Below are 144,179 nucleotides of genomic sequence, written 5' to 3' on the forward strand. Positions count from 1 at the left end.
AGTGCAACTCAGTCTGATCTGCAAACTAAAATCCTCCCAACCATTATTTTTAAGTATGACTGGGAGTGATAAACTCCATAATATCCTCCAGCCTGATTGTTGTATTATACTGAACAGGTAATGTTCAGCCTTTAAAAACCTTAAGAACAGCACTTCCAGTCTCTATAAAGTGGCATATACATATTTTTAAATGAACATATAAGCCTGGGTTCAGTACTTAACTTGATTGATAAATTAACCCATAAATTACTCAAACGGTTGAATTCACACAACACACAATGCCATAAAAAATTGAGGTTAAAGCTAACAAAACTTAACATACTTTGGTGACCCTGTTTAAGTCTGTCATAAATATATAAATGTATTCGTCAGATACATCCACAGGTATGTGCAGAGAACACAGTGCCTGTTGTCTGCAGCCTTCCTGACTGGGGATTAAACCTGTTTAGAAGCGATCAGGGTTTAGTTGGAAGACATGAGATTGGCCCTTGGGAAACTGTTTTCCCATCTACTCTCTGGACCCATTTACTCTGGCGCTTAATTTCTGGCTAAGAAGGGCATCACCTTCACCAAGAGCCCTGCTTTTGAAACCTCCAACATCAATTCTGCCGAGATCCAGACCCAAGGGACAAAGCGGCAGCTAACAAATCTCTGCAGCTTTCAATATATCAAGATTTGCAGTTATTTTGTGCACCTCTACCCCACTGAGGAGGAGGAGGAGGGTAGACTCTTGAGGGGCACAGTGGAGCCTTACCACACTTTTGTTATTTTTAACACCTCGAGGAGAATACTCGTTTTCCCTCTCCTGTACTCAATTTGATAGTTTCCTCCTCCTTTTCTCCCTGGCAATCCGGCTTGTTCCCACCTTCCTTAACGTTCAGATGCCCTCCGGTTAGAGAGGATCTGGAGCCTCTCGCTACCCATCATTTGCATGCGTTTAGCCCTCCAATTGCCCTTTCTCCCTTGGCATTTGTCGGCTCTTCCCTCCCTTCCCTTCCCCTCCCCCGCTATTCTCAGCTATTAAAGCGGGTAAGAGGGTAGCCCGCCCGCGGGGGGGGAGGGGGAAGGGGAGGAGGCTGCGGTGGCCGGATCATGTCTTTATTGATTGTTATGCAAATAGAGTTGCAATGACTGATGTACGCCTCCTCTCTGCGTGTCTTGTGGATCTTTTTTTAACCGAACCAAAACAAAAGCACACAAACGCAGCGGGTTCCCCGCCCTCTCCCCGGCCCTCCTCCTCCTCCCACCACCCTCCGCCCCTCCCCTCCCCCCCTTTGGCGTAGACCTTTTCCGAAATGACTCTCTTTATTTCAGTGGCGACGGTGCCCGGGCTTGAGAATGCCAAGGAAGAGCCGGCTGCCTGAGACTTCGCCGTCTGGAGAGATGCCCCCCCAAGAGGATTAGAGGATACCGCTTCCCCCCCTTCCCTTCCCCTCCCTTCGACCCCTCCGGCCACCCAGCCCCCGTCTCCGCCCCCCCGACGGCTCCAGTGGCCCTCCTCCCGGCCCTGCCCTTCCCTCCCCTGGCCCTCCCCGGACCCCCTTTCCTCTCCTCCTCCTCCTCCTCCTTCCCTCCCGCCCTGTTGCCCCAAGCCCACCCGCACCCCTTGGGCACCATGAACACCAACGTGTGCGTGGAGACGGGGCCCAACCCCGAGGCGCCGGGGCTGCCCAAGGAGAACCACCTGCCCGACGGCGCCCTCAACAGCCTTGTGGATTACAACTCGGAGATGGAGCGCTACCGCTCCTTCGCCACCTTCTACAAGACCAACGGCGGGGCCTTCCCGCAGGCAGCCAAGATCGCCCGCATCACCACCCCCATCTTCCCGACCGCCGCCGCCGCCGCCGCCGCCCGCATCGGCATGTCCCCCTGGAACTGCGACACGGCCACGGCGGCCGCCGCCACCGCCATGCTGTGGGGCAGCGGCGCAGGAGGCGGGGGCGCGGGCGTCGGCGGGCCTAACCCTGCGGCCGCCGCGGCTGGCGGCGTGGCCCGGAAAGCAGCTGCCGTCGCCGCCGCCTCGTCGGTCGCAGCGCCGCCGCCGCCGTCGGCTTCTTCGCCCGCCTCTTCTCTGCACGCCGCCGCCGGCAGGAGCGGCGGCGGCGGCGGCGGCGGGAGTTTGCACCATCGGAACGAGTCCCAGCGGCTCGGCAAGCCTGGCTGCGCGCCAGCCGAGCAGCCCTCGTTGCAAATGGCCAATAATAATTTCCTCTCCACCTTAGCCCCGGAACACTGCAGACCTTTGGCTGGGGACTGCATGAACAAGCTCAAATGCGGCGCTGCTGAAGCAGAGATAATGAATCTCCCCGAGCGCGTGGGGACTTTTTCCGCTATCCCGGCTTTAGGGGGCATCTCATTACCTCCCGGGGTCATCGTCATGACAGCCCTGCACTCCCCCGCAGCAGCCTCAGCGGCCGTCACAGACAGCGCGTTTCAAATTGCCAATCTGGCAGACTGCCCGCAGAGCCATTCCTCCGCCTCTTCGTCGTCCTCCTCCTTGGGAGCCGCCGGCGGAGGGGGAGGAGGAGGAGGCGGGGGTGGTGGAGGAGGAGGGGGCGGCAGCGGCGGCGCGGGAGGAGGAGGAGGAGGGGGCGGCGGCAACCCAGCCAAGAAGAAGAGGAAAAGGTGCGGGGTCTGCGTGCCCTGCAAGAGGCTCATCAACTGTGGAGTCTGCAGCAGTTGCAGGAACCGCAAAACGGGACACCAGATCTGCAAATTTAGGAAATGTGAAGAGCTAAAGAAAAAACCTGGCACTTCGCTAGAGGTCAGAGGAGATGATTTCTTTCTTCCCAGCCTCCCGCCGTCCCTCGTGAACCCCCTTCCCCCACCTCTTCAGTGCTTCTTGTCTAGTTTCAAGATGCAGCATCCCTTTTCCGAAGCCTCCTTCAGGTTGTGAGGGGGAACTCTCTCCCCCCCCCTCCTCGCTCCCCACTTTGTTGCCTCTCCGTAGTACTGTGCACAAAACATAAGCCACACGTCCTCAACCTGGGGGTGGGGTTGAATTGGACTGCTCTGGACCCAGTTTTGGAGGAGGGGGAGTGGAGAGGCCGGCCTTCTGCAATAAAAATCTGGCCGGGGCCCTTGGGCGTTTTGTTTGGGTCTTTTCCACAGGGAGGAATACCTGGAAAGTTTGTCTTAATGGGATTTGGAAAGGAAAAAAGTGCCACAAAATCGCTCAATTCCCGAGGGGATTTTTCCCCCCCCCCACCTTTTATAATCATTACATGAAGATTTCTTCTACTTTTTTTTTTTAAAAAAAATACATATTCCCAAGTTGTATATTACAAGTAAATCGATTGGAATCTATGGTCTATATTTTTATCTTGTTACTTTAAGGTGTGTTGTTTGGTGACATGTAAACTATTTTTTACTTAATGTGAAATTAATGGTGAAGGGCATTTTTTTAAAGAAAATATGAACTCTTGAGTAGTTATGAAACTTTTTAAGTTCTAAAATAATTTTGGCGGTATAGTGGATCCTTTCCTTCTTTATTTGCTGTGTAGATTTTGCTTTGTCTGAAAATTAAGTCAGGGAGTTTACTTTCTAAAGCTGATTCCAGATCTAAAAATGGTCCTACGTTCATCTGAAATTAAGAACTAGGTAATTTGGAGGTTTTGATAATTTATTGCAAGAGAACAATTAGCAGTAAAGAAGCTAGCCAAGCATACCAAAAGTAATACTTTGGATTATGATACGTCCTTACCAAAAATAGCCCTTTGTAGTATATTTTACGATTGGATAAAGAATATCTATGAGTATTTGTGACTGAAATGTATATGCATTTATTTTTTAAAAACTCAGAATTAACAGTGTATCATAGACCTGAAAAGACGTCTTCAAATTTAGTAGACTTTTAAAAAGTAGAAGGGATATTCTGGATTTTCAGTTCATGTATTTAGCAGTCAAAAGAAAACATGTAAAATTATTAATAGCATTATTTTTAGATGGAAGAAAAGAGAGGAAAGACTTGTAATGATTTAAACCCTGTGATTATTAAAATTATAGTATTACCAGGTAGATGAACTTATCAGATGAGTGTATTTGATTTGAGAAAGCAAGTTCTTTATAGAACTTTAAGACGTTAAGTGGCTGAAATTAGCAACTCAGAGTTGCAACTGCCATTAACAGGAGTTAACTTATACATGGATTTTTTAAAATTTGTGTTAATGTTACTACTAAGTTTAACTTCTTATTTAGAAACCATAAGGGCTGAAAGGAAAACAGCACTTGGGTGATACTAATTTTTCTTCTTCCCTTGCAAAATTGAACTATCCTTTTGGAAAGTTTAATAACTTATTCCCCATATATTTCCCATAGCTGCTTATTGTGCATATATCCAATATCACTTTGCTGCAACAGTCTCTACAGACTATATTTCAGCTGGTAAAAATCAGTTGTATATAAATGTACCTGTTATTTTTGGTTGCAAACACTCCTGTTTATTTCATACGTTACCTAAAATGTATATTGTGATTTTTACAATAAACAGTAAATGCTGAATTTGAACACTAAACCATAACTAAAATTGAAAACTTTTTTTCCTGTTCCTGGGTGCATTAAGTGTACTCTTCTGCACAGTTTTCCAATACTCCTCTTTAAAAAAAACATTGTCTTGATTTTGCTAACTAGTTATAAGCAAAGAAAGACTGCAGTTCTGAGCAAATTTACCAAGGATATATATATTAAAAATAACGAAATTTACTTGAAAATTAATTGGATAGGATAAAGCTGACTGCCATATTCAATCTAACAAAACAGTACCTTGTGTTACTTTAAACAGATATGCCACCTTTTCACAGAAGTAAATTACACTAGATTACACTGTTTTCATGACTGCACTGCCAACTAGCCCAGTGTATCTTAGATTAGCTGCTTGTGTGAACCAAGGCTATGTGGTTAGTTTATAGTTCAGTTTATTATACAAATCCAGACAATGAGATTAAGTCATTTAACCGTAACTCAATTTACTGTGGGTTAGTATCTTACGCATAGTGTTTACTTTCAAGCAAGTTGGTGCCAGATTTCAACCTTAGCAGTTAATTGGATAATTTCTGAGCAAATGGCATGTTTCTAAGGTTATATTTGCTGAGAATCTTAAAATTCAGGAAAGAAGAAAATACTTACCAAAGAAAACTGCTTGCATCAACTTCTTGCAAATGCTGTCCTTCTGTCCATTTAAGGGGAAACTAGCATTAGCAGGCAAAATTAGAAGAAAAAGTTGAACCTTCTCATAGTTCTCTGCATGTGGGACTTTCATTTCTGGTCAAAGTATCACAAAGGAAACGTGGCTGAGATGCTATGTTAGCCTTAGAACAGACATGTCAAACTCACGACATCACATGACATCGTGCAACGTATTGGGACGGTTTTGCCATTGCTGGCAATGGGGTGGGCATGGCTTCCAGATGATGCATCCGGCCCTTGGGCTGGCAGTTTGACACCCCTGCCTTAGAACATCCCTTTCCATCCTCCACTGCAACCTATTGATTGATGGTTGATAAGTTTTGTCTGATGCAATATGGCTCCTCCATCCTTAAAAACTTTGGATTGAGTTCAAAGCTCATTTTCATCAGTGCATCTGCCTTTTGCAAATCATCCTAACGTTTACAGCTCTGTCTGAAACAAATACTAAAATCCTGTTAACTTCAACTTTCTCGAAAAGCAAGTTAGACTTATAGCTGTAAAGTGCAATGATTAAATATTTTTTGATAGTGTGCATATAGACACTGCCCTGTCATTGAAGTAAAGGGGTGAAGGGGTGGGAAAGAAATGTATGTAAGAGGAAATAGCATTCATGAATGAACAGTTAGTAGATGTCTGTGTGCACATTTTTTTCCTGACAAAGAAGTTCTCAATCTTTAAACATTTCTTGGGCATGTGTATGAGATAATTGCACCACAGTTGTGGCCAGCAAAATGCATATCACTACATTTGGAAACATCCTCACTTTTTAGTTACTTATTTCTTTGTTATATACAAGGACATGTGCAGGTATACATAGATAGGTGATTCATGTAACGTAGCATCACAAAATAGCAACTTCAGTTTTACCATACATTAAAGTGCTGTGTAGAGACAATCTATAGCTAGCTCAACATCTTGTGTGAACCTCCAAAACAATGTATTAAGTGAACCATGATTTATTTAAATGTGGAGAACTATGCTGCATAAACACAATGCTGAGCTGCAGTTTCCCAATTTTGAAAAACAAATTTATGTAGTTTTTAACCTATTTCAGTCTAAATAATGGCAGTCATTTTCAAGTTAGAAAGACGTCCAAATTTAACCATCTGTTGAAATTAGAATTTTCCATTTATTATTTCACTTCTTTTTCTCCCACTAGCCTTTTTTATTGAGCAATAGAGACAGAGCACAATTGCCCAAGGCACATCAAGAACTACACATCCAATTTTAAGGCAATAAATTGGCAGAGCATGTGTGACTGAACTGATGCTTCCCTTGTTTCAGACAGGAAGAGAAAGTTGGACTGACTTGGTGTCTCTGTCCACAGTTAGCCTGGTGACGAGTCATTGCAGTCTAGACGGGGCTACTGATTTGAACAACTTCAGAACCAGAACCAGTTCTCTTTCTGTTCACAAATATGAACATTTTCCTTAAAAAATATAAAAGCCATTCTTACTCTAGGTAGTCCTCTACTTACAACAGTTCACTTAATGACCAATCAAAAATTGATTATGACAGTTTTTCACACGGACCATTGCAGCAAATCCGTGGTCATGTGATCAAAATTCAATATGGCAACTGACATATTTATGATGGTTGCAGTGTTCTGGGGTCATGTGACCACCTTTTGCAGCCTTATGAAGCAAAAGTCAATAGGAAAACCAGATTCACTTAACAACCATGTTACTAACTTAACAACTTCAATGATTCACTAGCTGCAAGAAAATTCGTAAAATGGGGCAAAATTCACTCAACAACTATCTCATTTAGCAACATAAATTTTGGCCTCAGTTGGAGTTGTAAGTTGTCGACTATCTGTAGTCACAAGCCGAGAAAAATCTGCTACTTCATGACTAAATTACTTTTGACTGAAATGTTGCTTGTATCCTAGCTTTTTAAAAAAAGAACATTGCTTTTTTTCTTACACGAATCTCATCCAAAGAACACTTTGATCACTTAGTTTTTTCCATAAAAATGTATCCTATAACAATATAAAAAGTCTGCATGCTAGCATAGTAGTAAATATACAAACTAAGATTGATGTCACACACAGCTCTATGTATTCACACCCATCCACAGCATTCATTTAGATTTATGGTATGTTTAAAGAGGCATAATCATTATTCATTCAGGAAGAGTAGTTTTTATCCCCATTAGTGTACAATAATATAATTCCTTCTGTAAAATATAGACTGAGGGGCATGGCTCAGTACCGCCTCTTTCATGCAGTGAAAAACCAAAGTGAATATTGCATATAAGGACATAACGTCTACATGCTTTTTGCTTCCCAAACTTGCTCCTATGGAGCAGAGTCAGGCAGTCCAGGCTTGGTTTTTAATATTTCAAAAGTGATGTCTGGAACTAAACACTGTCTTCCTGTTGAGCTTCTATATTAAATATAGCTTAACTGTCCTACTCTTCAATTTCCCTTTCATTGGACCTCATTACTGTTATTAAGGCCTTCACCATGACCAAATAGTTATATACTACAAATTATTTTCATTCTAATCAAACTGAGAAATGGTTTCATGTTAGGCTCTAGATATCTTCCAATGATCCATTGGTACTTAACTTTCAAGTCTGAATGGAAAGCCATGGTTGTTGTGTGTGCTGAAATAATGTTAGTAATTGTAAATCGTCCTTAAAACTTTCACACTTGAAGAGCTGATAACTAAAATTAAGCTTACTAAGAGAAATGGAAGCAGCCGTAGAACCTGTCCTTAAGAAGAGGACAGCAGAAGAGGTAATGTGGTTGGCAATGAACTGTTTTTCTTGGAAAAAGAACGTTGACAACGCAAGGCTACTGAGCTATGTGGACAGTGATGAGTTATGAAGAGACAGTTTCCTCTTGGTTTTCTGTAATTGTGGATTACATTGTTCCACGATGCTCGGCTATATAGGGAGATTGTTTTATGAAGAATAGTCTGGTAATGTCATTAAAATAACTACTGGAAAGTCAGAAAAAAGGTGTGCTTTCTGGCTCTCTGGCTCTTATTCTATTGGATAATGAAAAAAATAATCATACTCAAATTAGTTTTTTTTCTCATATTGCATTACATACAACCATATAATTGTTAATTTATTAACCTATACCCATAACCTTATGATTAACCTTACCATAACCTGTTCCAATTTGTAAAAGCTTTATTAGGGGAAAGTATGCTTTTATCATTTTTGGGAGGGGTTCATGTTTTTATTACTGGAGATTAATAACTGTCATAAAATTAGTTTTATTGTTACTGTTATTTATCAGTCACAAAGCAAAATGTTTTCTCGTGTAATTTTAGCTACACTTTTTGTGTGACTTTAGGTAAATGTGGGGTTTTTTTAACAATGTGTTCAGTTTTCACCCATATACATTATATATTATAACAATATATGATTGCTTAAGTCAGAGGTAGATGGCATTATTTCAGATTTTGCTAAATGTATGCACATCTTCCACTTCAGTAGATATTCTTCAAAAAGAAGTTCAATTTATTCACCCTAAACTGACTTCATTGCTAAATTTACCTAAATCATTATTCTGATGTTTGTTATGGAGCCATGAGAATTTCATGAGTTTGAGAATTTATGAGTTTGAATGTTCTGAAGTGTGGGAAGGATTGAAGATTTCTGAGTGAGGCAGCTGGTAATATCAGACCAAATAAATTAAGTGACAGGAACAGATCTATAGGCTTTCTGCTGATCAGCTGTTGCAATGGCCTCCTGATTTTTTAAAACTTATTTAGAGAACTTAATATCCATTTAAAGAGAGTTGAAATTTGATCTCCAGATATTTTTTAACCTCAGCAATATTTACTGTTTATTTATCTACATAAATTATTGTAGGCTTCTTGTGAAAGCCATGCATTGCAGATAAAATATACTAAAACAGTTCAAAATAATTTAAGCAATTTTACCATAAAATCATTCTGTAATTAGCCTTTTCTAAAACATCTACAGAGCATCAACCTCAGGAAGGCTAATAAAAGGGTGAACTAGTTAAAACCATACCCCAAATCTCCCTAAGACACGTTTACTTATTTCAAGTAAATGCCATAGTTTGACAGCAGACACAGAGAAAGAAAATGTAATGCAAAAGGTTTGCATTGAAGAGCCACATATTCAAGCTTTTTAAAAAGTCTATGGAGGCAACTCGACTGTTTTTCTTTGAGGCAGAAGAAGAAGACATTTTGCTTCTCATCCAAGAAGCTTCATCAGTTGTGACTGGATGATGGGGGGATGATAGGATAGGTTCTGACAGGATGGTGGTGGGGGAAATAAAAGGATTGTATTTCTTTGCAGAAATTTCTTTAAAAGGATTTTTCAAAATGGGAGTTACGGCCCTCACATCAGATTTCTGTACTGACACCCCCCCCCAAATAGGTTAAGTTAGCCCTGGCACTTAGAGCTGGGCATAGAAATGCAATAGCAACTGATGCAGTGGTAAATCATGTTAGATGAATCTGACTGCCCACCCCAAACAACACCTGAGCAGCTACATTTGGTGCCAGCTGAAGTTCCCAAATCATCTTCAAAAGCAATCCCCGGGAGAGCACATTGTAATATTTCAAACATGACACTTTAAAATCAAATCAAATAATCAGCATGTATTATACTGATGCATACGGTACATATATGTTAATTATGTGGGTATGATTGCAACTATACAAGAGATAATATACCAGAAGGTTTCCCAAATAAATGTCACTGGAATATAAAAAGAATTCAGCAACATCATTGTTTTCTTCTATTTTTCCAGTTTCTTTTAAAGGACCACAATCAGGATTATGCTAAAAATAATTCCAGGCTTTTTTATCTCTAGAAATAAATATTCAAATCACTATTAAATCTAGTGGGATTGCATAAGAATATTTACACCTAATAATCAAAATTAATAAATCAGTTCAATAGATAAGTCCCAGAAAACCTATTAGTACATAACAATTTTTTCTGGCTTTACTACTAGTCTCCTGGCACATATCTGACAATCATTTGTAATGTATAAATATCCTGAAAAAAGAAGACCCAATTTATGTAATAATAATAATAATAAATAAAATTATTATTATTATTATTATTATTATTATTTTTATTATTATTATGTATTACAATATTGAAATGAAATAATTTCTTAGTATCCTATGAAACATCATGTCTCTCTGCAGTAAAATACAGATAGCAGAACTGCTCCAAATTCTCATATTTTACTTGAAAATGCATGATAATCTGCCACAGGTGAGGTGATTTAATTTCACAAAAGATGCTGATAACCTTGAAATTTAGATTTCTAAATTTAAAATGTCTCTCTAGGTGGTCTGCTTCTTTGTCAGTCATCTTTTGATACTTAGACAGTTAAACCAATGACTGAATGGTCATGGCAACCTGTGAATCCACTTAATTATCTGAACAGGTCAACAGTAGTTAAAAGGGAAAGTAAATGAGAGAGATGTAGAGTAGAAAATCTTAACAGTACTTTGAAAGAGGACAACATCGAATCATCCTGTCCAAAAGCATCAGGAGCCAACATCAATGATACATGTAATATGTCAAGCTATATAAAATATTGTATAAAATAACATCAAAACTGGCTGTTTAAAAAAGGACATCTTAATGAGCCATGCAGATAAATATTGTTATAAATTATTAGACACAATCTGTTCTTGCATTTTCTACATGATACAGTGATGTTTCCTGTTAACACCCACAGTTTATATAGCTCCCTATATAACCAATAGTAAGATTAGCTTCAAATGAATCTGCTAGTTTTATAGAAACCTTGTGAATTATGTTTATTGACTATCTTGGGGGGAAGGGAGGTTATTAAAATTTCATACAATTTTAAAGTTTCATTCCAATTTATTTTAAAACCAGGTCTGACATGCATTGTATTTTTCAGTATTTAAATTCAGTTTTCCATGCAAATGGTGGAAAATATTAGGAATGTCTTGTGAATTCCAGTAAAATTTGCTAATGTATTTTGCCCGAGGTGACAGTGACTGTTGGCATAATCCTAGGAAATTGCATTTAGCTATTTGGAACTGAATGTAGAATGTATAGTTTTTAATCTAGCTGATTTTGTACACCCATTGCTTATATGTTATACAGTCTGCCGTTAAGTAGGTTTATAACAAATTTTTTTTATTGAATTTGGTCATTCTTTCTGTCAGGGAAATATGTATAAAATTACAATGGGGGGGGAAATGAGTTTGATTTGATTGCTAGAGTAAATTTCTTACCTTCGTGTGATATTTTTAGTATCCTGCAGAAAGTGGGTTAATATTACAAAACAGTCCTTTGCCTTTCATATGTAAGAAGTAAATATATTGTGGTTATTCCATTAGTGGATAAGTCTTTTCCATTCACAGGAGTGTTGTTTCCAGAGTGCTAAAAGAGCATGGTATGGGAAAATAACCTGAGATATAGATGCTCAAGCTGTTGTTAAGATCATTTGAATCATTAAAATGTATATATAGCTTGCATCTTCCTTATAGACCAAGTTTCACTTCCAAAATATCATGATGTGTAAGTTGAGAAGTTTCCTTATAGGTTGTATGAAAATTGTAAATATCATTAGAATAGTTTCTTTTTTCACTGACTTCTTTGGATCTGGGCAAAGGATCCTTAAGAGTATTTTGATTAGAAAAATCAAGATGTACATATTGAACTAAAACTGGTTTCCTATGTTCCCATGAGTGACATAAGCCAATTTATTTCTTTGAGTCAATCCTGTTTTCTTCAATTGGACATAACTACTTATTATGAATCTTGTATTACTTTGCAGTATAATTACCAAGTTTCATTTAACTGTGGCAGAATTCCCTAGCTCGATTGTTATTCATTAAGACCCTTAGGCTGCCCTCTGTTTTGTAGATATCATTCCTACTGATATATTTATGGGATATTAGACCAGGATGAAGCTGATAGTTCAAGGAGTACTAATACTCATCAAACTTGATTTTCCTATTTTAGCTATAAGAGAGGAAAACTTGATTTAGCAGTAGTCACAGTTTATTGACTTGCCCAAAAATCAATGGACAAAAAAAGAGCTAGCTCCTACCTGTCATACAATGACACAAGAAGCCTCATGTCCTAATTAATATATGTGTCTTATAACAGAGGTTATAGAGGTCAGAGTTGTGGATAGGACTAATATATCTATGTTCAAAAGATCTTTGTGACCACTAAATACTGTAATGAGATGGAGTTTTCTCTCTTTGCTCCCATCTGATAGCCATGTATATGATAGCAGTCCAGATTTGATATTAGTCAGAAATAAGGACCAAGGAAGGCAATGAAACTTCCTTCCAGTTAATTTTCATTAGATAGCTACCTATAAATCCTAAATCTGGCTTGAAATTCAAAAGGTTGATTATAGGCTGAAGTTTATACAGATGTATAAGGTAAAGGTTCCCCCGCACATGCGTGCTAGTCGTTTCCAACTCTAGGGGCCGGTGCTCATCTCCGTTTCAAAGTCGAAGAGCCAGCGTTTGTCCGAGGACGTCTCCATGTTCATGTGGCCGGCATGACTAGATGCCAAAGGGGCACGGAACACTGTTACCTTCCCACCGTAGTGGTCCCTGTTTTTCTACTTGCATTTTTACATGCTTTCGGACTGCTAGGTTGGCAGAAGCTGGGACAAGTAACAGGCGCTCTGTTACGCGGCACTCGGGATTCGACCCGCCAAACTGCCAACCTTCTGATCGACAAGCTCAGCATCCTAACCCACTGAGCCACCACGTATAAACCTATATATTACATATGTAATATAAACCTAATATTATGCAAATGAGTAGGCTTTTCAGAAAGACAAATTCTGTAGGGAGATAATATTAATATGTAAAATTAATATTTATTTGCCAACATTCATTAAACTTAGGTATTCCCATGACTGTATTTTAATTTCATTCATACAATGGATATTACATCCAATCCGATTCTATAACATCTTAGGAGGTCTTATAATAAGCAATAATTCATAGTTGGTTGACAGTGAGGAAAGATAGTTGGTTATTTTTAAAAAATAACCAATATACTTCTATATTGCTTCCAATACAATTACAGTTCAAGGTGATTTACACTACAAATTAAATAGAATGAAATAAAACAATAGTTAAAGAATGTAAAATATTCATTTGAAAAGTGGTATAAAAACTATTCAAATTTGAACAGATGCTATAGGAAATAGCATTCTAAACTATGAGGCCCTCAACATAGTGTTCACTTAAGATTTGCTTCTATCACATTGTCTTGTTGATGAAAGAACTGCCAAACTTGTCTCCCTCCATAAGAAATACTTCCTCAAACCATAGAGCTGGGTAAGGCAGAGGTGTTATCCCTCTAAGAATGTAAATTATTATAAAAGTAATTAATACAGTCTTAAACATCCACTGTCTTGCTAATATATGTGGTTTTTACCTCTTAAGAATTGCAATCCAAACTGGAATTGAGAATGCCAGCACTGTAGGGAATTCTTGTAGGAAAATATATATGGAGGCCACCAATTTGGGGAAGAATAGATTTTAAATACTTATGCAACTATTAAGAATTTTGTAAATCATTCTCCAGCTGTTTAAATAGATCTGACGCCTTTTATACTTACTTGCCCTCAATTTCTATTTGTACTCACCCAGATAGAAATCTAAATTTTACATAAGTAACTTGTCTTTATATTCATAACAACAGCAGCAACAAAACAAAATGGAAAAAATGTTTATCTTGACTGTGTTTATACTTGGAAGATGTATCACTTGAGCATTATATAATTCATTACCAGGATAGCTTTATAAGTTTTTATATACCTCTGGACCATTTTGGAAGTTATTGCATACCAAACAGCTTTTGGTACAGATTACTTATTGGATCATTTTAAGAGTCTGGAGGTCCCTAGTCTGTACTCAGCTGATTGAATCTGGGTTAAATTCCTAATAAAGATATTCTGGTAGGCCTCAGCTTTTACTTTCCAACTTTGTATGTCAGCAGAAACATCTCCAGAAGGATTTTAAGTACTGGTAATGTTTGAATGAGGATATGGACTCTTGTGTAGTTGAGGACTGCTTTAATGCAGGATTCCTCATTTTGGAGACAAGTATAAACATGCTAGATGAACGTACTTAAAATTCCATGTAGCCCATAGTTCAGAATGAAGTTGGAGGTTATGGTGAAGTATGTAGAGAGTGTCAACATATTCTCCAAAGAACCTGAAGGCAGGATAAGAAGCAATGGATGGAAACTAATCAAGGAGAGGTCTAACCTAGAAATAAGGGGAAAAATTTTGACATTTAGATCAATCAGTGGAATGGCTTGCCTTCAACAATTATGGGTGCTCCCACACTGGAGGTTTTTAAGAAGAGATTGGACAGCCATTTATCTGAAATAGTATAGGGCACAGGTGTCAAACCCGCGACGTCACATGACATGTCACAACGTATCACAACTTTTTTCCCATTGCTGGCAATGGGGTGGGTGTGGTTTTGGTGTGACTCATCTGGCCCGTGGGCCAGCAGTTTGACACCCCTGGTATAGGGTCTCCTGCTTGAGCAGGGGGTTGGATTAGAATACCTCCAAGATCCTTTCCAACTCTGTTATTCTATTCTATTCCACATTTGAAGATAAATAAAAAGTCCTTTACTACAGGTAGTAAATTTAACAATTCATTTAATGGCCATGTGAAGTTACAGCACTAAAAGAAGTGACTTACGACCATTTTTCACACTTACGACCATTGTAGCATTCCCATGGTCACATGATTAAAATTCACAACTGACTCATTTATGACAGTTGCAGTATCCTAGGAACATGTGATCACCTTTTACAACCTTCTGATAAGCAAAGTCAATGGGGAGGCCAGATTCACTTAACAGCCATATTACTAACTTAACAACTGCAGTGTTTTGCTTAACAAATGTGACAACAAAAGTCGTAAAATGGGACAAAACTTACTTAACAAATGTCTTGTTTAGCAACAGAATTTTTGGGCCCAATTGTGGTCATAAATCTAGGATGACCTGTATCAGATTTCAACAATCATTGATTGGCTTCTAACTCAATGCTTTTAATGATTTGCTAGTCCTATATTTCAGGAAATAGCAGACAGTTTTAATAAATTCTATTGCATTTATTAGCACAAAGTCTCCCTGCATTTTCCACAGATAACTCTTAATTTCTTTTTGTTTAAAAATACTTTCCTCTTGTTCTAGAGTAAGGATTAGCAAGGCTTTAATTCCTTGCCCATTTGCCATGGATCAGGAAAAACTAGAAAGCTAGATGAATAATTCTGATTTAGATCTCCTGGCATGATGGTTTTCCACCTGCAGAATTTTCCTTATGTATTGATCATTTAAAGTAGTACAGACACAAGCAATTTCAGCAGTGATGAAGTCTTCAATTAGAGAGGTGGACGGGAAAAAGCATTAGAATGCTGCTGTGATAATACTTTAATCAGGTAGAAAATGTCCTCTAATAAATAGTTATTAAATACATAAACTACAGTAACTGAAGAGACTTTCAGTGGTTCCCCTCTTTACAATAATAATGATAACAATTTCATTTAAAAGATCTTGCCTCCTTTAGTTTTATGAAATGGATATGGTCAGAATCAGCATAGCAAGCAGGTAGAGCAATTGTATCATTCCCTGTAAACCAGCCATGTCAAACACAAGGCCCGGGGGCCGGATCCGGCCCGCGAAGTGGTTTCATGTGGCCCGCGAAGCCATCCTGGAAACAGTGAGGGAACGGCCCCCACTGCCTTGGCCCTGGCCCAGAGACCCTCCTTCTGCCAGAGACCCTCAGATCTGTCCCACTCCTGCCCAGGCCCCCATAGGCACCCTTGATGCCAATGATGTAGAGCTGGCCATGCCCACCCAGTAGGCCATACGGACTCTAGCCATGCCCACCCAGTAGGCCACGCCCACCCTGGCCATACCCACCCAGCCCCCTGAGGGCAACCGCAATGCTGATGCGGCCCTCAATGAAATTGAGTTTGACACCCCTGCTGTAAACTCTAGTCACAGCTATTGCCACAGTATATATGACTTAGCATTTTGTCCAGATAAGCAGTTTCACTTTAAGAGTAACCTGTTTTTGGAGGCAGTAGAGCAGGCATCACAGTTATCATCCAAGACATATTTCATTATTTTTTAAAGCTTTGCCATGCTAATAATTAGCTGGAATGTACATTCAGACGAAAAATGTACATTCAGATGAAAAATACTTATCTCATAGAGTCAGTTTGCAACTACCATATATATCACTGTTACATGGGATTATAATACCAAAGTAGAATCTTCTCTAACATATGCTTATAGAAGAAAACTAAATATTAGATTAGGTAAAGCAGTGGTTCCCAACCTTTTTTATACCCCGCACCCCTAGAACGCTTCTGATATATTCTCGCACCCCTTACAAAAGTTGAAAATAACGGCAATGAATTATGCATATACACAATAATTTTGAAAACCCAAGTTTTTCGCACCCCCTGGAATATCATCTTGTACCCCCAGGGTGTGCAAAAGCACCCCTGGTTGGGAACCCCTGAGGTAAAGGATGCAACTAGATTTCACGTATAAAACCTGTGATTACACTGTCTCTCAGTATAACATAATTCTAACGATTTTCCTGCACAATCTTCCTAGCTAGATAATTCTCAGAAATTATTGCTTTGTGGGAAACATGTTATAGCTAGGGAAAATGAATACTATGCATTAGAATATTAGCTGATTTAAATCAATATTTTCTGCACCATTTTTTACAATGCAACATCAGCAATTCTAAGCTTGGCTAGTTAAGACTGTAGACTGGAAGTGGTTATCCAGGATTCCACCACATGGAGATTTTTTTTCCATGTTTCTCTGCAATACTAAACCCTGAACTTGATATTGCAACACTGAACTCTAAGAGGCTGGTTAAATATTTGCCAACAAAGCAAAATCAGCTTTAGGATGCCTATTGTAATAGGAGAAAACTTAGTGGATAGAATCCTTTCGAGACATTTTTTTATTTGATTCCCACTTAACTATATATGGAAGGGAGGGAGGGAAGGAGGAAGAGAAAGGGAAGGAAGTAAAGGAAGGGACAATGGGAGAGAGGGAGGGAAGGAAGGCGCCCACCCCAGTCCCATCCCCCTCCACCAAAAACCCACGGATTCCCCCCCACAGGCACCCCACAACCTGAGTGATGAGCTGGCCATGCCCCCGGCCTTTGATCACATGACCCTGGGACATTGAACGTCATAAGTATGAATCAGCTGCCAAGCATCCAAATGTAAAACACATGACCCTGGGGATGCTGCAACAGTCATAAGTGTGAAAAATGGTCATAAGTCACTTTTTTCAGTGCCGTTGTAACTTTGAACAGTCACTAATTGAATTGTTGTAAGTCGAGGACTACCTGTACTTTATCATTTTTTTCCTTATTTTTTTGGTCAAGTTTTTGACACCTTGCTAGGCGACGTGGTACTCAGATATTGCCTTATCCTAAAAGTGGTAAAATGGGTGAAAAGGTTGAAAAGCCCTGGTTTAGAAGACATACTTATTCTTCAGTTGAAATATTTCATGTGATTGTGAACATACACATACATTTTAAAATGCTATATGTTTTGACAATTTTATATATCAATCATCTACAACCTATTGTCCTATAGACAAATAGCACTATTATCTCAAATTGTTGTTTTAGAATTGTATTATTGTTTTTAACTGGGCATTGGTTTAATCTTTTTTTAACTTTTGTATTGTTATTTATATATGCCCTGTGAACCGCCCTGAGTCCCTAGGGAGAAGGGCGGTATACAAATTAAATAAAACCTAAACCTAAATAAAACCTAAATCAACCTGAATTGATTTGGAGAACATCAGGTAGGGGAAGTCTGCTCTATGGAATCAATCCATAAGTCTTACCCCTATAAATATAACTAGGATTTTTTAGATATTTCAGCCCTTCTGATTTTAAATAAAACTTTCTTTCCCTGTCTTTTTAAAATAATGTAAGATTGCTTGTTCAGAGAATGTCATCCACAGAGGTTCTTCAGAGTGTTGTTATTTAAAAATCTGCAATGAGAAGGAAATTCCAATATAAATGTGGAAGTAATTTTCAGCTTTTATTAAAATCCAGGTCGTTCGTTTAGTGGACAGTTTTAAAAAGCTTGAAAAGAGTCTGTGTTCTCTATTTTCAATAAAAGGCCCTAAGATTATTCAACATATGTCAGGTGACAGAGGGAAGTAAGTATATGGAAACCATTGGAAGAAATAAAAAATAGCATTTTAACTGATGCTAAATTTGACAGAAGATTGTCTTCTTAATTTTCTGTGGTGTTGATCTTACAGTACTTAGCCTGCTCAAGAAACCATGTCTCCATTGTGTGACTTTAGAGCAGTTGAACCAATGATATTCAGAGGGACAATGATGCATAAGGGGGATCATCAATACCTTTGATGTCACAGAGGGGCTTGCAAGCATACGGCCAAGCACCAGATGCACTTAGTAACAGGGCCAATGTTGGCCAAATTTCCAGCCCATTATATTCTCTCTTGCTATCTGTGCAGCCTATAGGACTTTCTAAAGTAGCCTGATTTTAGATCCTCATTTGTCCCATTAGCATTCCAGTTCCTAGTATTTGTAAACATGGGTGTTACCCTTTTTTAATAAAAAATAATAATGATCTGTGTACTGCTTTGAACATAATGTATGCATGTTTATGCAATTGCATTTGCTTGATTTTTATTTTATATTTTCTTCACATTGCTATTGTGTTTCTGTTTTATGCAAACACCTGTCCTGAAATTGTGCAGGGTAATCTGATGCTCCCCCTTCTGTATCATATGTTTTCTCTTGTTTATTGAGTTATATTCTGCCATACCTCAGATATGACAGCCATTTAATAATCCTGATGCTGTAGCTCTACAGGGGCTAAAAAGATCCCAGCAGGCTTGTTAACTTCTGCTCTGAAACATTATGGGAAATATTTTCCTGTCCTTAAAATCCATGGGCTTCTGATTAATTTATTTTAAGGCTGTAAAAATCCATAACCAGGTATGTGGGAAGCATATTGAATTGCTCTTCCCATCCAGTTATTTAAGTTCTTTCCCCATTTCCAGTTTTTTCCTAGCCATTTAACTGCTTCTATGTTATAAAGTAACTTTGATCAGTATGATTACATCTCACAAATCTCACAAGTCCACAACAAATATTTAACTTTCTTTTTTTTTAAAAAAAGAAAAGAAAAGTGTTAAGTGTCATTCCTGTCTCAGGAGAAATACAATCTAGACATTTATATAAATATATATAACTTGTTCTTGTTTAGATACAAGGAATGAAGAAGATTAAATAAAAGAAATTATTCCAAATGGGATATGAATTGTATTCCAGATGCAATGAAAGGGACACCGAGTCAGTTTTTAAGGGGAAAGAAGTTTTCAATAGTAATCCCTACCCCACCCGCACCTCCTTTTTTTTTTTTTTTTTTTGAGAAAAAAGCTGAAGAAGTGTGCGGTTTCAGCATTTCTGGTAATAAATTACTGTGGGTAAGAAGTAATGGGAAACAGGAGAAACTGTTGATATGTTACATCAGGCAATTATAGTGTACTGTTTGTCTAAAAAACTACTATAGGATAAATTCTAGGGGTTATTTAAATGCATGTCAGGCAGCATGTTTTCCACATGCAGCTCAGTTAGCCAGCCTTGTTACCAACTCAGTATTTCACATTGTAATAGATTTTGGGAGCCTGGTTCACAGATGAATCTATCATTCTCAATACTTGTTGGGTACATGAATGCCAATCAAATTCACTGCAGTTAGTCAACGAATCCATCCATTTGTGTATATGTGTTTGTGTGTGTGTGTGTATAAAATGTGTATATATGTGTATTTATGTATAGGTGATCTAATTAGGAATGATGTGAACATTTTATTCAGGAAATTATAAAGCGGTCATATTCATGATGCATCGTTCTATACATGCAAGTGATTTCTAAACACACATAAATCAACAAGTGATGAACACGCATTTTTGAACTAGATCAAACTGTGCAAGTAAGTGATGAAAAATTGAACAGGGTCACCCTGTAAGGGCCATTGCTGTGCATGATGGAGCATTTGATCCCTAGATGAGTTTTGCAAAACTTCCTTTTGCATTTTCTGCTGTGGTAATTATGAACGTGCTCTAGAAAAAAAATGAAGCTGAGGTAATGAAATGTTTTGTCAGTTACTGTAATCACATGAACTTAATATATGATTATACTGTATTCAGGTGAACTTAATATATGATTCTGATGAACCTGAAATCTTGGTCACCATTTTGTGTCATTTGAAGGATTGTACTCAAGATCCTGTTGTAATTTGGATGCTGGAATTTTTCTTAAGGCCCAACTTTTCTGCCTTTAGTTTTATGTACCGTATTTTGGGCATGTTCATACTGCTCAGGGGGAAAAATAGTGTTACATTTATATGGGGGAAGTTGATGATGTTGCCACTGCTCTCCAAAGCAAAATTACTTCCATTCAAAAGTGAAAGGTGTGAGGGAAGAAGGGGATATGGAATTTCATCCCATGTTGCTTTTTGAAGGGCAGCAAAAATAACCTGAATTAGGGCTTTATGTTTTGTTTGTAATATGGTCTGATTAATGTTTCCTCTCTCTGTGTATGTAAATAATTTAACGATCAAGGTGCTGAATTAGGAGTAGAGAAGTATAGGTTCTAGTCAGTGGTGGGATTCAAATATGTGAACAACCGGTTCTCTGTGCGGATGCTGCTTCCAGAAATCCATTCTGGGCCTGGGCAACAAAAAATTAGCTACTGGTTCTGTCGAAGTGGTGTGAACCGGCTGAATCCCACCACTGGCTCTAGTCCTTCCTTGAACATGGATAACTGAGATGTAGCTGACTTTGTGCCAGTTAGTTTGTCTTAGACTAGGACACAGGTCTGCAACCCGTGGCTCCGGAGCTGCATGCGGCTCTTTCAGCTGTCTCCTGCGGCTCCCAGTCCTCTGCCATGTGAAGTCCCCCAGTGGGACTAAAAAAGTTCAACCAATCAATTCAAATATGCAGGGTAGGTGCATATCTCGCCTTGGCTCCACTCTTCAGTCAAACCCTGTTCTGCACATGCGCGCATGTACGCGCATGCGCACACATTTTTTGCGGCTCCCAGTTTTTCCTTTTGTGAGGGAACCAGTTCTGAGTGGCTCTTTCACTGTTTCAGGTTGCTGACCACTGGACTAGGAAGTCAAAAAAACATGTACCTATCAATCCACATGTGACAAACATGGCAGACTATGAACAGAGCTTCATCTGAGTGGATTGATTTGGGATGACACTGATAATAAATGTACACACACACACACACACACACACACACAAATCTCCCACACACACATACTATTGTAGGGACAATTGAAGGTAGGAAATGATCCATAAAAATGTTAAAACAAATTAAAAGAGGACTGTATTATAAAAGGGAATAATGATAACTGTTGTAAAGACATCAATACTGTAGATGCTGTCTCATGAATTTTGGAAAGCATGCAGGAGAACTGAAGGATAATCAAAAATCCACGGGCAAAATGCTTGGAGCACAACTTTATTACCCAAGACTTCGATCTTTGCAGCAAAATTGAGGCTTGAGCTGCTGAGGATAACTGTGGAATCACAGCATAAGCCCATGGGATTTAACCGGGAAATAGACTTCTGCCCCAGCTAAATTTCCATTGAAGCAAGTTATGGTACACCAAGAGCCGCAATAACAGGCAGCCTGGTACAAGAATACAATCTGTTTTCTCAGGAAAGGAAGGGGAAAAAGATACTGAGAAAAATAAAAAAAAAATAATTTAACATAAACTAGGAAGTTGCTATTTATTATTAACTCTTATATACTATGTGGAATGGGTTCTGTTAGAGAATAGAAGATTTTAAAAAAGGAGCGATCTTAATAAGATCTGTTTTCTGTGGTTTTCAAATAAATTCAGGTGCATCTTTTTATGAAGGGGGATATTAAAATGTAAGTACTAGGTGGCATACACACATTTAAATAAATAGGGAAGCAAGTGAATTTAGGACTGAGACTACAAATATGAACCAAGCTAAGGCTTACCCAAGGATTTTGAACACGCTTCTCCCAATGTAAATCCCAGTGACTTTTCTCAAGTTACTTTATTTTTTTTAAATTTTAATTCCATTTATATCCCGCCCTTCTCCGAAGACTCAGGGCGGCTTACAAGCTTAGCAGTAGCCTTCATTCTATGTATGTGCCTGCTTATTAGGGCTTTCGGGGGGCCCCAAGCGGCATTATTACAAAGTCAGCTTAATTGCCCCCAACAATCTGGGTCCTCATTTTACCTACCTCGGAAGGATGGAAGGCTGAGTCAACCTTGAGCCTGGTGGGACTCGAACCTGCACTAATTGCAGGCAGCTGGTGTTACTTAAGGAGGCATTAGCCCACTGCTCCACCAAGGCTCTTTAAAAATTCAAGTGTGGTTTCTAAAGAAGGGATGTTGCATGAGAAAAAAAAATCAAAGTGTCTTAGGCTCTTAGTAGATTATTTTTCTGGAAGCTGAAGTTAAGCTCAAACATTTGACAGTAACATTCCTTACCTTCTCTTCCTCCACCCCTTGTTTGCAGGTGACATTGGAAGCTGCTGTAGGATGTATGAGTGAAAAGCAAGGATACAGAGGTTCTAATCATAGTCAGAATAAGGAAATACATGTTTCAAAAGAAGTAGTAAAAGGTGTCAGAAACTGCAAAGATTGAAAAAAAGCTCATTCCAAGGATGTGAGTGGGAGACCAGAAGTCTATTCCCAGAATTATCAGCAGTGAACAGAAGAAAAAGTGAATATTTATTACTATACAGCTAGTCTTTCCTTAGTGACCGCCTCATTTAGTGACCATTTTCAGTTATGATGTGATGAAAAAGTAACTTCATGACCAATCCTTGCCTTTACAACCTTCACAGATTTGGAAAGGAAAGGAAAGCTGAAGTAAAATTGTAAGGACAATCATGGTTTCACTTAAAGATCACTTAACGACTGAGTTGAATCACTAAATGAGAATTGCCTGTATTTTACATTCAGGTTACATCACTGAGCTGACTCCTTGATAGCAGAAATGGTAAGTATAGAACTGTTTAGGAAGGTTGTTCAACTTTGGGTCAAACTTGATATGATAACTGACATATTAGTAGAAAGCAGAAATGAATTTCTTTAATATTGATCTAGATGCAGGGAGAAGATAGTTTTTTTAATAGACCTTCATGTAATTTACAAAGGTTTAAATTTTCCTTATCTTGCCAGGAATCTTAGGAAAATCCTGTCCCAAATCTTAATGTCAAACTGGTTGCAATTTCCATCTAAAAACTGCCTTTAACTCAGTAACTTCAAGCAGCCAGATTGCCTGCTGCTGAATCTAGTTATGTGGTTACTTAGTTTGATCAGGATCATCTGAAAGTGCTGATTCGTATCTCTTTACTAAGATTAAAATATTTCTTTGCTGCTAACTGATATCCTGGAGGCAACATGAATAAAGGTTCTTTGTGTATGTGTACGTGGCCAGCTGCTTTACAGCTGAATACAGAGTAAACAGGTGGCCACTCAGGTGTGAGCAGCACGTGTCTGAGGGCCCAGTTGACACATGAATGTCTTTTAAGGTGAAAGAGGATAAAATCCATGTAAGTGTGTTCGCTTGTTTGTATACTCGATACTCTTGGGCATTCATGCTGGAGTATCACGCTTTTCATAGAACTGTATCTTTTAAGGAGATGGTATTTAAAGTATATCCTGGCTTCTTAGTTAAAGAGATTGGATGTTCTTATAACCAATACATCTGATTTAGAGAATTTACTTAAATTCTATGTACCTGGTTTTTGCAGTGAGTGAAAGATCTTTTTTAGTGATTTGAGAATATTGTCCTGTCTGATTAGAGGGCTTTAGAAATGTAACTGAGAGGCAGAATAATTACGGTACTGTAAAAAAAATCCCATCCTGATCCAAATCCCTGCAAAAGAAAAGCTTCAACATAACTTGATCGTGTTGAAGGAGAAGGAGGAAAATATACATTCTTTAGTACGTGATAGGTTTGTTTTTAGTGGTGCAAGGCAAAAACAAAACAAAAACAAAACCAGTTGGAATTAGATACTCAGTAATATTTGCATTTTTATCTCATCTTTCTATTTATATAAACTATTAAGACTATATGATGGAGGAATTTAAATCCAGCCTTTATGGAGCAATATTTTTTTTAAAAAAATCTAAGTTTGGTTTTTCCATTTCTCTGTGTAAAAATAAGTTTGCCATACTACCTTTTAGGAATAGCTGTAACTAAACACAGTTATCAGTCTTTTTTCAGGATCATTAATCTATAGAGGATAGTTACAGGGGACCCATTGGCTACGTCTTTAGTCAAGACAAAGCAGATTCACCAAGCCACTTTCCTAAGGGGGTGGGAACAGTTTCTAGGAGGGAAATTTAAAATGAGCAATCAGTATCTTTGATGCCTTGGGAAGACACTTTCCTGGTGATTTCAACAATAACTGTTTAACTTAAGGCTGCCCTAGAGGATCAGCCAATACAGATGGATTCATGTAGTTATGAGGATGGCAATGTCTGGCCAAGTCCTTTGTTTAGAGAAATGGTCTAGAAAAGAGAGAGGAGGCTGGCTTTGTTAAGTTTTTTAGATGCCAAAATAGTCCTCCTTTCTGATAAAGATATGGAGAAAAAAAGATATAGGCCTGGTTTAGTAGTTTTCCTGGTTTATGGATCAGTCATGGATAGCCTAAGAGTTCTATATTCTCTTTGGAGGATTCCACCTTTATTTATTATTGTATTTTGGTACAACTATTGAATGCATTAAAGAAATTAAAAACAAAAATATTAAGATATATTTATTTGGCTTAGAATCCCTGTCTCTATTCTCATGAATAAAAATAGATTTTTAATTAATTAAAAGCTGCTCTGAAGATGTATATTCACTTTTTAAAGTGAATAAGAGGTTAGAATTCTTTAAATCAATGTTTTAAATCCATGTAATACCTGATCTTAAAGAGTTGTTCTTCGATTAGGCAATAGGATCAAGTCAGGTTCAAAGCTTGATTGCTGAGTTTGAGAGGGCTTGAGTCACAGTTTTACAGTACTTCCAGTTGGGCCTAATGGGACTAGCCTTCAATACCTGTGGTACCTGACAGGGTTCCATCTTGTTCTTTAAGCTCTCCTCATTTACATGAACTCACTGAGGGAAATCAACCTGAGTTTTGGAATGAGGTGTCATCAGCATAGAACAGAGTTCCCCAACCTTTCCGGTTTTGCGGACTTGCAGGGGGGTAGAGGAGATGGTTCCACGCTAGTGGTGATGTGCATGCACATGTGCTCACCCACTATTTCCACAGCCCAGTTCCAAACAGCTCATGGCCTGTTAGTGGGTTGCAGCCTTGGGGTTGGGGACTACTGGCATAGAACATTATTGATGACAGTTCTATTATGCTTCATTATCCATTTCCAGAGAAGCAGTACCCTTGAATGTTTCCTGAATATATTATGAAGGAGGAGTTTCTGAAATTAGAAGAGATTGATTTCCAATTTATTTTGGAAGAACACACTCAAATTCTGGTTGTGTTGTGATTCAGCCTCAGCCTGTGGTTTCGGCAGCTGAGTCTGATGATTCTGAAGAGGAGGAGGAGGAGGAGGAGGAGGGGTTTGGAGAGCCTTTGGTGTCAGAGGAAGGTTCTGATGCACTGCAGAACTCTCAGCCAGGCCCCTCCCGTCTTGTTCCTCCTCTGACTCAGCTGTGTGAGCATGAGGGATTGGAAGAAGACGATCCACAGCTGGCTCTGTTCAGGGATGCTAGGAGCAGGAGGCAATCTAGCAGAGCAGAACAGAGGAAAGCAATGAGGCAACTCGGGAGAAGGCAATGAGAAGCCACGCCTTGGGACTGCTGATAAAAGGGGAATGTGTGGGAGGTGCTGGTTGCTGAAGGCAACCGTTTGAAGATCTTCTGCTAGAGTCCTGGTCTGTTATTGGTTTAAGTCTTGTTTGAACTTTTCGTTTAACTTTTGTTTGAACTCTTTGTAAATAAATTTGGTTGGGTTTTTCTAGCCTGTTGACTATAAAAAGGGGTTGTCCCTTATATTCAAACAGGGCCCGTCGTAGGCTGGAACAGAACAGGGTTCCTTGTGAATCGATGGATTCAAGAGTGGTGATTATGGTGAGAAGCAACTATGTACAATGATAACTAATCTATCATCTATTTCCTTTCTTCAGCAGGTTTCATTTGGCAGTGGTTATCCAGGTTTTGTTTGCATTTCATCCTGATTGCTGCACTATATTACTAGGGGCTATTGTTGAAAAGGTTCAGGATTATACTGCAATATATATACTGGTTCCTAGTTATTAACAGTCAATTTAAGGAGTTGATATTAACCTTGAAACTAGTTTAAAGTAGTTTAGGACATGAGTTCTAGAGCTGTGGTGGCGAACCTATGGCACAGGTGCCACAGGTGACACACCGAGCCCTCTCTTTGGGCACGTGCGCCGTCGCCCCAGTCCTAGGCCTTCAGCTGGGCTTTATAATACCTGTTCGCTTTAGGCCTCCACCACCGTGTGCAAAAAAAAAGGTTCAATCAATCAATTTCAACTTCTCCGGGGAAAAAAAGTTCTCACGAAGTTGGAATTGATTGATTGAACTTTTTAGTCCCACCCAGTCTGCCGTTACCACTGCAGCCACGCCCACCCAATTGGCCACACCCACCCAAAGGGCCACGCCCACCCGGCACCTGATGATACATAAGTGGGTTTTGGGTTGCAGTTTGGGCACTCAGTCTCTAAAAGGTTCTCCATCACTGTTCTATAGGATTGAATTGTAATTATGAAATAGTCAGGAAAGACTCCTTTGAAGATACTTCTGCTGTCTGGTTATTCTTTCTGGCATGTAGGTGAAGAGTTGTATTTGAAAGAGAAACCTGCTAAGATTCATCTCTTTCTTTGGGCTTGAGGTTATATTAACCTTTTAATGTTCTGTTTTGTTTTCAAATTACATTAACAACTGCAAACACTTGATGGAGTAGAAATTTTTAGTATATAAGAATATGAAATTTATGAATATGAAAGTTACGGGAAGTTCATATACTGAAAATTTCCCATTTTCTAGCGCTAGAGCCTGCTTCATACCTGCCCGTTGAAGCCGCTTGGGCCTGGTTCATACCTGTTCCTTAATCTGTCATTGCTTGCTTACAGGAAAGTTGATGACTTACAGTTGGGCCTGGTTCATACCTGTTTCTTAATCTATCATTGGTGGCTTACAGGAAAGTTTATGACTTACAGTTCTGTGTTTGAATGGATGTGAAAATGATGTTAACATAAGTCTCTTGCACTTGATTTCTAATAGCTCATCACACATGTTCCCTCAAGAACTGAACATGTGTATGTGTGTGTGCAGGGTTCAGGTGCAATTACATATCACAAACCCCCATTTAAATAAGCCATTCACTCTCTGCTTTTAATGCGATTGTCTGAAATGAATGTTGGCTGTACATTGAACTTAATGAATTAGAGATGAGGAACTGATCAAAAATTCTTTGATATGCAATAGTAACCTAATGTTATTTTGAGATTTTTATTCAGTTTTATGCAGCTTGTAAAAACTCCTGTTTTCTTTTTGTTCCCCCCCCCAATGTGTTTTAAATAAATAAACAGACATATAGAACTCAGCGGGAACAATTGTTCTGGCCTCCAGTTTGACCATGAAAGGAAATCTTAGGGAACAAATAATATAATTTGATTGGGTGTTTAGGTATGCTAGAACCACTTCATCTTCCTATATATTGTCTGGCTTTTTATTTTATCCGCAGTACAGAATGGCAAAACATTCAAGTGAGTGTAAAGGTATTCCACTATAGGTTTTCCTGAAAACCTGGTGTATGATTCCGTTTATATAGATGGATATAAATATATACACATACACCAACTTACACAATTTGCTTTGGAATGCATGCTATAAATTATTGTCACACCTTCTGCCAACAATTGATTAGCTTAAATATCAAATGCATTGGTACCTTGGTACTCAACTGCTTCAAAATTCGTCAGATTGGTACTTGGCACATTTTGACGCGAAAATGTTGTTCTGGTATTTGTTGTTTCCATGGTACTCGATGCACTGCAATAGGAAAAGGGGGACGGTTGTGGAGAATGGACAGGAAGTTGGCCATACTGAGAAGGTCGCTGCAAAAGTAAGAGGAGGATAGCCACAGAGAGCAGACAGGAAGTTGGCCATGCTGGAAAGTGACTTTCCTAGCCGAAACAAAGGGTCATGTGGTAAGTCATGTGGTTTGATTGTCACTCATTTTTATTTATTTATTTATTTTATTTATTGATGGGATTTATATCCCGCCCTATCTCCCGAAGGACTCAGGGCGGCTAACAACAAAACATATAATAAGTACAGAAATCAAGATAAAAATAAAATTAAAATCATCTGTGCAATAAATTAAAATTAAAAACTAAAAATAAATTAAAAATTCTAAATATAATTAATTAAAATGCCTGTCAGTCCAGGTCAGCCTGGTGGAAAAGGAGTGTTTTGAGGCCGCGGCGAAAGGATTGGAGATTTTGGGCCATCCGAAGCTCAGGGGGGAGCTGATTCCATAGGGCTGGCGCTCCCACAGAGAAGGCCCTCCCCCTGGGGGTCGCCAGCCGACATTGCCTAGCCGATGGTAGTATTTTAGTATTCATCGCGCCTCCCAGAACCAATTAATAATACGTTCTGAAGTACCACTGTATTTTTTGAGAGTATAGTAACTTATCTACTAAAAATTTATTTGTTCAAAAAACAAGATTTGTTCAGACAGATGTATGCTGATTTCTAGTAATTTCTAGTAATCACTGTTTTGCTGTAATAAAAAAGGGTGAGATGCTTACAGATCAGTCTCTTTATCTATAGAATTTTTCCCGTCTACTCTTTCATCCCCTTTACATTTTGTCTGTCATTCATACCAGATCATTTTTTTCATTTGCAAATACTATCCACATTGTTTCTGTATATGCTGAAAACTGTTCCAGGAAGTTGGCTTTGTGCCTGATTAATGTGTTAGATCAGTAAGGGCTATACAGATCCAGTTTGTGACAGAAAGCCAAGAACAGGCACGTCCAGAGTACGGAATTGGTGCAAGAAGACTGTGTATATGTCAAACAACATAAAGTTTATTTCCATAAAGTTTGTTTCCATAGCACGTTCTCTGACAGTGTAGTTATTTATAGTATGTAGTAGGAATATTTCTAATCCACCCAATATCACAGATTTCTGCCAAGATGACAACACTAAAACTTTGAACATTAAAATCTGTAAAATAATAAAAAGAATTAATGACACAGGGAAGACGTTAAACTTTGGGTAATAAAACAGTACTATAGAACCAACCTGCCCTAGGACTTTGTTAACAGAAGCAACTAGACTTTAGACTATGAGGGAAAAAAGTCAAGTGAATGAGGCTTGTGCTAGTTACAGAACTATTCATTTTGAGTATGAGTACCTTTGTATTGAATAGAATATTTAATAACTCTACATGGCACACATTCACAATAAATATAATATGTTTGGGGAGCGGAGCTAACCCTGACCCTCAAATCTGATAACTTTAGAAAAGTTAGATGCTAATAGCTTTTCATTATTATTATTATTAATAAGTGCTAAAGAAAAAAAAGTCACCTGACTTTCTCCATCTCTCCTTGAATTTGAACTTCTTAAGATGGAAGGTTATTTATATTGGTAACAAATGTAGGTCAGTCTAGTTTTTTCCAGCTTCACATCCATCCTATTAAAAAAAATGTATGTCACAATGCAAATTTCACACTGCTGGGACATGCAAGTGTCTAATGGGAGAGTTTGCTTTATAAACATTACAATGCCACATTTAGTCCCATGCAATAAAAATATATATCTCCCCAAGTTCTCAGCCAGCATTTCAGCCATCCATCCAGGAAGTCTGGGAATTGCAATCTGAACACATTTGGAGAATTTGTTTGGGAAAGCTGTATTTTCCTCTACAAGGTGATTTGTTTTTAGAGTTATTTGGATTTGTCGGGGAAAAGGTGAGCGAAGCAGAAAGGAAAGAACAGAGAGAAAGTTGCTGTGATCTAACTTTCTTGGGGACAGATTAGATAATTCTCTAAAGGAAATAAGGCCAAGTTTGGGATCGTGGCACAGGGAAAAAATATTGATTCTCACATGCTATTTATGTAATTAGAGTATTTCCTCACAAAGCTGCTATTTATCCTGAAACTTTCTAGGGATATAAGCTTTCCCCTGCATGGTAAACAGCAACTTGAAGAGATTTATTGTAAGGGGAAAAGTCAGAGATTGTTCTACATTGTGGGAGTTCCCAGTTTAATCACACACATACGGATGCACCTCTGATGAATGCACACAATAGCTGCTATATAAAGGGAGAAAAGCAAGACAGATCAAATTACTTCTCTGCAATGGCAATGTATGTATACCTCATACTGATTTCCAAATAAAATAGGCAACTGTGAAGAGCTTTTGTTTTTCTTTTACAGTTTCTATATACTTGTAGAAATCAAGAAAACAAGTGTCTCATTTCTGCATTGATAGACATTGGCTTATTTATAAAACAAGTGGAATTCTATTGTTTTCTTGAATAGAAACTAAAAGTAGTCCTTGACGTACAACCATTTATTTAGTGACCATTTGAAGTTTCAGTGGTTTTGAAAAAAGTGACTAATGACGATTTTTCACCTTTAATGACTGTTGCAGAATCCTCATGGTCACATCATCAAAACTTTGGCCACTTGGCAACTGGTTCATATTTATGACGGTTGCAGCATCCCAGATTCATGTGTTCCACCTTTTGCGACCTTCTGACAAGCAAAGTCAATGGAGAAAACCAGATTTACTTAACAACTGTGTTACTAACATAACAATTACAGTGATTCACTTAACAACTGTGACAAGAAAGGCTGTGAAATGGGGCAAAACTCACTTCACAATTGTTTTGCTTAGCAACAGAAAATTTGGGCTCCATTGTGGTTGTAAGTGGAGAACTACCTGCAGAAATCAACTGATTTCACAAAATATTCTGTGTTTTGAAATATCACAGCTCCACTGGGAATTATGTACAACTGTACTTGTAGTTTTGCAAGTCATTTTTAAAAAAATGTTGCTGTGATAACAGGCAAATTGTTTTCTGCCCTACAATGGATGTGTATTGTTTTTGATATCTTTTGCTATGTTCAGTATTCTTGTCTATAGTAAAGGTGCAAATGGAGTTTCAGGTGGTTTTACCATGCAGTGTTAAGATGGATTGCTAAAGTGAACTGAAGAAGATAGGGTGAGCTTGATCATATGAACCTGTGGGCTGCATGTGAAAGCTAATTATGGTGCCAAAGTTTTTTTTTTAATAATATTTTTGTATTTTTGTATAGCTCTTTTATCTTTTGGTTGTGAACCGCCCAGAGTTTCATATAAGATGGGTACCTATAAATAAATAAAATGCAGAAAACTCTCAACTCACTTCAGTGATCTGCTATATTCTGCTTTTTTATAGTTTCAGGTATGGCAGCCCAATTCTGATTTAGTTTTAGTGAGAACAAAGTATTCCAATAAGATCTTGTTTCTAATACCAAATCATACTAAATTATTTTTTTAACTAAGAGAGATACTTTGTGGTAGATTTCATGGATCATGCTAAGTCATAACATTGCTTGTTTGGTGTTGACTTATTAAGTTGTATAGACCACCAATTAGGTTTTTTTCTCAGTAAACCATGGTTGAAGGATTTCTGTCTTAATACAGTGTGTGATCCAGGCTATTGATCCAGGCTTTTCTGTGTCTCCTTTCTTCCATTTCTAAATGATACTTCTTTTTTGTTCTCTGAGAACAACCCTGGACAGTATGGGAAATTAAAGCAATGTGTGATTCCCAGTTTATTGTTTCAGCTTTTGATGTCTCTTTCTACCATATCATTCATTCATTCATTCATAAAATTTATTGGCCGCCCATCTTACCACAAGGTAACTCTGGGCAGCTTAGAATCATAAAAATCTATCTATCCATATACCTTAAAACATAAATAAGTGAAAAAGCAACAATTAAAATCTAATGGTTAAAAGCTTTTAGGAATTTTGGAAGTATAGTTGCCAAAAATTGGCAATGTCTGTTGCAATGACCTAGCATACATGTATGAAAACTTCATGCGCTATCCAAGGATATACAATTCTCAGGTTCTTGACTAAGAAAACCATTTTGCAATTAAACCCAGAGCTGCTGCATTGCCTGGTCCCCAGAAAGCTACCCAGGATACGACAGCCAATTTAAACAGTCTCATGGGTTGTATGATAGCCTTAAATGTATCCTCCTTCTGTCAGATACAGCACACGGCTTTCCTCAGTGTGAAGCCTTCCAGAATTCATATCCAACATGGCTTTTGGAAATTGTAGTTGTTCACATTTTGAGAGCAGCTGGTTGGAGGAGAGCTAGTGTAGAATAACTTGATCAGGGTGTTTATTTTTCAGCACTATTAGAACTGACTTGAAAAACGAAGTTGATCATATCCATTTTACATCATTAATATTATATGAATCTCTACAATCTATTTCTTTTATGAAAGGAGAAAGAAGGTTCTATGTATTTTAACAGCAACTTCCATCGGAAATGGCTGTGATCACAAAATGACATTATGTATGGTAGCATCTTTCTATGACAGACGTGTCAAACACAAGGCCCGGGGGCCGGATGCGGCCCGCGAAGTGGTTTCATGTGGCCCGCGAAGCCATCCTGGAAACAGTGAGGGAACGGCCCCCACTGCCTTGGCCCTGGCCCAGAGACCCTCCTTCTGCCAGAGACCCTCAGATCTGTCCCACTCCTGCCCAGGCCCCCATAGGCACCCTTGATGCGAATGATGTAGAGCTGGCCATGCCCACCCAGTAGGCCATACACACTCTAGCCACGCCCACCCAGTAGGCCACGCCCACCCTGGCCATACCCACCCGGCCCCCTGAGGGCAACCGCAATGCTGATGCGGCCCTCAATGAAATTGAGTTTGACAACCCTGTTCTATGACTTTAACCAATGTTTAATAGAAACATGTAACTTGCAGTGTTTGCACAATGACATGTCACACATTTTGTTATTCTTCACATTGATATCCATTATCTTAGCTGAATGAAATTAATAATACTGTTGTTTGGTTTGGAATCCCAAGTTTCTGATATTAAAAATCCTCCTCTTCCTCCTCTTCTTTATCATCATCATCATCACAGTGTCAGTGTTATTTAGCAATTAAAGTTCTGCATTCAGATTGGAACTCCAAAATTCCTGAAAGTCTTAAAAATAAAAAAAAAATGGCAAAGTAAATGAAGACTGGAAGCTAGGTATTCCTTAGAAGTGGTTCGTTGTTTTTTCCAGACATCTTAATTTCATGCAGATCTGCAAGTAATCCACATTCTTATCATATGATGCTTTGTGCCAATATTTCACCAAACAGAAAAATGATCTTAATAATGCTAATATGCACTGATGATTATGGCTCCGAAGAGTAGAGCAATATAAGCCCACAGGATATTATGGAACAATTAAGGAAATCCTATTAGAAAATTAACAGCAAATAACCCTCATGAAAGCATTTATGAGGAATGCTCTGTGTTTTCTGTTATTTTTATGGCAAATAATTCAGATTTTATATTAAACTGTTACAATTTACATAAGAACAGAAATATGCACATCAAAATTAGTTTGTATGCATTTCCCAGTCCTATACAGTGTTCTGTATATTTTGTAGGGCAAAGTGCTGTTGAAAAGTTCACTTCGTTTAATATTTTTCAGACAGAATCTTGTTTTGGTAATTGCAAACATTTCAGGAAAGAAGCCTTGCTTATTTCTTTTTTTAAAGCTGAGAGGGATAGCTAATATTTCAGAGGAGAAAGAGAAGGTTCAGAACATGACTGAGTAGTGGGAGAAATAAATAGGATGGAATTTAATGAATGTAAAGTTCTATATCAGGGAGGAAAAACAAGAGGCGCAAAAATAGCATGGTGGAAACCTATCATTGGCATTAGTGCATGTAAAAAAGGATCTGGGTGTTCTTGTAGACCACAAGTTAAACAAGAGTCAATATTATAATGCAGCTGCTAAAACAGGATTATCTTGAGGTGTTTCCACTGGAGCCCAGATTCTTACTTGGCCAGATTCCACTTGGAATGTTATCTCCATTTCTAGGCACCCTAGTTCAGAAGGCACAATAGCAAAATAGAACAACTTCAGAGAAGGGCTACCGTTACAGTGGGGAATCTGGAAATAAACTCTTTGAGGAATGCAATAAGCTTAGCCATAGAACAAATTACTGAGGGAAAGTCAGATAATAGTCTTCAAATATCTGAAGGATTTTTAATAGAAGAGGGAGTGAATATGTTCTGTATTTATTTATTTTATTTTATTTTATTTTATTGCATTTATATACCGCCCTTTCCCTGAGGACTCAGGGCGGTTTACAGGGAGTTAAAAATCAACCATACAAAAGTTAAAAAACCAATTTAAAAAAGATTAAACCAACCCTGTACAATTAAAAACCCCAATTAACCCTGAGGGCAAGATAGAAACAATGAATTAAAACTGCAGATAGTCCTTGACTTACAATGGCAAGCAAGCTGAAAATTTCCATTGCTAAGCAAGACTTGTTAAGTGAGTTTTGCCCCATTTTACGACCTTTCTTGCCCCAGCTGTTAAATGAATCTCTATAGTTGTGAAGTTAGTAACGTGGCTGTTAAGTGAATTTGGCTTCCTTGTTGATTTCGTTTGTGAAAAGGTCGCAAGAGGTGATCACATAACCCTAGGACACTGCAACCATCATAAATACATGCATATTGATATGTGTCTGAATTTTGATCACATGGCCACGAGGATGCTGCAGCAGTCATAAGTGTGAAAAAGTCATGTCATTTTTTTCAGTGCTGTTGTTACTTGACCCAAAATGATTGTAAGTCGAGGACTATCAGTATAAAAATGAATCTTACTCTCACTGTGTCTTACTGATTATTGCAAAAGAGATCAGTAGCTAGGATAGTTCTTCAGTGGTTCTCCTCCTATCTCCTGGGATGCTTGCAGTCGGTGTTGGCAGGAGGACAGAGGTCGACCCCTAGGACCCTCGCTTGTGGAGTTCCTCAGGGGTCGGTCCTCTCGCCTCTCCTGTTCAACATCTACATGAAACCGCTGGGTGAGATCATTCGTGGTTTTGGAGTTGGGTATCATCAATATGCCGATGATACCCAACTTTTCATTTCGACCCCAAACCACCCCAGTGATGCCCTCGATGTGATGTCCCGTTGCCTGGAGGCGGTTCGGGCCTGGATGGGGAGGAACAGACTTCAACTCAACCCTGACAAGACTGAGTGGCTGTGCATTCCGGCATCCCGGGACATTCAAAATATTCCATCTCTTCTTATGGGGGGTGAGTCCTTACCCCCCGTGGATAGGGCTCGCAACTTGGGAGTCCTCCTAGATTCACGACTTACTCTGGAAGATCATATAGTGGTCGTGACTAGGGGGGCTTTCGCCCAGGTTCGCCTGGTGCGCCAGTTGCGGCCCTATCTGGACCGGGATGCCCTGTGTACGGTCACTCATGCGCTCGTGACCTCTCGCCTGGACTACTGCAATGCTCTCTACATGGGGCTTCCCTTGAAGACCACTCGGAGGCTCCAACTGGTACAGAATGCGGCCGCGAGAGTTGTCTTGGGAGTTTCCCGGTACTCCCATGTTACACCTTTGCTCCGCGAGCTACATTGGTTACCAGTTGTCTTCCGGGTGAGGTTCAAGGTTTTGGTTATGATCTTTAAGTCCTTACATGGCATGGGTCCGGGATACCTCGAGGATCACCTGCTGCCGGCGTCAACTCCCCTCCGCCCTGTGCGTGCCCACAGAGAGGGCCTCCTCAGGGTGCCTCCGGTCAGGGAATGTCGACTGGTGGCCCCCAGGGGAAGGGCCTTCTCTGTGGGTGCTCTGGCATTATGGAACCAACTGCCGGTTGAGCTCCGGATGGCATTGGACCTTCGCTCCTTCCGGCACGGGCTGAAGACCCACTTATTTGAACTAGCTGGTCTGGCCTGATGGGGAATATTAGGGTTTTTTAATGGGTTTTTTACTATTTTTATTGTTATTGTATTTTAATTGGGCATTGGTTTAATTTCTTTTTAATTTTTGTACTGTTATTTATATATGCCCTGTTAACCGCCCTGAGTCCTTCGGGAGAAGGGCGGTATAGAAATTGAATAAATAATAATAATAATAATAATAATATATCCACCTCTATTGCACAAGCTGCTCTGGCTTTGGTTTCTTTCTGAGTTCAGTTCAAGGTGCTGGTCATCACCTTTAAAGGCCTATATGGCACAGGACATAGGAGTGTGATGGTTAGGATGCTGGGTTGGAGATTAGCAAGCCCACATTCAAGACCCAAGTGCTACTGTGTGGCAGGGTGAGCTCCCGTCATTCGCTCCAGCTCCTTGAAAGGGACATGGAAGGACACCCCCCCCGGATGTCCCCCGGGCAACAGTGATGTCACCAGTTATTTCTTTCAACCTGGAGGCACCTTAAACTATCCCTCCAATGTGAAATGGGGAAGGGTGGCAAAGGGCTAAGTTATCTGCAGACCAGACCGCCTTTTCCTAAGGACAACTACCTGTTCTACCAGATATATCAAATATGGTGGGCTCACTCCTAGTGCCTTCCCTTAAATATTGCCATCTTATGGGAGCTAGGTAGCATGCCTTTTCTGTAGCAGTCCTTGCCCTATGGAACATTCTTCCCCCTGGAGTTCAGCAGGCCTTTATCCTCCTAGCCTGACTTGGAACCAGTTTTTTGTTTATAATATGGTTGCTTTCTATAGTTTTAACATGGTTCTTATGTTTTAATGTTTGATTGGGAGCTACCCAGCATTTGCTATAAGATGGGCAGCTACATAAATGTTTTAAATAAATATAAATCCCTGTTGCTTTGAAAGACTTCCAGGGTCTTGAAGGATTAACACTTTGAAAAGTGTTGGAGTAGTAGGTAAAACAGAAGTAGAGCTCTTTTTGATATTCTCTTGCTGTTTCCACCATGCTGCTAATATTATCTCTATGATCTCATGTCCCCTGTTGCTTTTGAAAAGTGCTTGTTCAGCTACTTCTCTAATCTCATCAGGATCTTGCTGGCAATATTAGGGTAAGTGACGTGCAATTAGAACATTCTTTTAAATTAATTTTTTTCCCAATCTAAATTGTTTAGGTTTGAGACATACGTAGACTTTTTCAGGTCTTTGATCTGTATGTTCCGTATTTGTTTTCATGGGGGTCTTGTGATCTTTATTGTTTTCATGCCAGCCTCCTTTAAGAGCCCCAAGAGGATTTCATATATCCCTGGAGCTTTCCTATTTTCCACTTGTTTTATAGCCAATCAGGCTTCTTCCTCAAGCACCTTTGGTTCTGCATCATACTCTCTCTTGAATATCATGCCATCTAAGTTGGACTTGCACAGGTTCTCTATATATTCCTTCCATATCGTATACATCCATTTCCATGCTTATTTCTTATGACATTGACATGAGGTTTGATTGTTTCCATGATTTTGTTTTTTTCTTAAATAGATTCCTTGTTCTTCACATTCTCATTATTTTCTGTTATTTGTCTACAGTCTGATGATATACAGTACGTCTTTACTTTTCTCAGCAGAAGTTTTCACCTGGTCTTTAGTGGTCTTTTTCCATAATTATTTCTGTGGCCTTGATAACTACTGTTCTGGCTCTTTTTTATATGGTTTCTTCTTTTATAATCATTTTTTCCAACACTTTCTTAGGCTCTCATCCTGTTGGATCCAGGTCTTTGTATCTATTTGCAACCTGGAATCGATCATATTCTGGAATGAGTTCTAGATTATAACTCATTAAAAGGTAAAAAGGTTCCCCCGCACATGCGTGCTAGTCGTTTCCAACTCTAGGGGCCGGTGCTCATCTCTGTTTCAAAGCCAAAGAGCCAGCGCTTGTCTGAGGACGTCTCCGTGGTCATGTGGCCGTCATGACTAGACGCCAAAGGTGCACGGAACGCTGTTACCTTCCCACCGTAGTGGTCCCTATTTTTCTACTTGCATTGTCACGTGCTTTCGAACTGCTAGGTTGGCAGAAGCTGGGACGAGTAACAGGCGCTCACTCTGTTACACGGCACTCAGGATTCGACCCGCCAAACTGCCGACCATCTGATCGACAAGCTCAGCTTCCTAACCCACTGAGCCACCGCGTCCCTTATAACTCGTTAGGATTGGATATTTTCTAATTCTTCAGTCTATTTCACTATTTCAGTTATTAGTAGCCAGTGGTCTGATCCACAATCAGCACCTGACAATATTTTGCAAATTCAGCATGTAATGTTTCCATCTGTCTATATAAAATATAATCTGTTTAATTATGATGTTGTCCATTTGGAAACATCCAGGTGCAGGGCCATCTTTTGTGTCGTTGAAATCGTGTTAGCAACATATTTTCTATATAGAAGGTTATTGGTTATTTTCTAACATCATTGCATGTTTTAATGCATGGAGTGAAGCATGTTAGAAAGATTAAATGTATTAATCTTTTAGTATATCATTGTGGTTTACCTATTAGATGTGATTTAGCCTGTCAAGCTAATGTTACTAATGGTCTCATTAACAAAAGTAAACATATTGGTGAACTTTCCTTCAGTAAATATGTTTAGAATATGGATAACCATGTTATCATGGGTGTTTCATTTTGGAGGTCTGCATTAAAAGAGGATTAGATATAGTGTCTAGCTAACCTTTTCCAACCTTGTGGCTGGATCCAGTTCACACCACTTCTCAATTTTTCACTATTCCCAAGCAGAATAGTGGCAGATGATCAGCAGCAAAACATAAAGCAATTTCCTTTAACCCCTATCTCTGTTTCCAAAAATGATCATGTTGATCATCAGTGTCAATAATCAGCGTTGAGATCCCCTACAATGGGTGTAAGATGATTTATTTGCCCAGCTTTCTCCTTGTTTTACATGGTGGAGTATAATTTTGTGCATTGAAAATGATGTTAAAAGCAACAAAAAGAGTGCTTAAGATGCTCCATTTTTGCAAGGCTGCTGTCGGTTTCTATCTCTGTATCTGGCTAACTAGGAGAGAGTGATTTTATCCAAAATAAGCCTATGACTATTTTGGAGTAAAACTGACCTTTTTTTGCCTTTGCAGCTGGGGTTTCATGTTTGCATGATACATAGCGTCTCCTTTGACCTACTTATGAAAGTCATGTGAACAGAACCTATCCTGTGAAAAGGCATTATTTAATCCAAATGGGGAGAGATGCAAAGTGCCATTTTCTCTCTCTCTCTTGGGTTAAAAGTAAAGGAGTTCGGCCTCATAAGATGCCACACTGTAATCACAGCAACTTAGTAATGGGGATGGCCTTGCAGCTGAAATCTGCTGTATAGAATGTCTTTTTCACACAGTATTGCGAAGTCTTTGGCCTCCACTATTCCCTTTGAGGTTCTCTTGACAGTCTCATTTTGTTCATATTTATAAAGACATAAGGTTGAATACTGAAAAATCACACCCCTCTGCAATGTGTTGCCCAAGGCAATTTCTTTGAATCATGTTGTGGTGTGGCTGACAATAAGCTGTGAAAGTCTCCCAGTGTAAAGAGCACTAGGTTCCAGATGTGTTGTCCCATCAGGGCTGTGTAGTCAGGCTCATCAAAATACATTTGCTAAGATTTATTCTACTAACATTTATTTAATACCGTGTTGTTATCTGTGTACCAATTCCAGAAAGTATTTTTCAGCTGCAAGTGAGTATTGGGTTTTCCTATCCCACACTGTTTTTCTCTCTCTTTAGAAATTACATTTCTGTGAGGGAGAAGTCAAAACCCACTTTTTTCCCTGTCAGGTGAGCAAATTGATTTTTAAAATGCTGATGATATTTTTCTGTTGTGGTGCTAGTTTACTGATATCTATTTTTTCAGGGTGCACAGTTTTCAAATGCAGGCTTATTAGATTTTAACTGTTTTAAATGTATCAGAATTTCTGTATATTTTATTGTTCCATTAGAAAAAAGAACTTTGAAACTATTTCTAAATTTTGCCTTCAATTCAAAGAAACAGGTGTGTGTATCTATAATTATTATATATATGGTACCTTACATACTTTTCTATCCTTTTCATTTAAGTGAGGGAAAATCACATTTAACAAGATATATGAAAAAAATGATATACAAGAAATTCAGTCTAAAATAAGAAGTATGATATTATATAGGGATTTTTAATGTCTTTAATGCATGTTATTGAAATAAATTTATGGGAAAACAGAACGTGTGTTCTCCCCACTTATTTCTGAGTATGCAGTTTTCACATATCATTATTATCAGTGCATATCTGAAACACAGTTCTTTTTCTGGGTGTTATTTGTTTATTTATAAAAAATATACAATTCATAGGCAGCCCAGTTCCCTGTGTTTCTTGGCAATATTAATTGAACGCTTTAAAAATTCTTTATGCTTTTGCAAAATAACCATGCTAATTTAGTAAAAGCTATATAGAAATTGTTTTTATTGTTATAAAAAATGTTATAAAATAGCAATTCATTAAATTGTTTGTGTTGGTGTGAGTGTGTAAATTGCAGAATAACTTCAGCTATTAGGCATTATTAAAGAGAATAAATAGAAGGAATTACAGTAATTTGATAATAGAGTTCCATGTCTGAGTTGGCATGCTATGATTTGTTCTGGGTCAATACAGAAATTACTTCCCTAAGTCTTTACTGTTATACAAATATAATGGGGATAATAACTTAAAAAAAAGTCTACCATAGTCAATTGCTAGCTGGGAATTCTGGCACTTGTGGACCTAGCACATTTGAAGGGCAACAGGTTGGCTGCTATCTATCTGAACAGCATATTAAAAATATTGTGCAATGATCTGCTTACAGTTTTCTTATGATGTTGGGAAGTGGTGCAGCGGTTAGAATGCAGTACTGCAGCTACTTCTGCTAACTGCCGGCTGCCGTAGTTCGGCAGTTCGAGTCTGACTGGCTCAAGGTTGACTCAGCCTTCCATCCTTCTGAGGTTGGTAAAATGAGGACCCAGATTGTTGGGGGCAATATGCTGACTCTGTAAACTGTTTAGAGAGGGCTATGAAGCACTGTGAAATGGTATAAGTCTAAATGCTATTCCTATTGCTATTATCTTTCATTGTAAGTTACAGGAATTATTTCTAATACAGCCTTTAAAGATATGATAGAATGTGCATATTAACAATACAATATATTTGGTATTATATGCGGGGCCTCATTATCCCACAAAAAAATAAAGTATAATCTAAAAATATTCCTGGGCACATCAAGTTGCTATCTTCCTTTGAGACTGTCATTTTAAAAACAAAAAAATTACATATAAAAAACTAATAATTGACTTAGTGAATTTATTTTATCATGAAGTTTAGGACTTGAAAATGTTGACATCAAATGTAATTCCAATAGTTCTTGAAAAAAAATGAGTTATATGGCATTATTGCACAATAACAAATGTTATATTGTTATTATATTTACCATGGCTGTTATTATACTCATTCCTATTTACCAATGTTCCCCTAATTTTCTTATCCTAAAAAAAGTTTTTGTTTTCTATTTCTCATGTCTTTAGAATATCTTTATGTATCTACAAGTATTTTGTACTGTGTTTTTCCTTTGTTCTCCAGCATGATAGATGGAGAATCCACGAATGGGTTAAATCTGTCTTCCTGCCCAATTAGACTAAGTCTGTCAAATTTGCCACGCCTCTCCTGGGCCAGGATACCTCCCAGTCATGACTTAGTCTGTGCCCAGAATAGACGTGATAATTTTGGCTCCCAGTTTGCACACTGAATTCATTGAGCAGGTTGTATGGTTCTTTACTTTCCATTCGTGAATTCTCCATTTCCCTCTCTGCGCTTCCCAGCCACTGCAGAAGGCCCTCTTCACAGGCCTTGGCCTACATTCCTTCTTCATCTCTCTAGCTGTACTGGCATCAGTGCAGCTCTTAACCGCTCGGTGGATTTTCCTCTCCCTTTGCAGCTTCAAACTCCAGGAAGCATTTGGCTTCCCAGCCACTGCAGAAGGCCCTCTTCACAGGCCTCGGCCTACATTCCTTCTTCATCTCTCTAGCTGCGCTGCGATCAGCGCAGTGCCATACTGGGTAGAGGTGCCCTTCTTACTCTGCAGTCTCCAGGAAGCCCCAGGCCTCCATCCCTTATCGTGGCATGCTCGTTGCGGGCACCATTTTGGAAGCCACATGGGGAGGTTTTCTCTGGAAATCCTCTGCTGCCTTTCAAGCGTGCCTGTAACAGATTTCCTTACCGGCTCTCCCTATCGTCAGCCTAACCCTCCTAAGTGTTTTCCTCAGTAGTGGCCACCATTTTAGGTGCTGCTATCGCTCCAGGTGCGGCCTGTCTCTGCCAGCCGCAGGGGCGTGGAGTGCACGTTTCTTTGAGCTAGAGGAATTAGAGCATATTGCCACCCACTCCTTGACTTCATAGGTAAAGCAGGCGCAGGGATTCTTTTATACTTCTTTTCTTCCAGCCTCTGCAGAAGGCTCTGAGACCAGAGTTCTTCTTTTGGCATCAAGGCCATAGAGCGATAATATCGCAGGCCACACATTTGAGGTTACAGTGGCCATCAGTTCCAGCTGTTCCTACAACATCAGGTTCAGTCACCTTTACCTCGCCTCCCTACCTACATTCTCTGGACAAGCCTCTCAGAAATGGATGGTCAATTACAGGAGGCAACAGTTATAGCCCTAGGACCCGGCCTAGGTGTTTCCTCGTCTACTCCAACAGACGATGTGTGCTGGCCATGCCATTCTTGGCCTTGCCGCCACCAACTAGGACTAGTGAGCTGGCCGTTATCACTGAGATGATCTTGCCACCACTAAGTGAGCTACGTGTGAGCTGGCCATTATCACTGAGGTGATCTTGCCGCCACAGTAGACCTGTCCAGTGCACCAAAGGTGCTTTCAACTGGTATTACGGCCATCAGGAGCATTGCAGGTATGCCAGTGTCCATTAAGTTGGTTCCTGCAGCCACCATTGCCCTAGAGCACTTGTTGATTCCTGTGAGGTGGCATACAGCCACAGGTCAGTACTCTGCTCCTCTACTTGAGATCCCTCTCAGCATACCACTGAGATGTCTCCCATTGTGATGGTAGACAACACGGCACCTCAGTCTTCGCATGGTGCCCCCAACACTTCTGGGCAGCCAAAGCACAAGTCCTCCAAGCTGGAGGCCGCTGGGAAACTCAAGGCCAAGGCCATGGCCATTTCTGGCAAAAGGCCCTTCAAAGCAGCAGAGAAAGAGGCCAGCAGGAGACACCAGGCCTTATAGAAACAGTTTTCCAAAGCCCAGAAACAAGGCATGATGGGCTCTGACCATGTGTCCTCTCCTCTCGCAGAGGACTCAGGATTTGGCCCACATCTCGCTCCTCCCACCTTGTCTGCCCAAAGGGCCTGGTCTCCGGATGGGGACGCTGGCCAATCCTACTTTCCCAGGGCTGAACAGGAGGAGATGATTTCCTTCACCCGGCGACCCAACCTTCAACTGGCTCCTCCTATCCACAGAGTGACACAGTCAAGACCTGAGGCCACCTTTATGCCCACAGCAGCCGGTCTTTGACCCTCAGAGGCGCAGGGAGCGTGGTCACCAGAGCAATTACAGGCCCTGATCTCCCAGGTGGTCGCCCAGGGGTGGGCCTCGAACGCCAACAAAAGTCTGGACCCGATTCGGTGGCCTCAATGACCCTGTCTTATCTCCCAGTCAGGAGCTCCAGACTTTTCCGATCTTATTTCTCCCTCCCGGTCTCCTCGCAACAGAGTATCGTTCTCTGAGGAGTACGACCCAATGGACCTGCCACTCTCAGTGGATGAGGATCTTGCTCCAGACCCTCCTCCCTTTGCGGGCCTATTCAATCCAGTGGTCTTCAAATCATTGCTCCATAAGGCCAGCGCTACTGCTAAGATTGATCCTGACCAGGTTGCCCAACCGGATCCATCCACCAGCCCTAGGACTTAGGCAAGTTAGTGGCTGCTTCGGAGTACATGGCAGATGCGTCACTACATGCTGCCAGATTGTCGTCTCGAGCCATAGCCTCTGTCACTCCTCGCAGGCTCAAACACTGGTGAGCGGATGTTAAATCCAAGTGGCGCTTGGCTGCCCCGTACTGTGGTGGTCAGCTGTTTGGAGAGGCCTTGACACTTTATTTGGTGGAAAACAAGGACAAACGTAAGGTGATGTCTCACCTCCTTAGACAGGCAGATAGACAGCCTACCCCATACGCCCGTAGACAGTCTTTCCGATCAGGGTCAGGATCGGAGTTTGCTCCACCCTCCCGCTCCTTCCCTCCCAGGTCAGACTGTCAAGTTGACCGATCTGGGACCAGAGACAGACCCAGGGCGCAATTTCAGGCCAAATGGCCCTTTCGAGGCACGGGGGGGCCATCCCTTCAGAAGATCCAAATGACTTCAGGGAGGCCCCCCCAATTGGTGGCAGATTGACTCTCTTTGCTCAGAGATGGGAGACCACCACCACAGACTCCTGGGTCCTCGACACAATCAGGTGCGCCCTGTCTCTAGAATTTATATCCAACCCCCCAGAGCGCTTCATTTCTTGTCCATTGTCAAAAAATCCAGTCAGGAGGGCTCTCGTGACAGAGGCTATTCGGCACCTCTTGGAAATAAGGGCCATAAAACCAATACCGGCTGGACAGCTAGGAAGGGGGTTCTATTCCATCCTCTTCGTTGTTCCGAAGGCTTTGGGAGGATGGAGGGCAGTTCTCGACTTAAAGGGGCTGCACTCTTATTTTGCATACAAGAAATTCAAGATGCAAACGCTACAGTCCATCTTGGCCAGCATCAGGAGGGGAGACTTCCTGACGTCTATCGACCTCACGGAAGCATACCTCCACATCCCCATCCTTCCCGACTACCGGAAGTTCCTTAAGTTCTGTTACACAAACCACCATCATCAATACAGAGCCTTACCGTTTGGCCTCTTGTCGGCTCCAAGAGTATTTACAAAGATTTTGGCGGCACTGGCCACACATTTGAGGTCAGTTCTGGTACGCATTCAGTGCTACCTGGATGACATCCTCATCCAGTCCCTTTCTGTTCAGACGGCTCAATCGGACCTGGCCTTGTTTATCAAGACCCTCCAAGACCACGGGTTCTTGGTGAACTTTTAAAAGAGCCAGACAGTTCCCTCAACTGGCCTTCTTCACCTGGGCGTGGTCATAGACACAAAACTATGCAGAGTTTATCTCGGGAATGTCAGGACAGCATCCGAGCCCTGGTTTTCCAGGTCCAAAGGGAGCGTGTAGTTACACTGGCCATTCTCTCCCAATTGTTAGGGAAGATGGTTTTCTGCATGGCGATAGTGCCATGGGCCATACTACACTCCAGGAACCTTCAATGGTTTTTGCTCCCATTTCAGAGACTGGGCACCAGCTCCTCCAACCAAAGGATAAGGGTTCCATCTCAGACCCTAAGATCCCTCCAGTGGTGGACCTCCCCAGCGGTAGCCAGAGGCTCATTATTCAAGGAGCCTCTTCGGCTCACCCTAACTACGGACGCCAGTTTGTTCAGCTGGGGAGCACACCTAAGGCCATAGTTGGCTCAGGGCCAGTGGTCCCGGTCAGACCTGAAGCACAACATAAACTGGTTGGAGCTCAGAGCCATACATCTGGCCCTACGTCACTTCCGCAACAGGGTGGTGAGACATGTCCTGGTCCTCACGGACAATGTGGCGGTGAAAGCCCATGTGAACCATCAAGGGGGTACCCGTTCCAGGTCCCTTATGGCTGAGGCCCAGTTGTTGGGATCCTGGGCAGACCAACCTCTTCTCCTTCAGGGCCAAGCACATCTCAGGAGAGGCAAATCAGCAGGTGGATTTTCTGAGCAGGTCGACAGTGGATCACTCCGAGTGGCGCCTGCATCCCGATCTCTTTGGGGAGATACAGGGAGTGCAGAATTATTAGGCAAGTTCTATTTTTGAGGATTAATTTTATTATTGAACAACAACCATGTTCTCAATGAACCCAAAAAACTCATTAATATCAAAGCTGAATATTTTTGGAAGTAGTTTTTAGTTTGTTTTTAGTTATAGCTATTTTAGGGGGATATCTGTGTGTGCAGGTGACTATTACTGTGCATAATTATTAGGCAACTTAACAAAAAACAAATATATACCCATTTCAATTATTTATTTTTACCAGTGAAACCAATATAACATCTCAACATTCACAAATATACATTTCTGACATTCAAAAACATAACAAAAACAAATCAGTGACCAATATAGCCACCTTTCTTTGCAAGGACACTCAAAAGCCTGCCATCCATGGATTCTGTCAGTGTTTTGATCTGTTCACCATCAACATTGCGTGCAGCAGCAACCACAGCCTCCCAGACACTGTTCAGAGAGGTGTACTGTTTTCCCTCCTTGTAAATCTCACATTTGATGATGGACCACAGGTTCTCAATGGGGTTCAGATCAGGTGAACAAGGAGGCCATGTCATTAGATTTCCTTCTTTTATACCCTTTCTTGCCAGCCACGCTGTGGAGTACTTGGACGCGTGTGATGGAGCATTGTCCTGCATGAAAATCATGTTTTTCTTGAAGGATGCAGACTTCTTCCTGTACCACTGCTTGAAGAAGGTGTCTTCCAGAAACTGGCAGTAGGACTGGGAGTTGAGCTTGACTCCATCCTCAACCCGAAAAGGCCCCACAAGCTCATCTTTGATGATACCAGCCCAAACCAGTACTCCACCTCCACCTTGCTGGCGTCTGAGTCGGACTGGAGCTCTCTGCCCTTTACCAATCCAGCCACGGGCCCATCCATCTGGCCCATCAAGACTCACTCTCATTTCATCAGTCCATAAAACCGTAGAAAAATCAGTCTTGAGATATTTCTTGGCCCAGTCTTGACGTTTCAGCTTGTGTGTCTTGTTCAGTGGTGGTCGTCTTTCAGCCTTTCTGCTTTTGGGCACTCCAGTGATGTTGCAGCTCTGAAATATGGCCAAACTGGTGGCAAGTGGCATCTTGGCAGCTGCACGCTTGACTTTTCTCAGTTCATGGGCAGTTATTTTGCGCCTTGGTTTCTCCACACGCTTCTTGCGACCCTGTTGACTATTTTGAATGAAACGCTTGATTGTTCAATGATCACGCTTCAGAAGCTTTGCAATTTTAAGAGTGCTGCATCCCTCTGCAAGATATCTCACTATTTTTGACTTTTCTGAGCCTGTCAAGTCCTTCTTTTGACCCATTTTGCCAAAGGAAAGGAAGTTGCCTAATAATTATGCACACCTGATACAGGGTGTTGATGTCATTAGACCACACCCCTTCTCATTACAGAGATGCACATCACCTAATATGCTTAATTGGTAGTAGGCTTTCGAGCCTATACAGCTTGGAGTAAGACAACATGCATAAAGAGGATGATGTGGTCAAAATACTCATTTGCCTAATAATTCTGCACTCCCTGTATCGGAGAGGTTTGGTCATCCGGTACTGGATTTGTTCGCTTCTCCGGTGAACTCCCAGCTTCCAAGGTTTTTCTCCCGGTTCCCCTCGCCAGGGGCAGAGACAACGGATGCCCTCCGCAGTCCATGGCTTGGGGGCTTGCTATATGAGTTCCCGCCTCTCCTTCTGATCCCAGCGGTCATCCGCAAGATACTGCAAGAACAGGCAGAGGTGATATTTGTTGCATCACACTGGCCAAGACGGCCATGGTTTGCCAACCTCGTGAGCTTTTTCATCTCTCCCCCATGGGGGATTCCTCCAGGTCACATTGCATTCAGCCAGGGAGCTTTGCAACATCCAGAACCCCAGTGGCTCCAGTTAACTGCCTGGCACTTGAACAGCGGTTTCCGATGTGTGAGTCCTATTCGCCGGGTGTAATAGTGATGATTTAGGCCTCCAGACGGCCTACAACAAACGGAATCTATGACTCCACTTGGAGACGTTTCTATCACTGGTGGGCAAAGAACCAGTTAGATCTCTCGGCTATTACCATTCCGAGGATTTTGGACTATTTATTGGAGGGGCTCAACAAGGGTTTGGCACCCAATACTATCTGCAGACAAGTGGCGGCTCTATCCATGGTACTTACGTGTGGCATTCAGAGCCATTGGCTCAACATCCTGTGGTACACTCATTTCTCAAGGGAGTGTCCAACACCAAACCTCCCGTGTTTCACTGGTATCCCTCTTGGGATTTGCTGCGCGTCTTGCAGGCCCTTACCTCACCTCCATTGGAACACATCAGAACCTGTACACTACGGTTCTTGACAAGGTAATAATAAAGTCTTTATTGATTAGTCCTTGGGCCATATCAAAGTGCAAAGTTCCAGCAACAAATTGTTACTAAAATTTGATAAAGGCAATTTAAAATGGAATTTGATAAAATACAATTTAAAATGGAATTAGAATAAAATACGATTTAAAATGAAATTGTAATAATGTACAATAATTTAAGATATAGATAAAATATGAGTCGCCCTTGCAATCGACCCCAATCAGTCCCACGTATGCAGATCTCAATTGGACCATTTTGTTTAAGTACTGTGCTACATTAAATGTTATTTTCAAGTTCTGGCCGGACATAAGGTAAGTTATTTTGATATGGGAATCCCAATGGGTTATTCGTTTGGTATATAGACCAAGATATCTGTCTCTCACCCTCTTATACAGGCAACAGTCAAATAGGATGTGAGCCAGGTCCTCTACCTCTGCTGCTCTGCAAATGCAGAGACGCTCATTGTAAGGTATAGCATGAAATCTCCCATATCTGACCATTGTGTCAAGCTGTTCGAATCTCGCTCTCGTAAATATCTCCCTAAGATGTTTTGGGAGTTGTAACTTCAAATAACTGTCTACTTGAAAAGTACGTTTGTATTTACTCAGCCATTTCTGAACTGGCAGCTCTCTCTATCAGAGAGGACTTATACGTCTCATGATAACAAGGTGGTCCTTCGATTGGATCCCTCCTTATTCCAAAAGTCAATACCTTGTTTCACAGGATGCAGGAGGTAATTCTGCCAGATTTTTGTCTTCATCCATTTCATGACTTGGAACATCAATAGCACGCCCTGGACATCCAAAGGGCCTTATGCCACTACTTTAAGCAGACAGCGTCCTTTCGCAAGTTGGAAGCCCTCTTTGTTTCCTTTCAACCTTCTACTTTGGGGCAGAAGGTTTCTGCCTCCATTATAGGCAGGTGGATCAGGGCTTGTATTGCAGGGGCATACCAATCACATTCACTGTCAGTTCCAAGTCATATCACTGCTCACTCCACTCACAGTGCTGCAACTTCCACGGCGTGGGCAACACAGGCGTCCATTGGGGACATTTGTAGGGCGGCAACATGGTCTTTGCCTTTCCCCCTTTGTGAGGCATTATAAACTGGATAGGTTTGCCTCCGTGGACGCCTCATTCGGTTGGAGAGTGCTACAAGAAGTAGTGCCACAGGGTGGGACGCAGGCCCAGACTGATTTCCTCCCATAGGGACAGGGCGGCTTTGGTATGTCCCATTCGTGAATTTTCCATCTATCATGCTGGAGAAGGGGCGTTGTCTTACCTGAACGCCTTTTCTCAGCATGATGATGGAAAATCCACACCCACCCCTTAGTGTCCATCAGGTCCTGTGTCAGGGGTGTGGGAGCCAACACGTTGGACTGTCGTCAGTAGCTTCGCCTTCGTCGTGACTGAGAGGTATCCTGGCCCAGGAGAGGCATGGCAAATTTGACAGACTTAGTCTAATTGGGCAGGAAGACAGAGTTAACCCATTCGTGGATTCTCCATCATCACGCTGAGAAAAGGCGTTCAGGTAAGACAACGCCCCTTTTCACTGTATCTGGCTGTTTCTGGTTCCTCATCTAAAAAATGAAATGATAAGAATTAATGTAATGATGGGAAACCAGAAAGACTGAAGATCAGTGGAGCACTGACTGTACCAGGGATAGGGTTTGTGTCAAAAACGTCAAGAGGCATGCCATGGTCAAAGACGGGTCATTCACATGCATGCTTTACCCTCTTATACTCAGGTTCATATAGAAAGGGTAGGATCCACCCTTGAAGAGTTCACCAACATTTTCTTCTGCTTCTTTAAATAATTTTTGGATGTGTTTTTTTTTGTTCTTCATCATTTTGAATGCAACTGACAAGGTGGGGAGGGGAAGTATAGCACCACAATATATACTTGCCAATATCAAGTCACTCGATAGTTATATGGGCAGCAAATAAATATAATAAATAAATACATATTAATAATAATAAAAATACTTGTGGATATGCCAAAAATTTTAGGTGCCTAAATGCACCCCCAAATTGGCTTTGGCTTATTCATGGATAGACTGATCTGCAAGTATATATGGTACAGCAATATATTTGTAAATGACCCTTATTTCCTATATATTTTTGCAGATCAGCCAATCCACAGATAAGCAGACCCTTGATTTTTTAACCAAAATACCATGAACAATGCAAGTTGACTTATCTGTGCATGGCACATTTTTCATGGTATTTTGGTTCACATTTCAAAGGTAAGCTCATCCACAGATGGACTTATTCATGAGTATATATGGTAATTATAACATATTGCTACTGCATCTTTTTTTCTGAACTGTGGAGTAGACAAAGAAATGAACCACAAATCACTTTGCCAGTATTAGAGTCTGTATTGGAATGTAGTTCCAATTGGAATTACATTGGAATATAGTTCCAATACAACTTTCTTTGATTTTTTACCTTCAGGGATGGTGCCCTTTTTAATTAAAAATGGGAAAACAAAAAATAGAGCAATCTTCCACAATTTGGCACCTCTGGATGACATGAAAATTACAATCCAAGAACATCTGGGAAATTGCACACTGAGGAAAGCAGATAGAATCAAAGGCTTAAAGGTTATCAAGCTGACATTGTGCTAAATTTTTTAGAATGCCCATACCTTGCAATGTAAGTGAACAGCAGGATTGTTGAGTTTCCTTTGGGGAACAAATCAGCTGTTTGTCAGTATTTGCACCTGCAGAACACTGAAGGCTACATTAAACAATGCTGATCAATTCCAGTTTTATTCCTGGTTTCCCTCCCCCTCACCTCCTGAGAAATTTTTCTTTCCTGTCACTCAGGATAATGATCCCTCTGCAGGCATAACCCAGAAGCCAGAAACTAACTGTAATCTCATCAAGACTTTGATTCCCTACCAGGGACTGGTAAATTTATACAGCCAGGAAACTGGGGCACCTTCACATCCCATGTTGGTTTGCTCAGCCACCAAAATGGATAGATTTTCTTCTTCTTTCAACTTTTAGAATCTGACATTTTAGTGGAAAAATCAAAGAATTTAATGGCATGAATTGAGTTTAAATGACCTCATTGCTTTTTTCCCTTTTCCTCTGAATCTGGACTTTTACTGTTGCTACTTTTAAGCTGAGAACCAGAAAAGAAAGCTGTGTTCAATTTCAAGACCAAGAGTTTTGTTATTATTAATAATAAACTCTGTAGAATTTTGGAGATGCTGTGTGTCTGTTCTACATTGTGTGTATATACGTACGTGCATGCTAAAATAAAAAGGGCCTTTATGTATTTAATTGGGTGCAGAAATTCAGTCTGCAAAAATAAACACTCTGATACTTTTTCTTCTCATAGAAGCAAGTCCCGTTTATTACTGTGAATAGCGTAACCTTGTAGAGACCCATATTGAATTCAACTTTTTAACTTATTCTAGTTTCTAGGTGAAAATAAGGAATGGTAACCAATTCTCAACCAGCCAAATAATAAATTAGGACAATCACATTATGCACTAGAGCAGCTATTTTTAGCTGTGTTCTCTTGCAGCTGTTATGTGGAAAAGCTATATCCATGCTGAATGGAGTTTCACCTACAACTCCTAACTTTAGACTAGTTTGAAACCCCATCCTCCATGTTTCTCATGTGTCTAGTCTGTTCCTATTCATCAAACCTAGTCAATGAGTTAATGGGTCTGTAGCACTTTGCATTTCTCAACTATTTTGACCATCTTTCCCTAAGACATTGTTCTTATGGTAAGAAAAATGATGGAAGAAACAGTGGGAAGGTACAGATGTAACTTTTTATTATCTATTCTAGAAGCACTGTAGATCATCTATATACAATAAAAAGATTACTGTAATTGCACATTAACAATTTCTGAAACTTCGTATTAGATAAGGGATTTTTGCCTGTATCTTTTGGGTTATAGTGTAGCTTCCTTTAGTCTGATGCATGGATGTTAGATTTCTTAGACCACGTCCCTTTTAGCTGTGATGGCTAAAGTTCATGGAAATTCTAATTTTTATAAAATTTTTATAATTTTTATAAATTAGTACTCTGTGTGTACTGTATTTCTAGTCCTATAATCCCCCAGCTAGATGGAACGCAGCTCTAGGTACTGTACCACAATGTATTTTAACTTGCATGTTATAATGAGGCTTTTATCATTCATTCCTCTTGTTGATAATAAGCCTAGATTTCATGAAGCTGTTTCCACAGAACAGAACACATCAGACTTTAAGCAGACAACATACCTGAAAAGTTTCCAACAGTCACTTGTGCTCTCCAAGCCCCTGCTACGCATGCTTGAAACTGAGAATAGATTACTAAGAGCTAGAAAGACCTGCTGCTTTCCTTGTTGGTTCTAGTTTGTTGAAGAAGAAAACAAAAAGAGGGAAACGTAAGAATTTACCATGCAAAGGACTTGACACTGTGGTCCTTTGGCTTTGCTGTGTTGAGAGAATCCAATGGACAAAGCCTGGTTTTGTTTTGTTTTTTTAAGAAACGGAAGCAAAAAGTGAGCAACGTTGTTTGTGGAATATTTTCATGCTTGAAGAGAGTCTGCTTGACTTTTACTTATACATTGGTACATATGTTTTAGCTAGAAAAATTGTAAAAGGGGAGAGAAAATGTATGTCCAACATTGTTTCAGAAGAAAAATGGTTTTTTAAGATATTTTCAGTAACTTACTGTAGTAGTGACAATTATGTCCATGAGCCCTTTCTTTTAGAATTCTCTTTGGGACACAATGGAATTGCTTTGCATGGTTTGGAATGCAGTCTCCTTTTACAGTTGCAAGAAAAAGTATGTGAACCCTTTGGGATTACGTGGAGTTTTGCATGAATTGGCCATAAAATGCGCTCTAAACGTCATGTAAGTCACAACAATAGAAAAACACAGTCTGCTTAAAATAATACTACACAAACATTAGCTGTTGTCTTGTTTTAATTGAACATAAGATGGAAACATTCACAGTGCAGGGTGGAAAAAGTATGTGAACCCCTAGCCTAATGACTTCTCCAAGAGCTAATTGGAGCCAGGAGTGAGCCAACCTTGACTCCAACCAGTGTGATGATATTGGATGTGTTGCTGACAGCTGTCCTGCCCTTTAAAAACACACACCTGTTTTGGGTTTACTGGTCTCAAGAAGCACTGTCTGATGTGAACCATGCCTCGCAGAAAAGAGCTCTCAGAAGACCTACGATCAAGAATTGTTGACTTGCATGAAGCTGGAAAGGGTTACAAAAGTATCTCCAAGTGTCCACGGTAAGACAGACTGTCTACAAATGGAGAAAGTTTAGCACTGTTGCTACTCTCCCTAGGCGTGGTCGTCCTGTAAAAATGACTGCAAGAGCACAGCGCATAATGCTTAATGAGGTAAAGAAGAATCCTAGAGTGTCAGCTAAAGACCTACAGAAATCTCTGGCACATGCTAACATTTTTGTTGACACATCTACAATAAGGAAAACATTAAACAAGAATGGAGTACATGGGATGACACCACGGAGGAAGCCATTGCTGTCCAAAAAAAATATTGCGGCATGTTTGAAGTTTGCAAAAGAGCACCTGGATGTTCCACAGCACTACTGGCAAAATATACTGTGGACAGATGAAACCAAAATTGAGTTGTATGGGAAAAACACACAACACTATGTGTGGAGAAAAAAGGCACAGCACACTAACATCAAAACCTCATCCCCACTGTAAAACATGGCGGAGGGAGCATCATGGTTTGGGGCTGCTTTGCTGCCTCAGGGCCTGGACGGATTGTTGTCATTGATGGGAAAATGAATTCCAGAGTTTATCAGGACATTTTGCAGGAAAACGTATGACCATCTGTCCACCAACTGAAGCTCCGCAGAGGATGGGTGATGCAACAGGACAATGACCCAAAGCATGCAAGTAATTCAACAAAACAATGGCTTCAACAGAACAGAATACGCCTTCTGGAGTGGCCCAGTCAGAGTCCTGACCTCAACCCGATTGAAATGCTGTGGCATGACCTTAAGAGAGCGATTCACACCAGACATCCCAAGAATATTGCTACACTGAAACAGTTTTGTGCAGAGGAATGGTCCAAAATTACTCCAGATCGTTGTGCAGGTCTGATCTGCAAGTACAGGAAACGTTTGGTTGAGGTTATTGCTGCCAAAGGAGAGTCAACCAGTTACTAAGTCCAAAGGTTAAAATACTTTTTCCACCCTGCACTGTGAATGTTTCCATCTTATGTTCAATTAAAACATGACAACAGCTAATATTTGTGTAGTATTATTTTAAGCAGACTGTGTTTTTCTATTGTTGTGACTTACATGACGTTTAGAGCGCATTTTATGGCCAATTCATGCAAAACTCCACATAATTCCAAAGGGTTCACATACTTTTTCTTGCAACTGTATATATAACTTCCTAATAAATTATATACCCATATATCTTATTTATTATCTGCAGTCACCTTACAATCTGTGCAATGTTGCATGAATGGTTTGGCAGCAATATATATATACCATGTTCCAAATAGCTTTGCAAGGCATCTTTATTTTGTCACCTGCATCAGCAAAGAACAGAAGTAGAGAACATACATCAGGAGCTTGCATGTAGGGATCTTGTACCAAAGAAAATCCTGAGGTTCAGAATATAATTAAAAGGCAGAAGGGACTGTGTCTTTGGAAAGTAATTCATTAAAATATTTCCCCCTTTCTATTTAACCAGAACAATAAATCTATATTTAACTATACTGGTCATGAAAGACCACTGGTCATTAAAAAAAGCCATGGTGGTGCTTAGAATACAGTACTGCAGTCTAACTCTTTATTCTACTGCCAGGAGTTCGATCCTGACTGGTTCAAAGTTGACTCAGCCTTCCATCCTTCCAAGGTCGGTAAAATGAGGACCCAGATTGTTGGGGGCAATATACTGACTGTAAAGCACCATGAAGGGATATAAATCTAAGTGTTATTGCTATTGCTATGAACACTATCACAGATATTCTATAGCAGGGGTCTTCAAACTTGGCTCTTTTATGACTTGTGGACTTCAACTCCCAGAATTCCTCAGCCAGGCACTCTGGCTGAGGAATTCTGGGAGTTGAAGTCCACAAGTCATAAAAGGGCCAAGTTTGAAGACCCCTGTTCTATAGGATCAGTTTGAGTGGCTGAAGAACAAGTAATACTATAACTTTCTTGAATATCTCTATGAGTGGCTACTGAAGAAGAACACTGCCAAATTCTTACACAACATTCTTTCATTGTAGTGGAGCTTGTACAACAAAGCTTCTTATTATATTGCACCCATGTTGTTCTCCTATAATTATTGATTTCCACATGAATAAACAGGGTGAAAGTCATTTGATGTCAGCCCATTTTGTGGGAGTCAGACTACCATTGAAAGATCAGATTCTCAACTTAGGAGTACGTCTGGCAGAATGTTGATTCCAGAAGTTCCTTGACTCAATTTAGACTAACTAGCTCAATTTCTGAGAAGACTAAATCAGCCGTAATGCATATGCTTCAGGTCTTTTAAAACCAAAGTGAAAGTGGCAATGGAAAATCTCTTCTGTTCTGCCAAGAAAACTATATGGACATGTTTATAACGTCATCAAGATTTGATTTTGGCTGTAGGAAGGTTTACCTTTACTCTATAGCATGCTCTGCACAGATTTGTCTAAAAGAGCCTAGAAACTTAAGTTAGTACACAATGCATATTTGAGTGTCTTCACTGATTCCAGAGTTTTATAGCATAGTGTCCCATTGTTCGACCAACTAACACTTTTAGTTCACATTGAGTAAACAAATTATCCTCGATTTCCTGCAAGTTACTCTTGTGACATGCAAGGTAGTATTAGCAGAAAATGTAACTTTTATGGCAGAATATGGAACTATTTACCATAAGAGATATATTATTCTGCCAGTTTATGTTGTCAGCAGAAGATTATTCTGTATTTAGTAATTTTTAATTGTTTCTTGGCAGGTTTCTTACAATATAGAATTACGAATGAATTTTTACATTTCTTTTTTACATTTTTACTTAGCAGGCTAACTTTAACTGTTTCTATTTTGGAAGTAGGAAAAAAGAATAAATCCTTTAAGAACTTTTTAAGGAACCCTGTCATTAGTTTGTCGCATATTCCATTAAGGAGTAGACATTCGTGTGTGTTTTTAATCTCTCTAGCTTTATTCAGACATAATACATACTTATACTTCGTTGATACATATCGCAAACTTCCCCAACCAGCATACCTTTCAGAAATTTGAACTTTAACTCCCAGGGTTGTAGACATGCTAACAGGGGAATCCTTGGAATGGAGATTTTCATCTTTTGTGGATACCTATGTCGCAGAAAGCTGGTCTAAAGAACTTTTGGCTCAAGCACTTTTCCATCCCCTTTTTGTGATTTTTCATGATTTCCTGCTCTCTAATCCTGATCTGTCGATGAAAATTGTACTTTGAGGAAAGTAGCAGGGAATGGAAAGACGGGAAGAAAGGTTCCAGCAATCCAAAATTCCTCCTCGGTTTCTTAATACATTTAAGTTCGGTTGATTTTAAAGATGAAAATATATAAAATGCTGACTTATGAAGTAGAGATGAGTGTGGGAATTTGCTTTATTAAGGCAACATTCTCTGAAATCCTCTGGTTCTATGGTGAATTAATGAAGCACCCCATACCCCAAAAGGGATGTTGATTTTTGAAATAACTATTAAAAGTTTATGTTACACATACTAGCAAGACACATTAAAGTACTTTTTTGTGGGATATCATCTGGATGAACTTTGATAAGCAGGTTAACTAACAGTGCAATAAGTCAGGAGTTATTTTGCATTCTAATTGTTTTCTGTTGTAAGTTGATATAAACATCAAAGATTTTGGAAAGAGTCTACTATGTGATTGTTACTCTGCTTGTTTAAGTAATCTGTTGCAAATTACTGCATATTCATCACAATTTTTTTTTCTGATCTGTACTTCTCCAAGGTATTTTGTAGGCAAGGTGACTTAGTGTTGCAATTATGAAGGACACAAGAGGCTAAGGTTGAAATCTTTCTTCCCATCTCAACCATAGAAGAGATCTAGTTAAGAAGTTCAAAGCTCTCCAATGAGAATTTATATGGAAAAAGAAACCTTTGATCTTTCAATTGCTGCGGAGTATGTTGACTTGATCAACCAGGAACAGTATTTTGCCAACAGCCTTCAGCTTCCCTATCCAAATAGGCAACATTACTGGAATTGCATTATTGGAGAGATCAGGCTCAAATTTATATCCACTATTTGGTCTGTGACTTAGGTAGAACAAATATCTACCCACACTTCTGGATGCAGAATTCCCAACACAGCGTACAACTTGTTTTGTGGTCTTTGATTGTGATGGTAATAATCTTCCTAGTACTGTGTTGATAGTTCATTCCAGAGGAAATGTCCATCTAATATCTAGTCCCACTTAATTCAGTACTGAATTGATATTCTGTTGCCTTCCTCCTTCTTAAGGAATTTTGGAGGCTGCACTCAAACTTCTCTTAAAAATACTGGGGTAAGTTGGCCTGCAGTCATGAAAGAGAGCATGTGTTTTGCACATAAGGTGTGTGTTCTGTTTATTATACTTATACCCTCATAGTGTGAATTAGAAAATAGCTTAGGAGCAGGATGTAGGAGATCAAAGTTGTGCCCCATTTATATCAGGGACTGCATTCCGTCCTTGTTAAAACTGGGCAGGATTTCCATTGCCCAGTCACACATGCTATTTTGATGCTGTTGATTGCTCTATTATGTCCAGCACATCCACAATTTGTGCATGTTATTGTGCAAGCACCCAGAAAATGCACGTCTATTAATAAAGCGGAAATGTTTTTGTTATAAATTTTAGCTAAAAATGTCCCCTGTGCATATTTTCCTGGTAAATATTGAAAAAAAAATAGTTTAGATTAACAGGAAGACTTCTACAGACTAATTTGCAATTATCTCTACACATATCAGTTATCCTGTAGTGCAAGGCAATATTGGCAGTTAAGTCAATCAGGAGGAAACAAAGCTGTACATAGATAGCTGCAAGTGAAGGCCTCTTACACTTGGCAACCGGCAGGAGAAAAGGAAGGGAATTTGCAAAGAGCTAACTAAGGGGATGTCATTTGCAGTTAGGATGAGGCAGCTGAAGCCACATTTTGCTAGCTGATTTCAAGTGCTGCCAGCAGAGAGATCTGTCAAGAGGAGAGAGAGAGAGAGAGAGAGAGAGAGAGAGAGAGAGAGAGAGAGAGAGAGATAAAGGACAAAGGTGAAGCCAAAGCACACCCCATCATTCACATCAGGAAGACACCTACAGAGACATGCAAAGTTACACCAGGCTAAAGATAATCCTATCAGTTTTCCACAAACTGGATTTAATGGAATCTTAAAAACTGCTCTAAAGCACCCACCACTTTTGGATTCTGTACAAGTTCAGGCAGCCAAATCACAGTTTAGTTCAAATGAGACAAAGAGAAAGTCAGTGATATAGTGGTTAAGGATTAGGAGTAGAGAGATCCAGGAGCACTCTCAGTCACGGAATCCCCCTGGGACTTTAAGCCAGGTGGCTCTTCTTTATCAGTTCAACCTACATTGCTGGGTTGTTCTGGGGAAGGACTGGAAGAAAGTTAGGAAAGATAAAAACCCATCAAATAAGTTAGAAGGGGTTTTTTTTGCTATAAAGCAGCTGCTTTCCACCTGGCACCTTCAAGGTGTCTTGGGAGTATAATATATTCCCCAAATACTAGTGCTATGGCCTTCAACTGACTGAGAATTATATCAGTGCACCTTCCCCAAATGGGGAAGCTATAGATTAATCGGGGAAGATCATGCCTTGACCTTTTTCTCATTTTTCTTGCAAAAGTGTTCTACAAGCCAGAAGGAAAATGGACTAGAGATTGGACTGATTTTCTATGAACTGGCCAAAAGTGAATTTTCAGTGGTTTAATAGTAATAATAATTAAACTACAAGTTTTAGAAAAACATTTATCAAGAAAAGTTTTATGTTGATTGTTTATATGTCATAACTTTTTATGTTATTCAGCTGTAAAGTAGTTTGTTGTTTACTGTTGGCAAGATATTTCTGCCATTTTCTTTTTGTGTTCAAAATGTTTACCTCATTCTATTGTAGATTTGTGCCTGAATATTCAGGTCAGCCTAGCCTATCACTCATGGACTGATATAAATAATTGGTGCACCACTTAGGCCACTATATCATTGGCTGATTCTAGTTGTAAACTTTGGACTAACAACTGTAATATACTAGTCTGTTCCTTGCATATTTACCACTTAGGAGATAGGTTGGTTCAATAAGTGGCTGAAATTGCCAATAGTTCACCCAGCTGATGTTTTGAAATTCAAAAAAGTCATACATTGCTAAAATGATTGTTTATTTAAATTATTAATCATCAAGAAGTGTTGCATACAACTGGGAAAATTAAAAGCTCAATTGACATGTAAAAGAAAGCCAAAGACAAAACAATTAATAAAAACAAAAGAGCACATTTTATAATACAATGAAAAGAAAGCTTAACTTGTTTTCTTGCTTCTTTTTTGTAGAGAACACCTGTTCCCAGCGCTGAAGCATTCCGATGGTTCTTTTAAGCAGTAGCATATCTTATTTTCAAGGCAGCCTGAAGTGAAAGGCAAGCTAAAGCCTTGCTTTAAGAAATCGCTTAGTCTACCACTGAAGAATATTATTTTCATTTATGTATAGGGGTTTCCTCAAAGAAAAAAAAATCATGACATAGAGTGGTCTCCAGGTAAGAGGGAAGACGGTACATTTGAAGAGGTTGTATCTGATAAAGCAGAACGTTCCCCCATTGAAATGCCTGAACATAAGATAGTACTGTTTTATTTTCTGTCCCATCATATTCACTGTCTGACGGCATGTCCTGTTGTGTTTCATCTTGTTTAGACAAAGCTTCTGCCATTTCTTAGCAGCTGCATTCTGGGCATTAGTTCCTCAAGTCTTAAAATGACATTCGGTTTCCTCTTGAAAGGCCCTCTTAGTAAGACAACACTCCATATAAGAGAGCATTAACTAGCTTTTGAGGGCTACTGTCTTATCCGGAGACCACCATACCTGGGATCTTGACAATTGGCCAGTTTGCTCACATTCAGTATACCAATTCTTTTGTTGATGTAATTTAGCTATAACTAGTGAACTTGTTGTCTATTTTTAAAGTGGCTGTTAAAAACAAAATTATACGTTTGGGTAAACCCCTGCTATAATATAATGTATCTTGACAAAGTACCATATCTCTACTTCATTTTTCCAATGATTTGTGTTTTGGTACTATAAACTGTACAGATAGCCACTTGTATTTTGTGTGTTTAGACACGAGGAGACAATCACATCTGACCAACTATGGAGATTAACCCATTGTTCATATCAGTGTAGTTCTGCAAATTAAATCTGGAGCAATAACTTTAAGCATTAAGAATCTTCCTCTTCTAAACCCCCCCCCCTTTTTTGTTGCCACTGTCCAATATCATCATCAGCAGTACAGGTAATATTCTTACCATACACTTTGCTGTTAGTACCTGGAGCAAAGTTGTTCAAAAGAAGATACAATAATGTCTCTTTCATATATTTTCAGGACACAGTATTGAATGACAGGGAAGATACAGGCAGTAACAGTTAATTCTCATAAGTATTATCTTAGAGCAATTATGTTCACCCATTGATTCAGAAAAGTTTAACGAAAGTCAATAAACTGCAGTTCCTATAAAATAGGTTTTAAAGCAGGGGTGGGCAACTATGGCCACTTTATGATCTATGAACTTCTAGGCTCAGGAATTCTGGGAGTTGAAGTCTACAGGTTGTAAAGGGGTCATAGTTGCCCACTTCTGTTTTAAAGTATAGGAAAACATACAGTTTCAGTGTTGCAGAGCTACAGCGGAATGGTTTGTTACACAAACTGAAAAGAGTTTTGTATGTTGAGAGGAACAGGAAATCTCTCAGTTAATGTATTTACTTTCCTCTAGAACAGGGGTGGGGAACGATGGCCCTTTTATGACTTGTGGAATTCAGCTCCCAGAATTTCTGAGCCAGCCATGGTGTTGAAGTCCACAAGTCATAAAGGGGCCATTGTTCCTCACCTGTGTGCTAGAGGTTGCTTTACAGATCTTTTATTAGGGGAAAAGATACCTGAAATTATTTTTCTCAGTTTGTAATATTTAGCTCTTAGACTAGTTTGTAAATGTAGGTGGGGTTATATTTTTTCTTCTGTCTGAAGGACATGAAACTCAGAATGTCTTTTAAGGTGTTCTCAAATGTTAGCACTTTTAATAGAATTGAAAGTTGGAAATAGATTGTGATCTTTTTCTCTTTAAACCTAATCAGACATTTAATTTATCATTATCCTATTCAGAAAAAACACAAGAAGATGGGACAGTTAAAAAAAATTCTCTATGCAGATTTCTTCATGGTTATGGCCATCTCATCACAATTTAGGCTTGCAAAGTAGTTTATTGGCAAAAAAAAAGTGATAGAAGAGTTTTAAGGGAAATCCATGGCTTTAATTGATCTAAAATGAAATGAGAGAGCTTGTTCAGGATTCTGCAATTTGCCAGCAAATTATTTCTTTTTATAATTTGTTTAAAAAAATCTGTATAATTTTTGTGATTGCCAGAAAGGTGGAGTTTAAAACAGACTGGTAGTTTACCAGAATCTTAGAACATAGAACTTGTTGAGAATACACATTTACAATTTTTATATTCTTTATTACTGACATTAACTTTCCCCACCATGCTTTTGGGTATTTCATTTGTTCATAATTGCCCTGTCATATTTAACAATTGTAGATCTTTCTCACTTGCAACACATAATACATTGATGAAGATTTTTTTAATCTCATAATTGTAAGTACGGAAACAGGATGGTATTATACATTTATTCTCTATGTGCAGTTTCTTATTGAGTCTTTCTCCTTAAAAACAGAAACTATATTCCAACATTTCTCATTAGAAAAATACATGATTCAAATATATGCAAAGCTTAGTACGTTGCATAATATATTCCACTTGTGGAACATTTTGTCACCGAATATGAAATTTTCAATGTATAATTCTAATGTATATAAGGATAATAATAAGATGAAATATCTACATAGCATTTTTCTTTCAGCAGTTTGTCATATTTTATTTTATTTTATTATTTTATTTTGTCAAGACAGAAACTTGAAGGTACTTTGGCCAGTAGCAAAGTGTTATGATTTAAAAGGAGCAGAAAAGGCCATTACTATGAATCATTTCCCTCTCTCTGACTTGTTTTCAACAAATATGTTTTTATCATTTTTATGACTATTTAACTTAAGATAGAAATATTTGTGATCTAACACTAAGAGAATAAATGATTCTTTCCCACCATACAGCAAGCCCATGATGTATAATTCTGAGAAAGTGGCACCTATTGAAATCCCCTTGAAACTGCAGAATTTACATATTCAAAAGATGCTCTTCAAATGCACAGATTTTTATGAGATACATCGTGATAATTTTTTATAGGCAAAGACCACGCAGTTTCATATTCTTTTTATTATGGTACTTTTTACATTTTTTGGAACAACTTAGCTGAGTTTTCTATTGTTTAAAGGAAGGAATACAGCATTTCTGTGAAGATCTGTTACTATATAAAAGAAAGGGTTGTTTATAAGGCAAGGAAATTGATTGAGAAAATAGTGTCAGTGGAGATATTTAACTTTCAGAAGGGCATTACCTTTTATTTCTTTTTTCTTTTGGCATGCACACATATTCACATACCTATGTACATACTGATTTGTGAAGGATTGGGAGAATGGCCGAGAACTGGCAGAAATTATTAGCAGAATAAAAATTGAACCGAGTTTGAGTGATATTAGAAAGGATGATACTTTGCAAAATCTTTTAGTGATAGATAGTCCTAACCGTATAACTTCAGGAAAAAAATCATTTTTATTGTGAGGCTATTAATTATATGACTATTTTATTCTTGATGTTATTTTCTTTAATATGTTCTGGCCACTATTCTTCAGTAAGCTTTAGGATACAGCCTAGAAGTTCTCAATCCCTAGAATTTGCATCTGATGTCTCTTTTGACCCATGCTTTTATTTATTTATTTATATTTTTTTTAAATCCCATTTATATCCCGCCCTTCTCCGAAGACTCAGGGCGGCTTACACTCCAGTGATGTAAGCATTTGGCTCTTCAGATTGGCTGCAACTTTTCCTTTTGGCCAAATAGAGATTGTTGACTACATTTAGCATCTGCTTCCCTGTCCGTTTGTATTTGACATGATACAGAATATTCTGTGTAGTAGATAGGCTTTCCAAAATACTCATGGGGATGTCTATTTGGGTAAAATAGTTCCTTTCCTTGGTGATCTTCCTTTCTCTTAGTTGTAAATCATCCTGTATGATTTTTTCCATTCCAAAATGTTAAGATAATACTTTCACTATGCAAACTCATGACTTCAAGTAGTCTGAAGTTGAATCAACATGATGGTTATTTTTCATTTTTGTCTTTTTATCATTTGAGGCTTTTCTGTACTAATTATTTAGCAATTGAGTTATATGGGGCCATTTCCCCCCCCCCCCACACACACACACACAGACACAAACACTTCAAAATAAATAAATAAAGACAAAACTAAATATCAATATTGTAAATGCTGGAAACCTCATTTTCCCACCTCAGTATTAAACAGCTGGCCTTGTTTGAAATAATTTTTGTGACTCCTGTTAAGAAAGAGAGGGATGAAAATATTAGTTTAGGTTCCTTTTGGTATACAATGATTCATAGCAATGTACTTAACTGTTTTAATACCCAGATGTTGCATGTGTCTGTGTTTTTTTTCCTGGATGTTTTCATTTTTATTTTTTAAAAGCTGATGAATTTGTATATTGTAATTGTGACGTTTTACATATCAAATCTGAATTGTTAAAAATGTCAAACCTACTAATTGCATAAAAATATAATTACTCTGATTCCCACACATTTCATTTAATTGTGGTAGAATTCTACAGCTTTATAAAAAAATTCATTTCACTGAAACAGCATTTGTATGTCATTGTGCATTAAAGTATTTTGGTTGCAACTGTTTTGAAAAAGGAAATAGGTTTTCAGACATTTCCTCTTCTTTGTGTAAGAACAAATTATTTGCAATGTTGATTATAGTTAAAATTTTGAATCTTATTTGTGTTTACCACACAATGTCCTTAAGGCTGCAATCCTGAATGCAATTACTTGATGGTGAAATGTATTGAAATCAATGGAACTTCTAAGTAGATCTCAATAGGATATGCTGTAAATAATTTTTTAAAAAATATATGATTTGAAATGCAAGTACCTTGTGATAGAAAAGCAGGGTAAAATATTTTAAATAATAAATTTCATATTTTTGCCAGAGTACTCCTTTACTTTTGAAAAAGGGACAACTCTGCAGGAACCAGTAATGGAATTGCCAAGATTGTTGCCCTACTGAAACGAGAAGGGAAGCATAACATATTTTGTGCAGGAGTCTGCCTGACAATATTGATATGCTCAGGATGTAGTCAACAAGATATACCTGAGTATCAGTTATGCCAAATTGTACCATAGCCCAGGTAAACCTGTACAATTATCTATAGACATTACAAGAATGAATTATAGTCATTTCTAGAAGAGAAATAACATATTTCTTTTTGTGTTCCCTCCACTCCACCCCTTTAGGTACCTCATAAAATTAACTATAAAAAAGGAAACTTTAAATTGGCTATGTCTATAATTAAATAATAATAAGACAAATAATTAAATGAACATTCTATCCAGGGTGAAATACATCCAGCCAAATCAGCAGTGAGTCTTTGATCATAGCTGGATGCATAGTGATACTCAAATGGTTGGTTATGTGTAATAGCTAAATGTTTCAGATATTGTTTTGATTAAATTTGGCAGTTTCACACTGAGGTCTGCTGTTTCCTGGTGCATAAAAGACACCTCAAATGTGAGAAAGTATTCCATATTCACAGTTACAGAGAATAGGTTTACTTTTTTTTCCTCTCTCGCAGAAACATAGACCACAAAAATGTTCACCATTCACACTGTTCTCCTATTTCTGAACTGTGCAGTAATCTATTAAATTTTCTAATAGATCTTGTGTAAAGTGTATGTATGCTTGTGCAATTATGAAAAAGCAGTTTTGGAAAATGGTGTATTTATTTCAAATCACTTATGGGGCATGTACAAAACTGTATAAAAACATTCAATTTGCCCAGTAAAGTTTTTGTGATATTTCTGTGTTGTTAAATAAAGGAATTTAGTACTCTACAATCTCTTTTTTTTCCCACTGGACAGATTTGTTGTAAGGATCTTAAATAATCAACTTTATATTTTTTTGACGTCCACCACAATAAAATAACTCAAAAGGTTCATATCTAATTCAATAAATGCAAGAAATCTGTGATAAAATATTTGTATAATGTTTTTACTCTTTATTGGCTTTGGGTAGATGTTTGTATCACCAAAAGATTTCTTAAAAGTGCATGATGTTTTAAACAAATCTTTGAATCATAATGAATTTATTGATCCAGAATCATAAAGCTAAAAGTGTCATATAATTAATCACACAATATATATGCAAGAGAGCTGATTTTCTTTCTTTTTGTTAATGGAGAAATATAGGCATTTTTTCCTCTTAAATACTTTTGGTTAATGATGACACCATTCCAGTAAGTGTTAGCACTTTGCATCTGTTTTACTGCTTCCTAGTACAAAGTCCTATTCACTTGCTGGCTTGTAAATTTCAAGAAATAGAACAGGTTCTTTCCCTGTTCCCTTCCCCTAAGTCCATATTGTAGTTATTATTAACATATGGACCAACTTCAAATAGCTTAAGGTTTTCAACCATATAGTCCTTGATCTCAATGAAGAGTCAATTTTGGACATATCTTTGAGGCTGCTGAAATCTCATGACAGCAAGTTTTTTTTTAAATTTATATGTTTTATTTTTGCCTTTTTGGACAGTTTTTGACTCCTGGCCACTTGTCCCTGTAGTTTTCTAGACAAAAGTTTTTCAGAAGTAGTTTGCCATTGCCTCCTTCTTCCTAGGACTGAGAAAGAATCACTGGCCCAAGGTCACCCAGTTAGCTTTATTCTTAATAAAGGACTAGAACACACGGCCTCTCAGCTTCTAGACTGATGCTGTAACTACTATACCAATCTCTTATTATTATTAATTTAAATTATGATCCCATCAAGCAATAACTGAATAAAAGCAGCAACTGTTTGTTGTTAAGGGTTTAGACAAAGATAACATGATTGTATTTTTTTCTTCAACTCTCAACATCTTTGAAGTGAATGTAGAGATTTTAAAAATGTTCAGTAAAAATAAAGCCTTATTTATTTATTCATTTAAAATGGCCGCCCATACAGTATCATATACAATAACCATAGGCAGCTAACAATCAGAAACACAAAAAATAAAATGCACCGAGTTAAAAAGCCTTATGCACCAAATGCCATAACACTATCTTCTCAAAAACACAAAGGCTGGGCTCCCAAGATCTTTCCATTTTAATTTTTTGATCATTGGGATCAATGATTTGGTGGATTTTGTAGTTAAGCAAAAGTCTGGTACTAATTTAGAAATCCTTAATACAGCCTTCAAGAATCTATTGTTTTTATAGGTAATCAGTTTTAGTTCCTAAATGTGGTCTGATTCCAATATATCTAGAAAATACAAGTTGGATGAGACTACATTAAGAAAACAATAGGTTGTATGAATGGTCTGAAAAGTCATTTTTATTGCAGAAGTTCTGCAAGTCAGGAACATTTCTTTACACCCATGCTTTACATTCTTCCTGTTTCATCTAGAGAAATTATCAGTGCTAATAACGAATCTCTTATTTCAGGTTTTTGGGGGAGGGCACAATGCCCAATATACTTAAAACAATATACCTAAAACTTACTGACCCCGAAGTTATCTTGGAACAAGTAATAGCAGTAGCAGTTAGACTTATATACCTCTTCACTGTGCTTTATAGCCCTCTCTAAGCAGTTTACAGTCAACATATTGGCCCCAACAATCTGGGTCCTCATTTTACTGATCTTGGAAGGATGGAAGGTAGAGTCAGCCTTGAGCCAGTGAGGATTGAACTCTTGGCAGTCAGCAGAATTAGCTTGCAGTCCTGCTTTCTAACCACGGTTCATATCCCTTAATAGCCCTTACGATGAGTCTGGATCCAAAATATGCTAAACATCTGCTCTGCTGTGCCCCACACGAAGATGGGCAACTTTCTTATGGTTAGGGATTACACATTTTTATCTTATTGCAACTGAAGAAAATGTAATTAATGATGTCTCAAGATCAAAACTGATCTTGGAGCAAGGGATAGAGTTGGGAAGTTGGGTTAAAACAGCTATTTTGTGTCTTAAATCCACTCAAAATAGGGGGCGGGGATAAAAAATCTGCAGGGTTAGGAGGTGAAATGAGTCTTTTTAGAATATCTCTTTGTACTTTAAATCCTTTCTGGGGTGCAGTGAGGATCACAAAAAGGGGTCGGTATGGGAATTTCCAGAGGGCTGCTTCTTGTTTACCCATGCTATTGTAGTGCAAAGTAGGTTTGATTTTTGCTAGTAAGGAAAACAATAGAAAACAATAGAAATAATTTCCAGTGTAGCCATTAACGTCAGAAGACATAGAACCTCTGGCAACTGCAATATTGGTTGCCAGTTGTCTTCCGGGTGAGATTCAAGGTACTAGTAATGGTGTTTAAAGCCCTATATGGCAGGGGTCCGGAGTACCTCAGGGAACACCTGCTGCCGGCATCAACCTCCCTGCGCCCTGTGCGTTCCCACAGAGAGGGTCTCCTCAGGGTGCCACTGATCAGAGAATGTTGATTGGTGGCCCCCAGGGGGAGATCCTTCTCTGTGGGCGCTCCGGAACTATGGAATCAGTTACCGGTAGAGCTCCGGATGGCGCCCGATCTTCGCTCCTTTCGCCGCGATCTGAAGACGTTTTTGTTTGCACAAGCCGGCCTGGCCTGATGGGGGATTGGTGGGGTTTTTATTCTTGTATTTTTATTGTTGTATTTTTGGGGTTTTTATAAATGTAGTATATTAATTGTTTTAACGGGCAATTATTTAATCTCTTTTTAATATTTGTAACTTTGTATTTTATTCTTGCCCTGTGAACCGCCCTGAGTCCTTCGGGAGAAGGGCGGTATAGAAATATTAATAAAATAAATAAAATAAATAAATAAATATTTTCCATTGATAATAGCAGATGCTCTCATTGTACTTGTATATGAAAAATACAGATAAAACATCCAGATGGCCAAATGTCTACAAAGTATTGCCTATGTCAGTTGCCACAGTTTTACAGCACATAAAATATAACCTGGTAGCTAATTTGAGTTTTTAAAATATATATTGTATATAGCCAAGGAAAGAAGGGAGGACTTTGACCATAACAAATTTATTAAACCCACAAAGGAAGTTCAAAACATTCCAAGGGACCAAAGCTACCATGTACAATTTTACCAGGAGATTTCCAATGGACAACAAGAGAAAAAAAATAAGCTCAGAAATCTATTGGAACTGGCTGTAGGAGTTCCCTGGAATTCAGTGGGGAGTGGGGAGAATTGCTGCAATAAGAAATAGAAAATGGCTGCCAATAGTGAGGTTACCACAGGAAGGGCAGAATTTATCTCCTAAAATGTCATGCATGCATGTTTGTTGGATGGTGGGGAGAAAAGAGCAACAATATTAAAACATCCTACTTTACATTGCATGTGAATATGCTTTACTGGGGTAAACTAGTAGATCGTTGTAAATGACCCGGAATTCAACCCATGAAACATTCTTTTAGTTTTGTGTCCTTTTCCTGTCTGCAGAACACCAAAGGAGCACTGCTTTACAGAAGTGCCACTGCATGTAGATAGGGCCCAGGAGATAGCTCAGGCTTGGTTATTAGACAAAACTACTGTTTTTTCATCTTTGGCCATTTTTCCAGCTCTTTACAATAAGAATACAACCACTTAGAAATAGTTCATGGACTAATGACTTCATCAGAGGCAGTTTGGTTTAGTGGTTAAGGCACCAAGATAGAAACCAGGAGACTGTTAATTCTGCTCCTGTCTTAGCAAAGCCAGCTGGATGATCTCTTAGCCCAGCCCACCTCTGAGGTGTTGTTTGGGGAAAAATAGGAGAAAGAAAGAGTATTGGGTATGTTTGCCACCTTGAGTTATTCATAAAAATAAACTTTTCTTCATGTCAGAAGCACCTACAAATTAGACACATAAGACATGCAACATTTTACACATGCTATATTTCTATGACTATTTTATACATATTTTATTTTCTCATTGTTGAATGTTATAAAAATAATACAATATAAATAAAATCAAAATCATGTTCAGATGATCCCTTGACTTCATTTTGATACCTTTCTTTTATATTATCCATTTCACTTTCTCCTGCCCAGCTATAGCTCCGACAATTATTTTTATTTGAATTACTGATGCTTTCCATTCATTAGGATTTTGATGCCAACTTCTTCATCATCATGGGAGCAATGATATTTGGTTTACATCAGCTGTTTGGTTACCAAGGAGGAGTTGTTTCCCAGGGACACTTGGGATGCAAGGACTTCTTACTTCCTTTCAAGCTTTAAATGTCAAATTGCTTCCTGGTACGCATATCTCTAGCCCTGCTGAGATTTTATGTTGAAGCTATGTGTTTAGGTTAATCTGCCATGGTAATCAGAAGGGCTGTGCATCTTTTTCCATTAACATATTTTGTTAACAGGCTTAAGCTTTCAAGAATGTCAGCTCACTTCATCAGATGCATGCAATGGCTACACTGATGTGGAATTTAAATTGGGGTGATGTGGGGTAAAGAAAAGGAAGATGGTTATGGAGATGGTTACATGTGAAACAGTTTATACATACCTGATCAATTAACAAATGAAATGTGTTAAGTGTCTGAGACCTTATGAGATTACTTGAAATCTTTTTATGTATGTGAGTTCCTCAATCTCTCATTTAATGGTGCTGTTAAACTCCCATGTTTTTCAAAGCAGTCACCCTGAGATCTGCCATTGAGTTCTTGGAGGATGAAATGCTCCAATTTTACTTTGCTCCTGTTCTGGGTCCTTATGTCAAACATTTGTTCATTAATTCTTTTGCACAAATGTTGTCCCCTTTGTCCTACATAGAATGCAGAGGGACATTGCTGACAGATGATGCCATATATCACATTAGAGGAAGTGCATGTGAAGGTGCGTCTAATCTTGCATGCATACTTGATGAGCTCTGTCATAGTACTGTTGGAGTAAATGTGAGGGCATAGGATACATCTGGGTTCCCATGTAAACATAATCCTGATATTTCTTGTTTGTGAGACTCTGCCTTTGGTTAGGTGAGAATCCCGTTTTCCAGACTCACCCCAATTTTAATCTTACATTAATCTAGCTACTCTATGCACTTGATGATATGAATTACAGTTCATGACAGCTTATGCATTTTATTAAAATTGTTAGTCAAAAGATGTGCTACTAGAATCCTGATTTATTACCATCACAGACTAACAGCATTCTCCTACAGTATCTGCAACAAAAAGCACCATCTCTTTCAATGTCTGTGACCCATCTCTGATAGAAATAACAAAGCAGGTGTTCCCCATATGTCATGGAAAAGCAGCACTATGTGTACTATATGACTGAAGCTATTGGCCAAGCATCCCACAAGGTAGGAAAATCCAAGGAGGGTGAATTCCACAGATGTTTATGATTTGTAGCTCCTTTAGGCATTGCCCAGCAGGCCAGTGGGAAACATCATCACCTGTTATACTGGAAGACTGACTGAAGACCAACAGAAACAAAGATATAGTATGTAACTAGGCACCTGGATCAAATAACTACCTCAAATTCACTATCCTAATGATGAATCAATTCACCTGTGTGGATCTATGGTTCAACTCCTAAAATTGTTTGAAGACGGGTTACCAGAACAGAGTGGAATGAGAGATGGTTCAGTTTTTTGGGTTAACCTTTTTAGCATGTGTTAAACCAGGGGTCCTCAACCCCAGGTCCATGGACCAGTACCAGGCCATGGCATGCCAGCAACTGGTCCACACAAACAAGCAAAGCCCCATGTGCGGGATGCAGGTAGCATACAAAACCACTCCCCTTTGTGGCGTGGAAAAACCTCTCTCCACGGAACTGGTCCCTGGTGCCCAAAAGGTTGGGGACCTCTGTGTTAAACAACTGGATACTATTGGCAAAATTCAAACAGGTGTTACACATAATAGGCTTCCTGAAACCATCCCAATGTGTGGAATTGCTACTTCTAAGCAAGATTACTGTTAGTCATGCTGTCTCAAAATTCTGAGACCTGTAACCTCAGATTCCCAACACATCTGAAAAGAAGATTTATGGGTTGCACATGAGAAAATAATGCCATTGACAATAAGAATTTTATACAGCAAAACATCTTTGGAAATAAACAATTATTGAACATCAGAAAAATATTTTCACCCTAAATGTATATTCATATTTCCTCCTGAGCCACCCTATTTGCCATAATATCTATAACAAGATGGTTCCTCATTTAGAAACATCATTTGTTGTTTGGACTCATGGAGCTCTTTCAAGAACTAAAGGCTCCAATATTCTCTGGGGTGCTGCTGCTCAACCTTGGCAACTTTAAGATGTGTGGATTTCAACTCTTAGGATTCCTCAACCAGCCTGGATTGGGAATTCTGGGACCTGAAGTCCAGGCACATTAAAGTTGCCAAGACTGAGAAACACTGCTCCAGGGACACAATTTTAACTATATAGAGCTTTGTCTCTTATCTACAGTTTAGAAGGGTTTCCTGGCGGTGGTGTACTGAATCCTCTATAACCTCCGTGTGTGGCTTTCTCTACAACTGTATGGTTAGATCTGCTTTATTTCTATTCAGCAGAAAGGAAATTGGGATAGCCAGATGGTGAATAGCTCAAGGCCACCCAAGTAGCTTCCCTTTGATTTGAACTAATATTCCCTGCGTGCTGCATGCTATTCATGAGACCAGATTGGTTCTCAGTGTAATCTCATATTGTCTCAAAAAGGGAATATAATTCTTGAACTGCACATCAGGAAAAGCTCTGCAGATTCACACCAACTCTGTGGCTGCCCAGACAGATTTATTGTAAGAAAAACTGAGCTGCTTCAATGTTATTTAACTAGTAGCCAGTTTCTTGTAAGAAGCATTTCTCCAAGGAACTTCTCAGCAATTATTAATGGCATGATCCTGCACAGTTTCACATGGCTGCTCAGAGATAGTGATCATCATTAAATTCTCACTTGGTAACTAATCAAATTTTAATTAGATGCATAACTCTTCCTTAAAAGACAATTATTAGTATAATTGTTTGGATAAGAAAGAAGAAAGGACTGGAATGAGCCCTAGGAAAATTGGGCCCTATGGAGGTCATCCATGTGATATAAATTGCTTTTTAAAGGAAGGGAAATAATATCTGGAGGGGGGAATATGCCACCAGGTGATAACTTTCAACTTGCAAGTATAGTAACTCCTGCAAAGCAGGATATTATATATTACATGCAGGTGACTGTATTTTTGTAACATGACTTTATGCTACAAGTACTCTATAACATATTTTATTCAGAATAAATCAATAAATAGTGATATTGATTTATCGATATTGATATCTTAGTATTGCAAGACAGATGTTGAAAAAACATGGCTCTCCATAGCAGTTATAAACATGGTTACTAAATGTGGTTTATATTATAGCACATCTTAGTGGCAGATTTAAATCCATTATCAACTCATGTGGAACTTATTAGCAATTCTTAATATAATTCTACAAAATGATGAGCTCTTTCAAGTTATTCTCCAAAGCACCCGAAGGCAGGACAAGAAGCAACAGATGGAAACTAACCAAAGAGAGAAGCAACCTAGAACTAAGGAGAAATTTCCTGACAGAACAATTAACCAATGGAACAATCTGCGTCCAGAAGCTGTGAATGTTCCATCACTGGAAGTTTTTAAGAAGAGACTGAACAGTCATTTGTCTGAAATGGCATAGGGTTTCCTGCCTGAGCAGGAGGTTGGACTAGATGACCTCCAAGGTCCCAACTTTATTATTATTATTATTAATGTTTTGTTGTTATATTATTATTATCATCATATTTAATTAATTATGATATATACAGAAACTTGAGATCTTGCTTTGAATGCTAAATTCACTAAATCTGTCCATCTATGAGAAAGAAAAATAACAATATGAGTGTCCATGTTTCATTTCTTAACTATACAGATAGTCCTTGACTTATCACTGGTCCCATAGCAACCATTTGAAGATACAATGGATTCCCCCAAAAGGAACTTGTAACCCAGTTCTGACAGCTGCCACCCCCCGCAATAAAGTGACCATACTTCAAGTCCTTGGCAACTGGACCACATTTACGGTTGTTTGCATCATCCCACATGATTTATGTTTGTGCTTCATAGTGAACAAAGGATTTGTTTAACAACCACAGTGATTTCCTTAACAACCACTGCAAAAAAGATTGTAAAATTGGGTCAGTCACATGGACAGGTTCCGTTATGGTTGTAAGTCAAATAGTGCTATCGGATGGTTATACTGCTATAAGACATTGTGTCTGCCATTTTGGGGTTAAACTTCAATAGTATTAATCCAAGCTTTATCTTATGCTTCCAGGGCTGCTGCTTTATTCTAAACACAGGGTTAAAAGGTAAAGGTAAAGTTTCCCCCGCACATGCGTGCTAGTCGTTTCCGACTCTAGGGGCCGGTGCTCATCTCCGTTTCAAAGCCAAAGAGCCAGCGCTTGTCCGAGGACATCTCCGTGGTCATGTGGCCGGCATGACTAGACGCCAAAGGCGCACGGAACGCTGTTACCTTCCCATGGTAGTGGTCCCTATTTTTCTACTTGCATTTTTACGTGCTTTCGAACTGCTAGGTTGGCAGAAGCTGGGACGAGTAACAGGCGCTCACTCTGTTACGCGGCACTCAGGATTCGACCCGCCAAACTGCCGACCTTCCGATCGACAAGCTCAGCGTCCTAACCCACTGAGCCACCGCGTCCCTCACAAACACAGGGTTATTCCAATTCAAATCACAGAATCAAATGGAAACATTGCCCAAACTCCCATCTCATAAAAAAATAAGCAGTGCTTCCTTCTTTTCCCCTTAAATGCTAACACAATCCAAGGAGCAGCACTTGAAGATTTTGGGATATTTTTAAAAATTACAAACAATCCTAAGTCCCTATGGCTATAATAATAATAAATATTTTTATATTTATGATTTTACTGTGCATCATTATGATGTCTGACATCTATATATAGCTATCTGAGGAGGGGAATGGGAAGGAACATAATTATACATGAGTTGCTTTCTATATGTGGTTCTGTTCCTATATATCACACATTAGGTGCTTATTGTCAATCAGTATGACTTTCCATTGTGTTTACAAAGAGCAAAATGAAACAGAATGCACTCTTAGGGAACTAAAGGGGCATACCCATCTTGGATGTACATGCATGGTACATAGCAGGGTATAAATTGAAGGATGTCAAAGGAGGTGGTTAGAAATGGAATGATTGAAGTGGTAGATTTAGATACAAGAAATCAAATTTCCATGAATTATGGAGTCAGTGGGCAGTTTGGGATTAGTCTTTATCATTCCACTTATGTAGTACATATTACAAAGATATTAGTCTTGCATCACAATGACGCAGCTGAGGGATTGTGTTGCTTCACACTCCACAGCTGGTTTCACCCTGCCAGGGACCCTAAATAGGTCTAAAGTCACCCGGAGAGGCAATGAAGAAGGAGCCCCCCTCCCCCTGCTGATCATGGAACAATGGCAGTCGATCCGTTTGATCCAGGGGAAGCCCTCCAATCTGATAGGAGAAAGGCTAGCCACACCTCGATGACTAGCCCAAGCTACTGGGGGCCAAAGTCCAAAAGCACCAACCAGAATAACTGTGAACAGCGTGCTTGGAACTGGGTGAGAATATCAATCGTCTCCCTCCTATTTTCTAACTGATTTCCTGGAAAAGATCCCCAAGAAGCAAAAAATCATCTGAAAGTAAGAAAGAAGGAGACCATACCCCCATCCTTCCATAGATGGAAGTGGCAAATTAATGTTTATGGAGGACAGAAATATATTGAAATGAAGTTAATAATACTAGAGTCTGGATTAATCTGGAAATTATGAAAACTGTTAAGATTTCACATCTGAAAGAGTATTGATGAAATTATAAGAAAATAATTATTTGTCTTAAAAGTTGGAAAATGAATAGCTACTGACATCTAGTGGAGGATTAGAGTATAAAACTACAGCTGCATTGACTCAGAAATTGGTAAGACACCCAGAAATAGAGAAAAACTTGTTCCTTTGAACCTCAGTGACTTTTAGCCAAATAAAGAACAGATGGGAACAGAGGAAAGAAAATACAGTACTAAAGAGTGAGAACTACATTTATTTTAAAAGCTGCTGATCTTCTGGGATTAATAAATACTTAATGAGCTGTGATTTCTAAGCTCAAGAACTGTTTGCAGAGAAAGAAAAACCTTGACTTTTGGCTAATCTTCTAGGGGGGAATTTACTAGAAAGCTCTTAGGTGGCTAAACATTCTGGATTGCAATTTTGGCTGGTTGATAACTGTAAGACCCCTGAACAGAAGAACTGTTATAAAATACTGCTTTCAGTGGTGCTTGGACAATTGGAAATACATTGGGTTACAAAAAACATATGTAAAGATAAGAACTATGTACGATTTGGTTGTTTGGATTTTAAGATTGGCTGGTTTGACAAGGCTAATCACAGAGACTATGGTACTGGTGAAAGACTATCTGGAGGGGGGAAACAAAATGGATGTTGCATACCTATCTCAAAGTGACAGGAAACCACACCTAATATTCCCTTCTGTAGGCCCCAGCCTGGAACATCAGAGATCTGCAGAAGCAACACTCCGGGACAAGGCAAATACTTTCCAGGAGGAAATGTATGCAATGCTGCAACAGATTCAAATGACAATTGTTTCAAACCATGAGGAGATTAAAAACAACTTTGATGACATAAATGAGCACATCTTCAACCTAAACCTACAATAAAAAAAACTCTCAAAAAACGATGATAAAGAATGAACAAACAAATCAGACAACAGAACATAAACCAGAGGAAAGTGACTCATATAGGGAAGCTACAAATGAAGAGAACCACAGCTTAATAAAAACAAAAGAAAATCTGCAAGATTTTGTCACAATAATGAAAATGGAAAAGATATTTTATCTTTCAGGACTTCAAAACAAACTTGAGTATAAGAAAGAAGATCTAACAAAATGGATTATAGAGCGGCCAGGAGAATCATTAGAATTTGGAAGACAAAAAACATGCATCCTACTTAACTTGTCTTTTCTATTCCCAACAATACTCATAAAAATACAGGAAGAATCCCCTGGCAAGCAGACCATACTGACACGGAAAGCTACATGGCAAAAGAAGAAGGCTAGAGTCAGATTCAACTTACCAGATGGAGTACTATATGATTAAACACTTGTTTGAATATGGTTAAAAGAATAGTTAAATTTTGGATATAAAGGAGTCCTACAGTAAGAGGGATAAGGTATATAAGTAGTATAGTACTTTTTATAATATATGAGATGTAAAAATATTGGGATGGTGTATGTGAATGAAAAGTTTGGATACTTAAAGGTAATTAATTTTGAGAAAATTATGACTGATAAGAATGGTTTGAATACTGAGAGGAAATTAAGCTTAAATAAGAATCTTGAAAACAGGACATATACAAATACAAATACAATTGAAACATAAGCCGATCAGAAAAGATATTATATGTGGATGTTACTGTTATTTGTATAAACATAAGAAAAATGTTTATATCCAACCTTATACGTATTGAAAATATTAAGAACTATATTTGTTTAATGTTGACTAAGGAGAATACTACTGGAAGAGAAGATCAAAGAAATATATCATTAACTAATATATTGATAATGGAATTATAGAAATTAATTATTATTGTTTTTAAATATATGAACCCAGACAACACGCTGTTTACTAAGCACTAAAGATTGCTATTGTAAAAAATCAATAAAATATATTTTTTAAAAAGATATGGCACTAGAATGAAGTAATCCTCAGAGAAAAGATGTTGTACATATTTGCAATGGCAATAGTCTTTACATATGCTTTCATGGTTGCTGAACTATATCTGCATTATAATGTTTGGTATATATAAAAGAATGCATTTTGGTTTTTCAGATGTCCTAAAGTGAATTCAGTTATACTCACAACTCTGTACAAAAGGATAACAGAAGAGAGAATGGGAATGAAATGAGATACTATGCCTTAATAACAGAGGATGTGAAATTCAGTCCTTTGCATGCTTACTTGAAAATTAATTGAATGGTGCTTTCCCCTTTCTGTTGTGACCAATTCTGTTCTGTATCAATTCTTCAGGTGAAATGTATTTTTGTGGCAGTTTTGATGGCATGCATTAGTCTCCTTTTCATGGGATGTGCTCTTCAAGTCAGCTAGATCAAGTCAGCTACATTTCTATACCAGGTATCATGAGCTTATCACAATCCTATAACACACACTGGACTTCAACATAATCTGTACATTTTCACACCAAAATCATACAACTCTCCTAGTATTTTGATTTCCCTATTCTTCAGTTGGCACATATGTGGTAAATATTTTTGATACTGGTCTATCAAGCAAATTCTTTGAACACATATTATATTTAGAACAATGGTATTCTTTGCCCTGATTTGTCAAATAATAAGCATGAGAAAACCAACTTTCTTTTCCATTTTTGCTTAAATGATTGACTGTATTATCAGCCATCTTCTTCAATCTGCCTCATTTTCTCAAAACACAGACCCTGGCCTACTAAACAGCCAGTCCCGCATTTTATTATTTTATTATTTCTATTTTCAGGTTTGTTCAGCTTCTCAAAAGTCAAGGCTCTTTCACTAGAATGAAATTTCAGACAATTTCACTCTAAAACTACAGATGTGCAAAGTTAAACAAAGCTACAATTAATTATTCAGTCTGGGCCTGCCTGGTTTGGCTTGTGAAATATAAACATTCAAAGGAGAAGAGAATTTTGGCTTCAATGCTCTTTTTCCCCCATTCTTTTTTTCTTCTCCTATTCCTTGAAAGTTGGTTTTAGTCCACTTATTAAACACTCCTCTCACAGAAATGACAACAGAAAGGCACAACTGCTGTGCTATTAGAAACATTTTATAATGAATGGAGACAAAAATAAATTCTTTAAAAGTGTCTGGAAGCCCTGCTGTTTATCCAAACCAGCTAACATTAATCCTTATGAATGTTCTAGGCTGATCATCCTTTACCACCAGATGTACCTATACACTCCTGAAAAATGATATATTAGAAAGCAAGAGAGAATAACCCTCCTTTGAAAGAGAAAATCCATATTGGAAAAAACATAAAAACTCACATAGATTGCTGTGAGGGATGATGTGTCACTTTTTCTATGCATACACAGTGGTGCCATCAGGCTACAACTTTAGAGAAGATTCCAAGGACTTGCTCAATAAAAATGAACAGATACTTGTGTAACCTAGATTTAGTTTAGTTATTTAAAAAAGAAATCTCATACTGGCTTTTAATTTATTAAGACCCCTAATTTTCACTTCTCCTACAATTTGTATAATCTTGTTTTACCTTGAAAGGGAATAGTGTGATAGATATATAAAAGTAAAGGCTCAACCGAAGATAAAGCAACTACATGGTCAGTTCCATGAAATTTGCAAAGCACAATATAAAAATGGTTTGCTGTTGCCTTCTTGAATGTTTTTATGCTTGAGGTGGGAGAAAATGAAATTTTGACTTTGGGCTTTATCAGTTAGATAGATTTGATGCTATCGAAATGGCTAGTCTATAATATTTTGAAAAAGTAAAAAGTTGAGGTTTGAAGTTGATTCTCTATTGCACCAAAGGAACTTGGAAGTCAATGCCTTTTTTTCTTTTTTTCTCCCTTCACTCACTTCTCTACTCCCCTTTCCCTTCCCCATCTTTTCCACTGTTTGCTTTTGTATTTCTATTGTATATTATAAGCTAATAAAACTTAAAACATGAGTGTTTTTGGATAGGAATGGGACAACTCGCCACAGCCAACTCACCATGGCCAGCTCACCACAGGACAATTCAACAATTCAATTTAATTATTTAAAATAATTATTTTAATTTTTGTCATTCACTTTCCATTTTGCCTCTCCTTTGGCATCCTTTCTTTAATAATTCTATTCCACTGTTTTTTAAATATTAGTGTACTTCTTGTTCTTTGGCGAGTCGACCATGGCAAGTTGTTCCGCAGTGAGTTGACCTGGTGAGTTGGCCATGACAAGTTATTCTAGCCTACAGCTTGGAATGTCTTGCAAGTCTCTCACTCAGGCACTATTCAGGTGAAGTTCTGTTTGTTTTTTAATCAACCAAGACTAGCTAGGTGTTGCAAATGCTGTGGCATTGTAACTTCTAGGATTGTGCAAAGATTCTATCTGAAGCTGTGTCAAACAAATCATTCCTTCAGGATGAATTTTCTAATTATATCTCTGAATCAATTTGAGGCTTCACAGTGGATCAGGAGCTTTTAAGTTATTTTCAAAGATCAGATGGATTTTTGCACAAATAGGCATACACTTATTGAATCAGATAAATATTTTGAATTGAATCATATCACTGAACTGAACCCTTGAAGCAATTTTAATAGACTTAGGTCTTTTAAAATGAATTGCAAACTTGGATTTAATCACAAATTGGAATCAGATCTTGCCTGATTTACACATTCCTACTAACTATATTCATACATAAAATGTGAAGCTAAACCAATGAACACAAAAGTTATCTGATGATGGATCACTATAATTCTCTATCAAGTCAGCCTTGTCTACTTCAAGCACATACAACCTCAGGGCTGCACATGATCTTTGATCATTTTTGAAAGTTCTGCCATGCCCTTTTCAATCAAAACCCTGGAAAAGCATTTTGAGGTAACATACCTCAAAAACTGAAAATGGATTGGGAAGCCCTAAAATAATCTCTATTTATTTAAGCAAAGAAATCTTAAGCAAAGAAATTTCCCCACACAAATTAGGGAACAAAACCAACCACATTTACATATTGTCCCCAACCCCTGAGGTTCTTGGTTTTCCCTAAAGAATGTTATGATTCCTGAACATCAAAACACTGCTCAGTCCTTTTTTTGTTTTTCCTGGCAATTAGGTTGTCAAGTTGGTGTCTATGTTATAATTTACTAATTTGACCATCTACTGGAGGGATTTAGTTGAGAAGACCTATTAAATGGTAGGGAATGTACTCTGTCATTTAGCAAGATTATTTCTTTCCAAAGGGTTTAAGTATGGGAATATTGGAGAAAAAAAATAGGATAGTACTAGGCAGTCCCAACAATAACAACATTAATAACAATAGCAGCATGAATCCAGTGAGCCTGGATTCACAGAATGAATGTTGAAACAAAAATATTTAAAAAGGCATTTTAAAAATGCTATATGCAAAAAGGAAAGTAGAACACTATTTAATTGCTCTCTCCCCAGCACAAGGTGTGGTATTTAGAGGGTTTGAGTGTCAAGATTCCAGCTTCAGTCATACATGGGAGACAATTCTTCATCATTTATTGATCAGGTAATTGATGTTGAACTGAGAATGCCCATGATGATTGAACAAAGTGTGTCTAAAATGATGAAAGGTATAGAACAGGTTAGATCTACAGGATTTGTAGTTTTGCTTTGTTCTTTTTATATTCCATTGTTTGATTGTAGGATACCTGAGATTACTGCAGTACTTAATCCAAAAAAAGAATCATACAGAATCATTGATCCATATCAATATCATTAGAGAACATTTTTAAAAATTCAATTGAGAGATTTGTAAATAGGGTCTGTAATGGGAAGAACTGATTCCAACTCAGTCCTACCAAGGTCAGGTTGATGTTGTTATTGTTGGGACTGCCTAAGTTCAGGCATCTTCCATCTTTACCCCTAGATGAAGTTACACTTCCCCATTCAGAAGTGGTGTGCAATCTGGGGGCCTTTTGGAGGAGACTTTTTGCAGTTCCACTGGGTGTGCCAATTGTATCTCTACCTGGATTGGGTGATCCTCAGTTACTCAAACCCTTGTCACCCCAGGGCTCAATTATTGCAATGTGGTCTACATATGGCTGTTCTTGAAAACTACTCAGAAGCTTCAATTGGTAGAGGACATAGTAACAAAGCAGTGTGAATAAGCTTTGGCATGCCCATTGTTAAATAGCGGGTTCTTTGGCGCAGGAATGAAGACGCAAAGCTGAGTACAAGGTAACTCATAGTTTATTTCATGCAGAAACTGTATTGGGGAAAAGGCTGCAACTAGCTGCACTATATAGTCTAGCCCCTAGGCAGCAGCCAATAGGTTGGAATCAACCATTGCCGCCTGGAGGTAGCCAATTGCAGCACAGGAGACTTGTAGTCTGGGTTGCTGGAGAGCCGTTAGCTGCTCCAGCAACCCACGTGGTATTCTTTAAGAGCCCAGTACATAACACCAGTTCCCTCTTAGACCAGACCATAATAACACCAATTAGTCTCAGCAATTGTCAAGACTCATTATCCAAACACACTAAAATAAAAGAGATAATAATAATAAAAGTAAAAAAACAATGTAAGTTACAATGTTATTAAACAACGTCTCAATGAATAGGCTTCAAAAATGGCACTTTTAGACAGTTACATACAATGTTATTAAACAACGTCTGAATGAATAGGCTTCAAACATGGCACTTTTAGACAGTTACATCATAGCACTAGTTTCTGTAGTGTAGTGGCAACAGGAATTACAACAATATATAGCTCTTTATTTTACAATGTAATCTGCAAGATATGAAGGAGACTTGTGTGCCCTAGAGGAACGTCTTGGAGTTCCCATCACTTTGTGGTCTACCAGCTTACCCCATGGGCTGGGTAGACTTGTGTCCCTTTGTGCTCCTGAGTCAAGGGGATTCAATGCACTCTGGCTGGCCTCTCCAGGTTGGCCCACCCCAGAGTCAGACTGTTCGGCATGGAGGGGAAATTCAGGTATGTCCTGTATGGACAATATTCTAGCAGCTGGAGCTGGATCTGGATCCATTAGTGGCAGTGGTAGTCTGCTGAGGCCATCAGCATGGCCCATTTCCTTGCCCAGTTTGTGAATTAATTTAAAGTGTATGCAGATAGGAAAATAGACCATCTCAGCATTCTTGGAGATAGTATGTGGGGGGTTTGTTTGTCTGTTGTGAAAAGTCCAAACAGAGGTTTATGTTCAGTGTATACCGTGAAATCCCTGCCATATAAATAGTCATGGAATTTTTTTATTCCAGCAACGATGGCCAGGGCCTCTTTGTCAATCTGAGCATAGTTGCGCTCAGCAGAGGACAAGGTCCTTGAGTAAAATGCTATAGGAATCTGTTTCCCACTTTTTTCTATGTGACTTAAAACTGCCCCCACCCCATAGGGAGATGCATCACATGCAAGACATACAGGTTTAGACTCTTTGTAGTGAGTTATAGTGGACTTTTCTGGCAATAGTGCTTTTAAGTCCTGGAAACTTTTTTCATGTAAGTTAGTCCATTTCCATGGAGCTTTCTTATCTAGAAGCCTGTGGAGGGGCTCTGCTGTTGCTGCCTTATGAGGTAGAAAGGTGTGATAGAAGTTTAGGAGGCCCAACAATGCTTGTAGCTCTCCTTTTGATTTGGGCCTAGGAGCCATTTTAATGGCCTTCACTTTAGAATCAGTGGGGTGAATGCCATTAGCATCAATCCGGAAACCCAGGAATTCTGTTGAAGAAACCCCAATAATACACTTGTTCTTTTTTAATTTGAGGCCTGCTTCTTGAAGCCTCTGCAAGACAGCCCTGAGCCTACTGGCCAATACTTCTGGGGATTCCCCTGCAATAAGAACATCATCAAAATAAGGGCAGACGCCCTGAATACCCTTGAGTGTACGCTCCATGATTCCCTGAAAAATACCTGGTGGAACACTGACTCCAAACTGTAAGCGTTTAACTTTGAAAGCCCCCCTGTGAGTCACGATAGTTTGAGCCGCGGCTGTGGCTTCATTAACCGGCAATTGCTGATAGGCCTGAGCTAAATCAAGTTTAGCAAAAATAGTACCCCCTTGCAAGGAGACTAAAATATGATTGACCACAGGGACCGGGTAAGCGTGTTGCTTGAGGGCTTTATTTAGAGTGCATTTATAGTCAGCACAAATGTGAACTTCTCCGTTGGCTTTAAGTGGGGTGACTATAGGAGTTTCCCACTCCCCACCATCAACAGACTGTAACATGCCCTGTTCTACAAGCTTATCAATTTCAGAATCAATTTTATGTTTTAAGGCAAAGGGGACCCTATGAGGCTTAACCCTGAATGAAACTACATTGGGATCTAACTTAAATGAGATAGGCGGACCTGTGTATGTGCCTAGGGTTGAATCAAAAACATCTGCATATTCCTCGCATACTGATGTGAGGTCTGCAGTTTGTGTCCAGTTTATGCCACTAATCTGAATACCTAAGGCATCAAACCAATCGAGTCCAATGAGACTCATTCTCTGGCCCCCTACTACTATTACATCCAGGTGCCCCAAAAACCCTTTAAACTTTATCAACAAAGTGGCTTCCCCCAAAACTTTAATGTGAGCATTTTGAAAATAATAATAATAATAATAATAATAATAATAATAATAATAATAATAATAATAATAATAATAATAATAATAATAATAATAATTTAATTTCTATACAGCCCTTCTCCCGAAGGACTCAGGGCGATGTACAGGGCAAATACAATAAAAATACAATGTACAAAAGTTAAAAAAGAATTAAATAATACAGCCCAATTCCAATAAAAATTAATACAATTAATATTAAAATACCCCAAACCCATCAGACCAGGCCGGCTTGTTCAAATAAGTATGTTTTTAGGTCACGTCGGAAGGAGTGAAGGTCGGGAGCCATCCGGAGCTCAACCGGTAAACGGTTCCAAAGGTCTGGCATGCCCACAGAGAACGCCCTCCCCCTGGGGGTCGCCAGTCGACACTCTTTGACCGACGGCACCCTAAGGAGGCCCTCTCTGTGGGAGCGCACAGGACGAAGGGAAGTTGATGCCAGTAGCAGGTGCTCCCGTAAGTAATCTGGACCCATGCCATTTAGGGCTTTATAGGTCATTACCAGCACCTTGAATCTTACCTGGAGGGCAACCGAAAGCCAATGCAGCTCACGGAATAGAGGTGTTACATGGGAGTATCGGGAAACCCCCACCACCACTCGTGCGGCTGTATTCTGCACCAGCTGAAGCTTCCGAGTAGTCCTCAAGGGCAGCCCCATGTAGAGAGCATTGCAGTAGTCCAAATGGGAGGTCACGAGCGCGTGAGTGACTGTACGCAAGGCATCTCGGTCCAGATAGGGCCGCAACTGGCGCACCAGGCGAACCTGGGTGAAGGCCCCCCTAGTCACAGCTCCTATATGATCTTCCAAAGAGAGCTGTGAGTCTAGGAGGACACCCAAGTTGCGAGCCCTATCTACGGGGGGTAATATCTCACCCCCCATGGTTAGAGATGGAATAATCTGAATTATGGGTATGGGTCCAGATAATCAGCTTCCTCCAGGAACAAAGGAAGCTAATGCGCCACCACGCTCTCAACAACCTTCGCAAGAAAGCGAAGGTTGGAGACCGGACGATAGTTGTTTAAAACAGCTGGGTCCAGGGCAGGCTTCTTGAGGAGGGGTCTCACCACCGCCTCCTTCAAGGTGGTGGGAAAACTACCCTCACTCAAAGAAGCAGTTATCACTGCCTGAAGCCAGCCTCGTGTCCCCTCCCGAGCCGAATAAACCAGCCAGGAGGGACACGGGTCCAATAAACACGTGGTGGAGCTCAGCTTCCCCATAATCCTGTCCACCTCTTCCAGAGTCACAGGATCGAACTCCTCCCAGATGACATCACCAAGACTGCCCATGTCCTCACCGTCAGACTCTGCCCAGTTGGAGTCCAAACCAGTCCGGATCCAAGCAATTTTGTCCGACAGATGTTGGCTAAACTCTTTGGCATGACCCTGCAGGGGCTCCTCCCTCACCTCCTGATTAAGGAGGGAGCGAGTCACCCTAAACAGGGCAGCCGGGCGATTATCTGCGGACGCGATGAGGGTAGCAAAGTAATTAGACCTTGCCGTCCTCATCGCCGTGAGATAAGACCTCATAGAGGACCTTAGCCGCAATCGGTCAGATTCAGACCGGCTGGACCTCCAACAGCTCTCTAGGCCCCGTCTCCGACGCTTCATCTCCCGAAGCTCCGCAGAAAACCACAAAGCCCACTGGGATCTGCACCAGGTCAGGGGCCGCATGGGTACAACTTGGTTGAGTGCCTCCATGGCTGCCTTTTCCCAGGCTTCCACTAAGGCATTGGCCGAGCTGTGAACAAAGGCGGCAGGTGGGGACCCAAGCACCGCCTGGAACTGCTCGGTCCATTAAGCGCCTAGGGCGGAACCATCTAGTTGGTTCAACAACCCCATGATGGGGAGTGGCAAAACGGAAGACCAGCCGCAGGAGATGATGATCGGTCCATGACAGGGGCGTAACAATTGGGGAACCCCCACCCAGATCATCTAACCACCGGCCAGATAGAAAAATCAAATCGAGCGTGTGACCCCCCCCATGAGTCAGACCCTGGATTACTTGCATCAGGTCCATGGCCGTCATGGAAGCCATGAACTCCTGAGCTAACTCAGATGATCCCCCCAGGGATGGCAGATTGAAGTCACCCAAAATCATAAATCTGGGGAACTCAATCACCAACACCGAGAGGATGTCGAGAAGCTCAGGCAGGGCTGCTGCTATGCGACTAGGTGAAATCCATTAGGATTATATCTGAGGGTCTTAGCTTGGCCCAATTGTGACTGTGCCTACACACAAAGTTAAAAGTGTCTTGAGAAATAATAGAAATTGCAGAGCCAGAGTCCAATTCCATCTTACATGGAGTAGCTCTGTCATGAGCTTAAGTTTGGGTTTGAGGGGGCGTTGAGCCCCGGTGCGGCATACGCTTCTATGGCTTCTGAAAAAAAACACACTAACTGGACCCTGGGCCCCAGTCCCTCTCCTAGTCGGTTCTTCCGAGTGGTGTTTGGGTGGCCGGTCTCTCTGGCGGGCTCTGCAAACCACTGCGATGTGGCCTGTCCTTCCGCAAGCTCTGCACGTGGCTGATCGAAATCTGCAGTTGGCACGAAAATGGTTGCCGCCGCACCCCTTACATCTCGGTAAGAAAACTGCCTTGTAATTGTCCTCTTGCTGCTGGCTATTTCGGTGTTGCATGTTGGTTTGCTTTTGGAGTCGGTTGATTTCAGGTTCTTCCTCCTCAGAGAATTTTTCGGTGCGTTTGGCTTCCTCATGGTGGACCGTTTCTTCAAACTTTGTCGATTTGGCGGGCTGCACTGTTTGAACTGTGCCCCCGGCAGCTTCGTCAGCCATCACCTCGTCTTGTGCTTAGAAAACGTTAAATTTGGCCTAGCAAAGAGTCTCTGCTGAAGCGTTCTGTCCCATAGGTTGCGGACGAGCCAGTCTTATAGTCACTGTTCTAAATTTTAAAATTTGCAAAGGCGTGCAGCCTTCCTCAGGCCCGCTATGAACTCAGAAGCTGATTCACCCGGTTGCTGCACTCTTTGTTCGAACTTGAACCACCAAGCCATTTCAGACATCTTGGGCTGGAAGTGCCCGGTTAGCTTCTTTTTGAGTTGTTAAAACCTACAGAGTTGGTGCACTCTGGATCCTCTCATTCAAACATTTCTTGGACCTGGGAAGCACACCTTCTTTTTAGCAGCACTTGCCCTCTGCAATGAGATCCCCCCGTGAAATTTTGAGGGCTTCCATCCAAAGGGTGTTCAGAAGGCTTTTGTAGGGAGTAAGGAAGATAACGTTGAAAGAGATATGCAGGATCTGTTGCCTAGGCAAAGCAGTGGAAGCAATTTTTAAGTCCACAAGGAGATGTGGCAGATGCCCTCCCTTTACTGAACCATAAAAAGGAGGAGGAGGTAACAGAACAATCAGCCTCTCAAGTTTCTGTTATTATCTACCTTGGGGAAGGGTTAATTGGAGCATTGTTGTGCAAGGTTTCTGACCACTTCAGGGTGAGATAAATCCTATGAAACATAGAACTAATGAGTTCTGAGAATGTTTCAGTTGCTATAATAAATATGATTGAAATCAAAGATGCAGCTCAGTTGCAAATTTTAGTTATATGTCTCTGGCCAATGATTAATACATGCTATTCTAATGTAAACAATCTCTTTAAGGCTGCAGCTAAGAAACACTAGTCCTAGATTTCCATTTCATATAAATTCAAAAGCTCTTAGATTCTTAGTTCTTCACTTGCATCAAACTTATATAAGTCAGACTTTAGACTAAAGCAAGCTGATTTTTAATACTTTGCATTCATCTAGACAGTTACAGAATGAAATTACAGGATATATGTACTAATAACATCCCTCTTTTCCTGAGATGATCCTTTTAAAATATGATTACGAGCAGAAACCAGGCATTAAATTAAATGATCTTTCGGGTCACTTCCAGCTTTAAGATTTTATTCTTTATTTTTGTGATTTCTGCAGCTAAAGGAATATGTTCAGAATTAACGCACTATGTTCAACTAACAATGAAAACTGGTGTCAACTGGATCAAGTCAGAAATCTGTAACTACCTGCAGTTTCTTCTAAAAGTCTTTTCAGAAAGACCATCTTACAGAATTTAAAGCCTGGATTTCTGTATACATTTCAAATTCTGTCTATAGCAAATATGAGCTATGTTAAGCCTTTTGTAAACTTTTGGAAAGGAGGATTGAGAAGATAAACCATTATTCTTTTTCTCTGTTAAGGTTTGAAAGCTGGTAATGTAACAAGAGCAGTTCCAGGACTGGATGAATCCAGCTGGGCATATTATCTTTCTCCTCACCTGGAAACACTGATGACGTGGCTGTTTATGATGGCCCACAATATGAGCCAGGCATGCAAACCACACACACACAAGCAAGAAAATATATCATGGGGTCCACTTGGAAAGCTCTGCTCAGAGAAATTTGCACATTTTCCAATAAGCTCCTTTAGAACTGGAGTTTTATGCCAGGCTTAGGTTTATCATAAAGCATCACAAAGTCTCTTTTCTCCATTTCCTTAGCTGAAATCAAGAGCCAAGTGGTGTCATTCTTCAAAAACTGTGCAAAAACAGTCTACTTGGCAACATTAGAGGGAAAGAAATGACAGCAAAGCCCAAGCCAATGGTATTTAAACAAGAAACGGTCTTACCAGGAGGAAAAATGCTATAGAATTGGAATAGCAATGTTTTAACCCCTATTCTTTCACTTTATTGCAGAAAGAGTTATGAAGTCCTTTTTTTTCTTCCATTCAATCATGTCCAATACTTGGAGACTGCCTAGACATGTGCCTGCAATTTTCTTGGCAAGGTTTTTGCATTGCCTCCTTCCTAGGGCTGAAAAGAAGTGACTAGGCCAAGGTCACCCTGCTGGCTGTGTGTCTAAGATGGGTCCAGAACTCCTAGTCTCCCAGTTTCTAGCCAGAAGCCTTAACTTCTATACTAAACTAGCTGTCATGAAGCCCATATAGCTGCCCTGAATCCAGACTAATTTCTATCTCTCAGGAATATGCTGGAGCATTCATTTCATCACCACTGTTAAAATAAGAATCTGCTGATGCTTGAAAATTCTGCTGTCTGAATGATGACACATGAGGGAAATTCTTATTATTATGTTCATGTTATTCATTTTCTATGTTTTAATGTTCTGTTGTTATTTATAAAAAACTTAACATCAATGGAAATGTAGCATCATATAAGAGGAAGGAAGAAGGGGATTTAACTGACATTCTAGCTAGTTTTTGCCTGAGGAATGAGGGAAAGATATCTTCTGGTTCATTTCAGACAACAAAATTACTCAAGAAAAGTCCTAGATTAATTGCTGTTAGGTGCCTTTCTTTCCTGTTTTTATAGATTCATATGGTGTAGACATTTTGATTAAGAATGGTTCAGGTCAAACAGTAATAAACCTACATCAAATGAACTGATACTTAGTGAGAATACTCAGAAAATAAGACTTTAAGATAAGGATCAGAAGTGCTGAACTAAAGCTTCCTACATTCTATTAAATATGACCACTGCTGAGGGATACCAGGAGTTGTCATATAGCAATCTGTCAGATGCAAATAACCAGGAGCATTTGTTGAATTCAAATCACAGAACAGTTTATTATTATCTGTGTTCAAGAATCTAGTCAACTAATGTTCAAAACAAAATTGGCGCTAGATAAGTCAACAGAATTCATGGGGTGTGGCTCATGGTAACACAATGACTCCAAACTGATGACACATTTAACCCCACCTTCTAGCTCAGCCTGCTCTTCTCCTACACAACCTATGCTATACCAATGGTGTTTTTTCTCATCAGATTCTATAACATAGTTGCTCACTATTATTCAGATATGGAAGTAAAAATTTGACCTTTTATTTACCTACCCTCAAAGGGAATAGTGGAGGTGAAAGACCTCAGAATATTGTGTGAAAAAAGCACTCTGCTTAGAAGATTTCAGCTACCAGGCCATCCCTCTTACTAAGTTGCTGTGATAACAGTGTGATATCTTGTGAGACATACTCCTTTACTTTTAATAGAGAGAGATTTTGCATGTCTCCCATTTGGATTAAAAATGCCTTTTGGATTAACAAAAGATTCATAGGACAGGTTCTGTTCATATGACTTTCATAAGTAGGTCAAAGGAGAAGCTATGTGTCATGCAAACATGAAATCCCAACTGTAAAGGCAAGAAAAGGTCAGTTTTATTACAAAACAGTCACGGGCTTATTTTGGATAAATAAACTCCCCAATTAACTAGATACAGAGACAGAAACCCACAGCAACTCTGAGAAACTGAAGCTTCTTAACACTCTGTTTGTTGCTTTTAACATTATTTTCAATTTCTAAGGAAACAATTTCTTAGATCACTTGAAGTTCATATGACTTGCATGCTGCTCAATAATCATCTCTAGATTCACTTATAACTAAAGAATAGAAGTTCTGAAGACAAAGGTCATTTGAATTTTCTCAAGATTCTTTTCACCAAGAGATTGGTGTATTGAGAGATCTTAACATGATTTTAACACCATGAATCTTAGGATAAAATATGCCAACCATGCAAAGCCTCAGTGTAATCATTTAAAGAGGCCAAACATTTGCACAAAGTTTAGGATGTAAAAGCTAGTCTCCTTCCACCTTAACATCTTTTGATGATGAAAAAGGATTGCTTTCACATTCTTGCCCTTCAGCACAGCAATAAAGTAACATTGTGGTTATCTGGAAGCAGAATTCAAAAGGGTTTCACACAGGCAAGAGTATGACAGTTCCTAAATAAACTAATTGCCTATGTGTCAGGGAATTGCTCAGCAGGTGTCCAAATGGAGCCAGAGATGCTGACATGAACTTGTAGTTTTATATAAATATATGTTACATCTATATATACAGTAAAGAAGATAGTCAGGCACATCACTATGTGCCATGAGGTAAATCACCATGAGGTAAATCACAGAGCACACAAAGGATACAGAAGAAAAAGGTGGGAAAAAGGGGAAACTCCCCCTCCATGCCCACAGCAACCAATCACAGCACAGATTGCCTCATGCAGGAGCCAGCAATCTCAAACCAATCAACTATAACTGTGTGCTCTGGCTCACTGTACAACCCCACTGTTCCAGGTATTAAATTTAAATATTTTAACTATTTGGACTAAATATCTTAACTATCTGGACTATTTGCCACTGGAAATTGTGGTAACAATTATAAACCAGCTTTGATTACATTCTTGCTTAGTTCCAGCTGCACAAGTATGAAAAATATCTGTTTTATAGGAACAGAGTAATATTCTCTTGGTCTTGTGCTGGATGTGGAGAAGGTTTATGTACAGTTGGAGCACTACCTCAACAGACTAAACTGTCTTTCATGTTCTCCTATTTCTCCACTTATTTGTTACCAGGCTAACAGATCATTTTCTATTTGTCTTGGCTTTCATTAGGCTCAGATTTCTCTTTCAGGAACTGAGCGAGCAAGTATCTATCTCCAAATACTCCTCAGAAAAGAACTTTTCACCAATGAAGAACTGGATTGAAACATGATGGAGGGAGAAAAGTTCACAAATCTGGTCAATGGACTCTTAATAGAAAAAATAATTCTAAGGAAACCACTGTTTTAAATTCTAGGGAAAGGTATAGAGAATGGATGTCAAACTCAACTGTGTCACATGACGTATCATGACATATTGTGATGTTTTTTTGCCTTTGTGGAGCTGGGGTGGGCATGGCCTGCGCATGACACATCTGGCCCACGAGCCACCAGTTTGACACCCTTGGTATAGAGGAACCTTTGAGAAAGAAGTTAGAAAAAAGCTGTTTGCTTCTATTGAGATTCTAGGAAACAATTTCTCATTACTGTATAGGAGGATGACATTGTACTTCCTTCCCCAATGCCCAAGGGAGCAAATCCAACAAAAGGACAAAAAAGATCACAGATCAGCATACATTCAATGTATGCTAATTTATTTAAATAAATGATTTGATATATAATTTCAACAATCTTTTTTATAATAAAAGTGCTCTGATCAAATGGGCCTATTCCTTCTGAGTTTGTTGTTTAGTTAGATGCTGAAGAACAGTTTAAAAACCCTGGTACTTAAAAAGACTTAATTCTTAAACCAAACTTGGACCATCGAATTCCCCATAAATGCTGTATTTATTGTATTTTTATTTGTGAGTTCACAGAGAATAAGGAGATATACTAAGGAATTTTCATGGATGCATTTACAACTATCTACTGTAAACAGAAATCCATTTTACATTCTGAACCAGAAAATAACTTTAATCATTCTTGCTTTATAATGCAGCCATATGTAATGAACTGGGGAAAAACCTATATTCCGAATCAGATAATTACAGAATTAAGATATATATTTTATAGACACAATGGGTAATAAGAATAGATGGATTTTATTTTGTCTTAATTTCTCATATTTCCAATGTTAAATTCATTTTTCCCCATTTCTGCATCACTTTGAGATCTCTTTTACAATCTTGCTAATTTCAAGTGAAAACAAAATGTGTACTGGTGGAACAAGAAAGGGTTTTATTTGACTTGGTCAGCTTTTTCAAAATTCTTAAAAGGTGATGAAAAGCCTGCATGCAAACACCAAAGTTTTAGAAGATAAAATAGGAGTCATGAACAAGGTTCACATTTTATTCATGAACAGGAAGAAAATTTACATACAAATGTGTGTAGTTCCATAGAAGATGGTAAAGAAGATACACTGATTATAACACAAGTTTCAGAATAGTTCATTCTAGAATGCAAATTTAAAACTACATATTTTTCTGGGCAATGGCTGACTAACTCTACCTCTTCTTACAGATGTTTGATTAACATGTATTATTGTTTTCCATATATTTACCCATAACAAAGACTTCACACGAATACACACACACACACACTCTTTGTTATGGGTAAATATATGAATAAAGGGGACATCCCTGGTCTTAAACAGGTAATGATTCATAGCCAACCAGTTACATCCTGTCAAATATAAATCCAACTCTAATCATGAGAAAAGCCAACATCTTCTGGAATAGTGAGTTCTTATTTCTCAAGGGAAAATATTTGGGATTGAGAAGTGAAATAGAAAAGCCGCCTCAAAGCTAAGACATCACTCTGATGAGATTGGAATTTGAAGGGCGATGCATTCTGTTTCTAAAACTTTCCAATTGGTTTCATTCTATCTAGGTTCAGCTCTTTCCTCACCTCAAGCCCTTTTGTCCTTAGCTTGCCACATCCTGGCTAATAGTGTGTGCGCACACCGAGACTAAATAAGGCTAGACAAGCAGGCAGGGGATTTTCTGAGAGTTGTCAGGTGGATTGTGATGTGCTAAGTGGAGTGTGCAGAGAGAAGAAATGGGGAGGGAGGAGAAAGGAAGGAGGGAAGAGGAAATCTGTAGGGCGGGGTGCCAAATCAACCTCTGGTCGGGTGACAGCCTCACAAGGACACCAAGCCAAACGTGACTGACTGAAAAGTCATTCCGAAGCGGGGCGCCGTCCACCCCCCCCCACTTCCTTCCTCTCTCCCGCTCCCTCCCTCCCTCTCTCGCTCTCCGTGTCATCTCCAGCAAGGATTTTCAACTTGGTTGCTGAGTTGCCGCTTATCAAAAGCCAGATAAAAAGTATGCGCGGATTAGCGATTGCCTCCCTCCTTTCCCCCCAATAAGGGGGGTAGGGAGAGAGATCCTCTCTCTGCTTCCAAGTTACTGCTTTTATATGCCGCACCTCTGTGCATTCAACTGGAACAGCTTCCTTTACGCATTGAAGTGAAAAGAAAAAGGGAGGAGAAGGAAGCCAGCCAGCGAGGGAAGAAAAAGCACCAAGCGCCGCTCCCTCTTCTTCCCCCTCCAAGCTTTCAGGCCTCAAATAGTTCCGGGCTTAACGGGGTGTGGGGGAGCAAGAGTAGGATATTCTCGTGTGTGTGTGTGTGTGCGTGCGTGCGCTGGGGTGGGGGAGATAAGGGTAGTTGGAAGCATTATTGATGATCCTGGTTTCTTTACAACAAACCCAGGCAGACGGAAGATTATAAGTGATGAGCTGAAATAATTATATTCTGACAAAAAATAAATAAATTAATTTGGATAGCTCTCTCGCCCTCCTCCGCTCCGTATTCCAAGCAAGGAAGGGGATGAGCAGGTATCATCAGCGCCTTCATTTAAAAAAAAAAAGCATAAATGGGACATTTATACACTAGTAATAAAGAAATCGTTTCTCAAAACGGCAGGTCACTCCCTCAGATCTGATGGAATGGATTCTTCAGTTTCACATGGCCTCTCTGGAATTTTCTTGACACTCGTGGACCGGGATCCCTTCCCCCATCTTTTTCCCACACTGACACCCACGATTTGACACTGCCTTTCATGAAGTTTCCTCCCTCATTAAAACGTGGGTTTCTTTTCCCCAACAACCACACAAGAGGACGGGGGGGGAGGAAGAGAGAGAAAACATTTTTTTTCAGCAAACCGTTTCCTGCTGCCCTCATATATTTTAACCCTAACTGCTTTTAAAGCGATCGATCGATTAATTTATCGATCGATCGGTGATTAATAAGCGGAGCTGCACCCAAGGTGACCCATCCCAGGAGAACCCTCTTTATAATTGCCGGGGGGCTGGCTTCCTGTCTACGGGTGCGCGAGAGAGCCGGGGAGATAATTGAAACAGCTACATTTAGGTTCCACCTTAACAGCGCACCTTAAAAGATTATCTCGGTTATTTCACAGGCACCGAGCCGGCACTAATAGTGCAAGGCAGATATTGAAAAGCAGCGCAGGGCCAGGCAGATCTATTAGAAATTCCCATCCACGCGCCTCATACATATTGATTTCTGACACCAAGCAGCAGTGAAAGCCCCCATGGGAATAATATATTTAGCAGGGTTCGCTGCGAGAAGGTCACAGAGTGCATACAGATTAGCTTCAGAGGACCAAGACACTAGTGTTGGAGCCAAATGGTAGATTTTATATCATTTTAATCTAAACTTTTATAATCCTTTCAGCTCTTCCTTCTCAGGATGGCAGAAGGAAGAGTCGCCTTTCAGCTGCCTTGCATCTTCCTTCCCCTTTGCTTTTAACTCCACATCTCAGTGTGCTAATGCTGTTAGGGAAAGAAATACTCCTTGTTCTAAAGCAAGGAAAGTCAAGACGTGCTCTTTTTTTCTTCTTTTTAAGAGAAAGCGGGGTGGGGGAGGTGGGGTGGGTGTCCGTCATCTGAAATGAAGATATTCTAGCAGAGAGATTTCCTTGCATTGGGGAGACTAAGATGACAGGGACGGGTGGAGAGAAAATGCACCAATCTAGTTAATGCTTAGAAATTCAAATCCCATTTATTTTGTTTGGCCCTGTTCCCACCTTCAAACCACATGTCTTTCAGATTTCTTAAAGCTTTTTTTAGAATAGCTAGAATTGTATGGTGAACATGGGGGTAAACAAACACAACAGAAAAACCAACCACAAATGATTTTTAATTACCTCTCTGGCTTATTTGTTTGTTTGTTTTTTTTTTAAAAAAACTATTTTATCATAGAAAGAGTTGTTGTGATTCTATCGGTTGAAAATGATATTTGTAAAGACTGGGAGATGCCAGGAGTGCCAAAAAGGAAAGCTTTGGATTGACACATTTTAATGCAAAAATGAAATACAGTCAGGCAACAAAGGGAGTTAATAACATTTTTCTAAAACGTAATAAAAATATATCCACACAAACCCTCTGTATTTAAGTCAGACATTTTGTCCTTGGAAAGGTTAACTTTTACAGGCTAAACAAATGAGCAAAACAGAAATAAGAACTGTGTGATCTTCAAGAAGAGAAATCCCATTTAAGCCTTATAACCAGCTCCCTTCGTCCTTGTCAATTAAAATATTCAGTTTGAGTATGGAGGTGTTTACTTTCCCTGCATTAGGAATGTCAAGACACTATTTTCAGAAATATCTCTTCTTGGGAAAGATGGAAGAAGAGTTCTACATTTCAAAGTTAGAAGAGGAGAGAAAAAAAACTGCTTTCAGTAATTCCAAACATGTGACATTTAATTCATGGATGAAATAGCTACCTGGAGGCTAGTAGATGGGTATGGATTTTTATATATTGATTTTTAAAATTATTTATCATGGTGTGTTTATCTGCAAAAAGATAGGATGTCACATCCTAAATGATAGACTTTCTGAGAAAATGTCTTAGGTGGAAGTAATTAGGAAATATTAACAAAAATGTATTCTCTCTCTCTCACCCCCTCTCTACACACACATACACACACACACACACACACACACACAATTCATGAAGAATGGAAATTGCTTCCCTCATTGCTCCTATCATAAAGTGCAATAAGAAATAACAACTTCAGGAAGAATTACCTGTTCCTGCCTATTAAAATGGAATATTAATATATAAGAAGTTGGAAGGAGGCAAAGAAGAAGACATACAGTGCCACTACTCTGTTAAAAAAATGGGGGAGAAATTAAATTCTTAGAGGTGAATTATTAATAACAATAAAATCTGCAGCAAATATTTATAATAACAACTGAGCTGCTATCTAATTCCTCAGCATATTTCAATTGCAAAAATGCACTTTGATTTATAAAAAAATTGAGAGGCTTTTAGGGTTAAGGATGGAGAAATAAAATTGGTGTGTGTTGTATTGTTTTGACGTAGATGCCCATTTTTAAAAATAGTTCCTATCTTCTGTTTCTTGTTCCTATCTCAGTTAAAATCTTAAAATAATTCTATGATTTGCTTTTCATTATTTAAAATGATAATAGTAATTATTCCAAGATAATTTCTAGATCTAAAAGGAACTAAAAATATTCAAAAGTTTAGGAGAATAAATGTTTCTGGAATAGAAAAAATAGTTTACTTCTACAATGGGCAGGGCTGTTTTTCTCATAGAATGCTCAGAATGGAGTTCCGGCACCTTTTTTGGATGGAACCTTGTAGGGTAGGCAAGGTGGGTTGTATGACATGTGTGAGTTCAGGCACCTTTTTCTTTTACAAAAAAAAACAACAATGACAATGTGAGAGGAACATCAATGAACAAGGTCAACATAATTAATAAGACCATCTCGAGACCTGCCCCCTGATTAAGAAAGTCCTCTTTAAAAAGCTTCCGTAGATGAATACAGCTGCTCCTCTACATAACTTTTAATTCCATTGGGCTTGTCTTGCTTTTTTTTAATATTTAGATGCACACCCACTATTATTGCCACTCTCTGATCTTGCTTTTGGTTGATTATCACAAGATTCCAAACTACACATAAATCAATGTGGATGTGAAATATATCTTGGCTAATTATACAGTAAAGAACCACAAATTGACAGCATCTTTATTTTGACAAGGCCACCTCTATGTATGAGTTTGTATCTCAAGTACCCCATCTCACCAATATCATGCTGCCAGAACTGTGTCTAAATTCCCACAGTTGCTGCTTTGCTGTTCTTTTGGTGCAGCCATACATCTTTCACTTAAATAGTATTTACTGTTGTAAAAAAAAGTGTCCTCAGATGTTACTAGTCAGATCTTTGAACTGCTTACTTTCACTGCCCTTTCTCTATTCTGTGTAAGGAACAAGGCTTGGTTGGTGTCACAGATTCCAAACGTGCTTGTGTCAGGCGTTGCTGCGGTGCACCAAATAAATGTTTGAAGTATGACTTTGTTGTTGTTAGTTGCGAAGTCGTGTCCGACCCATCGCGACCCTATGGACAATGTTTCTCCAGGCTTTCCTGTCCTCTGCCATCTTCTGGAGTCCATTTAAGCTCACGCCTACTGCTTCAGTGACTCCATCCAGCCACCTCATTCTCTGTCGTCCCCTTCTTCTATTGCCCTCAATCTTTCCCAGCATTAGGCTCTTCTCCAGTGAGTCCTTCCTCCTCATTAGGTGGCCAAAGTATTTGAGTTTTAGCTTCAGGATCTGGCCTTCTAAAGAGCAGTCAGGGTTGATCTCCTCTAGGACTGACCGGTTTGATCGCCTTGCAGTCCAAGGGACTCGCAGGAGTCTTCTCCAGCACCAGAGTTCAAAGGCCTCAATTCTTTGGCGCTCAGCCTTTCTTATGGTCCAACTTTCACTGCCATACATTGCAACTGGGAAGACCATAGCCTTGACTATACGCACTTTTGTTGACAGGGTGATGTCTCTGCTTTTTAGTGTGCTGTCTAGATTTGCCATGGCTTTCCTCCCCAGGAGCAAGCAACTTAAAGCAACTTAAAACATACCTTATGTTTTAATCAGCCTCTGCCATTGTTATAGCAAAACAGTCATAATACCAGCCAGGGCTCTCAGTTTGAGGGGGGAAATAGTTCTGGAAATCAGAAAAATGTCTCCTTGCTGACTCTATGACTAGTTTGAAAAATGAAGAAATCAGCCAAAAAACAAGTCTAGTGAAGGAGGAGGAGGCAACAAAATAAAAATATAATTGACATAGAAGAGATGAAGATACACAGGTAATAGAATAAGTACAGGTAGTCCTCAACTTACAAAAGTTCATTTAGTGACCGTTCAAAGTTACAACAGCACTGAAAAAAATGACACGACCATTTTTCACACTTATGACCGTTGCAGGATCCCCATGGTCACGTGATCAAAATTCAGACACTTGGCAATTGACTCAGAATTATGATAGTTGTTGTGTCCCAGGGTCATGTGATCCCCTTTTGCAACCTTCTGATAAGCAAAGTCAATGGGGGAACCAGATTCACTTAACAACAATGTTCCTAACTTAACAACTGCAGTGATTCACTTAACAACCGATAGATAACCTTTATTGTCATTTTTACATGTGGCAAGAAAGGTCATAAAATGGGGCAAATTCACTTAACAAATATCTTGCTTGACAACAGAAATTTTGCACTCCATTGTGGTCATAAGTCAAGGATTACCTGTAGTGGTAGGAGGCTCACTACACAAAATCTTGCATTGGTTTTGTCTGTCAAGCGTGTATGAGAGAGAAAGAGAGAGAGAGAGAGAGAGAGAGAGAGAGAGAGAGAGAGAGAGAGAGAGAGAGAGAGAAATGGGCAATATTTTTCACTGAAACCTGCACCTTTTCTATATTTTTGATCCCTGCTTGGGCTTGGGTAACATCAATTGAATAGTAGTTGCATTTGGGAGGTTTCCTTTTTATGCTTTATTGCAGGCATGTCAAACTGCTGGCCCATGGGCCACATGCGTCACACCGAAACCACACCCACCCCATTGCCGGCAACGGGGGGGGGGGAGAATTGCAAAACGTTGCGCAATGTCACATGACATTGCAAGTTTGACATGCCTGCTTTATTGGGATTAAGAACCAAAATGCCACACTTAGTTCCTCACTTTCATGAAGGAATTCAAACAAAATTGGGCTATCCTTTTCTTGGACAGTTGCCAACTCTATTCTAGAGATTAAAATGGGATCTCAAACTACTTCCTCTTTTAGATTAAGGTCAGCAAGAGACAAATCAAGAAACAGCACTGTAGTAGCTTTATAGTAGATAACAAGAATTTGCATATAAGTTTAATAAAAAGCAATGAATATTTACTAAGTGATACAAAAATTGAAGTAAACTAAATCATAGTTTTATTTGGAAAGGATTGGAAGCGTTATTTAGTTAAACAGTACTCAAAATTATTTACTGGGCTCACAAGCCTTCACTTCACTGTCTTTTCCATTGAACTTTAGATGTTATTGTTGTTTCACAAGCCTGAAAGATGCCTATCACTGGCCCGGAACAGCTTTACTAGCACACAAACATTAAAGAATAAGGAGACCTTGATTGAAACAGTTAAGTGACTGGTAAGGGCAGATTTTTTTTCCTTTTTCCTATACTTTTCTGTCTTGTCCAATTCTCTGAAATAGCTTGGACAAATCCCTGCAGTTTTCTTGTCAAGAGTTTTAAGAAATGGTTTGCCATTGTCTCCTTCCTAGGGCTGAGGCAAAGTGACTGGCTCAAGGTCACCCAGCTGGCATTGTGCCTAAGGCAGGACTAGAAGCTCACATACTCCCATTTTCTAGACCTATGTCTTTGCTCTACTTTATTACTCAAAGTCAGATTTACCTTCAGCAAGCAAAACAAAACAAAACTTTTGCTGATACCAACCAGCTTTGATAAATCTCCAGTTCAGGGTAGTACAGAAATAAAACAAAAGAGCATTATGCACTGATGGTACAACAAAGACCCACATTTTTTTTTATCCCAGCTTGCCACCAAGGAGGTCTTCTGTGTTCACAGCAGTCTTGAATATTTTTTATGGATAAAATGAAGGAATAAGCTGGACCACTTAATAGGAAGCCACATGAAATTTCCATATCACGTTGGGGGTGGGAAGTGGTAATCCATTACACCTATTTAATATTCATCTTTAGATAACAGCATAAAAAAGAGTTTAATTTTCATAGTATATTATGATTTCCAATACTGTCATTGCTAATATTACTTCTCTTCTTAGGATGCTGTAGAGTTAAGTGTTTCTGGGAATAAAATGCAAGAGCATAAACAACTGTGTGGGGATTTATATTTGCACATTTGTTACGTGTGTGGTCTGCAGATCCAGAGGCTGACAGTATCTACCACCAAAAGACTATAGAGATATAGTCTCTTTTTGTAAAGCAAAGCAAGAAAGGGGAAATTGTCCTGGTGGGGACGGCTGGGGGGTGGGGGACATAGCCCAACAAACACGCATTTACTTTCAGCAGAAGTAGACCCACTTCAGTTCCTGCTGTGCAGGAGGAGGGAGGGACTGTCTGCGCTGTCTAAAAAGGCATCTCTCCTTCCTATTATACATAAATATATCTCACACTCCAAATCACCAGTCAGTTGCAGCTGAATGGCTTTTTTGCAGGAAGAAAAAAAAGCACCAGGGTTGTTAAGAAAAAAGGCTTAATGCATTCTCATTAAAGCAGGTGGGGGAGTACAACTCAACCTTTCTGGGAAGCACAACAATCTTGTGCCTTCCTGGAGTCCAACTCCCTCAGTCCCTCAGCTGTACATGGCTTTTTTTCATGCAGTTCAGAAAAATACTTCCCAAGCTTCGTGTAAAGAGAGCAGGACTGAGCAGAGAGATCCTTATGGCATTAACAGTTTGTCTGCTTGGACCTTTTGGAGAACGGCCCCCTCCCTTTTCCCCCTTGGTGTTTCAATGACAAGGCTCTACATTCATTCATTCATTCATTCATTCATTCATTCATTCATTCATTCACTTTATCAGACATAAGAAAAAAGGGGAGGGATAGTAGGAGATGAAGGGGGATGGAAAGCGTTGGGGATAAAATAAATGCCGCTAAATCCTTCTGACAGGTGTAAGTGAAGGCAGCTTCAAATCTATCTACAAGTGTAAAAGGAGGCTGATCTCAGACTTGGAAAGATTTGTGGTTCTCTGTGGCAATATTGCTTTTGCTCCAATATCCAGGCAACTCCAGCTGTTTCAGATTGTGGAGGGAAGGGTGATGAGAAGGAGTTGGGCTACACTGTGGCTGCAATGTGGATGATCATATAGAAAACAGGATGTGAAAATCATGTTTTGGAGACCCAAAGGACAATTAGGATATGATGGCGAGAGGAGAAGGAACAGGGGATGGCAAGCAAATTTTCCATTGAGTGCAGCCAGTTCCTCAAAAAAGAGCTATCTTGAGAATTGCTGCCAACTAGATCTCAAAATCTGATTGTTTCATTATTGGATGAATTGGATTGGATTCCTTCCTTATAATCATGCTTTAGGGTACACCGTACTTTGCAAAGTGCAAGAAGACAGAGTCCAATCCAAAGAGCTTAGAATCTGAAATTTAGCACAAAAGAAGGGTAACAAAACATTTAATGATACGTGGCAATGACTTAGAAAACAGGAAGAAGAGCCACAGATTAGAGAACCAGCATATAAAAGATGCCACAGAAAGAGGGAGGGCATGGAAATCATTTCAGAAGAGACCAACCCATTTTCTAGGGTGTAAAACAAAAGTGTGCATGTGTGTGTGGGGGGGAGTTAGTATTCATTTTTTTGTCTGAATTACCTCAAAGGGCTAACAAAAAGAGACAAGGGGTAGAAGAAAGTTATGCAAAGTCATTTCAGGGCAGATATAAATACAATACACAAACTGCACATCATACAACTTCGTTTTGTTATTTTCTGCTCTTAATTGTTAGTCTATGGTAGCTGAGACCAGTTTTGGACTACCGTGCACAATGGTATAAGCATTTAGTCATGACTAAAGTCATGACCCCATGCAATTGTCTTCATTGGTGCCAGTGGAATCTTTAGTTTAGTCTAACTCTCAAATCTATTTAGATGACGTTCTAGATGAATTACCGTAGCATATTGGAAATTTTGAGAAACTGAAGGAAAGCAGAAAAGTTTAGCTTGAGGAAGAATTTGAAGTGATTGGTGATATAATACAAAGATTTCAGGAAACCATTCAAAGTTTAAGGAGCTGCCATATAATATTGGGTGATAGAATTAAGGAAATTAAAATTAAGGAAATTAAAATTGAGCCTTGGTGGAGCAGTGGAGTTGGGTATCACCAATATGCTGATGATACCCAGCTTTTTATTTCGACCCCAAACCACCCCAGTGATGCCCTCGACGTGATGTCCCGTTGCCTGGAGGCGGTCCGGGTCTGGATGGGAAGGAACAGGCTTCGACTCAACCCTGACAAGACTGAGTGGCTGTTCGTGCCGGCATCCCGGGAAATTCCGATTATTCCATCTTTGGCCATGGGGGGGTGAGCTATTACCCCCCGTAGATAGGGCTCGCAACTTGGGGGTCCTTCTAGATTCACAGCTCTCTTTGGAAGAGCATATTGGAGCTGTGACTAGGGGGGCCTTTGCCCAGGTTTGCCTGGTGCTCCAGTTGCGGCCCTATCTAGACCGGGATGCCTTGCGTACAGTCACTCATGCGCTCATGACCTCTCATCTAGACTACTGTAATGCTCTCTACATGGGGCTGCCCTTGAGGTCCACCCGGAGACTTCAACTGGTGCAGAATGCAGCTGCGCGAGTTGTCTTGGGGGTTTCCCGATACTCCCATGTTACACCTTTGCTCCGCGAGCTGCATTGGTTACTGGTTGCTCTACGGGTGAAGTTCAAGGTGTTAGTGATGACTTACAAAGCCCTTCATGGCATGGGTCCGGATTACCTACGGCAACACCTGCGGCCGGCGTCAACTTCCCTCCGTCCAGTGCGCTCCCACAGAGAGGGCCTCCTCAGGGTGCCGCCGATTAAAGAATGCCGATTGGTGGCCCCCAGGGGGAAAGCGTTCTCTGTGGGTGCGCCAGACCTTTGGAACCGCTTACCGGTTGAGCTCCGGATGGCCCCCGACCTTCGCTCCTTCTGGCGCGATCTCAAAACCTTCTTTTTCGAACAAGCTGGCCTGGTCTGACGGGATGGGGTTGGGTTTTTATAAATAGTTTTAATTTTAATATGTATTAATTTTATGGGCATAATGGTTTAATGGCTTTTTAATTTTTGTATTCTGTTTTTTATTATGTATTGCCCTGTTCACCGCCCTGAGTCCTTCGGGAGAAGGGCAGTATACAAATTAAATTATTAAAATATTAAATTAAATTAAACACCAGCTGCCTGCAATTAGTGCAGGTTCGCATCCCACCAGGCTCAAGGTTGACTCAGCCTTCCATCCTTCCATCCTTCCGAGGTAGGTAAAATGAGAACCCAGATTGTTGGGGGCAATAAGCTGACTTTGTAATAATGCTGCTTGGGGGGGCAAAATCCCTAATAAGCAGGCATATACATAGAATGAAGGCTATTGCTAAGCACATTGGTTTGTGCTTAAATTGTAAGCCGTCCTGAGTCTTCGGAGAAGGGCGGGATATAAATGGGATTAAAATAAATAAATAAATAAATAAAATAAAATTACAGATGTGGGCGGACTAGAGCATATCATGATTTTATAGATAATATTAGGTGTTAGATTAGTCTCCCCTAATATGTTACTTTCTAGGATTACACGTCTGTGAAATCCTAGTGATGTTGGGAAAACTGCTTTACAGGTAGTCCTCGACATATGACCACATCTGAGCTCAAAATTTCCATTGCTAACAAGACAGTTAAGTGAGTTTTGCCCCATTTTACAACCTTTCTTGCCATAGATATTAAGTGAATTACTGCAGTTATTGTGTTATACACATGGTTGTTAAGTGAGTCTGGCTTCCCCATTGGCTTTGTTTATCAAATGGTCTCAAAAGATTATTACATAATCCTGGGACACTGCAGCCATCATAAATACATGCCAGTTGCCAAACATTCGAATTTTGAGCATATAATCATGTGGATGCTGCAACCACTGTAAGTGTGAAAAATGATCAAAGTCACCTTTTTTCAGTGCCATTGTAACTTTTAATGGTCACTAAACAAACGGTTGTAAGTCAAGGACTACCTATATTTTCTTATCTCTGTCCACTGCCATTCCTAATGTTTTTAGAATTTGGCCTCGGGGTTATATCCTAAGATTCTTTCATGAACCTGAGAAGAGCTTGTTAATTTTATAGGCTTTATAGAGGAGAGTCATGTAAATAAACTGAATGCCCATACTCAGAGGAAGAAACCAGGAAGAAGAGGAGAATTTACTTTCCATTACCTAAAGAACACAAAAGGATCTCTGACCATTTTGCTGAAATCTGTAGCTAGTTTATTTAGTACTGAATTTTATACTATTAATACTATTTCTTTGGGTAGGATGACCCAAAGGATAACCAAACAGAGTCATGATGGCGCAGTGGTTAGAATGCAGTATTGCAGGCTAACTCTGCTCACACTGCCAGAAGTTCGATTCCTTCGATCCTGACTGAGTCAAAGTTGACTCGGACTTCCATCCTTCCAAGGTCAGTAAAATGAGGACCCAGATAGTTGGAGGAAATATGTTGACTCTTTAAACTGCTTAGGGCAGACATGTCAAACTCGTGACGTCACATGATATATCAGGACAGTTTTGCCATTGCCGGCAATGGGATGGGCGTGGCTTCCATGTGATGCGTCCGGCCCACGGGACGGCAGTATGACACCCCTGGCTTTGAGAATGCTGTAAAGCACTGTGAAGTGGTATATAAGTTTAAGTGCTATTCCTATGACCATCAATAAGGCTTTATGTAAAAGATATTTATATTATTGCAACCAGGCTTGTTGACACAATAAGGTATTCTGGCATAGGTAAACATTCTGGAAGCGCTTGTTTTATCTTTTCTGAGCACTGTCTGAGCATACATGATTTACCTTGTTGAAACTAAGCAGGTCTGAGTTGTCAGAAGCTGAATGGAAAACCACCTGCACATTCCTACCTTTGTATCCTCTGTGATAAAAGGCTAACAACACAGAAACTTCCCATGTGTTTTTACAATCTCAGAGGATCTCAGTGATTGGAACAAGCTGGAAGACAGTCAATAATCTAAGGTAGGTTTATGGCATCTATTATTCCAGTAAAGTGGATTATGCAGACAACATCCAATCATCTTTAATGGATATTGTGCAGTTGTTGAGAAAAAAAGATAACTGGTTAAAAGCACTAAATGTCTAACAAAGATCAGTGACTGAGATAGCCTGGAATTGCCCTCTGTGCATATTCTTGTATTGACAAGTAAAGACAGCAAACTGGTAAAACAGCTTTTGAATTTTTATTGTATGAAGGACTGATAGGAACCATGTATTTCTCTTGTTTTTAGCAGAGCTTAAAAAAATAACCCAGAGGAATTTCTTATCGTTGACCTTGTGGATTCATATATTATCAGTAAATCTCTCCCATACATTAGAATTCAATTATCTGCTTCTTCTCCTCAGATTCAAATGGTATGTTATTCTAGGTTATTTCTCATGATTATCCAGACTCTAAATGCACTGCAGCCATTGATAAAGGCTGCTAATTTCCATGGGGAAAGATTTAAGAACAGAAGTATCTTTAACCCTTTCCCCCAAACCATTGTTCCTTATTAAAAGCCAACTTTTCCTAGTCTCCCCTCCATCTCAGTACCTGAGTCTTGCAGTGTTGGGCAAAATCTAGACAAGTAATATAAATAAATATCTATAAATTTTTCATTCTTGAATGAATGAAGCAGCTATGTCTAGTTCCGTAATTACTTTTAGTTCAAACAAACAAACTTTGGAAGACAATCATAGATATTTTTTTTAAAAAAAAACCATTTATATCCCGCCCTTCTCCGAAGACTCAGGGCGGCTTAGAATCTAAGCACAAATCAATGTGCTTAGCAACAGCATTTCCAGCATAGCATAAAGTTTCATCCTCATTTAATTATTTGTGCAGAGTTACATTGGGATCAGAGAAGGGGATGAATAGGATAGAATTGAAAATGAATATAAGAACAGGAAAAAGGGAAGGTGGCTTTCAGGTGGTTCAATTATGCTGATGTTGTTTATCTAGAAAGGAGAGGGAGACTGTACCATGGGATCTATGTGACACCTTTTAATGCATGATTGATCATAAAGCTGCAGCTCCTAAGACAAACACATTGGTTCAATATTTAATAGAATATAAGAAGTTTGAAAATGGAGACTTGATAACCCAGGCCTAGGACCATGTACTGAAGCAGCATTGTAAACGTGAGGCTCAAGTACCATAGGTCACCATAGAATGTCTTAGATGTGGCCCCTGGAGACCCTACCAAAGCCATCACTTTATTCTGATTGTTTGAATAAGTATAATTATATTTATTAAACTATTTTGGCATACTTCAAATATATGTATATTTTGCATATGCATATATGTGCCACTTGGGGAGGAGTCCTCATGACTCCTGCTTGAACAGGTGGCATTTGTGGCTAGGAGGGTCTTGCTCAGATTGGTCTTGTTCACCAGTAACAACAATTCCTGGATCAGCAGGCCCTGCCTACAGTCACCTCTAGATTGAATTACTGCAATGCAGTCTACATGAGGCTGCCCTTGTAGAGTATTCAGAAGTTTCAACTTATACAGAATGCAGTTTTGTGCTCCTAGAAGAGTGCATGTTACAGCTCTGTTCCACAGGCTGGACTGCTTGCTAGTTTGCTTTTGTGTCCAATTCAAGATGCTGGTTTTAACCTTTAAAGTCCTTCATGGTATGGGACTGAGATATTTGAGGGAGTGCATTTCTCCACTTATATTATTAGCCTGTCCCATCAGAAGGCAAGCTGCAGTTACCATCAGTTAGGCATCCACAGCTGATGGGTCTGAATAGACATACCTTTTCTGCTGTGCTGTCCACCTTATGGAACATCCTCCCCCCCAAAATTAGATTAGGCGCATCCCTTTTAACATTCCATAAGGCCCTCAAGACCGGGTTATTTGATCAAGCCTGGGGTTCCCATGGAACTAGAAAATTGTTTAGATGGGTCTATTGTTAAAGGGGCCATCTCTTGTTCTCCCTCCACTTTGACTGTATTTTAGACTTTTTAGAGTATTTATTATTAGGTTTTTTTATATTTCAAGTCACTATTTTTATTCATTTTGTCAATGGTTGTGCATCCCCCTTGTGAGATGGAGTGCTCTATAAATTTGATAGATAAACAAATATTTTAAACATAATTCTCTATTCAGAAATATAACTGGAAAAACTTTCTCACGAAAGTTTCTAGTAGACCAAATGGATGTTTAAATATTTCAGTCTACTTAATAAAGCTACATCATATCAGTAAGGTTGTAATGATAGTTGCAAGAAAGAAAAATTGGGAAATCATCTATTTTAGGGATATTCTTCAAAAGATTTACATGGAATTTTAAATTTGGTAACAGATTATTATAAATATTTTTCCAAAAAAATAAGATATTCATAACCATTTCATAATTGCAAAGCACCCATTTCATCCAGTGCTTGACAGGTGTTGCACTAATCGTATCTGAACTAATAATGAGTCTAACTGCCTAGAAACTCTGTAGTAAAATTCTTTGTCCTCCAGCTTGATGGAGAATTTTGATGGACTTTTTGTTCATTGCATTAAATCTGATTTCTTGTCCAAGTTTGGGGTCAAATAAGGAAATGCTCAAAAAGCAATTTCAAAACTCCACTTCCAGCTGCACAAAAAATGCAAAGTCAATAGAACCTGAAACATTTTCTTAATGTGGATGCTATTTAGTATAAGGAAGAAAGAAAAGATGAACAGGAAGAATCATAATAGATTAGTCCTGGGGGAAATGGATGCTAAGCATTTGTCCCCAAGTTCTTCCATAAAAACACCAGCAGATCTTTTCCCATGTCTGCTATTTTACTGCAGGCTGCTCATTTTAGTCAAATGGCTATGTCACCTCTCTTTTTGTTTTTATTTACCCGTTATTTTTGATATTGTTCCAAAATTGTGCAGTAATCAGCCCGGCACTAAATGGCCTGATGGGGATGTAATTAATTATTCTCAATGCCTTTTCAATGAACGTGTTAAAAAGCAGGGAATCAAAACCTCCCTCTCCCTCCCCATGTAATCGTATACCTCAGCTGGCTTTATTGGCTCAAAGAGAGGGAGAAGAAAAAGGCACATTTGCTTCCCTGCTGATAGCATGTTAAGCATGCTCACTTCACAGGCAGCACAGATGAAAGTGTAATTGCATGGACGGTGAATTGATTGCAATTAACCTCAGGACTTGGCCCCAGGCTGGGTTCTCTCACCTTCTTCCCAGGAAAGGTGTCATCAGAGGCGTAATAGGAATGCACATATTGCAGCAGAGAACATACATTTGGGGTGAAAGTACATAAATCACAAGGGGGAAAAACATGCATTTGTAACCAAATGCTCAAATTTAGAAATGAAGCACATAAATCAAAGACTGATGCTGTTGAATTATATCAGGAAACATAAATTTATAGTGGGATCCAAGGGTCAGCAAAGGGTTCACTGAATAATGAAATGAGCTCCCATAAAAAGAAAGGGCTACATTTCTGTGAAACCAAAAGTATTGCAACACAACCTACAGAAAGGTTGAGGCTGGAAATAATTCCACGCATCCTCTCCAAATGTATTAAAGTTCCAGTCAGTCTATGTAGATTGAGAAAGAGCTATTCCCCTTTAGTAACTGTGAAGTCCTTTGCAGATGAGGAAGAGGAAGTTGGACAAGACTTGCACATCTTCCCAGAGCAACCTTCTTTCTCCTGATTGCATTCTGGATGTTTAGTCTTCAAGAATGGTTGCAGGAATTGAGTATGTCTAGTTTAATGAAAAGAAAGACTAGGGGTGACACGATAGCAGTGTTCCAATATTTAAGGGACTGCCACAAAGAAGAGAGGGTCAACCTATTCTCCAAAGCACCAGAAAGAAGACAAGAAGCAATGGATGGAAACTAATCAAGGAGGGAATTAAGCCAGAACTAAGGAGAAATTTCCTGACAGTTAGAACAATTAATCATGGAATGACTTGCCTCCAGAAGTTGTGGATAATCCAACACTGGAAGTTTTTGTGAAGAGATTGGATAACCATGCTGGAAAGACTGCAGAGAAGGGCAACAAAGATGATTAGGGGACTGGAGACCAAAACATGACAAACAGATGCAAGAATTGGATATGTGTAGTCTAGAGAAAAAGGGACGCGGTGGCTCAGTGGGTTAGGACGCTGAGCCTGTTGATCAGAAGGTTGGCAGTTTGGCAGGTCGAATCCCGAGTGCCGCGTAACAGAGTGAGCGCCTGTTACTCGTCCCAGCTTCTGCCAACCTAGCAGTTCAAAAGCACATAAAAATGCAAGTAGAAAAATAGGGACCACACCGGTGGGAAGGTAACAGCGTTCCGTGCGCCTTTGGCGTCTAGTGATGCCGGCCACATGACCACGGAGACGTCCTCGGACAAGCGCTGGCTCTTCGGCTTTGAAACGGAGATGAGCACCGGCCCCTAGAGTCGGAAACGACTAGCACGCATGTGCGGGGGAACCTTTACCTTAGTCTAGAGAAAAGAAAGAGAGAACAGTTAACCAGTGTAACAGCTTGATTTCAGAAGTTGTGAGTGCTTAAGAAGAGAATGGACAATCATTTTTTTTTTCTAAAATGGTGTAGAGTTTCCTGCTTGAGCAGAGGGTTGGATCATTAGAAGATCTCCAAGATCCCTTTCAACTCTGTTATTCTGTTAACTCTGAAAAGGGGTATGATTTGAGAAATTCTGCAGAGGACGTTGAAGTTTCCTCAACTGTCCTGGTGAGAAACTGTCCCCATCAAGACAATTTTGAGAAAAATTGCTAAGGAGATTCTCACAAGTCCTTATGTTTTGCAGCTTCCAGACCCAGATGTTTTACTCTGCATCATTGGGGCAGCTTATTAGGGGGAAAAAAAGAATTGCTGGCCTGTTTTCAGGCTACTGAAGCATCACTAATACACACAAGAAATGCCACAATGGTATCTAGTTCAGCAACTAGGATTAGGGATAGGGGAGCGGTTTGTTAGGTTCACATTACCAAATGCTCACTTTTCAAAGCACAGGCAAACTGAAATGTAACTCAGTAGTTACACGACTGCAGGTTTGTGGTGCAGGTTTCTTAATTAAAAACAAGGACAGATTTAGCAACTAAGTATATATTAGAAGAGTATGAAAATAATATGCAAAAATGTGCTAAACCAAGGAAAATATTTGCACTAAATATGGGGTTTAAAAAACACTAATACAATAGTGTAGATTAAGAGAAGTGCAGAAAACTGCTTATATACTTTCAACTGGTTTCTTAAAAAAACTAGTACACTGATGCAGAAATGAGATAAAATGAATTTAAGCCTGGAAGAATCGAAAATTGAGTAAAGATAGATCCCTTCAACTACATAGTGGATCATGTAACACATGTACTTGGTCACAGGATTGGATTGGTTCATAGGAAATCTGAATTTCTGGGAAGCTTGTCAAATAAATCACAAAATACTCTTTCATAACACAATGATTAATTTTTGAAAAAGAGTGAACAAGCAAGCAAAAGAGGAAAAGAAAAAAAAGAAAAAAGTTAATTAGTATAGAACTATAATATCTGCTGACAACAGAATTACCAAAATTTACTGTTAGTGCTCACTATATTGTAGATTTAAAATTAGCCATAAAACATTAAATTACATTTAAATACATTATTTTTTAACAATGTGAGAACAATCCTTAACATTTTTTAGCAATGTAACAATGTGCATTTTTCTTGTTTTCTGAGAAGGGCTGAGAAGAGGGCTGCCCTGATTTTTTAAAGTCCCTCCCCTTTCCCAATTAACTATCATTAGTTAACATATAATTGTGATTCCTAATGTAGTTTGAGACTATATGAGTCATTCAACACTCACTTCAATGAGAACCAGTTTCCCTGTCTCTTCTGTTTTATTTACATTTAAAAGAGATGCTTTTAATTTGAAAATAAAAAACAAAACCATATCTCTTTCTCTTTCTTCTCTTCCTTCTTAAATTTTAATTCCACCAAATTCTGCCAGACATGTTACTTCTTCATTCGGGTTTTAGTATTGAATATCTCTTAGTCACTGATATTTGAAAATTCCAATTCAACTTTACTCTGAATCTCTCAAGTATCTGTCACTTTTTTCTTCAGAATCTTATAACTTCCAGTATTGTTTTTGCTTTTCCAAATAGAGTCAGACCCTAAGAAATAACTGCAATGAATAATTCAGGATGAGAAGAGTTTTTACAAACCATACTCTTACACCAGAATGCCTTCCTAGATCTTAAGTAGCATATCATACAAGGAAATCTGCATCTGGGCAGCACGTGACTGGACCTGCATCTTTTTTTCTTAATTGTGCATACCCTATTTACAAAACATCTTTAATCTTAAATATTTTTAAAAAATAAATTAAAGAATGAAAAATGCAAACTAGGAAAAGAAAATGCAGAAAAAAAACCTACCTTATATTTTATACTTATCAAGAGTGACTGGTTTACTAATGAATTCACTGCTACACTATGAATAATACAAAATATTATTGTAAATAATAAATCTTGTAAATCTTTGGTTTGGGGCCATTGTGAAAATCTATATAACACCGCTCCCCAAAGCTTTCAGCAATCTAAAGCTGACCTAAGTTCTTAGTATAATGGGTCAAAGTCAAATTACATGCACTATAAATTTATTTCTGCCTGTATGTCTGTATGCATGAATTATGTTGATGTTAAAATTCATATTTTAAATGCACATACATGCTTGGTAATATCATGGGTTTTGCTCAATGAATCAGGAGGTCTTTAGTTATAAACAGAGTACATGATCCCTTCCATTCTTTTATGCAGGAAGACATATACCAACCTTAGTTTGTTCATTGTGCAAATTAGAAAAATGTTTACTCTGCCCTCCACCTGACCCTAACAAATAGGTTTCTCATTCCTGAGTAGCAGTGGCTAAATCCTATAGATAAAGAATATTAGACAAGCAAAAAGACAAAGTCCCCAAGGGAACTTTTGGTACTTTTTAGTCAATATTGGCTCCTGGCAACTGCTAGATATGTCCCTGCAGGTTTTTGGCAAGGCTTTTCAGTAGTAGTTTGCCATTGTCTGGTTCCTAGGGCTGAGAGAGAGTAACTGGCCCGTTATCCTATACATATTTTCAGGAAGTGTAAAAGAATCCTGAGGTAGAACCAATCCCCTTTGATGTATATTTCAAAGCTGAAATATGCTTCTATCACTCATGTGATTTATGATAGTGACTAAATCTCAAATTAAACATGTGACGATCAAGCCCATGTTGCATATTTATTGAAAGACAAAGCACTTTACAGAGATGTTCTTTAATCCTCTAAATTTCCCAATATGGGAAAGATAAATAGTTTCCAAGGCGGGAAATATAAACAATCTAATGAAAGTAAGCTCAAATGAACAGATCAAATGTCTTTCAGGCAATTCTGCATTTATTCAACCACTGGGTTATTCAGTAATTAAACAGAGGATGCGATTTCACATAGATTTGGGCCTCATTGTGACTATGTTCTTTTCTTAAAGAATGGTCTACAAAAGGGGTAGGAAGGAAACAGGTTACAGGAGTTAATCCCACAGTCTTTAATAGGACCTACAACTAAATAGATGTGCTCAACACTTTGCATATATGAATTATAAATTGTTTAAGTTGTGGAAAGAACAAAACTAAGGGTGAGTGTGTGGGAAACAGATTTATCCCAACTTGACTTAAATAATTTTTCTCTGGTCTTCATTGTCAATTAAACGAGCTTTAATTATACTTCTCAGACTAGTATCTAGAATGTAATACAGCCATCCTTGGGAGGGTACCTTTTTTAGGGAAAAAAATGGCATTAATAAAAAACAATGTCACAATACATTGCTGAGCTGAAAAACCTAATGAAACAACATAATACACTCTTTCTGCTCTTGTTAGCATGAGTTGGTAAATATTGTAAAAAAAAATATCCTATACATATGCACATACTCAGGTGCATAAACTAAAAGGGGCTGCACAAGATCAAATTTCACTTTATTTTCATAGTGTACAGAAATGCAAACATAGCATCTCTTTACAAATTTGTAAAGCAGCTATATCTTTCTGATTGTATGTTTGTGTGTGTGTATGTGTGTGTGTGTATATATATGTAAGAAACTTTTTAAAAACATTTTTATTCAGTTATAAAAACAAATTGATATTACTAGATCTTATTTTTAAATGTCTTTGTTGTAATTTATTTTCAGTAATTAAAAAATGCAACTTTACTTGGTCAGAAAATTTATTTTCATGTAACAATAATTTAGGCTCTTATATTGAAGCTCAAGTGCATATTACACACATTATAGAAGAAAAAAACACTTTTTCTTGACTATTCAGCAAGTATGCTTGCATTTTTATGAAGAATATAAAATTATGGTCAAGTCTTAATTTTACAGAATTCCACAGTTCTGGGGAAATGGTCACAAATAATATCAGGGTCCATGTAAGGCCTGAAAATAATTCTGGTGATAATAATACTCAGTTTCATTTATTTTTCCTTTGTATGATAAGGCTCTGAATTATTAGATTGTGATTTTGAGGTATCATCAACATGCTTGCCTTTTTATTCCATGTATTGATTTTAGGGTTTTGTTCAAGTCACTGAGCAGACAGAATTAGGCTCAATTTTAGCTTGAGTCTTATTTTCCTTTCTTGCAGACAATTGATGTGCATTGTGCACGTACATGGAGATAAAAAAATTGAAAAGAAATATTCAATAAAATCAAAATTCTTTATATGCTGTGGTTGAATCAAGATGCATATATGCCAGTGTGTGCCAGTGCTATTTGTAATAAATAAAATGATGCAAAGCAAAAATATAGCAGCAATTTTGAAGATACTGATTATAATTAAATTTACAAACTGTTGAATGAAAAACACCAAAAAATAATAACCCAATATGAAACATGCCATTTTCATAAATTCTAATATGAATTAAGCCTAAATCTTGTGAGTTAAGTGTAACCCAGCACATACTTACCACTTGGATTTTTGTTCTTCCTTTTCCAAAAGTTGCAGCACAACTGTATGATCATTATTATTATAAAAATTAATTCAGAGTTTTAATTTAATTTTGGAATAAATATTTTTAAATAGTACTCTTTGAAAGAAAATACAACTACTTTGCAACTGTAAACTCATGTAAAGGTGTGGCAGCCTGGAGACAGATTTACCCCCTTTATGAAAGGTGAAACCACAGAGCAATCAGATAAAATGAAAGCATTTGCTCATACTTGCTTCACTCTTCATTATGTGCTGAGAAGATATCTCCTGTCAATCTTCAGGCATTCTCCTTTCTTCCTACACCTCAATTTTCCCATTCCACAACGCCTGTTGTTGTGGGAAGGAGAGAATGAGTTAGCTATGAGTGTCAGAAGGGATGGTAACGTCAGAAGGGATGGTAACTTTCGGAGCATGCTGAGGGAAAGGCCATAGCAGTTCCAATAGCCTACTAGATGCCACAGCAAAAAGAAGGAAGCATGTGGCACAGTAATGAAGACAACATGATGATATATTTTTGTATACTACTCTACCTTTTAAAGAAGCCAAAGAGCTCCATAGTTCTCCCGCCCAAAAAAACCCTACAATAAAATAGTAGACAATGGTAAATGACAAATATTTATCTTGATTATCTCTTAAAACATTTCTCAAAATTAAACTATACTAATTAATATTATTCTTAAATGTTGAGTCCTGGGATCATAGTTATTCTGCCAAAGTGCAGGGGAAAGTACCTTCAAAAAGTAGACAGCAAGAGACCCAGAATTTTGCCGGTTGTGGCTTTCTTAAGAAGAATTCATCATTATCCACCATGGACAAGAACATAATTTGTTGTGCAAAACTTGCAATGATACCATCATTACTCTACTCAGCTCTGGACAGGACATCTGGAGTCACAGGTAGAGTGGACAAAACTATTTCTACCAACCCATTTGGGTGCACCTAAATTTGAATCCAACCTGTCCTAGTTTACTCTTCTGTAACTTTTTACTTATATTGAAGAAAAGAGTAACTGATCAGAGAGGGACTGATCAAAGGATTGTGTCTTTGAGACCTTAAGGCTACTTTCAGAACCATTTGCCATTATAGCATTACAACCACATCATGTGCTTAAAAAAAAGATATGAGGAAAGAAAATAAGCAAAAGAAAGGACAGGCAAAATAATCTTTCTTGGGTTTTTTTCCCTTTAAAAGGACTATGTAGGTGGGAAGGATACAAATCAGGCATAGATTCACCCTAAAGACATTTTAAATGACTACAGGCATTTCTCCGTGACATTTTGTCATCTTAGCTGACTGTTAGGGGCTTAATACATTCCTGGCAGCTGCAGTCATCTATCAGTTATTGGCATCTCTTGCCAGTAAAGCTTAACCTTAATGACAGAGGTTGTGTGAAAACTCCAAAAGACTAAATCTCCACCCTGGACACAGAGGATATATATCTGAAAAGAAAAGGAGGAAAATGCATATATTCCAAGACTCAGAAAGTGCCTTTTCAAACCCCAAAGTACACTCAATTAATAACATTTGCAAATGTTGTATATCTTTGCCTTAACTATATATGTTAATAACAACCTAATGAAATTGGGTGGACCCAGTGGTGGGATTCAGCTGGTTTGCACCACTTCAGCAGAACTGGTAGCTAATTTTTTGTTGCCCAGGGCCAGAATGGACTTCTGGAAGCAGCATCCACACAGAGAACCAGTTGTTCATATATTTGAATCCCACCACTGGGTGGACCTGCCAAAAATCATCCTTTATTAACTGCTTAATATATATTAACTGCTTTTATGATTGTTTGTCACCCCGGGTCACTTGTCTGAGACAGGCAGCTATAGAAAATGAATGAATGAATGAATGAATGAATGAATAATGAATGAATGAAGTTGCCAGATTTGAATCCTTAAAGAACATTGAGTGGTCTGCAATCCTGCCTATTCTTCATGTCAACCAAATCCTGAAATCTTGTTTCATGTCCCTCAACCTCTAATACAAGACAGGTAGGCACAACATGCAGAGCATGCATTATTGTAGCCAATCAACATTGGGAATGCAATTTTAAAAAAGGTATGTTTGGTCTAAATGTACCTTGACTAAACCTTTGGTCCCGGTGATTGACCCTGATTGGATATTGCTACATTTGTTCTGTTTTCAGGCCATCATCTTTGAATGGACAATAATGCTGGAAACATTTATGTTAGTTTCTGCTGGAAAGAGAGGTTGGATGTTTTTATAAATTCATTTACTGTTTAAAACTCTATTACATTGTGTGATTTAAACTTTGTAAACTATTGTGAAGATAGAGAAAAACTAAACAGATGACTGATACACCAAAACATACTGGACATCTTTGGGAGTAGGTGGGATATTGGGAAACTCAATCAATAAGTTGCATTTGGATGGAATTTTCTTCAGGTGGGATTCTTCAGGTAAACCATTTCCTCACCACCATTTTCATTCTCAATGACCATAATTTTTGAAACTGACCTGCAATTGTCGCCTTCACATTTAGGTGAAATGCAGAAATATGTTGAGTTCACCAAGAATCAATTAGTTATCTCTCTGGCTACTCCAATAGGAGAATGGAAAACCTAGAATAATTAGTGCCCATCCCACTAAGCTCTTACAGCTCCTAGTCATACAAATGTCTATTCTCCCCACTCTAGGCAAAAGGGAAATTACAATTAATTTCTACCTCCCCCACATATGCACCCAATATTGCTGTAATGGTTTCTATTATTACTAAATTCCATGCATTAAAACCATATTGGCAGTTCTGCAACCAGCCAAGTACAATTTCCTGTGTGTCTAACCACTGTTCCATGCTTCCATAGTGGCTTGAGTATTTGAAAGAGGAACGTCTTGAACAATGCAAGCAAGCTCCAGGAGTTCTACTTTTAAAATGCAGTTTCAGATGGAGAGCACTTCTTGAAAGTCTTTCAGGGCACAGAGAAGCATGGGTGAAATGAGCAAGGTGGAACAGAGCAGAGATCTTTTTGTTCCCCTTCTTTTTAGCAAGGAATTTCCCTATCTTCAAAGCATCAGGATTGAGGATTGAGGAATAGCCTTGGAAGGGCTCGCTTGAGCTCAAGAGGTGGGAAAAGGCCCACAAATTCCTGTGTAGCAAAAGAAAATGTTTTTTTTTTAAATTTCAGATAAACCAATTCAAAGTCTGAAAAGAAAAAGAACTCTCAAGTGAATGAACATCTTCTGAGTAGACAGTTTTGGAGCTGATCCTGAGTGATACAAATCTCCCATTTGGAGGTCCCACAACTGAGCCTGGGGGTGGTGAATCACTGTTTAAGAATTCACATAATTGTATGTTTATTACCCACCTCCCCACCATTCTTAAACTTTCTTATGTAAAACTTCTGGAGAGGAGAAATTGTCTGTGCTCTGATCTCCCATGAAGAAAAAATGATGATGACACCACAGACTTGTTCATCACACATTACATCACAGTTTTGACTAAAATCTGTCTGCCTCAGCAGGAGAAAGCCTAGAGGAATGTGTGCTAAACATTGTACTGATGTTCTTCTCTGCTAATTTATATGGCAATAATTAGCTCCAATTAAACCAAAACGATCAACCTGAAACATACAGTCAAACTAGGCTACGATAGCATAGGCAGAAGTATATCAAACCAGCCAGCTCAAATGACAGATGAATGCCCTTGATTAATGAAGAGGGTGGCATAATGTTACCTTAGCAGCCTGGTACAGTTGCTACCTGGCTGGCTGAGAGAGATGTCTCCTGTAATTAATGCAACTTTCACCTTTTGCTTTTAACATGCCTCCTAATTAAGCTGCTGAGACTTTTAACTTTAGCATCTGACCAGAACAGCTCCAAAATGATTTATTTCAGAATGATACCGGTGGTGTCTCCCTCATCCATTCTGTTACACTGGCATATAAAGTCATGTATCTTACTCAGAGGAAGAAAGAAACACGCTTCTTGCGGTCAGAAGAATCTCATCTCTTCTTTTACCTATTAGACAATTACCAAATTCATGAGAACTTGCAGGAGTCTTTTGTTGCTCAATATTTCTCTAGATTTTAAATTTTAGAATAAGATCCAGCATTTGTTCAAAATGTGAAAAGGCCCAAGGGGATATGATATTAGGGGCTTAATTAGCTCTGTGTGCGCAATGCTTGATCATAATTTTTTAAACCATAAATCTGTGAGGTTGTAGCTTTAGAGGGCAAGTCGGAGCTAGACTGTGACAAAGGTTTGTAAGGAGACTTTAACCTTCATGGTCATTCTCACAACAGAAGGCATGCTCTTACTGGTATTAATGGGATAATTTTACCTCTTACAAATATTGTATTTTCATTTTGTCAATATGAAGAAAAGTATTATAATGACGGGCCAACAGAATTAAAGCTTGGAGCAGTCTATATTTCCTATTTATGTTTTTTTTAAAAGAAATTACAGCAAGGTTAACAAGTATATTAACTCTGCCTATAGAAATCAGTAGAACTAAATTTAGCTGAATTATACCCAAAATCTCTGTATGATATTCTAAAGATGTGCACCAACTGTATGATTCAGCCTTAACTGCTTGAGACCAAGTCAGAAGTTCTCTAATTCAAATATTTGTGCTTCTTATCACTGGAAACAACAAATATCTTTTTTTCTTTTGTTAGAATGGAGGAAATTTACAGAAATACTAACATGAAACCTGTCTCAAATAAAAGAATTCTTAGCATGTTCTCTGGATCCAGGCATTGTGAATGGTAGGATGTACAACTTCCACCAGCTGAAAGGCTGCACCAACTTTCCATGGCATGTTAACTGCCATATTCCAAACCATCTGCTAAGTTTAAAGGCTCCCATTTTGTTCACTGGACTTCCCTAAAGCAGCCTAGCATAGAAACATTGGTGCATACTTCTGCTTCTACCCACTCTGAGGCGCCTAGAATGTATGCCTTATGACCACGGGGCCATACTTTTTGCACCCTCCATGTATGACTAAGCTTGCTGCATGAACCCAACCAACTGTGGTTATTCCATAGAGCATTATTAAGCAAACTCTATCTTAGCCAGTCAGAAAGAATAATAGGAGAGGGTAGGGAGATGATGACTTTAGTGAAAATGATGAAAAAGACAGTTGAACATCCAGCATTTTTCAAGCAACCAATGATTTCCATAATGAGACTCTATAAAACCACACAGAATCCATAAAACCAGTTCTGTAGAAACAGAGCTGGTTGTCTTTTTCCTTGCCAGGGTAGCTATAGGCAAAATCTGCTCAGGAGTTAATGAAGCATCTCCTATTGCTGCCCTACTTGTAAAGATAAATTTGCTTGGAAAAGGGCATGAACTGGGCAAGAATTTCAGGGGGGGATTTGGGTCTTACATTACACTTGCGCAATGAAAGTCATTTTTTATCATTGCCCTCATTCACCCTCACTCTGATATGCCTCCTAAAATATTAAATGCGGCCCCTTCTTTTCCCATGCTTTAGTCGGAAACAGATCTTCACAGTGTGAACCCTCCCAAAGAGATTTTCTTCAAACAAGCAGGATACCTTCCTTGAAGGTGTCATATGGCTTCGTGACCCAACCACAACTGACAAGCCTAAGTGGTCCCCAAAACTGGAGCCTGTTAACAATAGAGGCTTCTGAAATGTCAAGGTAGGTTTGGCTGGTGTCATTCAACAAGTTGCTGTATTTACCCCTCTTTTTTTTTTAAAAAAAAATAGTAGTTAAGAGGCTTCCAGCTGGCTGATTTGGAACCCCACCTAACTGTGTTTCTGCCTAAATGAAAAAGACATGATTATGATGACGAGATGGTGTCTGAATCCCACAAGCAATGGACCAGCGGCTTCCTAATTGTCAGCTGGACTGTGCTATGCCTGCTGAAAATAATTAAGAGTGCAGCAGCTTCAGCAGGCCGTTAAAAAAATAAAATAAAATAACCTGCACTGCACACATTTATTTATCGGGTACCATCAGCTTCCTGTTCATTTGTGACACAGTCGTTCTGCCAGGCTAGGGGACCGGGAGTCAGGCTTGAGGAGCGGGGGAAGAGGAAAGGAAGGCATTATCTCTAATGCACACAAATAATGCAGCCCTCAAGGAGCGAGGTGGATGAACTGGACGTGACATGTGAGACAGACAGAAACAATTCACCAAATAAATTCAAAGCCAAAGTCTCCAGGGGAAAGAATAACTGAATGAATAAGTTGGGGTGGGGGTGGGGAGGGAGGGAGGGAGAGAAGGAAAACCTTCATTCTCTTTCTCTTCATCCCTTTTCTTACAAAAAAAGCAGAAAAAGCTAGCCAGAATCTTTCTTAATTACTTCTTCTTTCAATGACAGAATTGTAATTTATCATTTAGTTGTAATTTGACATATGTTCACACCTTTGCCATTTCCAATTTCCTCCTTCGTTCTAATTGTCTGTTTCACTCGCCTGTCATGCACTCCTCTTGGGATTAATTCGAGCTGTCTGTCTGCGCCACGCTACTGGCACACTTGGGGCTGCCGAAAGCGTGACAGCGCCGGCGTGCCCACAGTTTATCGAAGGCATTACTCAGCCATCATGCTTCTGCATCCTCTTCCCTGGCTGCCCTTCCCCAGTGCCACATTGTTTATTGTTTATTCCATTCTCCCTTTTTCACACTGCTGGCTTCTCAATGTTTTATTAAGCTCTAATTATGCTCTTAGCTGTCAGTGGGGGGGGGGAGAGAGAGAAAATGTTGGCGTTAATTACTGGGAAGAGGCTACTAGAGGAAGCGATAAATAGACCAGTAGATGTCTCTCTCTGTCTCTTGCTTCTGGACTAGACTTAAATATACTTCTTCCATCTTTTCCCACAGCTGCTTGTACCCCCAGTTTCAGCCTGGCTTTCACACCTGCTTAGTTGCTCCCCTCAGCTTTCACAACAACAGCCTTCCACAAACCACCTTTGCTCTTGGTACACGGTGACAGAGTATTTAATTTCTTCCACATGACTGCAGCCTTTTATTATGGCCACAGCTCTCTTATTATCTTCTATTCAATTTCATACTAACGTTGCTGGCTCCAGTCAACTTGAATGTGGAGTATGGGTTGACAAGAGATGGGAACATTGTTGGGAAAGATATTTGTGGCATACCTGAGACGGATGGGTGATCAGAGCTAAACATTAACTTGCTGGTAGTTATGATCATCTGATAAATAGTCTCTGTATTTTGCAGATTGCTTCTGCTGAGCCTGTCCCTGGTCTTCTTTCCCCACCCCCTATATTTATTTATTTTTTGGCTTTTCCCACCTGTAAGACAGTTGTTTATTTTCTGGATTCATCATCCAAATGCATAGATGTAGGTGATGATGGCTTTCGAGAAGGCTTGCAAATAATGGAATTATCCCTTTTGTCAAGATGACAGTGGCAGGAAAATAGAACTAATTTAGCTACTGTTTGTTTCTCCCAGACAAGAGGCACACATATGTACATTTCTTATTTTCACCTTGTAACAATCCTATAACCAGGTTAGGTAATGAGCATTTTTTCCCGAACATTATGCTGGAAGAAAAATAGTTAAATTAAGTTGTTAGTAGGGAGCTCCCTATTTTAAATGGGGAATCTCTGTTGCATCATATTATTTCATATCATTATGCTTAAAGTATACATGTTTCTATTCAGGCATATGTATTTTGTACAATTTATTCACATTTTAGTACACATTTTGTATTATTGTATCCTGTGAAAGGTCTGCACCATTTTGATTCAAAAGAAGAAAGAAAACAGAAAAAAACATCTGTGGTTGTTTTTGTATATAGTATGCACTAGTATCTTATGTAAAAAAGGTCTTAATATGCGTTTTTATGTTAACCCTTTAAAAATATATATGTATTTGTGTATGCATTTTCTCCAGATATATAAATTTTTCAGTGTGTTATTTGTGCTGAAAATATTTTGAATCAACATTACAGAACTCTTATGAATGACATGCCTATTTGTGCCATAGCAGATGCTGTTTTGGCAGTTCACACCATTTCATTTGAAAGGAAATCCATGACAGATTTCTCTGACATTCCTAGTGCCATTTATATATCATCATAAAAGAAAGAAAGAAAGAAAGAAAGAAAGAAAGAAAGAAAGAAAGAAAGAAAAAGAAACATAGCACCTAAAGAATAAGAGAAGAAAACCTTGGAAAATAATTGCTATAGATTAACAGAAATTTATCGCATCACAGTGAGAAAGGCTGAATTTAACAGGCCTTCAATTTGAGCAGATATTTATAAAATTGCATTATTAATGGTATTTCTAATCTCTTCTTGTCTTAGAAGACACTTTATACTAATGCAACATAGAAGCATGTGCATGGATGTTCATTACAGTATAAAATGTACTATGCAAATGAGACAAATTAGGCAATTTTTAAAAACTATATAGTTTTAATTTTTTAACACATTTTATTTTTAACTCTTGTCTTTGACTGAACAAACTCTATGCTATGCTATGCCATATACTTTTACTCATTTTTACAAAAGTTACACAATTAATCTATATCATTTTTCATATTTTGCACCAGTTGCTCTATGATATCAAGATGCATATGATGTCACTTGCCCATTTATAAAAGTGCCCATGGGCATAACTACCCTAAATCTGTGTCTTGTATCAAAGTTCACCACATTTTAATCAAAGCCCTTTTAAAATAGATTCCCACAGAATAGCCCTCTCAAAACTAATAATTATCTATCAGGACTGGGTACATTTAAAAATGATCCAGAAGTGTTTTAGATCCCAATCAACCACCCATCTCTCTCTCTGCTACTCATTAAAGCAACCACATAATTTTTCCACCTTCAATGCTGTTTGAAGAAACGTGCCTCTTTAAAAAAATAATCATAAAAGCAGCTCTTAAAGTAGCAGTAATTTATTTCAGGCTATTTATTCATTTTGTAAAATTGCAATTTAAAGTAAACAAACAGAAAATGAAATAATCAGAACAAGACAAAATGACCTGAACTATATTTTATATGATTATGCAGTAATAATACAGGACAAGACTTAATGGATTAGATTAACAATATCTGAAAAATCCTAGACTTAAATGTATTGTATCATTAAAGATGAAACAACCCAAAACACCATTTAAAGGGAAAAAAAACCAAAGACAGTAAAATAGTTATTTTTTACGTGCGGAAAATAGCAGAAAAAAATATGAGAAATAAAAAGAAAAATAAGCTCATCTAACCACTAAAAAAGAAATGATACAAATATATGGATTAATTGATCAAAAAGATTCCATAGTAGATGGTATGTATGAAGCATAGTGAAACATTCTAGATTGTTAAATGGACTCTAGAAAATATTCTAACACTAAAGCTTCAGGTTTTGAAGAAATATCAGTAGGGCTGTTTAAATTCTAACAACAAGGTACTAATAAAGCGTTACTTGGTTTTTGTAAGTGGCTATGCAATACATGGCACAGCCAAAGGACCGGACAATTCAGATTATATTCCGATAATAAAACAAGGGCAATGCTAAAGAAAGTTAAAAAAAACAAACAATAACATTTATTTCATAAGTTAATAAAGTAACATTGAAGATTCTGCAACAAAAACCTCAATAATACTTCAGGCAAGGACTGCCAGATGTACAATATAAGAAACAGGGTTATCTGAGACCACATTGCTAATCTAATGCCTAATGGAAAGTGGGATAAGCAAGGAAGTTCCAAAAACACTTTTTGTTTCATAATTACCGGTACATAAAATGATTTTGATTTTGCAGAGGAGTACAAATAGACCACCCCTTCATGGATTACTGCCTTGTCGTGGCGAAGGGGCTTGCGTAATTCAGTGAAGCTATGAGCTATGCCGTGCAGGGCCACCCAAGACGGAAAGGTCATAGCAGAGAGTTCTGACAAAACGTGATCCACTGGAGAAGGAAATGGCAACCCACTCCAGTATCTTTGCCATGAAAACCCTATGGACAGTACCAAAAGGCAAAATGATATGACACTGGAAGATGAGCCCCTCAGGTCAGAAGGCATCCAATATGCTACTGGGGAAGAGCAGAGGGCTAGTACTAGTAGCGCCAGAAAGAATGAAGCGACTGGGCCAAAGCCGAAAGGACACTCAGCTGTGGATGTGTCTGGTGGTGAAAGGAAAGTCCGATGCTGTAAAGATTTTTTCTCCATAGGAACCTGGAATGTAATATCCATGAATCAAGGAAAGCTGGACGTGGTCAAAAAAGAAATGACAAGACTGAACATCGACATCTTAGGTATCAGCGAACTAAAATGGACAGGAATGGGTGAATTTAATTCAGATGACCATCAGGTATACTACTGCGGGCAAGAATCCCTCAGAAGAAATGGAGTAGCCTTCATAGTCAATAAAAGAGTAGGAAAAGCAATATTGGGATACAATCTTCAAAATGACCGAATGATCTCAATTCAAATCCAAGGCAAACCATTCAATATCACAGTAGTCCAAGTCTATGCCCCAACCACCAGTGCTGAAGAGGATGAAATTGACCAGTTCTATGAAGCCCTCCAGCACCTTATAGAACTAACACCAAAAAATGATGTCCTTATCATCATGGGGGATTGGAATGCTAAAGTAGGAAGCCAAAAGATAACCGGAATAACAGGCAGGGCACAGGCTGATAGAATTTTGTCAAGAGAATACGATGGTCATAGCAAACACTCTTTTCCAACAACCCAAGAGATGGCTCTACACATGGACATCACCAGACGGTCAACACAGAAATCAGATTGACTATAAGCTCTGCAGCCAAAGATGGAGAAGCTCTATACAGCCAGTAAAAACAAGACCAGGAGCTGACTGTGGCTCAGACCATGAGCTTCTCATTGCAAAGTTTAGGCTTAAACTGAAGAAAGTAGGAAAAAGCACTAGGCCACTCAGGTATGAATTAAATTATATCCCTGTTGAATATACAGTAGAGGTGACAAATAGATTTAAGGAATTAGATCTGATAGACAGAGTGCCTGAAGAACTATGGACAGAGGTTCGCAACACTGTACAACAGGTAGCAACCAAAACCATCCCAAAGAAAAAGAAATGCAAGAAAGCAAAATGGCTGTCTGAGGAAGCTTTGCAAATAGCTGAGGAAAGGAGGGAAGTGAAAGGCAAGGAAGAAAAAGAAAGATACACCCAAATGAATGCAGAATTCCAGAGAATAGCTAGAAGAGATAAGAATGCTTTCTTAAATGAACAATGCAAAGAAATAGAAGAAAACAATAGAATAGGGAGGACCAGAGATCTTTTCAAGAAAATTGGAGAGATGAAAGGAAAAGATCAGTTTACATTCCAATTCCAAAGAAAGGCAGTGCCAAAGAATGTTCAAACTACCGCACCATTGCACTCATTTCTCATGCTAGTAAAGTTATGCTTAAAATCCTGCAAGCTAGACTCCAGCAGTATGTGGATTGAGAACTACCAGAAGTACAGGCAGGATTTTGAAGAGGCAGAGGAACTAGAGATCAAATTGCCAACATACGCTGGATCATGGAGAAAGCTAGGGAGTTCCAGAAAAACATCTACTTCTGCTTCATTGACTATGCTAAAGCCTTTGATTGTGTGGATCATAACAAACTGGCAAGTTCTTAAAGAGATGGACATACCAGACCATCTTATTTGTCTCTTGAGAAACCTATATGTGGGCCAAGAAGCAACAGTTAGAACTGGACACGGAACCACTGATTGGTTCAAAATTGGGAAAGGAGTCCAGCAAGGCTGTATACTGTCACCCTGCCTATTTAACTTATATGCAGAGCACATCATGAGAAAGGCAGGGTTAGAGGAATCAAAAGTTGGAATTAAGATTGCCGGAAGAAATATCAACAACCTAAGATATGCAGATGATACCACTCTAATGGCAGAAAGTGAAGAAGAACTAAAGAGCCTCTTGTTGCAGGTGAAGAAGGAGAATGCAAAAAGTTGGGTTGAAACTAAACATTAAGAAAACCAAGATTATGGATCTGGACCTCTCAATTCCTGGCAAATAGATGGGGAAGAAATGGAGGTGGTGACAGATTTTATTTTCTTGGGCTCCAAGATCACTGCAGATGGGGACTGTAGCCAAGAAATTAAAAGATGCTTGCTCCTGGGGAGGAAGCAATGGCAAATCTAGACAGCACACTAAAAAGCAGAGACATCACCCTGTCAACAAAAGTGCGTATAGTCAAGGCTATGGTCTTCCCAGTTGCAATGTATGGCAGTGAAAGCTGGACCATAAAAAAGGCTGAGCGCCAAAGAATTGAGGTCTTTGAACTATGGTGCTGGAGAAGACTCCTGCGAGTCCCTTGGACTGCAAGTTGATCAAACCGGTCAGTCCTAGAGGAGATCAACTCTGACTGCTCTTTAGAAGGCCAGATCCTGAAGCTAAAACTCAAATACTTTGGCCACCTAATGAGAAGGAAGGACTCACTGGAGAAGAGCCTAATGCTGGGAAAGATTGAGGGCAATAGAAGAAGGGGACGACAGAGAATGAGGTGGCTGGATGGAGTCACTGAAGCAGTAGGCGTGAGCTTAAATGGACTCCAGAAGATGGTAGAGGACAGGAAGGCCTGGAGGAACGTCGTCCATAGGGTCGCGATGAGTCGGACATGACTTCGCATCTAACAACAACAACAACAAATAGACCATAAAAAGCCCTCATCTTCTATTAAATTGTATTATAAGTAGGAAGCAATGGTTAGAAAACAGCTCATCTCCTAAACAGTTCAAAATTCAGAAGGAAATGTACTATATTCTATATTTCTATATTATTTAATTTACATAGAAAAATGCTGAAACATAAAATCAGGCTTAAAATTTCTAGGGAAAATATCAATAACCTCAGATGTACTGTTGATTGTATATCCAGTCATTCTGACTTTAGGAACCTCTTGAAAGGACAGAATGCAAAAGTCAGTCTGCTGCTCAATATTTAAAAAGGTTAGATTATGCTAGCTCTACATCCTTGCATTAAAGCATTCATCCATGTCCATACACAACTTTTGCTTTTTTCTAATTTTACAAATTTAAGGAAAAGTGTGGCCTTGACATTTGGAAATTAAAGATAGATTAAACAACCTTTTATTGCATATATTGTCAGGGTAGGGGGAAAATGCCTTCTTACTTTTTAAACTCAGATTTACATTATTCATCCACAAATAGGACACCAGTCACTGATATTTTATTTATATCCTACCTTTATTACTTTTAGAAATAATTCAAGACAGCAAGCATTCCTAATCCATCTTTCTCCTCTCCCCCGCCCCAACAATCCTGTGAAGTGGGTTGGGCTGAGAGAGAATGACTGGTCCAAAGTCACTCAGGCAGCTTTCATGCCTGAAATGGGGCTAGAACTCACAGTCTCCCAGTTTCTAGCCTGGTGCCTTAACCACTAGACCAAACAGGTTCTCTACATTTTGTAAAGATTCACTTTTGATTTATTCTCAGAAATGCAGGTCTTTTAAGAGCCTGATCTGGTTTCATTAAAAAACAAAAAAGTAACAGAAAAAATTATGAATGAATAAATGAAAGTGGTCATTTTTAACATTCTTCTTTATACTTTGTCCTCTTATTTTACTATATCATATCTCTTTCTATCACTATACAAATTTTGGAGCTAGGGGGTTGATTTAATAAAATATCAATTATATTCTATATTTATAAACCCTTTCTGCAATCATGGCTACTTTTCAGAGAAAAGCATAGAGGCATAGGCCTAAATGTCAGCTTTAGCATATCATATAGGTTCGGCCTCAAGTTTGGACAAGATAGAAACATAAAACTTATTAAAATATAGCTGAGTTTCCCAGTAATGGTTATTACTGACTTAGCTGCAATGTCTACTGGCAAATAAAAAAACACTGAATTTTAAAACAGAATTAAAGTAAATAATGGCTCTAGACATTATGTTTGAATTTGAATAGTAGATGAAATTTGATAACCAGACAATGTAAATGGATTCTCCATGCTCTTATTATAACCAAAAGACTGATATTGCAGCATTGAAAAGATAAATTTATGCCCCCTTTCATCCAATGGATTGAAGACCTGATTACACTTGCTACCCATGGTAATGAAATATGGGCCTCATTTATACAAAACACTGTAGGTTTTTTAAAAAAGAGATACTCGTATAAATATATTAGAAAAACATACACCTGGAATAATATTTGCTTTGGGTGTGTGTGTGTGTCTGTATACATATACATATACGCATTTATGTTACTTATTATGGCTTATTATGGGTGGGTCGACATGAGGGGGACACTAACTGCTGGATGTGGTTGATATGCTGTTGATGTGCTGTCCATCTCCTTAGTTCTAGTTTTTTGTACAGTTTTCAAAATTTCAATTGTTTTTCTATTTATTTATTTATTTTACTTTTGGTAAGATTCCCAGAGTCTCCTTATCGGGGAGTTAGACAGCATATAAATTTAATAAACAAACAATAATTTTTAAAAACTTTTTTCTTATAGCACTTTTATGTTTTTTTCTTCTCTTTCACAATGTATGTATCATTATTCCTATTATTTTTTTGTCTTTTGCTCCTTTTTTGTTAATTAAAAAATGATAAAAATAAAATTTAAAAAATGTTTGAATTTGGGTCCCTTTACCTCAGAGAATCTTCTCTCTCTTGAAGCTGCTGGTAATCCACTCAGAAGTTTCCATGTGATTTCAAGTATGTTCTGGTACAGTAGTTTCTATTTTAAATAATCCTCCTTGGAGCACATTAATTGCCACTATGGACAGAGTAATGTATTCCCCTTTCTCTTTAAATTCCTTAAATGAATCATTAAGGCCCAGACTTTAAATTCTCTTCAATTACAGGAGCTTTGGGAACATTTTCAGTTAGAGGCCTACAGTGTATTTAGAACTACATTACTTACATGTGTTTAATGTTCTTTGGGAAAGAAGAATCTAAATCTATTGCCGTGTTTCTCAACCTTGGCAACTTTAAGATGTGTGAACTTCCAACTCCTTGAATTTCCCAGACAGCATGGCTACTGGTGAATTCTGGGAATTGAAGTCCACCCATATATACCGGATGGCCATTAGATGCAGCAAAGAGTTGGGTTTTTCAGTGGCTGGGTTTTTTACAGCTAAGATCTGCCTGTGTTATCAGGGCAGTCTTCGTGATATATTTATTTATACAATTTATATACTACCCACTACAAAGACTGAAAACAGTTTTACAGCTTTTTAAAAGCAAAGATCTGTTCAGAAAATCTGCATCTGTTTGCATTCTCAGCTTTCAGCTCCATAACATATGGAGTTTTCAAAGAGAATATACAGGTGTATATGGAGGAGGAGAATATTAAGCAGGGAAGAAATTAAATGAGAACTGATAGAAAAGGGAAAGGATGAAAAAGAAGTGCTACAAAATTAAAACATAGGAGAAGGAGAAGAAACAAAAGGTAGAGATTAATTATGGTTATCTAGACATAACTGAACAGAGAGCAACATGGTGGTCTAATGGGGAAGATGTTTGCCTCATGCCTGGAAGATTGAGAGTTCAATCCTAGGTTTCTCTCCTAGGGCAGAAAGAAAAAATATCTGCTGTGAACTCCGTATGGCATCTGGAAGGGCATCCAGCCAGTAAATGCTCAGCTCCATCCAGTTGCCTTGACTATATCCTGAAGGGATTACAGTGTCTTAAAAAGGTAGAAAAGAAGGGAAACAAATCTGAATAGAAAAAATCCAGATGATCACTAGATGACAGTATGAGTTTTTTTTTCTCCTATATCTAGATGGTTCCATCTAGTGATCTTTCATATTTTTGCAGTCCAGATCTGTTGCTCGTGACATTTTAAAAACAATTAGTTAAATCTCTTGCTTTGACTTTTCATAAGTAATACTGCACTGTAGTTTTAAAATAAACAGATTAAACTAGAATAGGTCTCATATGAATTCTTTTTTCTTTCCATCCTATCATTCCTTGCCAGCTTTTCCAGATAAAAATCTCAATTCAAAACAGCATTTATCAATGTTTCCTTATGAAGTTAAAATGAAATTTCACGTAGCTGGAATTCTGTGATGATTTCTGAGTATTCTATTTTCATACAAGATTAAATGAATTCAAAAGAGAACAAAAATATGATCAAAAATATAGAAAATAAATTCTATGAAAAAATTAAGAAGACAGCATGTCTTAGATAGAAAATAAAAGTTACATTTTAAATATTAAAAATTTCAGAGACCTGAAGCTGTGTAATAGAAAAAAAACTGCTCCCAAAAGTCTATCCATTACAAAATGTAATGGATAGAAATTAAAAGTTAATCGATTTTAACTGAACCTTGAAAGAAGAACCTTCGTGATAAATGTAATTGGATAATGAAACTATCCAATTGATGCTGAAGACCCTTCCACTGAAGACCGACACTCTAGTTCTAGATTTCCTTCCCTGAAGATGAAATCTGGGACCAAAACCAGCCCTACCAAAAGGAAACAACAGATATTTGCTGAGGGCAGGGGAACACTTGATGGACTGCCATGAAATTTCTACATGCCTTGGATAACTTAAAATGTTTCCTGGAATGTGACAGAAGACACATTGTTGCTGAGAGTAAGATTCACTTCTTAGTCCAATCATGATGAAGGGAGTGTCATCTATTTTGCCTTAGGCAAAAAAAATTATTTTGGCCTGGCATTGGCTTGAGCTGCTTATAACTAAGATCCCTTCCCATTCTTTTCAGCTGAGATTTAGAATGATTCAGATCAGGTTATGCATACAAAAAATACCAAGTCCTTGTTTGTACTACATGTATAGAACTAACACAAGCAGAATTCATATGGACTACACAAAGCCACCTTCTGGATGATTTTGCGATGCTGAGTCTCAAAAAGTCTAGGAAGTTATTATCATGATCAGGATTAAAGGAAAAATAACTAATAAAACTGTTTGGCCTAATAAAATGGTTTCATAGATCTTTTAATGCTTAGCCAAATGGTTTAAAATATACCAATAGCTTACTAGGAGAGTGAAATTTAAAAATCAGGGTCTATTTGAAAAACTGGGAATGAGGAAGTTGATCCCTGATGGTTACTGAAGGCTCGCTGATTGAAATAAAGGCTAAAAGTATAAGGTTGATGTGAGTGTGGGTTTGGGTGGACTACATGGTTAAGGGGCATTATTATCCTTTTCATATAAACAAAATCACAATATAAGCTCTTGCCTTACTTCCTCTTGGTGGACACATCCTTGTATTCTGCCTCCTGAGCAGTTCAATAAACTTGTCTCTAGAAGATTGTGTGGTCCATACTTGTCAACTGGGCTGGGGGGTGTTTCTCTTCAACGGGCAAGTCACATTTCACACTTTGTTAATTTTTCACATTACTCATGTGAATGGTATGGTAGTTACTGGGCATTCATCCCTTGGACTCTTCTAACCTCCGTTTGACTGATCCCCCCCCTTGCCCCCATCCAAGAACAGTATGAATGACAAGGTCTGGCATTTAGTCAGGGAATGACATGCACATTCTGTATTTACATTTGAATTGATCACCTTAATAATGATATGTGTGGTGAAGAATGGAGGTAGGGACTTTGAGATTTAGACTGTGGTGGGAGGAATATTGTTCAATTATCAGTCCACAAACATAAAGGTTCTGCACAAACCAATTCATGTCTATGGAGATTCTCAATCATCCAGGCCATACTTATCCCAAAAGTGCTTTTTCAGGAGGCAACTGGACTTTCTTGGGTTTTTTTTTGATGATGTTTCATTTCTCATCCAAGAAGCTTCTTCAGTTCTCAGAAGCAGCTTCTTGAAACAGAAGCGAAACATCTTCAAAGAAAAACAAGAAAGTCCAGTTGCCTCCTGAAAAAAGCACCTTTGGGAAATTTATTCATGTATAAATTGCTATTTTCACTTGCTGCTGCTACTTCTAGGTAGCTTATACAAATCTTACTCCTTCACACAGGACATCTGAATTAATGTTTGTGCAGACCACTTCCATCAGAGGTATGGCATATATGACTCTATGCAAGAAAAATTAGTACATATATACATACACGTGGACACACTCATTTCCTCTACAGCACATCTCTCCCTTTCTTAGCCTAACCATCTAGGAACCACCCCTAATTTCGCAGTCCTGATATGGTTTGCCTACATTGTTTTAATTTATACCCAGCTCACAGTCTTCTCAGCTAGTTATATCAAATGTCCTAATTGAGCACAAATGCTTTCTGAGCTTTTTCTCTTGTTGAAATGAAAATTAGTTGTGTCTGGATTTTGAAAGACAGTCTGAAGCACAGACTTTTTTGAAGTCTATGTTAAACAGATATGTTGGGGGGAGCAGCCTGTTTCAATGACTTGGTTGGAAAGTCTATATTGTATCTAAAGTATACTTTTACTGTTGATCAAATTTGTTTCTGTTATGCACGTATGTAGCTTATTGGCTACATAAATTCAATCTTCTTAAGAGCTGTTTGACATTATATATCTGCCATAATATATGTCTACTTCTATCAATAGGTCACGTGTTACATTAATACAAGATGCCCGTGGTGAAACGAGCAATGATCACACATTTAACCTAGCCCTCAAAGAAAAGATGCTTATATCACATCTTTATAAGCATTATCCTCAATTTTCTATTCAGCATAATTAATACAATGGAAAACCTCCAGCACTTGTGAAGGATCTTCTTAGTAAAGATCCTTTAAATTATTAATTATGTAATGCTCTGAATATTTAATTTATATATCAATTGTATGTCCCATGTCCATGTGTATAGAATCCTATACAATATGCCACTAGCTACTGTAGAGATGGTATATGTGACTCTGGGGTTAGGGATAATATGTATCTCAGCCCCCCTTATTAGGTTTACCCTGTTCATGAAGGCATAGTGTTATTTGTTAAAAGTAAGCTCCCACAACTACATTGGTTTGGGAATATCTGACTGTAGTAAAATATTGGGATTTTCCTGTAACCCTTTCATACCACTTTCAGTATGTCTAATTATGCCCATATAATGACTCCATTTCAAGGAATCAGTAGTACTGAGAGAAGCCAACAATATGTGGCTAACCCCAATTCTAAGACAAAGCCTGCTAAAAGTTCTCTTATGGCAGGGTTTTAAATAGCTCTGAACCTTTCACAACTTTAGGCAATGTACCATATGAAAATTCGTAGGGATAACAATGTATGCAGCTCAACAGCTACAGTATGTTTCCATTCGTCAGCAAAGGATAGAAGAACTCTGATGGGATTTAAGAGCAAGTTGACAGCTGTCCAGGGTACTGAAATGCTGGGTCTAGACTGCCCTTCCAGAATTTTTAGAGATGCACAATTGTCCCTGAACAACCAATTTATTCAATCCACATATTTAGTAACTACACGAATTGCATTTAGTTAATGCAATTTAAATTACAATAAGTTATATTGAATTTTTTTCCTGCACCATGTACTTATAGTGAGGTCTCCAGATTACCAATAAGCTAAATGCTTCTCTAAGGTTGAACACCAGTCTTAGACTGTATTCCTTTTCCTTGAATGCTCCTTGTTTGCCTTCTGTGACCTTCTTTGCAGATTTGACTCTGTATAATTGATTAATATATTTTGTATCAGCTCAGAATTGTTTATCAGACAGATATGCTTCTTCTGCAGGGCACTATTTATTTAATTGATTCCTTCCTCTCCCCCCCCCCAAATAAAGCTGCCAGGGCATTTACTGTATAAAGGTCAGTAATATGTTAGTCCCTCCTTCCTAATTCATAACATCAAAGTCATAACATAAAAGGAAAAGGGAGTGGGGGGATTAGAATAAGTGTGTGCATGAAATTTTCCTTCTTGTATTTTTTTAAAAAAATATCAATTTGGGAAAGGGAGAAATCTTCTTTTACAAAGATGAATGTACACATGGAAGTAAATCATAAAGTGAAGTTGCTAATTCTTACTACAATACTTGCACATCTTGTTATTGTGCTATTCTAAGACACTTTTCCTTGAGTTTCTCCAAAAATCAGCACTTATATTGTTTATTTGCAAATTGGAGTGGAGCATTTTTATTTCTCTGAGCATTGATAAATAATTAGTATTTCCCTTTGAGTTTTCATAATAATTTGTTTGTTGTGTAGATTTTACTTTTATACTTTTATTTTTCATAATTATGTGCCACATAATGCCTAATGGATCCAACCTTGGGCAATGTATTTGTGAGTACACACAGAGAGAGACAGACAGAGAGAAGAGATACAAAGACATACTTCCGTTCATGCATATAAACTAATGTAAATGGTATTTGGTCTTTCTGAGTAGGTGCTTTCCTGGAAACAAAGCCACTTAGAACAGAAAGTGGAGAGAACAAATAAAGGGGGGGGGAACCCAGCTGTCCCAATGCAGAGGTAGAGAAAAAGCACTCTGTTATGGTAGAGGTTTGTTTGGCTTCTGATAAATGCAGCAGGGTTGTGACTGAATACAAGTTATGGGAGAGATCCTAGAAATGATTTAGGCAAAGTAATAGAATTGGATTGGCTTTATGTTTTCTTTTTGTTCTGCAAGAACTGCATCTTGGTTGTTTCCACACAAGACAGGACTTTTCAGTCACATCCTCCCTTATAGACAGAAGTTTATGAAAGAAAAAAATGGAAGAGAATGAAGAGTAGTTCAAGTGTAAAGCATTTTTAATTCCAGATAGAACTCTGCAGAGAGGATCCTTAAAGGTGTTTCATTTGCTTTCTGTTTTGTCCAGTAAGAAAAAGTCAGATTCTGTGATATAAAATTTTTGTTCCAGCATTTTGCTTTCTCATCAATGTGAGTGATGTTTCCAAAGCATCCTGGGTGAGGGGATGCATATGCTATTTTCCCCATGTGTTGTTTTATGGCTTCATTTAATCACTTAGCCTAATTGCACTGTTTGCCAGAGAGCTCAAAGAGCAATAGGACTAAGCAGGCTTTGCTCCCAGACATAATTTATTGCAGACAAACCGTACAAATATCAGCATAAAAATACGTGAAACAGAAATGCTATCTAAGATGGTAGAATACTGACTTTAAAAAGAGGCTGCATTTCAGAGCCTTTTCTATGTCAGGCAATTGCTTTGTGTTCTTATTCAGACATGATGGTATGAACAAGCTTTAATTCTGCATTTCCCCCTTTCTTTCTTTCTTTATACATACTGGAAAATTGAAAACACCTGCTTCCCCTGTAGAATGAAGTGAAAGCCAATGTTTATTCTAATCATTGCTAACTGAAAGTCAATGAATATCTATCAGATTTGCCTATATCAGTCACAATTCAAACTTTCAAATATCCATACTTTCATCAAACAATGTAAACATGAAATTACATGAAGCAGTTTGCATTCAGTCTCCTATGCAGTTTTCCTTAAGCACATGTTGTTTTCCTAGTATATACAGAGAAAAAGATCACTGTAAAAGAGAAATTAAGTACAACTGTGTTTCTAGTCATATATTAGTCCTGATTGTATAGATAAGCTCTCTTTGCTAAAAATGTATGGCAGAAAATTATTCAACATCTCTGGAAATACAATCAGAACCTCATTCTGACTTGATATCCTGGTTTATAATCTAAAAACAAATCACATTTCCATCACTTGGAACATAAAAAAAAGGTTCTTAGATAAGCAGAGGAAACAGAAGATTCTTGTTGTTGGAATATTAAACCATGCTTTTATGTTACATATGAAATAAGCCTAAGAATGCTTACCTACATTAGTTCCACTGAGAAAAAAATGAATATTTTTTACACCATGGTAGAACTGTCACTGTTTAGACTCAAATTTCCTATTACTGCAGTGATCACATCTAACTACATCTAACGTAACACATTTACAGGAAGACTATGATATGGAAAAAAATTAAAATGCAATTGTTTATTAACCTTGCTTTCCCACAGTGCCTTGCAGCAAGATAGACAGGTGAGACAACCATCCCAAAAGTTATCTGTGTTTTACAGATTTCCTCATCCCATAAAAGATACATATTTATTTATTTTATTTTATTGAGATTTCTATACCGCCCTTCTCCCTAAGGGACTCAGGGCGGTTCACAGGGCATATATAAATAACAGTACAAAAATTAAAAGAAAATTAAACCAATGCCCAATTAAAATACAAGAATGATAAAAAGATAAAAACCAATAAAAAACCCATATACCCCTATCAGGCCAGACCAGCTAATTCAAATAAATGGGTCTTCAACCCGCGACGGAAGGATCGAAGGTCCGATGCCGTCTGGAGCTCAACCGGCAGTTGGTTCCATAATGCCGGAGCACCCACAGAGAAGGCCCTCCCCCTGGGGGCCGCCAGTCGACATTCCCTGACCGGAGGCACCCTGAGGAGGCCCTCTCTGTGGGCACGCACAGGGCGGAGGGGAGTTGACCCCGGCAGCAGGTGGTCCTCGAGGTATCGCGGACCCATGCCATGTAAGGACTTAAAGATCATAAACAAGACCATATTCTCCACTTGTGGGAATATGCATTCCCACAAGTGGAGAAAGTAGTTTCTTCTACCGTATAAATACCATCCAACCATCACAAATTTTTGTAAAGAAATAACAAGTCTTGCTTGACACCACATCTGGACTGATCCTTCTTCAACAACAGATCATTCAAATGGGTATAGGATTCATGATTATTTGAAATAATTTTCTCTAAAATAAATAATGGGAAAATTGAAAATTAAGACTACAGTTCTAGCCAGAACTTTAGAAACTTTATTCTATCAAAACCCAGAACATGGGACTGAAAATATTTTAGGACTTCAATATTTATAGGAAATAAATTAATGTGATTTTGTTTCTCTTTCAGAAATCCTATCTGTAAAAAAATCGCATGACAGTATCTGAATATACCTGTCCCTTTAGCATTTCAGAAAACATACATTTTTTCTCTCTCACTCTCTGCTTCTTTATTCATTCATCATGCATCCTTTTGCAATTTTAGTGTCCATATAGTCAAATGATATTGTAACTATCTCTATGTTCATATTACTTCTGGTTTTTTAATTTTCTTTTCAAGAAAAAAATAATTAGAGACAAAACAGAATATTCTATGATTTTTCATTGGTATTGCTAAAGGCACTAGTTATGAAAACAACTGGCGATGAACCAAAACTTTGAGCAATGTAAGTTTCGCAAGAGAGCAATTTTGCCAATGGATGATGCAAAGTGAAAAAGAGAAAAGATGGGGCATTAAGGAGGTAATTTTTTTCTCCTGCAAATTTTCTTTTTAATTAAGAACAATGCAAGGTCCTAATATCATTATTTTAGAAATATTTTTCAGTAAAATCTTTCCATACATTTTCAATTAAATATTTCTTGGTTCTAGAAAGAATTGCTTTGCTTCCAGCTATTATTCTGATTTAGGAAGGGTGTGGTGATGAAAGATTATAGCTTGAGATATATTTTTAAAATAAGCCTAATATAAAACCATACTCTATTTTCTCCACTTTATATGAGAGTGTAGACATCAAAATAACTTATATAACTTGTGTAAATGTATAAAGAATCATTACTGGAAAAAGTTGCTTTTATTATTCTAGCTGAACATTTTATGAATTATTACTTTTAGGTTTACACAGTGCCCTTTTAAAAAATAGAATCAATATTGAAAATTATATAAACAGGCTAGTTTATAAAGCCATTTCCTTAATAATAATTTCTTATAGCATTCAGAAGGAAATATTTCCCCTTCCCCAGATACTAGCTGGGTTTATCATACCACTTGCACAGGAGCTGCATAACGCTAACTGTAAAATGTAAAATCCCAATGGAAACTAAACTGGATTTTTGAAAGTCCAGATTCTGGAAAAAATATATCTGATCTGACACAAAAATTAGTGGGTTTCAATGCCACCCACCAGTGCTGTAAAACTCTGAGTAGGATTTGCACCTTGCACAGCATCTGTCAAGGTTCTCAGTTTGAATGGGGCAGAGTGTCCTCCACTGTGATGCTCCTCTGTGATGCTTCTCGTCAGACACTGGATCATATGGTGACTAGCTGCCATTTGAGAGCTTATATGGAGGAAAAGCAGAATTTTCTCCAGCTAACAAATACCCCACTTGATTGGATAAATAGCCTAGATACATAGAACAATTATTCCATTCTCATGAACCAACATTTTTCAAAATGTAACCTATAAATTATATATAACTTCTTGAATTCTTCATACCTTACAAAATTCAATACATATTTCCATCATAAGAGTTCCATTACACATATTAGCATTAGTATTATGTGCTCCTTTTACATATTTTATTATTGTTATCCATGTATTCTATGCCATGTGCTAAAGAAATAAATGTCATACCACGTATGCAACTGTGCTGCTAAGTCCATTCAAGCAAGTCCTCATCTGCCATAATCTATGGTTCATTGCTGCTACAATCAGATATGCTACATAATATATTAAACCATAGGCAGGTTGAAGCCTGCTTTATAGTGGAAACAGGTTGAGGGCGCATGGAAGGGCATTTGATAGATGCAGTGGTGACACGGGGTCTGCTAAAGGACATATTTTGCTCCTGGCCTGCTCTTTCCTAGCTTTTGTGAGGGATGAGGGATAATTGTATCATCTTCTCTCACTATAGCAATGGCTAGGTTCACATTTTGTAAGGTATTAAGTTATATTATTAAGTAAGCATGCCGGTAATCTTGGATTTCGACTACCTTCAAGTGCTGCTATTCTTTCGGATTCACTGAAATCGGTTCTTTTAGAACAGGCATGTTGCCGGCCTGCAGGCCAGATGTGTCACACTGAAACCGCACCCACCCCATTGCCGGCAATGGGGAAGAAGTCCCGATAAGTCGTGTGACGTCACGTGATGTCGTGAGTTTGACATGCCTGTTTTAGAAAGCAAGGAGAAGAAAAACATTTTCCCAATTCTAGTGTGTTTTTTTGTTTCATCTATACTTGTTAAGCTTTATGTTTTGCTTTATCATGATGGGCAAACTCAGTCAGTTACTTCTATTAAGCTTATTCTGTTGTGACTCTCATATCCCATTTTTGTGAGGTTATGCACAAAATGAGGGAATTAAGAATCAATATAGCTATGCCCTTCTAAAGTGCTACCTATGCTTGACTTCCAGTGAGGATTCATGACAAACTAGACATCTCCGAAGAGGCAGAGATGGCATTACAGTGAGATTGACAGATAGAAGTTACATTCTGGCCAGCAAAATTTCTCCAGAAAAAGAAGAGATAATGAAAGGACCGATTTGTACTCTGGACAGCTGCAGCATTTTCTGCAGTCAGCTCATGAGTTGAGCAGTTGGGAGTTGAGGGATTTTCACCAGTCTCACAGCTTCAGTATAGATTTATGGAAACAGAGTTCTGCAAAGACTCATTTTTTAAATCACTTTTGGAAATAGTTTTTTAACTGCTTTTCAACTATTAAGAACCTCTTGATTGTCAGATTTTGCAATAATGCATAGGAGACCCTTTAATTCTTAGCAAAAGAAGGAAAGGTTTAAAGATAAGATTTTGGGGGGCAGGGAGTAAACAGTAAAAAAAGCAATTAGAATATAGTTTTTGGAAAGTTACAAATAGATTAAGGGTCCAGGTGAACTTAAAATATGATTTTTGAAATTAGTTATATGCATTCTTCCTGTGGAAACATTCTGTTGTGAATTCTTAAAAGAAAATACGTAAGACAAGAATGAAGGTGAATATACGTGTCCCAGGATAATGTTGCATGATCCAATCTGGGTCAGTCACCAGGACCAGAGGTTTAGTCTTCCGAGCTTTCTGACTCGTGCTGGAGCCCATGCTCAGGGAACTTGTTTCAGTAGAGTGTGCGCTGTTCTCTGTGTGGTATTTATACTGCCTGTTGTAAGTGGATTTTTAGATGTTGATTGGGGTGTGTTGATGGTTGGCTTTTGTCATTAGCTGTCATTTGCTTGTGCTGCCCAGCCTTCAGCTTCTAAGTACTTGATAGGCTGGTGGTAAATCAGCACTCCTGTTGACTGACGAGGGGCCTGTTCCCAGACTTCAGTCAAATTCAAAGACAAGAATTAACTGGATAACACTGAAACTGTGAGGATTTAAAAAACGACGAGCTACAAAAATGATACGGAAAAAAATGTTATCCTAAATATACAAATAAAAACACTGATATTTTAATAATTAAAAGGGATACACAAATAGCACACCAAAAGACCAACTTGGATAACATCCTTAGATTTACAAAGGAATGTTATTAAACCTCTGAAGAATTTTGTGAGAAGCAACAAAATAAAAAATAAAAATGCTTACTTGAAGTAATTAAAGAATATATTGTTAAAAGTAAAAGGAAGAAAAATAAAGCAGGTTTATTTGATCAGGGTTAAAACAGATTTGTTATTCCTGATAACCTTTAAGCAATGGATGGAAACTAACCAAAGAGAGGAGCAACCTAGAACTAAGGAGAAACGTCCTGACAGTGAGAACCAGTGGAACAACCTGCCACCGGAGGTTGTGAATGCTCCAACACTGGAAGTTTTTAAGAAGAGACTGGACAGCCATTTGTCTGAAATGGTATAGGGTTTCCTGCCTGAGCAGGGGGTTGGACTTATTATTATTATTGTTGTTGTTGTTGTTACTATTACTACTACTACTACTACTATTACTACTACTTTCTCTGACCATGACTGAATGATGACGTTTTAACGATTAGATTATAGTTAAGAAATGAGCCATGGAATGAAGAGATAATTTCTTGTACTTTAAGAGAAGGTGTTAAGTTATTAAAATTATTAATACTTGCTGTGATGAAGGGGAAGTCCTTTTATATATTCCTTCTTTTCTTTCTTTGTTTTTAATTTTTCTCTTTCTCTTTATATTTTTCTTGCACTATTTTTATCCTTTTAGTTATTGTAGTGTGTATTAGTTTTTCTCTCTTTAACTGCAATGTTTAATATATTATTTTTTTAAAAAAATATTGCGCAATACGGTTATAACACCTATATTATATATATATTAGATGCTAATTCTAATTAATTATGTGTCAAGTCATGTTGATATAAAGTGTAAACGCTACACTTTATGCCCAGGTACATAAAAACAGCTCACTTGTTTAACAATTGTTTAGAATCATATTACCTTATTCTACTGCATCAAAAGGAGTCAGATGTCAATGCTTTTCTTTTTCTATTCCTCCTTACCCTGTACTTTGTCTTCTTCCTCTTTTCCTCCCCTATTTTCCCATTATCATCATTTTTCTTTGTATTTTTTTAATATTTTGATAAATAAAAATATTTAAACACAACAATTGGTTAGACTCTGTTTTAAATATTTTTGATATCATAATCACCTTCCTTTTTCTATATGGATAACTAGTTTATGTTACATTTATGTATGTTATATTTATAATCTCAGGTGTAAACAACCAGGTCTGCATGTGAAGGTTCAAAATTACTGTTTTATAGCTTAAGTGTATGCATAGCAATCTTCTCAAACTAATTATTTGCACCTGGGGAAAAATTATATAAGGGTCAACATCATACTGATGCCCTGCTTGACTCCTCCCCTTGGCTCTCCAATCTCTGCACTGCAACATTGCCTCCCAAAAAAAACCCAAATCAGCTATGATTACAGAAGATATGTTCTCTTATTACCTGACCAATGATCTTCAGGATTCACATTAATCACAGCCTGTAACAAGAGATTAATTTTATTGTAGTGGCTATTTTTTCCTATTTCTCTGAAGTATTAACAAAGGACTGTTTAATTGACTTAGAGAAGGGGAGCTTCGTTTTTTCATGCCTTCTATATAACTTACAGATAGGCAACAAAAGAAATGTACTCCTTTACATTTGTTCTTTCTGCCTTCCTCATTAAAAAAAATTAAATTAAAGTTGGCAACACCTGATTTTTTAACACCTTCCAGCAAAATCTTCTAGCTGTTGATTTTCATCCGGTGCCATTCCCGCAGGTTTCGGTGTTCAGCAATACTTTTTCCCACAGTTCCCCTGCCACCCAAAGCAGCATTTACAAGAGCTATTTAAGCACAAGAGATAGGACATCTGAAGAGACTGAAATACCATTGCCAAAAGCCATCTAAATAACTAATTTTCTCTAAGCATGTGCAGAAATTGCTCCAAGGAAAACTGTTATCATTATTGAACCTGTGTAGGAGTTTTATTTTGGATTAGCTCTATACAGTGATTTTTTTCCTCTTTTCTTTTTAGCTGCTATAGTAGTTGTTCATCTAAACAAAATTCCTTCGAATGCATTCGGTGGATAGTATTATTTCGTACAAATCTCAAATAGTAACACAGAGTACATAACGGGATGTATACATTTGTGAATTTTAATGAGCTGTTCTCATTCTAAGCTTCTTACCATATATATGCAAATTATAGTCAGGTGCTGCTAGCAACCTAGAGGCAAACTATACTTTGAGTCAAACAGCAAATTGCATTCTGCAAGTCTGTAGAATCTTTACATTTAAAACACCTAAACTTTAAAGAAGAAAACAAATCCAGACCGACCTTTTGGAAATCTTCCTTGGCTTCATATTTGGAGCTGCATAACTGTTTGATAAACACTGTGTGCATATATCTAAAAAGTTAGGGAACCTATCTGACATTTTACTGCACATCCTTGTGTCATTATCCATTTCCTTGCTCCTCCAGCATTTTCTTCCTTCCATCAGTGGAGGTAAGGCAGTCACACAGAATTACAAAGCAAACCCCTGTCTGTGGAAGAAGGAATGTGATTTTCTGCAGCACAAAAATCTGGTGTAAGGGAGAATAAATTCTAGATATATTCTTGGCTCATCAAAGTGAATTGGGGAAAAAAAAAGTGCTGAATGCCTGATTCAGGGGGAAAAAAAGTGGTTGATGTCAAAAGACCTGAAGAGACAGGCAAAGCTTTTTTTAGCACGACAGAGTCAGTGCCCATGAATTACATTGCCATGAAATGTTGAAAGCAATTATAAGCAATTTCCTTAAATATAGAGGTGAACAGCGAGAAAGACTTTAGATATCTTTGGCATTTTGCTTCTGAGGTACGTCCGTAACAAAAGCATAGCATTTGGCTACTGATAGAATTATTGTCGTTAGGAGGTTTAGAATGAGAATTCACACCCAGGAAGTATAAACCCAGGAAGTATAAACCCCTGTATTAGTTGTAAACATTTGACTATGAAACTGCAGACAAATGCACATTTTAATGAGACTGTTGGAAGGATAAGGCAAAGCCCTGGGCAGGAGCCTGAACAAAACAAGAGCCATCAGGCAAATTGGAACCAGGTCTGAAGAGTAACTCAGTTGGAAGACCAACCAGGTAAAGTAAAGATAAAAGATAAGCCACAATCAAAACTCTCTTTGTGTGGTGCTGGGTTTGCTTGATACTTTAAAACATGAACTTTTTTTTATTGAAAAGTTTTAACATACATTTTATCTTTAACAGTCCCCCCTCAAAATGAAGTGTCCTTCAAGACAAGTTGTCTTCTGATGACTTCACCAATATGGTCATGTACTTTTCTTGCCAACAGTTTAAATGGTTTGCTTTCCACAAGGATATTTTTATTTCCCAGTCAAAGCCTAATATTTATTGATGGACTTTCATTAGAGTACTTATCAGTTTGCAGGGATAATCAGAAGCTCAGATGTTAGCCATGACTTTAAAAATAAAAGCTCGCTTCTTTTATATGCTCTAATTTTAGAATAATAAAAGCCATTCCATTGCTTGATGAAAAGAATTTAACTTGATTGATCTAACAAGGTTTGTAATTTTACCAATTGATATTTGCACATACCAGCATGTTTTATTCAGGGTTCTGG

General features: G+C 38.6%; 1 protein-coding gene across 2 annotated transcripts; it reads left to right on the forward strand.

Moving 5' to 3' along the window:
• Nucleotides 1-1,523: 1,523 nt before the first annotated feature.
• Nucleotides 1,524-65,194, forward strand: CXXC4 (CXXC finger protein 4). 2 transcript variants are annotated; one of them, XM_083367051.1, is made up of 3 exons: nt 1,524-2,764; nt 40,011-40,061; nt 60,025-65,194. In XM_083367051.1, the coding sequence occupies exons 1-3, from the start codon at nt 1,616-1,618 to the stop codon at nt 60,067-60,069; spliced, it is 1,245 nt and encodes a 414-aa protein (XP_083223177.1). In that variant the 5' UTR covers nt 1,524-1,615; the 3' UTR covers nt 60,070-65,194. The 2 variants fall into 2 exon arrangements, with proteins under 2 accessions (XP_083223177.1, XP_083223178.1); XM_083367052.1 differs by lacking the exon at nt 40,011-40,061.
• Nucleotides 65,195-144,179: the final 78,985 nt, after the last annotated feature.

Source organism: Vipera ursinii (assembly GCF_947247035.1).
Source record: "Vipera ursinii genome assembly, chromosome: 7".
Classification (NCBI taxonomy): domain Eukaryota; kingdom Metazoa; phylum Chordata; class Lepidosauria; order Squamata; family Viperidae; genus Vipera; species Vipera ursinii.

Bases quoted from the DNA above. Each gene is read 5' to 3' on its own strand.
- CXXC4 (XM_083367051.1), top strand. From the start codon at position 1,616: ATGAACACCAACGTGTGCGTGGAGACGGGGCCCAACCCCGAGGCGCCG. The intron at 2,765-40,010 runs GTCAGAGGAGAT...CTCTCTCTTTAG, and splicing joins AACCTGGCACTTCGCTAGAG to AAATTACATTTCTGTGAGGG. The intron at 40,062-60,024 runs GTGAGCAAATTG...TCTTTTTTGTAG, and splicing joins CCCACTTTTTTCCCTGTCAG to AGAACACCTGTTCCCAGCGC.